Raw genomic sequence first — 144,179 nt, 5'->3', positions numbered from 1 at the left:
TCCATGGCCAAAAAGTGACCGAAACTTGCCGAAAACTCAAGTCGAAAACCAGCTGAAACTTTGAGTTATAAAACGGGTTTCACAACTTCATAATCAATCCTAATCGACCTAACCATCAGGTAGAACACGTTGAAAGGATGAGAAAGCATACCTTGATTGACAAAAATGGTGGCTGAAATTGTTGGAACGAACGTTGGAAAGTTTACGTAAAATCCAGCCTCTATTTTAGGATTTTTGGCAACGGTGGCTGCGGGTTTCATCGAAGATGGGGTGGGTCGGGAAGAGGAAGTCGCGGTGGTCGTTTTAGTACCAATCTCATGGCCAATGGTGGCTGGACGTGGTGGTTGTCGCCTGTCTTGGACTAGCATTGACAAATCTGGTTTTTTAAAAACTGGACTTTGAAATATTTACGGTTGTGCCACTACACTTCCATTGATCATAACTTTTCGTTACAACTCCGATTTGAGCCCAATACGTGTCTATGAACTCGTATCAATGCGCTCTACGCAAAGGTGTAAATTATTTCACCAAAATCCTACCGGATTTAAAAGTGACTAAAATGACCCTACCCCAAGGGCAAAATTGTAATTTCACAATTAAATAACCAAACGGGATTTTGTGGTTTTGAACTCTAAATATGTTTTTGAGTTTATAAAATTGGATCCAAGTAGGATAACATATAGGCCTTAATGTTTCGTATTTGGAGAATGACGACGACACATGATCATCATGATAAGGAGGAGGAGCTGCACTTAGGGGTGGGCATTCAAACTGGCAAACCGGAAATCCGAGCCAAACCGCACCGAAAAAAAGGGGAAAAACCGAGTTGACAAAAAAGTCAACAACCGGTCAAAAACCGAATTGGACAGGTTTGGACCGATTTTGGATTCGGTTCTATGTCTTCAAAAATCAGACCGAGACGAACCGACCCTGTCAAATTAAAAAATATATAATTTCAATATTTATTTATATTCAATGCTATATTTTTAATCTCATAACTAATATTTATCCAAGTTCAATTTCCAAACATCTCTCTTTTCTAGCTTTAATATTTATTTTATATGAAATTAAATAATTTATTAATTTTCAAGTCAAAAAAATAAAATTTCAACTGAAATTTGTATTAAAAAATAATTTGAAAAAAATAATTTTAATAATCCGGTTCAAAATCGAATTGGACCAGAACTAAACCAGAATCAGTTCAACCCAAACCGGACAATTTTTGAATTTTTTTTGTTAAAACCGAGCCGAACCAAATTGGATGAATAGTACCAAATACAGTTCTAATTTGAGGCAAAAACCGATTCAAACCGAACCGTTCCCACCCCTAACTGCACTGTTTTTGCTTTCTTCTTCAGTGTTGTCATTGCAGCATGATGATTTGCTGAATTGTATAAGAAGCTCTATTGCATTTACTTCCAACTCTGAGAAGAAATTAATTGAATTTGGGATCGTCAATGGCTTCTCTCTACTCTTGCTGCTACTTTTGCTGCAGCTTGCTCCTGTTGTTGCTGCTGTTGTTTTTTATTTCGCCGTTTTTAACAATCAATGACATATATTTGTTAATTAATTAATTATTTATTTATTTATGTGTTTGAATTTTTTTTCTTGCTTGTAGTTCGATTAGGATTTGGTACTGAGGAGGCACTAGCAATGAAACCCTACTTTTCAACGAAGAAAAAAAAAAAAAAAGGAAACCTTGTTAGTCCTCAATCTGAAATGACCATTTTGACCCTCACCAATTTGGGCCCACAAGAGCTTATTGGACCAAGGCCTTTTTTCAATGGTGGTTGTTCTGTGGGCCAAGTCCATGCATACTTGAAAGCATTTTTGGGCTCATGTTAATTTGACAACAAAAAATTTCTTGGGGTTAATTTCGATTTAGTATCCTGAACTCTTACCCTTAGGCCCCATTTGGTTCACATAAATTGGGAAATGCAAGATTCATTTTTCATGTTTGGTAATGTTAGGAAACCAAGGCCTTTGTAAAAAAATGATTTTACCAAAGCCTTGGTTTCTTAAAAAATAAAAATAAAAAACAAAGAAAACAAGCCCAAAAGTGTAATGATGGAGCTGACTTTTGGGTCAGCTTTTGGCAACAAATAGGGCCTATTCGGGCTCTAATGCTCTAGCATGGTCTTTATATTTAGGGCAAACTCTGGTGGGCTTTAGGATTTAGAGACCCAAATGCATCCCATTGGTGTTGCCTTTTTTGCATTGGGCACTATATATAAGGCTCCTATGATGGTGGAGTCCTTTTTAGAGACCCCATCGGGGAAGCCCTTAGGCAACCATTTTCCATGCTTGGACTTACCAAACATAGGAACGCAATTGATTTCCCATCCCCAAGCCTCATTTCCCCTAAACTAAATGGGGTCTTAAGGAGTGTTGCCCCCACACTATCAATTTTAACGATTATATACTCTAAGCTTTTAAAGTTTTTGCAATTTGGTTTAGGCGTTAACTTTAACATCAAAATTTCCACTAATTGTTTGCATGGTAGACATGGGTCTCACCTATTCGCTTATTTCGATGTGAAACTCGTGGGGCATTGTCATAAAAGACAAACTGTTTCAAAGGCAACTGGGGGGGTACTCCCGTGGTGGATTTGAAAACCATATTCCGAAACTTATCATAAATTTTTCCAAAATCAGCTCTCAACTACACTTAAAATATGTACCTCATTCTGTTAAGAAATAGTGTCCATGATTCATCATTTTCAAGCCACTGAGTATATATATTAATTTTAAACATATAATAAGACATTTAATTAATATCTCGTCCACACCAAAATCCAGTTAATAAGCAGTTCTGATCAGTGCATATTTATATATCATTTTGTACCCTACTAACTTATGATTTGATTATGTTTTTGAGTTAAACTTGTGCTTTTAATAAATTTTGTGTTTGTTTCAGTGTAATAAGCTTGAGACTCATTAAATGCATTTTGGAGACAAGTTAGCTCAAAACGGTGTCTGCAGATCAGTCAACTTCACGAATTGGACTGTACTTTCTCAAGAAGAACCAGATGATGAGCCATATATCATTGGAAAGATGCGGAAGTCTAGTTTCTGGAGAATTTTACGGTTCATGATTCCGAGTCTTCTAGAGGAAGTTATCCAAGTTTTGGCAGCTTAAGGTCAAATTCAGCAGCATTTGCGTTACTGGGCCAAAAATGACATTTGAAGGTCTTTCCGATTTTTTCTTGAGTTGGGCTGCATATGCTTGGAAAGATAATTCAAAGGGTTTGAAGATCCAGATTTTTCCAGATTTTGAAGGAGGGAAGATCAAACCCAAAACAAGCCCACAAGCTGACTGCAATGCATTGTCAATTCCAGTCTATTTTCGGCAGTCAACTTGCAAGGCCCAAAACGTACACTTTTACTGCTCATATGGGAATACATTCTTGATAAAAGTTGTTCCAATGGGTGTCTATTATGACATATCCAAATTTGAGCCCCATTGGATACATATTGAAACATCAGGCCTTCCTACACCAAGTCTGGTTCAGAAGAATCATTTCTTTTCAGCAATCAAAAGAAAACCACATGGGTTGGCAGCAAAATGCAGCCACAATTGAACACCTTTGAAAACCCATGTGAAGAAAGCTTCAAGAGCAGCAAAAGAAGTATGGGATGGAATTGATTCCAACCACACTAACATAGACAAGATGAAGTGAGAGTTATGGGTTGTATTAAAAGAGGAATGGTGGTGTTGGAATTCATCATGATGTTCCTCCCTCTTAGCCCTATAAATAGAGAAGTCTTCAAGCTTCAAAACACACCCCCAAGGGGGGGAGCTCTCAAACACTTCTCTAGGGCTCCCCTCCCTTCTCTCCCTCAAATTCTCTTAGTTTCTCTTTGTAGTTTTCAATTGTGGTAATGAAATCTTTGTGCTGAAATTCTCCTTAAGTTTTTCTTAGTTTCACTTTACTTTTCATTGTTATGTAAATTCTTTTCTTTAGTTTCAAGTTTGATTAGTTCCAAGTTTCAATTATGGTTTTTGTTTTTATTCATTATGCTTATAAGTTAATATGCTAGTTTGAATGATTGATCACCATTTAGGCTTGCATGTTAGCTATCTTGGTTTGAATTAAGAGTAGACACCATGCTTTAATTCGAATTGAACTATGAATAGGAAGAGTATGTATGGACATTCGACAACAGGGATTAGATACATACTTGGTTGTTCAAAATGTTCTTCTTTGCTTAATGGATTCCTAATGCTTAGCTTAGGTTAGACAACAGATGATCAAATTAGGGAATTAGGAATACAAGGTTAGGACCAAACACCATAGCTTAATCATACTTTAGCTAGAATCAATCCGTTAATCTAATTGAACTTGGGAACTTATCTGCTTGAGTTATTTTCTTTTCTTTCTTTCTTGTTTTATTTATTTTCTTTCTTGTTTTTTTATTTTGTGTAGGAAAACTGAATTGGATTATTCAATCACCAATCCCTGTGGAATCGACCTCGCACTTACATATGCTATACTACCGAACGGCTCGTGCACTTGCGAGTATCACAAGTTGAGGATGCAGCTGAATTGACGCAACAAGTTCCCAACTTTATCCATCCAAACATAATATAATACCCTTAGAAAGTAAAAGCGATTACCTAATAACCCATAAACATTTGAATAATCCAATATCACCCAAGAATATCATCAAACACTAAAACATAAACTCAAAATCCAAACATAATCAAAATAGTTCACAAATAGTCAAACCTCATTTACACGGTCGTTCTAGCACTACTCGAAGGGTGAAACTACTTCGGAAGACTCACGGTCAACCGAGGGTCAAACTTTCTACATTAGGTCAACTGGGCCCGCGAGGCCCAGAACCTCCCATTTCCGATCCGAGAGTTCCTACGGGTTCAACAAGGTTTACTATACCTGTCCTGCAAGTTTGGTCCGAATCGAACGAGCGGATCGCTCATGATCGCATGATCGGGCAATTATCGTTTATCTAAACTTTGAATTATTGAACTGGAGTATCCGGGACTCCAATTCTCGATCTGCAAATTTCTACACGATCCTAGAGGTGCCTAGATCAACATATTTGAAAATGAAGTCGATCCAACGGTTCGAACATATCGAACCTGGATAACGCCTAATATGCGATATCCGTTCGACAGTCAAACGTTAGCCAAATTGAAATATGAGCATACCGTCGTGCTCGAGACGACGTGAGGATCATTCTAGGACTAAAATCCAACCTTGACACCCCACCGACGAGCCACCACGCTCTGCCACTGCCAGCGGGTGTCTAGAGCAATTTTCCGGCGATCAGAAAACTCCAAACCGCCGGCCAATAATCATACCTACAGATCAAGCACATTAAGGGGAGTAATTTTATACCTTGGCTAGAAGATCAATTCCACCTTTAAAGCCCTCGAACGAACGATTTTGTCTTTGAAAAACCTAAAAAGTTTTGGGTTGGGATTTGACAATTTCTACTTGAAATTGGGTCGGGTCCTTGAGGGAAATTACAAAGGGAAGGTAGTGGAGTGTTTTGGAAGTGATTTGTTGGCGGGTGGTGGCCGGAGTTGGCCAGAAATGGCGTTGGTGGCCACTATTTCGAAACAGCCAAATTTTGGCTCGAATTTCTGGTTTAATCGCTTGGAATCAAGGCTAGATATGGGTATGTATAGAAAGAGGAGTGAGAGATGAAGAGTTTGCAAGTTGTAGCGTCAGAATTGGTGGCTAGACGGAGGAGAAATCAACGTCTGAAGTTGGCTGCTCGTGGAGGACGCGAGAGAGAAGAAGAATCTGCTGGGTTTTAAAAACTAAACTTCGAAATATTTACGGTTATGCCATTGAGCTTTGGTAGATCATAACTTCTTCATTATAACTCCGATTTGAGTCCACTACATGTCTACGGACTCATCTTGACGTGCTCTACAGAATGGTACAACTAAAATCCATAAATTCCTTCCCGAACAAAAAGTCAACTTTTAGACCATTAAAATTGTCTTTTACTTGAATAAATTAATAATTAATAATTAATTTAGAATCGGGTTATTACAATAGCAATATTAGACCATCAAATAATCCATCAATGGAGTTATCAGGGGGAGTAGTTCTTTAGGAGGAGCATTTAACAATGTTGTAATATTGATTCACGAAAACAGTACCAAATATGACATTCAAAGAGATAGTAAATTTTGGGGTCTTTTTCCGTCGGAAGGCTCATTCAAGCTTGTTGATTCTCGGACTACCATAGGGTGGTGAATCAAGCCTTCGTGGCCCCTTTTTTTTGAGTTAGCGAGAACTAGGCCCAAAACATCTCGAGGGAGAAGCAAGTCTCGGGGGAGTACTCTGTTCTTCTTCCAGCGGCTGCATGTTTTATGCTGATGTTTCTAGCAGTTTGACGAAGAGTTGAAAATGACTTGCTGATGTTTCCGACAGCTTGACGAAGAGTTGAATATGACTTGTTGATGTTGATATGAGATTATATGAGCTTGGCATGAGAGTTTGGCGTGTGGGAACTAAAGACCCAAAAGTTTAGCAAATGAAAATGCTTGTGCTTGACTTAGTGTTTAATATGCTTAAGTTTGGGTGTTGAGAACTTATTGTTTGAAGCTATGGCTATGGTGGTTTGATTGTTTGGCTGGGATGGTTGTTGGGATGCTTATAGCAGTCAAATAAATGGGGTTTCAAAGAGCACGACTGAGGAAAGAAAAGTTTAAGACTTTGAAGGCTATGGTGTTTGTGACTATGATTCTAGAGAGATTTATGAGTTCTAGGGTGAGAGGATGGAAGGAAAAGCTTGAGGCTTGAAGGCTCGGAAAGGTATGAGGAGGAAGGAAAAGCTTGGAGTTATGCTTGGTGAGGCTTTATAGGAAAGATGGAGGATTTCAAGGGTGAGAAAGTAGGAAACATGGTCGAGATGGTTGAGGTATGGCTAGGATGGCCGCTGGTATGCTTGCAGCAGCCAAAAGGAAGAAGGAAAGTGGTTTGATGGTTGCTGGGGTGCTTGAGCAACCAAGAGATGTTGGTCGATGGCTGCTGGGATGTTTGTAGCAGCCAAAGAATGGAGGTTGATGGTTGGGATGGCCGCTGAAATGCTTGCAGCAGCTGAAAGGAGGAAGGAAGATGAGTTCTCATAGTTGTTGGGAGGCTTGCAGCAACCAAGAGATGTCCATTTTGCGTAGCAAATGCCTCCCAATTTATAGAGGATGAGGGTTTTCCTTTATTTCCAATATGTAAAAGGAGATGCTGGAACCAACCTATTTCCAATGGTTAAAGAGGAGCACTGGAGCATGCTATTTTCCAGCAGGTAAAGCTAGGCATTGGAAAATAACTATTTCCTATGGATAAAATGGAGTGTTGGAATTGGCTTCTTTCCAGCGGGTAATAGGGAGCATTGGGACATTCTTATTTCCAGCGGGTAGATTTGGAATATGACTATTTCCTATAGGTAAAAGGAAATGCTTGAAAAATATCTCATTTGCTCACCTATATTGGAGAACTCTAAGTAATGGGCTTGGACTTTGGTGCTCCCAAGTAGCTAGCCCAAAGTCTCCATTATCCAAGAACTTCTGTGGCCTTGTGGACCTCCATAACCTTCCACACCACAATCCCTCGCGCAAGCCTCGTAAACCACATGACTTAAGTTCATGTAAGCTTGATAGGTAATTGTCATATGAAAAATGTATTATTGGCTTCGCATGGCATGGACACTATTATTTATTTAATGAATTAATTCCCAAAATACAGCTTGGATTAACGCATGACCAACATTATATGTTATATTGGGCTTTAAATGTCTTTGGGCTTCTTGTGACTTTTTTGGGCCTCAACAGAAAACAATGTGGCTTAAAGATATTTTGCCAAGCATCAGGGGGAGCGTGCTGTCAATAAAGATCTTCACACATTGTACTCTTTTTCCTTTGTCTAGATTTTTATCCCACTGAATTTTTCCTGGCAAGGTTTTAAAGAGACAGTGTCGAACGCATGTCAGTATTATATACATAGAATTTTATGTTACATGTGGTTATGTACTCTTTTTCCATTCGACCAGTTTTTGTCCCACTGGATTTTATTGACAAGGTTTTTAATTAGGCATATTCTATGCATGGTGGACATCCAAGAGGGAGTATTGTAAATCCATGATAAGATGGATGTCCACCATATACCCACCATACTTACTTCTCCCACTATACCTTTGTGATGTGATTGAGACCTACCACTTATATAATAAACCATGTATTTCTTATGCCTATAAATAGGCACCAAAAATGAATGAAAAACACAAGAAATTAGATGACTAGGAACTCATAGTTGAGCTCTTGGAATTGTTCTTCCATTGTTTTCTCTTCTTCCAAATTTCTCTCCAAAATCTTCTTACTTTTATAACATTTACAACCCTATTCCCAGCACCCAACTATGTTTTTTCTTTTGAAAAAAAAAAAAAAACAACTATGATTCAATTGCACACTCAACGTCAACCATCAACAACCAACTCCAAAAAGAAGCTTTCTGTCCATTCTTTTGTCATGAATTTTCAATTTTGGGGAAATGCAACTTTTCCTTTATGCCCCACTATGGACCACGGCCACGGACAAGCGCATCTTCAGGGTCAAAAAGGAGGCTTTTTCTCCAATCCTCCTCTCCGGTCGTCCTCTAGTTTATGGGGGGCCCCACAGTTTACATACATAATAATGCATGCTTTTTAGTCGACATCACACATCAAACTATTTTAATTATACTCATTTATTTATACAAGACACTGTAACTGTTCGTCAGCTTGGTGGAGCTAGTCAAACATAAAAAGCAAGCGCAATGTGCGTGCGCCAAAAGAATTCTAGACATTCAAATCTATCTTAGCTTTTGCTCTCTATTGTTTTGACAAAACTTGCCTTTTAATATAAGAATGTTTTAAAAATTATTAAAATATTTAGTAGTTTAATACAATATCATTAATTCTTTTGATTTCATAATGTGTTTGAAACTTGAGTGCCACGAGGAGAAAGGGGGAATCCACCACCACTGTGGTGGGAACCCATTGACTCATGATGTCAAAGAAAGAATAAATTAGATAAATGGAACGCTTGAGCTACAAGACTATTGCTCAATTCTAGTCATTAAAGATTCTGAGTTTCAATCATGTACTTTTTAATAAAAATAAATAAAATAAAAAAACTTCTATAACACATAATCTTATCTCGTAATATAATTTGTTCAATCTTAAAAAATTATTCAATTATAAATCCTCTTATCAGTTGCCAACTTGCCACTATATTCAGTGCATATGATTGTGAAGCAAAAGTTAAACGACAAATACTTGGAAACAAAAGGACAAAATGAAAGACTTAAAAAAATGTTTTTTTTTTGGTTTGAAATGAAAATTATTTACGAATCAAAATTGCCAGGCATTCCCCAAAATTCGACGGCTGGAAACACCGTCACAAGTGCAATGTAGAATTTGGGAACTCAGCTGAGCCGTTGGTTCAATATGGATTGCAGCTAAACCTCGATTTCACAGTCCCTTTCATTCATTCCACCATCTTCCTAAGGCCTTTTGAGTTCTTGGGTCATACGCAAACATCAAAACTGCTATTGGGTGCTTGAAATTTGAGCAAATTCTATCCCTTTGGACCTCACCAACACTCGAGAGTGTAGTTCCTATAAATGGGTCTTTGAGTTTTTGGCTTTTCACCGTTTTGTTCGGCATATCTAGCCTTTCACACTTTTGGGTTCTTGCAAAACCTTTGAACTTTGGGTTGTTCTTGGATTTTTGTTTATTTATTTAACGAATATGATGAGGTTCAAAGAGTTTTGGGTAAAGAAGACATTGGTAGGTATCGGGTTGGGCCAATTTCTCTCGCTTTTGATCACTTCCACTGGCTTTTCATCCTCTGAGCTAGCCAAAAGAGGTTTGATTGTCTTATTATTTGTTTTTGCGCTGTATAGACTTTTATGTTTATGGATGATTGCAGTATGTAATTTTAAACTTCTGTAAATGCGAATAAGTAGTTGTGTGTGCAATGAGTGTAACAATATGATCAGTGTATGATTGCTAATGAGTAAAGGTTCATGTTGTGGAATTATCTTGTTTCTATATTTTAAATTCTAGTGAAACTCTTCTTATTGTGATGCATATAAGGTTGTCGTATCATGTACTCTTCTTTTCACTAAATTGTTTGTTGTGTTCCTTGTTCATTCAAAATATGAGGTGTTTTGAAGAGGATTCTGATTTGATAATTCATTTGGTGCTTTTTGTAGGAATTAATGCACCTACTTCGCAGTCTTTTCTGAACTATGTGCTCTTGGCAATTGTCTATGGAGCTATAATGCTTTACCGATCGAAACCACTTAAGGTTGTCTTTTGTGCCTCTATATGTTTGCCTTTTCTCGTTATATGTTGATATGATTTCCTTTTCTCTTTATGCAGTCGAATGGATACAATTTGATTCGAGAGACCTATATCTGACTAAGTTTTAGTATTCTTAAATTTTATTGTATAGTAGTTTGTTAAGCAGCAGACTCAGAAAATGAATGTAGTAAATATCAGTGTTTTAAAAAACACACCTCACCAGTGAAGCGTTGAGTTTTTGCCCCAAGGTGCATTTGTTTAGCAGTTTACGCAAAAAGCGTATGCTTTTTGGCCAAGGGGATTTGTTAGACCCTGTAACTTTGACTCCTTTGAAGGGGATTTGTTAGAATTAGTGATTGTGGATAGTGCAGGTATATTAACCAAATGATGATTCTTGGTAGTAGTAAATGAAATTACCAAAAAATAGTGATAGAACCTGCCCATTGGGATGATTTTCCATGCATCGATGATTGTCCAAAATGATGCATCAGGAGCATATAAAACTTGTTTGTTTCCTGGTCCAGTGACACATGAGAAACTTGACTGATTTTGGTTGGTGGACGTTATGATTATGATGTCTATCAATTGGTTCTGGGTTTTGATCTGAACACTGATATTATTGGTTTAATTTAAGAAAGAGCTAATTCAGCTTGCTCAAAAGTCTAAAAAATGAACCTTTAAGTATTATTTTATGGCAGAATTATGAATGTAACCAACCAACATGTTCTTAAATCATAATAAAAAAATGTATAAACGCTTGTTCTTTATCTTATTTTGGAATATGTGCAGGCTAAATGGTATTACTATGTGCTTCTGGGAATGGTAGATGTGGAGGCCAATTTTCTAGGTATGTATTTAACTACTCGTATTTTGGAAATGTGTCTTATGATTTTGAGTGAACTTATATCTTTTTGTTTTATCATTTTAAATTGGACTGGTATTTTGCAACTTGTGGAATCCTGAGGATGTGTTCCTTACGTTGGAAAATTGCATTGGTCTTTGGTTCTATGTAATACCCTTTTTTAAAAATGATATTTATATTAGCAGTAATCTCACCCCCACCCCCCAGATTAAAACTATAAAAAAAGAAGATGAATTCCTGGCTCTCGTCACTGCACTTTATTATGACTGCCATTGGACAGATTACTTGAAAATGAAGAAATTCAGTAGTGAAAGATCTGGAAAACAAAACAACATCATATAAACAGAAAGCACCAATGCAACCACTGAATTAGAAGTACAGTGATAGTGTAGTCAATCCTAACATGCGTTCTGCTTATTGAATTAAGAAACTGGATATCTGCCATTTCTTTAATCTTTACCTATAAGAAGAGTGTCTGTTTGCTTTTTCTTGGTGCTAATTTGAAGATAAATTTGTTTGCTACAACAATTTCATTTTTAATAATTGATATCATTTGTTCTGCAGTGGTGAAGGCTTATCAATATACATCTATAACAAGTGTAATGCTGCTGGATTGTTGGTCTATCCCATCCGTTATGCTTCTTACGTGGGTTTTCTTAAAAACAAAATATAGATTCAGAAAGATATCCGGGGTGGTGGTTTGTGTTGCTGGCCTTGTCATGGTTGTTTTTTCAGATGTTCATGCAGGTGACAGAGCAGGTAAACAACATATGTCTAGTCAAACGTAGCTTTTTATATTTATCTTTGTTTGGTTGGTTTAAAACTTTTAACAGTAGATAACTAAGTTGTTGGTAGAGTATCATATGTACGTCTTTGTTTAGTGGTTTTCTGATGTTATACGCATCATTATGGCTTGTAGGAGGGAGCAACCCCCGTTTAGGTGATGTACTAGTAATTGCTGGTTCTACGCTCTATGCTATTAGTAATGTCAGTGAGGTAAGTAAACATACAATCTTTCTGGTTTCCAGGAATGACAAAAAATGTCTTATTATGACAATGAGGATGAAGCTTGTGCTTATTTCCATTATCATGGATCATGATGTGATATCTACTAAACAAAGGGTTAACAAGGGGAAAGTCTTCATATAGGTGCTACTTCGCGTTTGCATAGTTAATTCTTGATTCCCATTTCTTATGCAGGAGTTTCTAGTAAAGAATGCCGACAGAGTTGAACTCATGGCCATGCTGGGCTTTTTTGGTGCCATTGTCAGTGCTATCCAAATGTATCCTTTGGTTTTGGACCTAGGCATCTAATTTTTACAGGAACTATGACTTCTCGGTGAACGAACTTGTGGACATCTGTGATTTTTTTAAGTTGATTATGTTGATTGTTTTCAAGGTGATTCTGTGGCTGGAGAAATTGCCTATGTGGGGTTTTATTTGATCATTTATATTTGCAGCTTTTAATGAATTACTTTACACCTTGATTTCCATAAATTGTGCTTTGAATGTCATAACACAAAGAAGTTATCAATTGCAAAGTGGTATTGAGTGTTTTATATCTGCGATTCTGTTTTCAAGTTGTAGCCCTTAATGATTTCTATAGAAGCATACTGGAGCGCAATGAGCTCAAATCCATTCACTGGTCAGCTGGGGCAGTATGTCTCTCTCTCTCTCTCTCTCTCTCTCTCTCTCTCTCTCTCTGTCTCTCTCTCTGGGTGCTTTTCTACAAATTGTAGGTTTCTAATCTCTGTGGTTGATTTTCTACAAATGGTTCAAGTCTATCCCTTTGGCAGAGACAATTTTCAATTGAAGTTCTCTCTCTCTCTCTCTCTCTCTCACTTAATGTGATAGATCCTGAGAAACTCATTGTTGATGGAAGAACTTCACTTGGTTGAAGGTCTTCGTCAATGGGAACATTATGGACTACCTGCAAGAACATAAGGGGGGAAGGTTTCTGGAGGGGATACCAATGTGGTGCCTGCCAAATTGGCACTGATGGCTAAGTTAGTCTAGCTGGTGTATAGAGTAGTTTTTGCAGAGTATATATGATAGGCAAACTGTGTATTTCCTCTTGGTTTTGAATCCCTTGGATTTATATAGAGGCAGAATGGTTGACCATGTGGGAGGCCATTGTTGGTATGGGGACCAGGAGTACACCGCTGTTGTCTGACACAACTGTGTGATGTACATTCACTTTTTTATGAGGGGGCACATGGCCCCCAACCATGAAGTAGGGGTCAATCAGCTGATCTTGGACCAGTACAGTCACCTCGGATTGTCACAAGCTGGTTCTCGATAGCCGATAGTGCAGGAGACATTCTGCATTTTCCTCCACTGGTTAGATTGCACTGATCTGACCTAGCAGAGTAGGACCCATTGGTCAAATCTTAGAGTTTGGTATGGGCTGTCCCTGGGCTTGTTGAGGGATTTGTGGGTTGCTCAGACTACCAATAACACATATGATAGGTTCTGATATCATATCTCTACAATCCAGCCAAAATGTACTCAGTAGATTAATGAAACCATGTATGACGGAATTTATTCCAGAGGACAAATACTAATAGTTTCCTTCACCTTGGATTACATAAAGCAGTGGTTTTTTTTTTTTTTTTATATAATAAAAAACAAATTTTTTTTATAAATAAGAAATTTGAACATTGATGATGACTTACAGATAGTTATGCTTGCATATTGACATTATTTTGTCCATGTTAATGCCAGGCACTTCCTTTTGTTGGATTTTCAGTGGCCATGTTCCTGTTTTACTCATTTGTCCCAGTCTTACTAAAGGTACGAGGTTTCTAACAGTTGATGTGTGCCCCTATTTGTGTGAGGGCACTCATGGGATGAGTTGTCAGAAGCTTGGTGTATGTGAACATTAATCTTTATTTGCTTTTCGAATCTAATGAAAATTCATTTATAAGTTTTTTAGAATAAAAAAAAACGATAATTCATTGTAAGTATGAATTCTCAGTTTGATAGCAGTTGTGTCCTCTTTCTTCCATGTACTATTTTCTCAGTAAAATTTGTACCCGGGTAGTTTCTCTCACTCTTTTTAATTGTAATAGCAGAGAACAATGTTTGAAAAGACTTGTTCATGTAACCCCCGAGGACAGAGACATTTTTATGAACTTCATGCTTGCTTACAGCGGTGTGCTTGCTGATTACCAGCCCTGCACCTCTGCACAGCAGTTTAAGAATTGGCTAATTTAATTTCAATCATGGGAACAAGTTTTCCTAACAAAACAAAGCAAAGAAAATGAATATGCTGTTATGTACTATTGGTTTAGAACTTTATGTACTGAATTTTGTTTGTCCTTGCAGACTAATGGGTCCACAATGTTAAACCTCTCATTGCTGACCTCAGACATGTGGGCAGTCTTAATTCGCATTTTTGCTTACCATGAGAAGGTCCGTAAGCTAATTGTATTGGCATCATTATTTTTCATCATGAAAATCCGTTGTGAAAAATTCAGTCATCCGTAAGTTCTTTATATAAAATGTGCAATTGCCTTTCTAAGCCAAGAATTGTCTCAGGTTGATTGGATGTACTTTGTGGCCTTCGCTGGTGTTTGTGTTGGGCTTGTTATTTATTCAGGGTACGTAGCTTTTATTCTCTTTGGAGTTTCTTTTTCTATCTCGTGGCTTGTGAATGAACCTCCTAAATGCAAATAGCTCGAGCTTGTTTTTTACTTTCGAGCATGTCGACTTGCACAAACAACCTCACACTTGACATAATTACTACTGCTTACATAATTGATCTAGGAAGTAACTAGGCGGAAAGAGATTTGTGAAAGGATGTTGTATTATGTTGACTAAATAGGTAGAAGCCTAGTAATTACACTAGACCTCAGCTTTTTTTTTAAAAAAAAAAAAAAAGATTGCTGCTTGCTACTTGTTTGGTGCTGTGATTCATAGTTTTTGTTGAACATAAGTATTTTTCTTTTTAATCTCCCTCTTATGCAAGCAGACAGTAATGTATGCTTCATTATGCATGGTCCTTTACATTTGGTACAGGGGTGACAAAGAAGAGGATCAACAGCGTGCTGATGTTGCGGACGAAGGTGCAGAGCGAAGTAAACATTTTGACGAGGAAGCTGCTTCAGTAAGTCAAGGAACAACAGTGGCCGGGAGCTCAAAAACAGGGGATAGCAGCAAGCATGAGATTGTTCCTGCTAGCACTACAGAAGGAGAAGTCTCTGACAACAAGAGCATAGGAAAAGATGTTCAAGGGAGGAAATCATGATTAAGAATTTGCATGTTGAAAATTCAGGGGCCTATATCTACGTTCCTGACTAGAGAAGATGGTCACTGCGGTAAGGAGGTAATGTTGGCTACATGGCATTGTTATTTGAACAAAAATTTAAATGATGGCTGTTTTGAGGCATGAAAATTGTAAATGCACAATTTATTTTTCCCTCAAAATTTGTTATTTTTAAGGTTTTGGGATATAGTTATTATTTGGTAGGTAGCTAGCTTCAATCACGGATCCTTCACTTGGGAAACACGTTTATAGGGCCAATTTTCATGTCTTAATTCATAGATATCTTTGCAAAAAATCACCCAAATCCGAAAATGTTTGAACTATTTGATTAGAAGGTAGTCATTGAAGTGTTTCTTGAAAAATTGTCTATTTATTTCCACGTAACTAAATGTCTTAACAAGTAGACGGCTTCGATCATTGAAATTGAAATGGAGCGGCCTCAAAACCATATATGTGCAAGCCCATTCTATCTGAGTTCAATTTTCCTGTATGCAAAAACTAACAATTGAAGAAAAAGAAAAATACCCAACAGCCATCAGAACTCACGCCCACCCAATTCCGTCAACCACCCCATCCCGCCGGCGCAACGCAACCCCTCTCTTCTTTGTCGTCGGCAAACCTCTTCTCTCTGTTTCCCTTCCCTTTTTCTATCTATATCGTTCTCCCCTTTGATTCTAGATCCAGATCTATTTCATTCCCTCCCGATCCACCTCTCTATTTCAAAATGATTATAGAAGTCGCTTGGGCCAATTAGAGAGTGAAATCCCAAATGTTTGTTTTATTATTCAATTGGATTTAACCGTCGTTATATTTTTGTTAAATATGAAGACAGGTGGCGAAATATTAAGAAAGAAACGGGAGGGCACAGGAAAATTGAACTCATTCTATCTATTATTTGAACATACACGCTAAAGAACACTAAAGAAAACAATATAATATCAGGGGCGGGGGGAACATTAAAATGCATCAATTAAACGATATTTGAACATTTTAGAAAAAATACAAACGACAACCCACTTTTCAATACAATTTTCTTATAAAAGTCAGTTTTTCCAAATGAAAAAAAAAAAAAAAAAAAAAAAAAAGGAGGGGGGGGAGGGGGGGCGGAATTGGAGCTGTCAGGGGCTAGTTTATTATTATGTTGTAAAAAGAAAAACGTGCAAAACCAGTGAAACATGACACAACAATGAATTTGAGTTCGTATATTTACAATAACATTAACCAGTTAACAGAAGTTGATGGAGAGGGCACATTAACACCCAAACTAAAGTATGTGTGTCAAATTGCCAAATTATTTTCATTGGCGGTATTTGTGCAATTTTCCCTAAAGTATGTACAAATAAGCAAACAATTTATTTTCTCAAACCGAAACGATACAAGGCAGCTTTTGTTAATAATAGCATCACAAAAATTGTGAAATTAAAAGTACATTTCCAGGTCAAAGGAGCTACAGATTATCATGTTCTTATTTCCTATCACCAAACACATTCTAGCAGAAAGAAGATTCTCTCCTATCAAGCTAGCAAGCTTATTGTTTCTTTCCAAAACTGTTTAAAACAACAAAGAGAAAAAGAAAAATGATCATCTGTACAGGATCAAGGCTAACGTACAAATAAGTAAATGCCCCCTCATTCAAGCCCGATGTTTATTCTGAAAATATTCCTTCCCGGTAGCACAGTGAGAGAATTAGTATAACTCGACGCCCCTAAAATTATGCCCCTGACTTTTCAACTTTTTACGGCGAGAACGTGGGAACAAAAGTTGCTGAATCTGTTTTTCAGCTGCAACTTCGGATGTAGCCTACATGTACACAAAATTCTTTAGTTATCTGTGAACCTAAGTTGGCTACTTTCAACATCAACCAGGACTATAACCCACTGCTTGATGCACACGACTAATTCTATGCACTTCTGTCTGTATCTCTTAAAAAAAAAAATCAGATAATGTATATGAATGCACATGCCTCCCTCGAGTAGAGACAAAACATCGCACACAAAGTAAGGACAAAACAGCATTCTCTCATCCCACACAGCTATGATCAAGTGGATGTATGAAATCACAACTGTTAAAGTCTACTGCATTAGTCCATGTTTAGAAAAATAGCCTGACTTGGCATGCTTTTTAAATTCACAGAAAATAAATGCTTTTTAAACTGCTTACCCGGACTTTGAAGGGAAAACGATGAGTATGTACTTCCAACCCTGAGAAGACTCTAACATCCATTCCAAGACTGTCAACCCCAATCAAATGAGCTCCCTATGAGAGAGATATTACAAGACCAGCTCAATTCAATTCAATTCTTTTAACTTCTTTAGAGGGTTGATATATATACATGATAAATCAACAGAACGAGAACAAAAAAAAAAAGACTTAATATTTCAAATGCAGGTTAATCAAATTTCACTACACTAATAAGACAATTTGATTGGTCATTCCTATCATAAATACTGTATTAGAGAATAACTATTTATATAGGGTAACGTCTTCTTAACAGATATATGGCCTTATGACATGTAATGTTGTCAAGGAATTCTTAGATCATCCTCTGGTTCGCCTGTAAAGTAACAGCAATAGACGAAATGTCTACCATTGTGGCTGCTTGCAGCTACTGCAATTCAGAAGGAAAACTCAGACACATTAGTTTAGAGGCCAAAAGACTTAGAATCCCTTACTAGAGCCTTGAACAAAGAAATTTATGGCAAGAAGATAGGTTGTTGAAGGAATAATAGAAGAATGGAAGCATCCACTTTTCATTCGCCTTCACGTAAGGTAGATCCAGTCTGGTAAAGATGGATTATACATCATTAGTCATTCTAGCATATGTCAACTGACATCTCAGTTTACTTCCCCACATGATGAGGACAATGGAAGCAAAGTCAAAATCCTGAGGAAATGAATTATCTGACATGACGTCCAGTATGAATGGTCTCAGCCATAATTTTCTGAGTATCGGTCAGATTTACAACCAAGGTTATAGATTCTGCTTCGCCGAGAGCAGTTGCAAGATTCATAATCAAAGAGAGAACTTCAACATCAACCACTGCTACATTCTCTTCAGCTGGACCTCGGCTTCTATTAAATATATGTGCTTTGGATTGCTAAAAAATATCTGCACTGAGCTCAAAGAAAGTTCTATGCTGTCAAATGCTCAAGGATTCCTTTCAAGCCACATGCTACGAAAGACAGAGGTACTGCCTTCGATGTGTCACATATCTGCTTGCTAGCAAGCAAAAACTGTTTCCAGCCAGTTAACTCATTCATATCACTCTTAGGCAACTCAGCTGACCTATAATGGTATACTTGATCCAAAAGATTCATCAAAGTCCAAACTCATGATGTTGTAGGCTTATGATATAAGGACTTAATTCCCTACATACTTAAACCCTACACAGTGAGAGACATGACTTCACAGCACAAAAGAGAGACATCCTAAACTTTAGAAATGAGTATGGACATAAAGGAGCTGCATATAACTTTAAGCATACAAAATAAATAATCAATTAGTTACCTCAACATGAAGTCCTTTCCTTTTGCATAAAGCTTTAAGAGCAACATCACACCTAATACCTCTTTCATTGAAGCGATCTACAATTTCCGAGGTAGCGTTTACAAGAACATCAGGTTCTGCATCTTGAAAATCTTCCAAACTAATTGTAGACTGCAAATATCAGAAAAAATAAAAATTATATAAAAATTAAAGAATTGCGACATTTTATTTCTTATTAAAAAAAAAAATTAAGTAGAAAGTTTGTAAGGAAAAGGCATGTATTTGTGCACAATTGCCTGCATAAAATATAAGAAACATTTTCTGGACCCTTACTTTTAAAGACTTCAATATAGGCAATACTCTTAACACAATTGTTCCATTTAAAAGCACTTAAATTAGAGGTCAATAAGGAAAAAAAAAAGGGGGAAAAGTTAAATAGATGGCAGTAGAAAGAACATGCCTGAACACCATATACAGAGAACAACTCTATTCTCATTATCTCCAACCTGTAGAGAGTAGAGCAAGTCTTGCTTCGATCACTTTTGGAACTAAGGCCCAAACTTTTTCCATCTAAACAAAAAGTTAATTTTAGGTCAACTAGAAATAGCCAACATGCATATAACCAGTAATGTCAATTACAAAAATAACTAGGTTAGGGCAGTAACAAGATCTTCCCCTCATTGGATTTCATCAGCTGACTGATTGACTATTATAAATGAAAATTGACTTGACTAATAATACAGAAATTAATGAGCATGTATATCCAATATATGTCAGAAATCGAAAGGAACATACAAACTTGCATGGTTAAAAAGGGGGGGTAATATTACCACCAACCAAGTTGCTTGCCAGCATGATCCAGTTTGTCAATCTCAATTAGTTAAGCATCCCAGGATGAAACACAAAATACCTTTCCAGTCCGAGTTGTATCCATCGCTATCTTCATAATGAAATAGTCTTCTTACATAGAATTCTTCATCAGCAAAAGCAGGTCTGAGGCATCCTAAAATAGAGACGCCATTTGATGGATGATCCATTTTTTTATGGTATTCGATGTTGATGACCTGCAACAGAACATGCCTAAAATAAATCTTTCCATAATATTAGATTAATATCCAAAAGATCCACATATTAGAATTTTTGTTCCCATTCCTATATCCTATGTTTTTGCTTTTGATCAGAAAATCCTATACCGTATATGGACATATGTTTCCAACATCGAAGTTTTTAACTTTAGTTCCAAATAGCCAACTTGGCCCAGCTTCTGAAAAAGCTTCCCCCACCATAGTAACATTTATGCAGTCATTCTTCTTTAAAAAAATAAAAAAATAAATGAGCTACAGCATATGGATCTTAAAGCAAGATATAGAAATTACTAATTTTATTATCAGAAAACCACTTCCTAAATTTATACACAAGTGACCACCCGACATACATGGCTCATTACCAAAGTTATTAACTTTAGAACAGTATGCCAATGCCCTTTGGGCCTAGTGGCACCTCCAACTTAAGATTAAAGGTGAAGGCTGAGTTTGAGGTAATGCCTCCACACTGTAAAAGATGATTGAGTTAAATGCATAAGACTGGCTATTAAAAGCAGTGATCAATATCATGCAATATAAATTTATTCTAACCCCTCCCTCAGAGATAGCAGGGTACTCACACTCATGATTAAAAAAAGCTTCAAAAATAAAAGTTACATACATCAAATAATCACCTTTGTCAAGCACTTCGCGAAATAAATAGGATGAATCGAGCTAGAAGTATCTGGCAACCCCCAGTCTAGAACATCAGAAACTTCAGATTCTACAACCTATTTTAACCAAAAGAGGCACGTCAACTTGAACATGGATAATTACGAAGGTAATGAGAAAAGTCTAGGATGAAAGATGGTGGGACGGGAGAGGACATTAAATAGGGAAAAGAAAAGAAAAGAAATCTACAATGTACAATGTCAGAATATGTGACCAAGAGATAGTAATCCAGAAAATAAAACTTCTAAGTCATCAAAGGAAAAACGTGGTTTATAAGTGGGGAAAAGTTAGCCATCCAGTCTTATTAGAATTTATATGGTCTTTGGCAGGATACAATGTCTACCCACTTCCCTCTTATCTATATAAACATCGAATTGATAGTGAAATGGAAACTCTAAAGTATTTAAAAGTTTACTTAGCGTTTATTTTCTCCTAGCGGGAAAGGATTTCCTTGCTAATAATTTCGAGCCCAAGGCCTCTCAGAAGCATCAAGATGAGGCTAGGAATTTCTTTTGCATATTTTTCATATTTTTTACCATCTTCTTTGTCTATTTCTGGTCTGCAGACCAACAAAGTAATAAAATCTAATATCTTTTCTTTAACCTAATCACTGTTATTCCATCTATGTTTGTTGAACCTCCAAATCCAATCTTAAATAAAAGAGAGACTGTCATATTCTTCTAGAAAACAAAATTGCCTTTACTGACCTCGAGATAATCATCATCAAAAGGGATTTCATCACTATTTCCACCACCTAGAATGTTGAACTCACCAGCTATTCTTCCATCATCATATGTAGGGATATCCATCCCAAACAAAGCATTCTGAGGGCAAACACTCATATTAGAAATCAATTTTGCAATTAGCACAAAAGCATAATAAAAGAAAAAGGAGATAAAATGAAAAAATAAGTAAACAATATCAATTACACTAAAGTCTTAACTGTCTAAGCTGATATAGATGTCAACATACAAATGTTCCCACACTACTGTACTGCTTTGCTGCAGTCTAAAGTGCTAAATACATCCATGAACGCATTAAAATATAAATATTGAAATCCAAATCTCATAATGTCATAGGATTAGCTCATTTTCATGCAATTGCCTATAGCAGTCAACAGAAAATTAAAAAAATTACTTTGATTGCATGCAAACTACGTTATTTGAAAGCCGAAACGAGCAAATGAGCTATACACACACAGAGAGAGTAAATATTAATTTGTTGGAAACTTATTAACAAGTACCACAACAGAAAGAAAGAAAGAGCAAGAGAGAGAGACAGAGAGAGGTTGGAGGATATGGCACCAAAAATGGGCACCCATGAAAAGTTCATAAAATCACATAATCCTTTTTCCCCTTTCCAGTGTAATTGAGGGCATTGCTTCTAAACTTAAACATCTGGAATTAAAATGAATGGAAAGAAAAAGTATTAAAGCAACCAAATCCTCACCACAGGGTTACTTGCTGCAGGATCCTCTAACAAGTTTGCATCATCAAAAATTTCAAAATATAAATCTACAGAAATAATTAGAATAACAAGATGGAATCAGAATCAAGAATAAAGTACACATAAAAACATTGACTTATGCACTTCAAGATAAACATCAAAAGACCTCCATAGTCGTCGATAACATATTCAAAATCAGCCCAGGAAATTTGTTCATGTGGTTCACAGTGTATCTTCCCCGGGAACACCAGCAAAGCACTGCAGTTCGCCTAAGGCAGAAAGGAAACTTTTAACCATGCATGGTAATAACACCAAGTACTTCAATTGTGGATGCTAGCTAATTAGTCCCTCAAAACGATACTTGCAGGTCATCATCCATATGCCAACTGACTGACTTTTTTGGTACTCAAATTTTAAAATTAATAGAACAGCTGTATCAAAAACAGAGACCTCAACTGTTGTTCGTGCTATTTCAGCAGAAGTGAGTTTGGTGTCCCGGACCATTTTGCAGACTTTCACTTCTTCAAGAGGATGATAACCTTGGTTAGTAATATAACTAGAGGAATCAGGAACAGAATCTGAGTAATCTGCAGCAACCAAAACTTTGGAAAGGCAAAGGTCATGTCCAATAGACAGCCAGTGGAATTGGGTTGATCCAAGTAATGGATTCCTGCAATTAAAACTATAATAGAAAAAATAAACTTTTGACCTAACAGAACATAAATTTTGTAAAATAAACTTTGAATTCAATCTAAAATTAATAGCTAAAAAAAGGGGGAAAGTGAAGGTAATGGTTGGAAAAGAAAAAAAAAATCCCCCGTCAAGTTACCACCCACACATCTTTCTCATAATTCCATAATTTTTTTTTGACGAAAAAAAAATTTCTATAATTTTTATTTAGAACATTAAATTCCTCATGTCTTGTCTGTAAACATCATATCTGAGTGCAGTGATCACATGAAGGAAAGGAGAAGAAAAGAAAGCTGAGAAACTCTACATTCACCCCAATAAGAATTGTATGTGCACCCAAAGTTCAAAGCAAAATATAATCATGTTTCTTGGTCGGTGCAAAAGGTTACTCACGTTCATTCAAGCAGAACTATTTTCATCTGAAGGAAGGTATTCTTTCCTTTCCCTCCCTTACTCAGGCAACCGCTAATAGTTATCCTATTAAAGGCATATCATACTCAGCACAGACTAAACCCAAATATTCCACATATTTTGTAGAAATAATAATGCCACCATATATATTGATAAGATCAATCAATTTTAAACTAAAGTACACCTTACGCCTGGAAGATCAAGGGCTCTTCGACCATCAGAAGGAGGTTTCATCCAACTGTTTGAGATCCCATGTGTTGTAGAACAACAAACCCTTTCTGCATGGCACGAATGGCAATGAGAAGAACCTGAAAAATCCATTTTAAAAATTTTCAAAAGAAAAAAAATGTCACGAGCGCTGCAAAATTGAAGCTTCCAAGCAGGAGAAGCTAATGGAAACAAAAACCCAAGAGGCTAAAAGACAAAAATTAAATAAATCAATAGTCCAACATAAGATTAAAACTAATTGCCAAGAAATTTAAAGGAAAACTAGAGGAAATCAGCAAGAAATCGAAATTTCAATAATAAAAACTTATTCTTCATTAAAATCTGAATATTACAATTATCTTTCTTTTCTTTTATCTTTTTGTTTTTGCTTGTATATGCTCACAGCAAGGGTGAAATATGATAACCAAACCAAGAATCAACTCATATTCTCATCAATTCTCAGTCCCAGTAAACTAGCACTTGCAATCAATCATTTTTTTGCATGTGGGTATTTCTTCAACAACTATGATCCTTCAATAGAAAGCTGATACAACCACTCAAGCCAAGCTTTTTCTACGAAAATTGTGACAAAAATCCAAATGGGTTTCTGCCAAGGCATGCAAATCAAACTGGGTATTTCCCATATTGCCGTTTCATCGACTCTCAGCTCCCAGTAAGGCGTGATCCTACTAAATTAAAATAAAAACAGAAACCCAAATGTAAAGAAAGTCATATGATCGTGATTTACCGAAGGGAAGAGAAGCAGCAGCTGCAATTGCCATTAGAGATGGAGAGCTGAGTGATGGAGGATGTCGTATGATGAGTATCGATGTCGTTGTACATTGGGGTGCTTTACTTTACGGTGTGATTAGGCCCTCCACATGTTTCTGCTAAGCATTTTAACTAGCCTCTCATCTCAATAGGTATTTTCTTCTGAAAACATAAAGGGGAGTTTATCGTCTATTCCTGCATATTCAAAGGGAGACATTAGGCAAAAGACGCGTAAATTTTGACATTAAAAACTTCTTGAATTACATAAAATGCCACGGGTATCAAATACATGTGAGCTAGGCCTGGTATGAATTGGTTCAAAACGGTAGAGGGCTCTTCCATTAACCGTACTGAAAACTTCGATAGGCTAATTTCTCTTTTGTTAACCGAATATTAGGACCTTTAATCATTTGGATCGGTTAACTAAATATTTGATTTGGGTTGGTTCGGTAGGCCAATAGCACCGTTTAACAAAAAACATACTAATTATGTGGAACATAAGTTTCTGAACAAATACTTCAAATTCTCCATGTAGAAGATTATAAAAAAAAAACAATAGTCTAATTCATCCAAGTATGAAATCAAATAACTTGGTATAAAAATTACAAAGAAACATGAAAAATACATAATAAAATAGCAAATAATGTTACAAAATAACATAAAATTAGTTTAAATTGAGATGTCTTACATGTAGTATTTAAATGATACTACAAGGAAGAAGTGCCATTATGAGAGTCACACATCCATAATTTAGCTTACAACATCTGCACCTAGGTTCAAACCAACAACATAAACTAAATGAATTAAACAAAATCTAAACCAGAAAAAGTATGATGGTCTATAACAATTATTTGGAGTAATTATGTTCAATATCATTTCCATATCACAGAAACCCATGCGAGTATGAATTTTCTAAATAAAGCACAGACAAACACATACACAAGGAAACCCATATTATGTATTGCAAACACATAACCTTCATATCCATCCACTAATAAGTTGACACACATATTAGTATTTAAATAATAAATTAATTATAAATATCGGTTTAGTATGGATTTTCATCGGGTTAGGGATATTTTTACCCAATCTTTTAACTAAATGTTTCAGTATAGATCATATCAGAAGAATTAAAAATAAAAACATAATAATTTAACCAATGATACATGAATTTTTCAGATCAGATACCCACCCCTAATGTGAGCATAGTGGAGTGGTGATTGAACCCGAAACACCATCTGACACACACTTGGATTATTTAATCTTTTGTTCTAGGAAAACCCATAGCATATTAAAAAAACCAAAGGATCTCAGCTACAATTTAAAAAGGCTTTTTTATTTCAGATAATCTCTAAGGTTCGCGAAACTATCATCTTTTGTCCTTAAGCTTTTTTTGTTAAATTAATGGTCCCTAAGGTTATTCTCTCCAGTTTGATGAAGATTCATCGAATTGTATTTGAAAGAGTTATGCAGAAAGACAAGCAAGTCAGAGGATAACATAGGTTCCTCTCCATACGAATCTGAGCTATTAGACATGTCAGGTCCAATCACAAACCCATCAAAGCACACTTCTCGACCATGTCCAGGGCAAAGGTCATCCGTTACCCATCCAATCAAAAGGCCTAGACTTGTCCCAAATACTGGGTTGAGTTCGGATCATGCAAGAGCCCTTTAGTTTCATCTCTAGTTTGATCTCGTCCCGGCACCCGTAACCATGTTGGATCACTATCCACTTCTTCTTCGATTGCTACCACTAAGGATGTCGACCTTGATAATGAGTCCATTCGTTCTAGCGACATCGAGATTTGGAGGCTTGCCTTCGTAGGTCGAACTACAAGCACCTTACAACGAGTGAAGGGCTATTGCACGATCCTGAGGCATGTGACGTCGTTCTAGGTTGCCTTCTCCATCCTAGTGACATTAGGGAATGGAAAGACTTGGATGATCGTGACGTTGCATTACTACAGGGTCACCACTTAATTTCGTTATGCTCATCTTCATCTATTTTTTACTTTAACTTCGTTTGACTTGTTTTCTAATATATGAAAATATTTTGCTGATGATTGAATTTCGCTTGGTTGAGTTGTCTAAGGCATAATGGTGCAAGGATGAACTTGACCACATGATCGAGTCTCACAAGCAATTAGAGCAATGAATTAGAGCGAGACTAAATCGATCAAAGGGAAGGATGAGATTTCTCACCATTTGGAGATCTACAAACCTGAGATCAATTTTATGTTATTCTATTTTGTTGTATAATTGATTTTATGTTGTAAATTTTTTTATTATTAATTTTATTGTGAAATTACTGTAAATTACTATATTAACCCTGCCACGTTATTAAAATTAACGGAATTATGGATAAAGATGATGGTATGGGCAAACTTGGTCAAGGAGCAATGTGAGCCACTTTGACTTGCTGGAGGGATGTAGAATTTGACTATAGTTTCAGGGATTCTATTCAGCCCTCCACCGTGGATTTACCGGCTAAAACGGAGACGCACTTATGTTTTACATAGTAAAAAAAATATTAATATATACAACCCCCCAATTTTGTTTACGTTTATATATAACCACCCAAACCCAAAACCCAAAACCCTAAATACAACGCTCTCACAGCTCACAACCAAAGCCCCGAATTCAGAGAGAAGATGAATCACATAGCAGCAATGGAAGAACAATTGGTATCAGAAAGAATAAAACAAAAGCTAAACCAAGTAAATCTTGCTGCCCAAACCCATCTCTCTCCCGTCCAAGACCATGTCAATTTCACCCTTCAGGTATATATATTTGATGAGCATGTAATCTTTGTTTTTTTTTATATTGGTTTTTCGATGGATTTTATTATAAAAGTGTCCTTTATATGTTATGGATTCGACGTTATTACTCCATTATCAGCTTTCTGGTAACACTAAAAAGATGGTTATGGTTTTGTTATTGAGCTGCGTTTGGTTGCTGAGAAAACATAGTAGGAAAATTAATAGATTCAGTTTGCTAATTTGATTACTGATGCTAGAGGAAACAGAAAATCATTCAAGTTTGCGGTCTGGGGCTTCCTTTTTTTTTTTCTTCTTTTAATTTTATTAGATTTTATCACTCTTTGTTGTATCCAAATATCAAAAGCTGAATCAAAGAAACCCAATATTTGATTCTTAGTTTATAATATACTAAGCATTAATATGGTTTGCTGATTTTCTGCTAAGACTTGGGATGCGAACTTGGTGATACATTGCCTCTGTGATCACTGGTACTATTTTTCCACTCACATTTTAGTTGATGAATTTTTGCAGCAAGCCTACTTCAAATGCGCATATGAGTGTTTTGATAGGAGAAGAAGTCAACAAGAGATTAGCAATTGTGTCGAAAATTGCAGTGTTCCTGTTGTGACTGCTCAACAGAGAGTTGAGGGTGAGATGGCCAAGTTTCAAGTAAGTACATTTTTTTCCTGCATCTCTCAGTGGTGAAACTCCTTCCATTTTCTAGCTTATTATGTTTTGAAGTAATGCATGCTATAGGAGGTCTCTGTCTAAGATCTTAGGATGATACTTGACGGATAAATGAATTTGAAGGAGAGGAGTATATTTATGTGCATGTGAGTGTGCATGGAACATTATGATTTGATTTCTGATTCAATGAGATATTATCTTGTTTGTTTTTTATTTATGCAACCCCATCTATATGTTCTTATTGTTTCTCAATCCTCTTGATATAAGCAAAAGCAGAAACAAACTTTATGAAATGATGTCCCAGCAACAGTGTACTGTATTCCTTTCTTTATAAAACCTTTAAATATCGACTACTAGATTGCAAATGTTACTTACATTCACCCGCATCTCAAAGCTAATTAGGAAATCAAACAAAATGCGTAAGAAAAGTAAAAGTTATAAAGCATAGATTTGCTGAACTTTATGGGTGAAAATCTTAAAGAAAATATTTCAATGAATCAACATCAGGATTGTGAGAATCTTTATACAAACAGTAGGAGGATCCTTAATCTAATTATTGGCTAAAGAGCTACCTTTCCCCCCCTATAACTAACTCTTCAGGGTGATAAGCAGTGTTTTCAAAGGCATGCTTTGATATTTATCAATCAGCATGGTGCAGGTCATTGAACTCTTTCGTTATTTTTTTAGTTTAGTGCTGAATTTCTTAGTGTCATCAAATTCACTGAAAGTGCAATGAAAAAGTTCAGTGCAATATTTAAAATGTTGTCAATGCCCTCATCAATTACAGAAGTTTTTCTTTTTCAGCTCTGAACTAAGTTATCAATCTTGCCCTTAGTTTTATGACCCTTAATACTGCTGCTGAGTGTGTGGAGAACGTAATCTGTTACATAGCATGTGTAATATTATCAATTTTAATTTCAAAGTTCAGAGGTGATTATGATGATAATCTCACATCCACTCATAAGCTTTTCTACATTTGTGTTCACTTTATTTTCCTGAATATTTGTGCTGCAATTTTTTTTTTCTTAATACTTGGTGATGCGTAAACCAGATACAATTATGCACACTGAAGTATGTTTTCAGGTTGTCATTCTAGCAAACTACTTCTTGCTCATGAAAATTCTATGTTGGATGCAGGAGAGGTTGAGCAGGGCACTGATGGTCTGTCAAGACAAGCATGATGTAGCTAAGCAACAAAAGGCCACAAATACACTGAACAATTTGGAGTCATGCGTTGAAGAGGCAACCCAAGATAGCATAAAGACACTGCCACATCTTGCCGAAACATTGAAGGCTTCCTTGTCGATCAACAGTTCAGTGAGTAATAATTAACGTATCAGCCCGTGAGAATTGATAACGGATATCAAATTTTTTCGCAATTTATCTTTTGTAATGGGGAGGCAACCCTTGAGACCCGTCTTGTCGATCATGAAATGCGATGTGCGTAAAGGGAAGTGAAAATAACTAGGAACTCGGTTCATCTCAAAATTGGTTTGGTAGAGCGCATTTGCACCTCTAGATTACTGATTTAGTTTTTCTGCATGCTGATTTATGTAACAAGTAAGAGTAAGCTGGCACTCTCTTAAGCAAGCAAGACCAGGTCACCAGTATAACATAAATGAGAAAATTTTGGTGTCCATGTTGGTGAATTTATGCCTCTAGCAATTGAAATTCCCGTAAAATACTATAATATGATCACCCACTAACTACAGTATTAAAGGGATAATTGGTTGGAATGATTCCAAGGGATGTCAATATCGTTAAAATTTCCCAGTTGGACATGGCATGCTCTGTTTTATATTTCTTTATTTACAAGGGGGCTAAACCAAAAAAAATTCCGAATATGTGGTATGCTGACGTGGTTTGTTGAATTCGCTCATTGTAATACGTGTACAATTGTGTATCTGATACATCATGTGGTTTTTTTTTTGAGAGAAATAAACAGATTCATTCAGATCCAAACACTGCAGAGGCAATACAAAAGATACATGAAGAACACTGCCCCAGAAGAGGGTTCTTGCAAACAATAAACCATACAAATTAACAAGAACATTTCAATCCCATCCTTGGTGTGATGTTGAAGAGCCACTGCTTAAATCTAGCACAAACTCTTCAGGCAACCTCACGCTCGTCCTCAGGATGACCAACACTGGTATCAATCCAAAACAAAAGCTGGTGAAGACTTTCTGGGAGCAAGATCTTTAAAGATATCCAGTATAAGGCAACACATAGGTAAGTATGAATAAAATCACTACAAGAGAAGAGAGTGAATACTGTAGAAAACAAGGACATGGTACAAATGAAGAAACATCACACAACATGTTCGGTTTGGAGTTGGACACCAAAATAGCAATGACAGCAAAAGAGGCAACAACGTTATTGTGTGGATTGGATTAGAAAATGAGATAGTTTTTGTTTGCAACGTGTAGAATAAGATAGTTTTTTTTTTTTTTTTAAAAAAAAGGAAAAGCATATATATATATATTTGTAAGTATAGTTGGTTTTCTTTTTGCCAAAAATAGGAAAAAAAAGTAACAATTTCATTATCATGTCTTTTTTAGTTATTATTGTTGGGGTCTTTTTCTTCCAGCAGCCAGACGAATGGGCTTGGGATGCTGTAAAGGATGAGCGGAGGAGGTTGCCCTTGTTTCTGAGTTCAAAGACCAGGCTCCAAGAGAGTTTTGAAAGGAGTAGTGACAACCTTAGAAAACACCTTGAATTCTTTCACCAATCAACCAAATAAACGTGACAAATTAGCAATGGAATGGCTTGGCATGAGGAGCTTGTGGCATGGGAGTTAAGCTTTCACAAGTTTAGCAATTTGAGAGAGAGAAAAGCATGAGTTTAGCATAAACAGAGAGAAGGCTGTGAATTCCTATGAGGAACAGGGGTTCTAAGGAAAGGGAAGTGATTCTAAGAAGGTTGGCTAAGGGGGGAGAGAGATGAGGAGGAACGATGGGTGGTTTAAGTAATTTCCAGCAGCTTGACGAAAAGTCTGTCAAGATCTGGAAAAGCTTGCCAGAAGAGAAAATTGGAGGAGATGGGGAGTTGTGGCTCGAAATTGAAGGGTTCCAGAGGTGAGAGATGATGCTTGCTCTCTGGGTCTGGTTTGCTTGCCTTCGATTGAGTTCCTTTCAATGGGTAGAAGACACTCCCTTTTATAGCCGATGGAAGCTCCCCCTTCCCAAGAAACCCTAAAAGCTTTTCTCCAATTTTCCCAAGTCTCCCCTTCCCTTTTCCTTCTCTCCTTTCGATTCATCCTCTTTTATGCAATTTTCCTCAGTCCAAACACACCAAGACAAGGTTTTTGGGAGCTCTAAAGCCTTCCTGCAGCTATTCCAGCATTGAACTCCTATTTTTGGTTATCATCTCACCTTCTTTCCTTCCCTCTTCTATGGCCATACCTGGTGGGAGAAAGAAATTGGTAAGGGCGCTGGTCTGAATGGTGTTTTGCTCAAGTATCCTTTGGTTTTTTGGATGGTTTGTGTTGGGATTTGTCTTTGGCCATGTGCTGGAGGCTCCCAGCAGTCCACTCACATGGGTAGCTTTGGTTTTGTTGTTGTTTTTGTTTCCAGCTAAGTGCTCGAGAGATGGCAGATATTTTTCTTGGTTACTTGGGCCTCTCTAAGGTGATGGGTTAGCCTATTAAGGGGATGAGCTAATTTCCTAAAGTGATGGGCTACTTTATTAAGGTGAAGGGCTAATTTTTCTAGAGTATTGGGCTTCCTTTTCTCTCTCTTTTATGCTTACCCACATATTTGGGCTCAAGAAATTGGCTTGAGTTTTGGGCTCCCAAGAAACCCCAAACTTCAATTTCTCGGCTCATCAATGGGCCTTATGAAAGCTTGTTACCATCCATACCACAACCCACTCAGCAAGCCCTGAGCATTTGCGTGGCTTGGGCCCACTTAAGCTTGTAGCGTGGCTAGGTATAAAATAATGATCTTTCGCTTGGCATGACATGTCGCTTGGCGTGCTTGAATTTTGTCGTCTTTGAAAAGAGACATAATGCTTGACAAAATAATTAGCATGAGCTTGTAGAGCCAATGCCTTTTATAGGCTCATTTTAATTCCTAGCATGATAAATTGTATATTTATTTGGCATGGCACGTGATCGTGGCTTGTGAAAGCGTGCATGACGAATTCCGCATGCTCTGAATCGGGTTTCTTCTTAATAAGTTGTCGCACTGGGTCGGGAATTTATTTGGGCCCAACCCTTGATTTTTTGGGCCTCAACAATTATATACACTAAAAGCACTTCTGATAAAGCTTCACTAAACACTTTGACTACTTAAAGCACAGCAGAAAGAGTTTTTTTTTAAAAATCACATTAATACCAAACTAGCCCAAAGGGCTTGTTTAGGACTGCTTCTTTAGGAAGTGCTTTTGTTCAAAAGCGCTTATAATAAAAGCGCTTTCATTGGAAAAATCTTAAATTTTCATAAAAAAATCCCAGTGCTTCCTAGAAAAGCACTTGGGAGTGCTTCTCTAGAAAGCGCTTTTATGACCCAGAAGCGCTTCTAAACTTTCTGTTAAGTAAAATAACACGTGTAAAAAAAATAAATAAATAAAGAGGGTGGGTATAGGGGAAATGGAAACATGGATTATCGAAAAAAAAATAATTGGTGTGGAGTTTCAATTTCATCAATTTACAACTGAATGTTTCAAGATTTAATCAAATTTTTAATTCCATCATCTAATTTTGTGTTAAATTGATGATGTGGCGAGTGAGGGACCACTTTTGAGATAATGTGTCAATAAAATAATAAAATATGATATATATATTTTTTTCATATAACAAAATAACTTTTTAAAAAGATTATTAAAACAACGATACCCGCCGAAACCATCCTCCACCTCCTCCCACACCTTCCAGCCACCATTCCCAACGATACCCGATCACTTCTCCGACACATACCAAAATCAAGCTTAACAAAGCTATTGGGGACGTGAGATCCAGCTGGTCTTGAAGCCACAGGAGGCGCAAATGTCGAAATTGGGGACGAACTCGGAGGGTAGGGCTTGGTAGGCGGCCCAGCAGGACTCGGAGGCGTTGCGTGGGGGGTTCATATGGCAGCCGTCACATTGAATGCATTCAGAAGTAGTCTTCTTCTCCAAATTTTTTTTGTCTCTGGTTGTTGCGGGTTTCTTTCAAAGGTTAGTTTCTTCTTTTTCTTAGTCTTTCATGCATTATTATTGGGTTTGATTGTCGTTTGCAATGGCAACAAATAAAAATTCATCTGGTATGTAGTGAACTGTTGGGTCGATTAATAATTTGATTGTTGTATAATCTATTTCTTCCTGAATGTTTGCTGTTGTATTTCGTCCTTTTAGTCAGCACCAGCATAACTATAGCTTTATATCATTTTCGACTGTAAGATGTTCGATAAAATGTCTAGCTCAGATTGTGTTCTAGAGCAATGCCATTTTTGTTGTTTTTCAAGCAAATAATTCGGGAAGCTAATTGCTAAGGTCGTTTCTCTTTTCTTTGTTTTTTTTAAGGCTGAGGAAAGATGGAATTCTGTTCCAATTGTGGCATCATTAGACATAAATCAATATTTCTTATTAAAAAAAAGAAAGAAATTGTCATTCCCCGGTCCCAGAATTACTTACTTCATTAAGTTCATGTATTTGATGGCTTCCTTTCTTCTCATATGACAATGACAATAGTTGTTTTGTGGGAATGTTTTGTTGTTTATTCAAGTGTTGATTTTTCCTTTTGCAGTTGTACTGTTTGGCCACAAAGTCTTGCCCTTTAGGCTACCAAAACACACAATGTAATGAAATGTAAGAATGCTGCTCTCATCTATATTTACCAAGAAGGATCATGGTCCGGTTTTTTCTATTTGTTAAAGTTGGTGGGTTTGGTTTCCTCCGCGGGTGTCAGCACGGATTTAATTACCAGCACAAGTGTGGTCTTGTGAATGTGAAGTTGAAATGGGTGAAAGATAGGGGATTGGATGCTGTTGTGACTGCTGAGAGGGATCTCAAAGCTGCCTGTATTCTTGTTTCCATTATCTCATCCTCACCTCAGTGCTGCCTCCCCATATACCGTCTCTCTTGCCATCGTGGACAACTCAGTCTTCCTTGTGATCTGAAGCTCTCTACTTTTATTAGGAAATTTCCTTCTGTTTTTGTTGAGTCCCACACATTTTGGAGTGGAGGTGCTCGTGTCCCATGCTTTAGCTTGACTCCTGAAGCTATACAACTCTACCATGAGGAACTCAATGTCCTTCAGCAGAATCAGATGGATCTCATTAATAGGCTTCAAAAACTGCTCATGCTTACCCAGGGTTGGACCCTTCCTTTACAAACCCTCGACCAACTGAAATGGGACCTGGGCTTGCCATATGATTACCAGCACTCAGTCATTCCACATCACCCTGACCTATTCTCTTTCATCCGCCTACCCGATGACCGTGTTGGCTTGAAGCTCTTATCCTGGGATGAGGACCTTGCTGTCTCCCAATTGCAAAAGAATTCTGCTAGACAACAGAAGGAAGAAGATGCAAGAAGTGGCTGTTTAGCTTTTCCTGTTGGATTTACGAGGGGTTTTGGATTGAAGAGAAAATGCATGGAGTGGTTGAAAGAGTGGCAGACCCTCCCTTATACTTCGCCGTACTCTGATGCCTCTCATTTAGATCCTCGTACAGATGTATCAGAGAAGAGGATTGTAGGGGTTTTTCATGAGCTTCTTCAACTAACTATACACAAGAAAACTGAGCGTAAGAATGTGAGCAACCTTCGTAAACCTTTGGCCCTACCCCAGAAGTTCACTAAAGTGTTTGAGCGCCATCCAGGAATTTTCTACATTTCAAAAAAGTGTGCCACTCAAACTGTCATTCTAAGGGAAGCCTATGACCATCAACAACTCTTGCAAAAACACCCCACTGTAGATTTGAGGGAAAGATTTGCAAGGCTGTTGAGAAAAGGGCTCCTGGATAGGAGCAAAGGTTTATACAAGAAGAGTAAAGGTGATGGTGTAGAAGTGGATCCATATGTTGATGATATTGGTAATAACCAATCCAGTTCCGAAGAGGAGTCAGTTAACAATTTGTTTTATGAGTACGACTCTGATGAACCAGACGAACCTAGGATTCAGTTGTGAAGAGGGTTGGGTCCAGAGAGGACTAATATCTTCTGGACACCATATCTTGGATTAATCTCATGATCATCAGCAAGCTGAGAAGATGGGTAGCGGTGGATTCTATGGTTTAGTTGAATGTACAAAGAACGTAATTGTACAGTTGATTCTGAAACCGAATTATGAAGATCACAATTAGGTTGATGAGTAAGAGGATGAGGATGAGGATGGTGGTGTAGTTGGTTGATAATACCATTGGTGGGATTGAAGATGAGTTTGGTAATACTGGTAGCAGATGTGAGTAAAAGTAAAAGGAAGATCACCATCAAATCTTCTAGCCTTATCCCTGTTTTCAAGGGCCCAACAAACCAGACCTGAGAGACAAATCAACACTTAATTAGAAATGAAGAAATTTGAATTGAACAAGAAAGTTGTGTGATCGTTCGAAATAGTATTTCTGTGAAGTGGATATTGGCCAAGAAGCAACAACAACACGGTATATTTAAGGTCTTCTTACAACAGCTTAGGGTAGTCAAGAGTTGAATGAGTGATTAAGGATTTGTATGAGATGTGTGAAAGTGAGGTTAGAGGTATAATATATGGGATTTGGTTTTACAGTGGTTATATTTTCCATTATTATTTCTTTTCTCTTTGCTGCCACACCAAGTTGATTTTTATTTTATTTTTGTAAAAAATATCATGTTTAACATGACCATGGAATGTTGGAGACAGCAGTAACATCCCTCTTGAATTGTATCCTTTCTGCCATTCATCCTTTAACTCTCATATTATGTTTGGCTGCATGCTTTTCCTTTTATCTTCTTTTGCTAACGTGGTATCATTTCTGCAGCATTCTTGCTATGCTTTAATAGCTATACATATGCAAAATATGCCCACTTATTCGTTCTCCTTTAGGCTAGGCTTATTTGATCTTTTTATGAATGATTCTCTTTATGGTAAAAATACGAGTTATTTAATTACTTTGTACACTAGTTTTGAACTGATATGATTATACTCTGTCTGTTTTTGCGGTCCAGATATTTCTTATTTTGTCTAGCCGGTGGTCTTCTGCTGTATTGGTAGTCATTAGAAATGTAAAGCACCTGCATCTAATTTTGATTTTCCTGGTCATTACTTCAAGTGCCACCACCATGTGAAAATTGAAATCAAGACATACCAATTCATTAGTGCCTATAGAGCCTCTAAAGAAAGGATTTATGCATGCACTCATTACTGCCATGGCAGAAAATAATGTTGATAACTTAAATGCTGGGGAAATCAGTTATATATGCACTGGTGATTTCCACTATTTTTGTTTCCTGATAGCTGTTTATATTCCATTTTTATGCTCTACTGTATTGAAAAAAGAGCAAAGCTATCATTTTTCTTTTCAAGATTGAGAGAATTGATTTTAATAGGAGTTACTGCTAAAGTATAAATAAATGGTTGATTATCATGCTTCGGTTCTTTAAGGTTTTGAAGATATAGATTGATTATACTTCATATGCACTCTGCAAATTCGTATCCTATCAAGTGTAGGCTAAAATCTACTACATGCCTTGGAATCGGAAATTTAGTTTAATTCAATGTCATTGTCCTGTGTGGTGCTGTCGTAAACTCTTCAGATAGTTGTTATTCGATTAGACATTTACTGCAGAATGCAAAATTTTGTGCTAGCTTAACATTAGATTTGGAGAAGTGATTATAATCCTCCATAAAAAATTCATGGAGAGAGAAGGACCATGATGCCATTTTCGTGTTGCCATGAACCTTTTTTTTTTTTCGGTCTGGCTGACAGGTTTTTTTGGTTTATTTTCAATCACAAGGAGAGTACTGTGCAGAACATAGTAGTTGATAGTTACACTAAACTGTGTGCTCCCTTTAGGACAGATGTATAGTTTCAACCTGGTTTGTTATATACCAGCATTCAGTCATTCCACAATTTCACTGAAATGGGACCCGTTGTCTTCTTGCTCACCATAATGCGAAGTTCATTGGCAAGGTACGATTTAAATTGAAATTTTCTATTGGTTATAGTTTAAATGGCTCTGCTGATAACATGTTTGGTATAGTGTCTAGCTCAGGTTCTGTTCCAGAACAATGTCATTTTCATCATTTTCCAAGTACAACATTGCGGAAAGCTATCTGTTAATTATTTTTGTTTGTTAATTTGTTTCAGACCTGAGGAAACCATAGGAATCTGTTTCAGTTGTGGTATAATTACAAACTAGGCGTAGAAGGCCATGTAAGAGGTTTGCAACTGGTAATTCAAGAGCGAAAAGTACTATTAGAAGTGGATGGGCCTTCTCAGAACTCAAACTACGGATTTTAATTTTAGATAGAAGTTGCTTTCACTGAAGCTTTGATTCTCATTGCTTTGCTAAGATAGTGGCATTCAAGACTGCTGTATGAAAGTCCTATGCAAGAACTGGGTTTTGTTCACTGTTATTCCCCCTTTGTTTATTGCCTGGCTGAACTCCAAATTCTGCTGTAAAATGTTAACAACCTGTTTGATTTTGGATAAGTTATAGATACAGTCGATCTACATTAAAGGCTCTGTTTTAATCAATTCTTCATTGTAATTCCAAATATATCCTCACTCATAGCTCTTTGGTAATTTAGCTCATATTGAGACGCAATCTAGCATGTTAGATTTTAACTCAAGTTGCATGTACTTTCTCTTCCTGATGATGTTAACTATATTTATTAAGTATCTTCTAAACTACAAATAGAGGACTATCTTTCTAAACTACAAATAAGCTATTGCCTTCTCTTGAGTGGTTTTTCTGGGTTGTCTTGATTTCCTTTTGGTAGCGTGTAAAGCTAGCTGAAAATTAGTGTGTTGCTGGCTGATTAATAGCTGTTAGTTGATTTTGTTTATATTTTCCTATTTTGTGATTTCCTATCCTGCCAATTTATTGATGATATAAATAAGCTCATTCAAGGGACACTTTGTGGGCCTATTCTGCATTTTATTTCAAGGAGTCGAATTGTATATTTTTCAAGTCTTCATTCATAGATTATTCTTTAAATTTTTTTGACAAATCGTAAACTATCGAGACATCTAAGTGTGATGAAAAAACATTAGGCGAATGTGAATGGATGACAAGCAACTCTATAAAAAACAATAGTTTGTGAATATCCTACTATACAATTTTTAGATGTCTCAAACGATATTTCAAAAAAATAAAGTCTCCCTAGTAGGTATACTCCACCGTGAATAGATGACAAGCAACTGTATAACAAACTATGAATAACCTACTATACAAAATTGTAGTGTAGTACCGTAGTACAATCACGTGTTATAGCTTGTCTACATGTTATAATATAATATAAGTGGATATTTATTGATACTATTTCCTAAAAGGGGAAACATCAACAATGTCGTTCACTCATATTATAACATGAAAAAAGAATTAACACGATATTTTCTAGTTACTTTTCCACTGTTACCAAACATGGAAAATGAATCTTCTATTTTTCATCTCTAAAAAAAGACATGAAAAATTGAGTTTCCATCCATTCCTTTATGTGAACTAAACATGGCCGAGGAGGAAAGTGCCATAGGCATGTTTGGAATGAGAAAGATATCAATGTCAGTGTTCAAACCAAAGACCATCTACATCTACATGGTCAAAGAAATCACCCCTACCACAAATATAATACGTGGATCGAGCCCCAAACCTTTCTCCATAGTTGAATTCGATATATAGTAAAGTGATCATCATCTGAAACCAAATTCAATACAGATATACTTTGGTTAGAAGAAAAAAATAAGAGTAGAGTCAATGTGGACACAAAACTTGCACATGAGAGGACCACCAATATTTATTCCCTAATAAACCCAAGACACAAAGAATTAAAAGCCAAATAGTAGGAAAGTACCCCAAAGATCCCCTAAATCACTATCATTTGCATTAATTATGAATAACTTGGAGAGAATGAAAGCCTTTTTTTTTGGGTCTTTTTATTTGGTGCCAATCTCATGGAGTAGGTTTAAGTGTTGAACTTGGAAATAAAGAAGCATAGCTTTATCATTTGAGTGGGATTTTGCCTCAGTTAAGAGCATCCATAGGGGGTGGGTGTAAAGCCACTTTTACATCCCCTTTAATTATCCGGAGAGTGTAAATACGTTTTTTGCTCCAATGGGAAAAGATGTAAATCTAAGATGTATAATTGTTTTGTTTATCTTAATTCGTTTTTGTGTTAAATTTGTATTTTTGTTTACTTTATAAAATTAATTTTTTTTTGCATTAGGTTAATTTTATTTTTTCAAACAAATAGATCTAAAAATATTTAAATTCGGAGAAGCTGCTGATTCTTCATAATAAAAAAAGCTGCTGATTCTTTATAAATAAAAAAAAGCTGCTGCCTGGTTAGATTCTTCATAAATAAAAAAAAAGCTGCTGCTTAATTCTTCATAAAAAAAAAAAAGCTGCTGGCTGCTGCAAATTCAATTGGCTGTTGCAAACTAGCCGTTGGGGGGGGGGAACATGACAACCAAAAAATTGCCCCGCATGTGAATTTTTTTTTCCAGCAATTACTGTAGCCGGCGGGTCCCAGCCTTTTATGCAGACTTTTCTTCATTTTTCTTCTCTTTTCTCGGGTGGGTCCCGCCTGCAAAAGATGTAAAAATAGATGTAAATGTACATTTTATTTTACATCTCCATGGTGGTGATGTATATTTACAACTCTTTACATCTCCCCATTGGAGACGATTCCAATGACAAGGGGTGTATGTTTAACATACACCCCCATATACATCCTCCCATTGTGGATGCTCTAAGTAGTAGATGGTTTAAAGTGGTGTATTTTCTCGCAGACATGGACTTAGCCAAGTTGGTTAGAGCGGATGTGCTCCCCACTCTGCACCCGAGAGTTTGAATCCCCATCTCCATAGTTTAAATTAGATTAAAGTAGAATATCATTTGTATAAAAAAAAAAATGCTTATGAATAAAGTCAAAATGCAGAATAGTATCATTTACGACTATTATATGTCAAGAACAAATATATGTTTTCTAGTAACCTTCAGCTGTCCAAACTTAAAAGAACCATCCGTAATACCTTGTCCATAGACTACTACCATATGTTATTACCTTATCCATGGTCTTGTAGATTCTTTAACTTCCCGCTTATTCTAGTTCTTCTCTAATTTTAATAAGTAGTAATTAACATGTTTTTTTTTAAAGTTTAAATCAATACGAATACGATGGTATATATATCATATGACTTATAATTTTTTGATCACAGAGTGGGTTTTGAACCCCTCCCCCACTTTATTGCTGGGTATTCCAGCCTCCACTAGAGCAAGCAAGTTTCTTTGTAAATAGTGATGTAATAAGTTTATTTAACCACTTTTTAGTAGAATAAATATTATAAAAAAAATGTTGGGATCTCTGTTTTTTTTTTTCCGCACCACTTCTCTCTCTCTCTCTCTTTTTGGACGACTTCTTCTTTTTCCCTTTCTTTCTCTTCTTTCTTCTTCCTCCCTCTGTTTCTATTCTGTCACAGCTTTTCCATTTTCTTCTTCCTCCCTTTGTAAACACTGAAGTCATCGAGCCCAGATCCCGTAGGCTCCGTCTCAGTTCTCTCGCAACCTCCATCTCAGTTCCTTCGCAGCTACCGGTTAATCACCAAAATCGAGAAAACCAAACCGTTTGACCGGTTAACCGGAGTTGGTGGTTCAGCTCCGGTGCCAGAAATCTCTCCACCGAAAGCTCAGCTCTAGTTGAACATAAGAACTCTACAGAGGATAAAAAAAACTTTCTTTTCAGCTTTCATCAATGGCAGGTATGTAAATTTATTTGATTCAAGATCTTCTCCTTGATGTGATTCTATTTGTGTATGCCTAAGGAATTTATGTAATTATTTTACAATATTAACTTACATTTATTGAAAGATTTTGGAGTATTTCCCCAAAGTCTACTTATTTGAAGATTCTTTTGCATATATATAAGATGGATCTCGAACTGAAGCTGAACAACTGAACAAGAGCAACCAGGAGAATTCTGAAGAAAGAAATGAACAAGAGCTTCCGCAAAACGAAAATAGTGAGACCCGGAAGATTCATAGGAATGAAATCAGCTCATCTGAAGGCACAGACGTTGGGGTTTTCAACTTCGACAACGAATATCGTGCAGGCTGTATTGATGGTCTTGAAGCAAGGAGGGGTCGAAACTACAACATTGAGGGCAATAGAATCCATTCAGACAAAGGCCAGCGGGTTGGGATCGGCAATTTTGGCAACAACTACTCCATGTCCAACTTATCATTTTTTCTTGGTGGGCTTATTATTCTAGCTTTTGCTATATATTATATATATAGCGAAGCTAGCGGTACGAACAACAAGAAGGAAATATAAATAAGATAAAAAGGAAAGGGGCTGTTGAATTAATAGGCTTGAATTTCCAAGAAGAAAAAAAACAAGAGATGTATGGTTTGGAAATTTATGGCCACCAGAGCTCCTACACTCGAACTTTTCTCTGAATCTGAATGTTATTTCTCTTATATTTATGTATTTCTTTTCTTCTTCTTCTTCTACATGCCATCAATATATTATATTAATGCTGAGGTTTCCATGCTTCCATTAGTATTTTCAGTGGTTCTTGGTAGTGGATGCGTAATTTTAGCATCATTTTCATTTGTAGAGGGACGAATAGGTCTTCTTGTTGTCATCTCCTTGTGTAGTTGTTCAGGTTCATTTGGAGACCCATCTTATAACAGATAGGGTTCATCATTGCGCTGGGCTAGGCTGACCCAACCCTAAATTTTCGAGTTTGGACTGAGCTAGAGTTGTGCCAATAGAGTAATGAGTGTGATGATGAAAGTTTTGTTCCAGCCTTGGAGGCTTTTGGATTGTCCCAGATCTTTTTTGAGTTTTTATCAAAAATAGCCAAAATTTACCCCATATTTTCATAAATGTCAGTTTTTATAAAACCTTTCAAAAATAGCAAAAAACTCACCTAAAAATACTCAAATGCCCTCAAAACTAAAATCCACAAAAACCTAAAAAAGCAAAACATGGAAACATGCAATCTCTGTTTTCATTTGTATTGGAAGTCACATCGGGTAAGGACTCTTACCCGGTGTATAACTTGGTGTACTGGTGTAGTGTATATACCTTGTTGTTGTGCACGGCTGCTATCTCTGTTGGTAACTGTGATCAGTCCCTAAATTAAGAGAAGCTGTGTTAGCTGTCTTCCTTGTTATTATCAATAGATTAGGCGTGATTCAAGGAGAGATTGAAGGGAGCATTTTTGCTCACCACTTTAATCATAGGTGTACCCTCACCACCATCATCAATACTTGACACGTGTCCATAGATATAACCATAGTTAACTTTTGCTTTATATTTATGGAACTATGGTTATGTCTATGGACACGTGTCAAGCATTGATGATGGTGGTGAGGGTACACCTATGGTTAAAGTGGTGAGCAAAAATGCACCCAGAGATTGAAGCCTGTTTCTTCTTTCCTTGTGTATATATATGTTTAAGTCTTTGTAAAGTGTGTTATGATATATACAAGAAACCTTCTACAAAGTGTTTCTCCTATCAAATTTCCACAATATGAATGGTTAGTATATGTTGTCTCTGTTACTGGGCTCGAAGCTTTGGTAGTATCTGTTGTCGTCAACCATGCTGATGCTATCACAATTGGAGGCGACGCACAACTCTTTGTCAGCCATATATGGGCTTCAAAGTTGCTAATTAGATTCCAATATGAACTTCTACATTGCGGAGATGGATCAATAAGTATGAGTGCCTTGTTAAATATATAATACATATATATGACTTATTAGAGATAATTAAGTAATTAGATAATGGAGATGAAGGAGATCATAGAACAAAAGCTTTGCTTCAACTAATTGTTGGGTGGATGCAGTACGCGTAGTACCTTTGTTTTTATGTTTAAAATCAAATTGAAAACAGAGGTTGCAAATTTTCTTTTTAGGTTTTCGTGGGTTTTTACTTCTGAGGGTGTTTGAGTATTTTTAGGTGAGTTTTTTGCTATTTTGAAAGTTTTTATAAAAATTGACATTTATGAAAGTATGGGGTAAATTTTGGCTATTTTTGATTAAAAACTCATCTTTTTCCTCTCAAAAGCATCATTTGATGCTCCGTGTCCCATCTTCATCATGAGAGAGAGAGAGAGAGGGGTGGGGACTATTAATTGAAATTGAAAACAAAGAGAGTGTTCTTTCATATTTGGTCATAATCTGGCGCCCATTCTTGATCAGAAGCTAACTGGTTGCTTTTGTGCCTTGGGGGACTAGGGCAGATACTATTCACGTAAATAGTGGCTGCCTTTACAAAAAGCGATGTGTGTTTTCATCAGTTGCCATGACAAAGGGCAAATACTATTCATTTTTCGTTTTTTTTAATACCTAAACAATTAATTTGGATAATATTTTTGGATTAGATTTTCGGGTTTATTATAAAATTCATATCTCATAACTCGAATGAATTTTTCAGATAAGATTTTCGATTTCAAATTTCAGATAAATTTCAACTTTCAAATAAGATTTTCACCCTCTAAAATCATGCCACGTGTCATCTCTATCTACCTAAATCTTTCTATAAAACCAAAGGCTCAGCTCATACCTCTCATACCAGATCTTCTCTATATTTTCATTTATCAGATTTTAGAATTCATACTCCATTCTCAATCTCAGAGTCATTTTTTTTATAGGAAAAAGGTTGCAGAGGCGTTTAAAAAGAAAATGAAGAAGAGATACTGCCGTCTTTAAGGTTCACGTTAGTTTAGTTAGGGGTTTTTTTCTTGGGTGGTGCTAGATGCACCAACTTGCTCATCAACTCTCTAATAGAGGTGGAGCCAGCCAATACAACGGGTCCCACGCTCTATTAGAGAGTTGGTGAGCAAGTTGGTGCCTCTAGCATTTTCCTTTTTTCTTTTTAATTATGAGCACGTTTGTTTTTTGTTTTAAAGATGATGTGTCAATAAAAAATCTTCCTGCATACCTTGGAAAGCCGCAAATGATTGAAGACGTCCACATATCTGATCACCATTGGGCCACTTCTAGGACAAGACATGTCTTTACGAGAGGAGATGCCATTGGGCCTCACCCATGGCAAGATGGAGGTAGCGACTGTTCAGAGTATCGTCGCCTTAGGAAACCGCATAAAGCATTCATGACTATCCAGGTATTAATCTCTGATTGGGCCCCTGCTCGGAAGCGACGGATTACCAGAAGCCACGCTTTCAGCCTAGTGGGCTGTGCCTCCCCAGCCCATGCAGACCACCTTCACCATGCGCCTATAAATAGAAGACCCATATGAATTATGAAGGAGGACGGGGGCTGAGAAGATGAATCAAAGCATATTGATCAACTTCACTTTGTGTTCTTTCATATCCCAATCTTTATTTTCATTTTGATCCATGTAACTTTGCACCCCCTCTAGGATCAATGTTTTACGTTGACCACCAGTCAACACTGGTGATTATTCAAATTGCTGCTTTCCAAATTTGATGTACAATGTATTGTAGAATTTTTCCACAAGACATGGACAAGAGTGGCCCTCTTTTGTCCTGCATCTGATCAAAACAAAAGTTCAATGATGATATTTTTTCCACACGGAGTACCTTTTGACTACACTATCCATCATGATTATTTCAGATATATAACAAAGATTAACTTTAAAAATCAACTTATTTGAAGCTTCGTTCCATTGGTAATTGCTTTGGCAAACTATTTTACCTTCGATTTCTTTTCACCTGGTAGGATAGTGCCCGTGTATTTATCATTCTTTGTGTGATTAGGATTGATTTGGTTTGCCTAATTTTGATTTTGCTTAATTTCTTTTTGGATATTGTTAGTTTGTGTTTCTTTTATTTTATTTTATTAAATACCAGCCTCTCCGCACGCACTTCCGTGCCTGCGAGAGGCTTTTTATTTTAAAAAAATTAAAATTTATTTTAGAATTAAAACATATAATGGGTAGTTGTGTTCCATAAAAATAGGCCATTATCTGATTTTTCTTTTAATTTTAAATTTTTTAAATATGAAAAAGTGTGAATTTACCATATTATCCTCATTTAATTAATAATTTCAATTCTACATGTTTGCATTAACCAAGGGCATTTTATGGTATTTTGAATGTTTCACCATTCTCTGCCTTTTGCTTTATATATATAGATACTCGCACAGTCAAGATTTTAAAAAAGACAAAAAAAAGAAAATCTTGAACCTTTCTCCACACAAAGTCCTTTTTTCCAAGACTTTTCCAAGTGTTTTTTTTTTTTTTTTTTTGCTGGAAAGACTTTTACAAGTTGATCATTAGGAATATTCCAGATATAACAAATAGTAATAAATAAATCCATGTATATAATAGCAACTTATTCCATTTTCAAGAGGAGGTCCATGCTCTCTTAGACACACGTTCAAAACATCTAGTCCCTATTGCTAATTGAACATAAGAACTCTTCATAGAATAGAAGACTTTTCTTATGAGCTTTCATCAATGGCAGGTAAGTACTATATATTATGATTAATATTTTTATTTGATTCAAGATCTTTTCCTTTATGTGATTCTATGTGTGTATAGGGTTTAAGGAATTTATGTAATTAGTTTACAATGGTAACTTCCATTTCTTGAAAGATTGTCTTCCATATGATTTTAGAGTATTTGCCTCCACTTATTTGAAGATCTTTCCATTTTATCTTTGCATATACATAAGATGGGTCTCGATCTCAATCTGAAGCTGAACAACTGAACCAGAGCTCTCAGGAGAGGGTAAGAAACCGCTTTCCTGGTCGTCCTAGAACACTTTTTGGACAAGAGCCCCAAAGAGAAAGAACTGAACAAGAGCTCCAGCAAAACGAAAATAGTGAGGCAGAAAATACTAATAAAAGCAATGAGACTTTCAACATTAATAATAATGATATCTCCGCAACTGGAAGCACAAATGTTGGGATTCAAAATGCTTTCAATGAAGAAGGCAGAGGTGGTGATCAGGCAAGGACGGGTAGAAACCACAACATTTCTGACAATAAAATTCATGCAAAAGACAGCGATAACATTGGGATTATCAACGTTGGCAACAAGAACTACAAATAGTCTAGCGTACCATTTCTTCTTGGTCTTCTTATTCTTCTTGTTCTAGCTTTTATTTTTTATTTTTTTCTCTTTTTATATATTAACGGTGAGTAAGCAAAACAAAAAATGAAGCAAGCGGTATGAGTAAAAAAGAAGGCACGACCAAGAAGAAAAAGAAGAAAAAGAAGAGAAAAATCAGTAAGTGAGAAAGAAAGGTTCAGCTTGGAGTTTCTTGTAGTATTACACAGCGGAAGGGTTTGGAGATGTATGGCCACCAGAGCTCCTATAATCAAACTTTTCTTTGCGTTACTTTCTCTGAATCTGAATCTTATTTTTTCTCTTATATATATTTATGTATTTCTTCTTCTTCTACATGCCATAAGTATATTGATACATGCTGAGTAAGTATTATTTCTTTTTCTTCTTGTGTACTTGCCATAAACATTTCTAAATTCTGTAATATATTTGGGGTTCAAGCTTGTACATAATGACTAGTTTCATGTTGAATTTGATATAACTTAATGATCAAAATAGACATAGACAGACAAGCTATTTCATAAAGGATAACGACATATAAATTATATCATATAATAGTTTTCTGAGCTTTTTCATATGATTTTTCAATTTTGAGCCAACTTTAACTGTTCAAATCGTTAGACATGTTTGAAACTTCCAATGATTTTATGATATTTTCCAAAAAATTTCCTAAAATTTCGAAATATTCCGAATTTGAATGGATGTTGAAATTCTGAAATTTTTGGAACATAATTGGAAAAGAATTTTCATTATGATTTTTTTTGGAATGGGATTGGAATCCTCTTATTCCAATCTGATCCGTTTGAAAATCAGCCCTAGAGAAACATATCCTTTTCACTCTCCCTTCCTCCCTTGAAGAGGAGGGGAGAGAGGTTTAGGGTAAATAAATTTCACTTACAATAGGACTAAATAAACTGATAAGTAACCAAAATCCTAAGTAAGGAACCAAAGTTGACTCGCCAACAAGTCTTGTCCTCCATCCTACCGTAGTGAGAGTCGATGTCGGCGGTACATGTAACTTTTTAATCTTCACTGTGATTGAATGAAGATTATGCTTATAATTCTCCTACAACTATATAAAACTGTTATTAGAGAGCTTGGAGGAAGAGAGAAGAAACAATCATGGGTTAGACTGAAATTGGTTCGTTTTAGGGTTTGATGTTGATAAGCCATAAATCTAGAGATTCATTTGGGACAATTAAGCCTTCATAAACTGTTTGTGTTTAAGATTCAAAAAGAGTTATGCCAAAATAGAAAGGGACACGTACGGAATGCCAAGACACAGCAATGTCACAGCACGGGCAGGTTTTCAAACCCTATCATATATGTATTTGAATACGTGAAGTGTGAACAAAACTCTTGTTCAATCTTTTTTTTTTTGGGTCTGAATTTTTATTTTAGTTTTTTTTAATTCGGCATATTATTTTGACTTTTCAATTTCTTTTTAGGTTAGTTAACATGCGGGTACTGTATGAGATATTTCTTAGAATGAACAAGAATTCTTTGCAGAGATTCGCAACTTTCTTTTTTGTTTTTGTTTATTTATTTATTATGGTACTAGAAATGACTTTCAAGATATCAATATGGAAATATACATGTGATTCATATACATTTCAAGATATCAATCATTAATCGAACGAAAAGGCGCATATGATGACGACAATTTGTGTTTTATCCACTTTCGTTGATTGGGTTTCTATTCAAGCAATGCAGGTAAGGTACCGTAACATGCCTACCGTAACATGCCTACACCTTTTCCTTTTATAATTACACTACAGATTTTCTTACACGAATTAATGATGTGTTTCAGAATAATGCTATTTGAACACACTTAATGAAAACCTTTATCTGTGCTCGGTTGCTCAAAACCATGGTTCTTCATTGACATGAAACAAAATAGTACTTGTGGACAAGAAGACATAATTCTTACTCAGCATTAACAATATACTTATGACATGTAGAAGAACAAGAACAAGAAATACAGAAATATAAGAGAAATAAGATTCAGATTCAGAGAAAGGAAACTCCAAACCAAGCCTCTCCATTCTTTCTCACTCTTTTTTTCTTCCTGGTCGTGCCTTCTTTTTCACTCGAGCCGCTTGCTTCATCTTATTTAGTTTTGCTTACTCACCTTTAATTTATATAAAAGGAGTAAAAGAAGAAGAACAAGAAGAAGAAGAAATAAGATGGTCGACTTTTTGTGGTTTATGTTGCCAAAGCCGGTAATCCCACAACTAGTGCTTCCGATTGAAACAATTAAATTGTCATCATTGTTGAAGTCTGCACCCGAATCTCCATTCCCGTATCCGGATATCCCAGACCCTGTGCTAGCTTCTGAGAAGATTCTATTCCCAGTATTGTTGAAGCTCGTGCGTTGTGCGCTGCGGCGGGTTCTTGCCCTCCCCTCCTTCTCCTTGAGCGGTTGTTCAGCTTGATCTCGATTCCAATCTTATATATATGTTAAGAAAAAAATGGAAAGGATGATAAAATAAGTGGACTTTGGGCAAATGCTCCAAAATCAGTTAAAAGAAATCTTTCAATAAATGGAACTTTATTTGAATCAAATAAATGGAACTTCATTTGAATCAAAGAAAAAAATAGTACTAGTGCATACCTGCCATTGATGAAAGCTCAAAAGAACGCCTTCTACTCTCTGTAGGGTTCTTATGTTTTGAAGGTGAGTTTCTAAGAGAGGATGGATCTCTTTAAAAACAGTTGAAAGCTTGTGTGGAGAAGGTGAGGATAAAAATGGAAATAACAAAATAAAAAAAGTCCTGATAATAATCAACTTGGATTAGTCAAGACTCAAAAGGTAATTTATGTGGGCGGAAAAATTTCGTTTTTCCTATTGGTGTTCATGTTTCTTTCACATTATGGGACATAAAAAATGTTGTAGATCCAAATTGAAATGGTGAAGGCTGCTACTAATATTAAATAAATTATCTTTAGACAAATGTAATCGCATGATGATAAATGCTAATTAATTATGTAAACTTTATTAATCATAAACAAATAAAAACACTAACCCCTCAAATTTTTATTGTTATCATCAAATTTCTAAAAACACTAAACCCTAGGAAGTTCACACCCACATGCGCCAAAGTCTTTTACTCACTTCTATTCTTTATTGAACTTACTAATGGCGTGTAAACTGGTGTTGAGAGAGTACTAGTGTGAAAGGGTGGACTTAGGGTTAGGAGAGGGAGTGTTCGGTTGAGGAATTTTTTCAAGCAATTGATCAAACCTTAAAAGGGGCAAATGGAAGTAAAACGCTTAAAATCAAGACTACTGGTGCATTCACTAGATTGGACTCTGAGGGCTCGTTTGGTACGCCTCCTTAACTTGGACTGGATTGGAATAATTTTTATCCCATGTTTGTTTTCACTGGTTCTAGTTTTAAGTGGGACTGTTAATACTGGCCCCACCAAAAACACCTCCTTAGGTGTTCTTAGTTAATCCCGCTTGGAAAGGGCGGACTAGACAGTCACGACCCAATCGCTTGCAAAAACCAAAGCACCTGCAACCACCCAAGCGCTAGCCAACCACCAACCACCCAAGCGCCATCCATAACCACCGATAACCCGAGCACTTGCAACCAATCCAAACCCCCACCGTCACAGCCATACGCAGCAACCCCAATCCACCATCACAGCCACACGGTTCTAGTCAGTTTCGACGAGCACCATACGTTTTGACTTCCATTCAAAACTCAAATAATAAGAGAATCCACAATTGCAGCCATACGATTTTGGTACGCATCAATGGCAGACAGGACTTCATAGCTTGAGGTTGCAGGAGACGGCGACGGCCTCTTGAGCAGAGGGAGAAAAGGAGAAGAAGAGAATACCGTAAAATAGGAAAATGAGAGAAGATTTTCGAGCAAAAAAAAAGAACAGATAAAAAAAGACTGAGAATAAGAGGAGAATGAGACGATGACCACCACTGTGCTAGGAAGGAAGCGGGCTGTGCGCAGGAGAAAGAAAAAGAAAGAGACGCAGAATGAAGAAAAGTTTTATATGAAAATAATAAAAAATTCACATTCTTGAAATAAAAAAATAAAAAAAAATTTATTTTTCACAAAAAACAAAAACAAAAACTTACCTTTTAAAAAAATAAAATAATTAGTCCTAGTCCAATCAAACTTACACCAAACGCAGTACAAATGTTATCCAACTTAAGCCATACCAAGCCAATTCAGGACAGTCCCAACATTTAATCTAGTCCATGTTAGTCCGTCGTACCAAACGAGCCCTGATGAGACTGAATCTAATGGCAGATATGTAGTGACAATATTCAAATATGCTATATCTCATGCTTTTTTACCAGGTGTGACACGAACCTTGAAATTCTTAAAGCAAACACCCAAAATAAAAAGTGCAAAAATATACAAAAAAATCTTGCATTTCCTCCTCAAATTATAAAAAATGACTATTTGTTCCTGCATGGTACTCCTTTCACACAACCTAGGTAGATTTATGTCATTTAGAACAGAGTTAAAGGTATGGGTGAAGTGAGAGTGTGAAGTTTTGTTTAATGATACTTTTCAAGTGTCCAAAAAATTGATATACTTTTATTTTTACTTTTTTATATATAAGCCATTCACCTCATTGTGGTAATTTTAGTTGTCATTTGTGAAGAGAAAAATTTTACTTGTCATTTTATTACAAACAAATTTAGGAGCTGCAAAGGTATCTTCCTACATACCTTGGAAAGTCCCGGCCAACCACCCCGAGGGATGCCTCACTCAGAGACTTAGGAGCTGCCAAGGATTGAAGACGTCCATGTATCTGATCACTATTGGGCCACTTCTAGGACAAGACATGCCGTTACGAGAGGAAATTATCAATCATTCTGAGAAGATGAATGAAAGCATATTGATCAACTTCACTTTGTGTTCTTCCATATCCCAATCTTTATTTTCATTTTGATCCATGTAACATTGCACCCCCTCTAGGATCAAAGTTTTACGTTGACCACCAGTCAACACTGGTGATTATTCAAATTGCTGCTTTCCAAATTTGATGTAAAATGTATTGTAGAATTTATCCACAAGCATGGCCACTTATAAATTGCTGTCCGGCCCCCCTTTGCATTAGGACAAGAGTGGTTCTCTACTGTCCTGCGTGTGATCAAAACAAAAGTTCAACGATCTTTTTTCCACACGGAGTACCTTTTTGACTACACTATCCATCGTGTATTTATCATTTTTTGTGTGATTTGGTTGCCTAATTTTGATTTTGCTTAATTTCTTTTTGGATTGTTAGTTTGTATTTCTTTTATTTTATTTTTATTAAATATACTCACACAGTCAAGTTTTGAAAAAAAAAATTGAAATCTTGAGCCTTTCTCCGCACAAAGTCCTTTTTTACAAGACTTTTCCAAGTCTTTTTTTTTTTTACTGGGAAGACTTTTCCAAGTTGATCATTAGGAATACTGCAGAATATAACAAAGAGTAATAAATAAATCCACATATATAATAGTAACTTATTCCATTTTCAAGACGTGGTCCATGCTCTCATGGAAACACACGTTCAAAACATCTAGTCCCTATTGCTAGTTGAACATAAGAACTCTACAGAGAGTAGAAGACTTTCTTTTGAGCTTTCATCAATGGCAGGTATGTACTATTATGATTAATATTTTTATTTGATTCAACATCTTTTTTCTTGATGTGATTCTATGTGTGTATTGGGTTTAAGGAATTTATGTAATTAGTTTACAATCGTAACTTCCAGTTATTGAAAGATTGTCTTCCAACTGATTTTTGAGTATTTGCCTCCACATATTTGAAGATCTTTCCATTTTTATCTTTGCATATACATAAGATGGGTCTCGATCTCGATATGAAGTTGGACAAAGAAGCAACGAGACTTTCAACATTAATAATAATGATATCTCCGCAATTAGAAGCAAAAAGGTTGGGATTCGTAAGGCTTTCAACAAAGAAGGCAGAGGTGGTGATCAGGCAAGGACGGCTAGAAACCTCAACATTTCTGGCAATAAAATTCGTGGAGAAGACAGCGATAGCGTTGGGATTAGCAACGTTGGCAACACGAACTACAACAAGTCGAGCGTACCATTTCTTCTTGGTCTTCTTATTCTTCTTGTTCTAGCTTTATTTTTTTTCTCTTTTTATATATTAACGGTGAGTAAGCAAAACAAAAAATGAAGCAAGTGGCTTGAGTGAAAAAGAAGGCATGACCGAGAAGAAAAAGAAGAAGACAAAAATCAATAAGTGAGAAAGAATGGTTCGGCATGGATTTTCCTGTACTATTACGTAGCGGAAGGGTTTGGAGATGTATGGCCACCATAGCTCCTATACTCAAACTTTTCTTTGAGTTACTTTCTCTGAATCTGAATCTTATTTCTCTTATATATATATTTATGTATTTCTTCTTCTTCTACATGCCATAAGTATATTGATACATGCTGAGTAAGTATTATTTCTTTTTCTTCTTGTGTACTTGCCATACACATTCTGAATTCTGTAATATATTTGGGGTTCAAGCTTGTACATAATGACTAGTTTCATGTTGAATTTGATATAACTTAATGATCAAAATATACATAGACGGACGAGCTATTTCATAAAGGATAACGACATATAAATTATATCATATAATAGTTTTTTGAGCTTTTTCATATAATTTTTCAATTTTGAGCCAACTTTAACCGTTGAAATCATTAGATATGTTTAAAACTTTCAATGATTTTCCAAATTTGAATGGATGTTGAAATTCTGAAATTTTTGGAACATAATTGGAAAAGAATTTTCATTCCGATTTTTTTTTGGAATGGGATTGGAATCCTCTTATTCTGATATGATCTGTCCGAAAATCAGCCCTAGAGAAACATATCCTTTTCACTCTCCCTTCCTCTTTTAAAGAGGAGGGGAGGAGAGGTTTAGGGTAAATAAATCTCAATTACAATAGGACTAAATAAACTGGTAAGTAACCAAAATCCTAATTAAGTAAGGAACCAAAGTCCTAACTAAGGACTCGCCAAGTCTTGTCCTCCATCCTACCATAGTGAGAGTCGATGTCGGCAGTACCGGCAATGTGGGCATGTAAATTTTTAAACTTCACTGTGATTAAATGAAGATTATGCTTATAATTCTCCTTCAACTATATAAAACTGTTATTAGAGAAGTTGGAGGAAGAGAGAAGAAACAATCATGGGTTAGACTGAAATTGGTTCGTTTTAGGGTTTGATAATGTTGATAAGCCATAAATCTAGAGATTCATTTTGGACAATTAAGCTTTCATAAACTGTTTGTTTTTAAGATTCAAAAAGAATTATGCCAAGATAAAAAGGGACACGTACGTAATGCCAAGACACAGCAATGTCACAGTTCAAACAACAGAGACCACTCGCTGGTATTTGAATACGTGAAGTGTGAACAAAACTCTTGTTTCAAACTTGAATTCATTGGTGTAGTATTTGCCTGCACAATAGGACCACCACTAACCTAACGAAAACCCAAACACACGCAAGTAGAATGCCTGCACAATATTAAGTACCACTAAGATTCCCTAAAACACTAGGAAATAATAATGTTCACTATTACTACAGCAAAAGTTGCAGTTCGCAATAGCTGTCAACGACTAAAAAACCCTACACGCCGTACATCTAAAGAAGCCAGCATTTTGCTGTATAGTAACCTCAAGGGCTCGATAGATAAAAACAAAAAACAAAAACAAAAGAAGCCAGCATTTTAAACTCAAGGGCTCGATAGATAAACCCTCTAAACTACCTCTATTTTATTTTACTCTTGTCATAAAGTTTCTTTTGTTTAATATGAAGCAGTTGCACAGTGGCCATCCGGATATGAGTTGTTGTTCTTGGGCCAATAGGCTACCACCGTCTCTAATATTATAAAGCATATTCTGGTCATTGATGGACTCCTACTGCTTAAAAAATCGCAATAGACGACGGGTTTTCGTTGTCGTCTTTATGCCCTGAAAACCGTCATCTAGTGGACCGGTATATTTTGAATGTTAGTCTTTGTCTGTTCTTCAGGTTTACCCTTTGCTGCTTAGTCAATGGACAACTGTCTTCATATTATAGTCCGATATTTTCTGCTAGGGTGACATAATCTCGAACCTTCTCCACACAAAGTACTTATTTATTTTATTGAAACTTATCGACGAAGGCTTAAACAGTGCCTTTCTACTGGTTTTAAAGAGATCCATATTCTATTCCAAACACGCATTCAAAACATCTAGTCTGTATTGCCAGTTGAACATAAGAACTCCACAGAGAATAAAAACTTTATTTTCATCAATGGCAGGTATGTAAATTTATTTGATTCAAGATCTTATCCTTGATGTGATTATTTTACAATAGTAACTTGCATTTATTGAAAGATTTTGCAGTATTTGCCCAATTTTTACTTATTTGAAGATTCTTTTTCATTTTTATCTTTGCATATGTATCAGATGGATCTCGAACTGAAGCTGAACAACTGAACAAGAGCCCCAAGGAAAATTCTGGAGAAAGAAATGAGCAAGAGCTTTCGCAAAAGGAAAATAGTGAGACCTGGAAGATTCATAAGAATGAAATCAGCTTATCTGAAGGCACAGACGTTGGCGTTTTCGACTTCGGCAACAATTATCATGCAGGTCCTATTGATGGTCTTGAAGCAAGGAGGGCTCGAAACTACAGCGTTGAGGGCAATAAAATCCATTCAAACAAAGGCCAGCGTGTTGGGATTGGCAAATTTGGCAACAACTACTCCATGTCCAACGTATCATTTTTTCTTGGTGGGCTTATTATTCTAGTTTTTGCTATATATAATATATATAGCGAAGCTAACGGTACGAACAAGAAGGAAATATGAATAAGATAGAAAGAGAAGGGGCTGCTGAATAAACAGGCATGAATTTCCAAGAAGAAAACAAAAACTCAGATGGATGGTTTGGAGATTTATGGCCACCAGAGGTCCTACACTCGAACTTTTCTCTGAATCTGAATGTTATTTCTCTTATATTTATGTATTTCTTTTCTTCTTCTTCTACATATATTAATGCTGAGTAAGGTTTTTGTTTCTTCTTTGTCTACATGCGATCAGTACTGTTTCCTCTTGTTCTAGCTTTTTTCTTTGGATACTCTTATTTATAAATTATAATAGGTTCGTATCCTGTATTCCGTGCACGACAGGTGTATCTGACATTCCAGACACGGGTTTAGGTATCAAATATATATTTTTATGTTATTTAAAATATAGATTATTATAAATAAATCCAATCCTAGACATGTATTTATAAAAAAACCCACGCACTATTTAAACATAGAAACACACCCAAAATCAACCCCAAAATCAACAATTGTATATTTTTTTGGTGTGTTTATAAATGGGTCTTGTGTGTGTAATGATGGGTTTTTGGTGTGTTTATAAAGTGTTTTGGGTGTTGGGTTTTTTTATAATTTCAGCCCCATTTTGGGTGTTTTAGTGAAACTCCCTTTAAAATATGTTTAAACGTAGCCTAATAATAGGTTTTAGGTTTAAAAATTCAAACCCAATACACTGAAAAGATTAGAGTGAACAACCACGACGATTTTAAAATTCCTTTTCCCCCAATGACGATGGGGTCCTCCGTTGAATATTTCTACTCTCCACGACGACTTTACCTCCTTTAAATTCACCTGCTAGGATACAGCCGGTGTATTTATTATTATTATTATTTTGTGATTATGATTGATTTTGGTTTGCCTAATTTTGATTTTTGCTTAATTTCTTTTTTGGATGTTAATTTGTAATTCTTGAAATGTATAGAAATCACACGTATATTCTATATGGGAGCATTTTTGCTCACCACCTTAACTCACCATCCATCTTAACAATTGACACCTGTCCTTGAAACTAATTATAGTTAACACTTTATTTTTAATTCTTTTAAATGACTTCAAATAAAAAAATAAAGTAAAAATTATAATAATAAAATAACATTTAAAACAAAAAACACAAAGATAGGTGATGAGGGTTGGTGAGCAAAAATGCTCCCTTTCCATATGGATGCAATGCAGCTAAAATACCAAGTGGCAATTGTCACTATTATTTGGTGACATTTGTGGCTGTGACAAAAGGCATTAGTCACATTTTTTGACTTTTTTTGGTAACTAAAAAGGCTTTTAGTCACATTTTTTGCTTTTTTTTAATGACTAAAGCCTTTAGTAACCCTCACAACAATCACCAAATGTCACCAAATAATGGTAACTGTTGCCAGTTTTTTTTTTTTTTTTGGTAGTGAACCAAAACAGAAAGTTTACAAAATCTCTACAAAGAATTCTTGTTCATTCTAAGAAATATCTCATACAATAACCTAAATAAAAATTATGACATCAAAATAATAGACCGAATAAAAAAACTAAAATTAAGATTTTGCGTGAGGAGAGTAGGCTGGTGTGAAAACTTTGAGTAGGAGAGATCTAATTGCAGATAAGATGTAATAATAATATTCAGGTACATTCACTTGGACCTTTTTTGGTTGGCCATGGAGTTAAAAGAGTTTATGGCTTGCTTGGGGAACTTGGGCACTTATGATATCTTATGGATCAACGCAATTTCTCTCCCAATTTCCTCAAGCCAAAATAAAAATGAAGAACATAACTAAATTATACCGTTGATCTCATCTTATCCTTTTAAACCCATAAATACAAGTTTTTAAGTTCAATTTGTTTGTTTTAATATCAGTTTAACTCTTTTACATGACATATGAAAAATTAAATTTAGCATTGGGATGTATTAAAACTAAAAATAAAAATTAATATAGTCGGTTCGGTTCCGATCGAATTTTTTTTTTTTATGGTGTAGAATCAAAACTGGAACCAAACAAAACTGGTCCAATTCCATCTTTTGAATTTGGTTTGACTTATTTGGTCAACTCTTTTTTTAATTTTTTCTCAATCGGTTGTCAGATTCTTGGGTTCCGATGCCCTCAAATGTCATTTTGTTATTTATATGCAAATAAATAATCAGAGTGAAATTAGACATGAACATTGCCACATCAATTTTGATAATAAATTGTCACACAACAAAGCTAGAGCAGGAAAAAAAAAAAACTAGAGCAAAATTATCTACCAAATTGATTCTCATACTTAATAAAATAATCAAAAAGCATGACAGGGCGCAATAAAATAAGACAGTGGTAGGAAGCATAGCAAATTGAAATGGCAAAGCCCCTACGAGCCCACAATTCACATGACTTTTATTGAGCAATTCGAGACTTACGACAATGAGTTTTTTTTTTGTGGTCAATTTACGACAATGAGTTAAACAAGACTACGATTGCATTCACTAGATGGTACTTTAAATCTAATTGCAGAAAATTTGTAACGATAATATTCAAATACACTATTTCGTGCCTTTTTGACACTTAGTTAGGTGGGTCTCCACTTTGATGGTGCATCTAGATTGTTGAGAGTATGTCACACAATGAAAAGTTAAACATATTTAACATAAGTTTATAAGGAGTTAGACTACTCCTACACTGGCGGAACCAAGGCAAGGACTGCCCTTGGCTGTAGCCCAGGGACAGTTTGGGAAAAAAATAAATTAAATATACATATAGTATATATTTTAACTGAAAATAAATAAATAAATATACAATTTCAGCACCAATATGCATAGTAAGAGATCTTCCACATTTGTATTTGGTGTCAAAGTTTATCCCAACATCAATTTTAAAATTGTTCTATTAATTTGTCTCCAAAAGAAAAGCATTTTTCTAAATGAAATTCACCCTCTCACGAATAATATGGCTCTAATTTCAATTTTTTTCCTTGTGTTTACAATTATGTGATTTATATGATTTAATGTATACTTTTATTTCTAGAAAATTTTTAGAAAATGTAAGTACAAAAAAAATTTATCATTATATTTTAAGCTAATAACTTTAGCTAGCCCACCCATTAAAAAATTTCTGGTTCCGCCCTTGTACTCCTACATAGCCAATTAATTTTAACATGAAACTTCAACGTCCTTCATATTATCATAGCAGACTATTGACATGTTGGGCATGACGCCATTTCCAATTGGTTGCTTTATCTTTCGAACTTCACTTTCTTTTTTGGTGAAATAAGGGAAACCCCCAGAAAACAACTAAGCCCCGCACATGAGTCGAGGCCTAGCAAGACCAAGTAAGTCATCCATCAACAGATAGCTAACCCAGACAGGAGCCTCATCAAAGAAGCAAATTCCCAAATCCAGATTATAACTCCAGTTTGCCAAACAATCGGCAACACAATTCTTTTCCCTATAAATGTGGACAAGGTGACAAGTTCCAATTTGTCGCATGAGATCACAACAACTATGCACCAAAGCAGCAAGAGGATGGCATTGCAATGAATTGATTTGTTGAACAAGTGAGACAGCAACAGCAGCATCCATTTCAATAGCAAGGTTAGTGACACCTTTTTCAACAGCAAGTTTTAGCCCAAAATATAGGCCCCAAACCTCAGCCTCCAAGATATGACCTTGGCCCAAATTCACAGCAAACCCGGCAATCCAGTCACCTGAGGAGTCACGGATAACACCTCCTGCTCCAATAATATTAGTGGCAGCCCTTCTAGAACCATCCACATTCAGCTTAAGTTGACCAATTGTAGGAGGTTCCCAAGCCAAAAAGACAAGTACTCTAGCAGGTTTCTTGCCAGAGCCAATAGCGGCTTTAACCCACTCAACAACCGCAGTAAAGATGGTTTTCCTAGGATTAAAAGGAAAATCCACTGCAACGTTAAAAATCTGCTTGTTACGCCAATTCCAGATATACCAACAAGTAATGGCAAAAACAATATTCCAACCAATACCATCAGGTCCATTAACCTTAGAGAGCAAGTTGCCTAGGAACCAAGGTTTTAGCTCAGATAGGAAGAAGTGAGGAGAGGAATGTAAATTAACAACAGAATTCCATACCATCTTAGCCCTGGGACAGTCCCTAAGAATATGAATAACGGATTCAGTTTGCCAACCACACAAATGACAAGAAGGATCAGAATTTAGATTCCTCTTGGTTCTTTGCTCATTGGACAAGATTTTACCTTGATAAGCCAACCAAATGAATATGTGAGAAAGGATAATGTATGTGGAAAATACATGACTAGTGCCCATGGGAATTCTAACATGCCAAGTGTGTTTGTCCTGAGATGTCTGAGGTTCAAACCCATCCCTAAGCATGTATGAGTAAAACCTCGTCCCCCCGCCCCACCTCCTAACTAGTGGGAAAAAAAAATACATGATTAGTTAGCTGACAAGCATAAAAACTTGTATGAAACGGGATAGTACTACTATTTTGCTATCCCAATAAACCACAGACTGCTTGTGGAAAAGTTATCAAGCATGGCATAACGTGATTGGCTGGGGATAGCGTTTCATGTAAGTGTTCCTCCTGGACAAAGGCTGGCAATGTGTTGTTGTCGATTTAGTTTTGCCAAAATTGATTCAGCTCATCCTCAACTTGTGATACTAACAAGTGCAAGAGCCGTTGGGTAGTATAGCATGTGTAAGTGCGAGGTCGATCCCATGAGGATTGTTGATAGATTGATTCAATTCAATTCCATGCACAAAAGAGAAATGGAAACGAGGTTTAAAGATGAGTGACAAGAGTACATGAATGGAAAACAAAAAGTTAAATAAACAAAGAAGAAATACACTAAGGAACAATCCAATTCTAAGTCTTAAGCAATCACATTAACAAATTCAATTCAAGTAAAAAGATTGATTCTCTCTAATGTATAATTTAGCCATGGTGTCTGGTCTAAACCTTGTATTCCTAATTCTCTAATCAGATCCTTTGTTGTCAAACCTAAATCAAGCATTAGAAATCTATTATCATAGGAGAACATTTTAAACAACCAAGCATGTATCTAATCCCTGTTGTCGAATGTCCATACATACTCTTCCTATTCATAATTCAATTCGAATTAAAGCATACAATGTCTACTCTTAATTCCAACCAAGATAGCTAATGTGGGAGCAAATATTTTCGTCTCCAATCACAGCACGCCACGTGGAAAGGAAGATTATCCGTTAAATTAATTAATTAAACTAATTTATTTGGTTAATTAATTAATGTGGATAATATCTTAATTATAAGATATTATCTTTATTTAATAAGATAATATCATTAATTGGGATATTATCCTAATAAGGGGATAATATCTTAATAATAGAGTATTATCTTATAATTAATGAGATAATATCATTAATTGGGATATTATCCTAATAATGAGATAATATCTTAATTATAGAGTATTATCTTATAATTAATGAGATAATATCATTAATTCAGATATTATCCTAATAAAGGTAATCAAGTCCGACTCAATCTCTACGAATTTGGGTAAAGAATAAACTTCATTTAATAAGAGTTTATTCTCTGCGAAACTCTACGAAACCCTAGCCCTGAGGCTCCTATAAATAGCTGACTTTATTCATCATTGAAGGGACATCTAAACCTACTCCTAATACCCGAAGCTCTCTCCCTCTCCACTCTCCACTCTCCATATTTTCTCCACACGGCTCCGGCCGCCCGGTTCACACCATACATACAACCCCGTACCCTTTGCTTAACTATTGTTTTCCTACAAACACTCGAACTAACATAGGCATCGGAGGGCCTTTGGCCAACACCCCCCGGGTGTGGTCTATTTACTCCAATCTTTTTTACAGGAGTTGAGGAAGAGAGAGAAGGAAGATCGAAGGTTGAAGGATCTGGAAGCGAATATTCTCTCGCAAGATTATTTGCACAAACATTTGGTGCTTTCATTGAGAGCTTGAGTTATACTCAACGCGTGCTCAAGGAATCCGTTCCTCCTATTTTCCAATCCACCAAATCCTTCCGAACAACCATGGTTGGAAGCAAGCGCATGAGGAGCAAGACCGCCGCGATGGCTCAATCCGGGACGGCCCAAAGCTACTCCTCCCATGACCCCGCGATCGATATGGTGGCACTACCACCTTTAGTCGCCGTGAACCCGCAACAAACCCTTGTAGCCGCACCACACCAGCCACCCCTCATAGCTGGAACCACCGTGCCACTTGCCGGACCTGCAGCTGGGACCACCGTGTTGGTCTCTGCCATCATCGTGCCATCTCAAGGCCCCATGGTTGGATCTAGCCACCTTCATAGCGTAGCCGCTGAGCATGGTGGAACCTCCCATCAGGATCGGCTCACTACCATCGCCGACTTAGGCCCAGTCTTGGAGCAACATCAAGCAGTTCCTCCATTGCCTCTGCGCTCGACGAACGCTCCCGCATACACCTCCAATGAAACCCTAGCCCGTATGCAATTGGGCTCCAGAAAATTCTCTCCTCTCGGTCCACGAAGTCAAGTAGACCTCAATATGAGAGTTGACCAGCTAACTCAGAGAATGGACAACCAAAACAATTTGATGAGGCAACTTCTCAGCCAAATAAACTTGGGTCAAAACCTTGGCTTTGGCTTTGGGCAACAAGGCGAAGAGAGAAGGATGGATGAACGCGCCGATGTGCAGTTCGATGGGTATCAAGCAGGTCAAGAAACCCCAACTCGAAAACGAATCCAAATATTTTTCCACATAAATAAATAAACAAATAAATAAATAAATAAATAAATAAATATATATATATAAACACACTCCACACCATCATCATGTACCAGGGGAAAACAATCCAACCTGGGGATTGGTTGACTAGACCACATGGAAGATTCCTCAATAACCATGTGGCTAGGGAACGAGCCGTCCAACTCGGGGACTACGGCTCTATAGTACACACGCCGGAAAATCCAACGCCACGTGTAGCCAATCTAAGTCCTACGCGTGCAGACTGTGTAACATCTCACATCGACCAACGAAGAGGGGGTGATGTGCCTTATATGTACATGCCTGCCTCCATCTAGCACGAGCCCTTTTGGGAGCTCACTGGCTTTCGATTCATTGGAACTCCGAAGTTAAGTGAGTTGGGGGTTAGAGCAATCCCAGGATGGGTGACCCACTGGGAAGTTGGTCGTGAGCTCCCAGAAACAAAACCGTGAGGGCCAGAGAGGGGGGGCCCAAAGCGGACAATATCGTGCTACGGCGGAGCGATCCGGGATGTGACAATTTGGTATCAGAGCCACTATACCGTGTGGTGCGAGTGTGCCGATGAGGACATCGGGCTCCTAAGGGGGGTGGATTGTAAGATCCCACATCGCCCAACGGAGAGGGGGTGATGTGCCTTATATGTACATGCGCGCCTCCATCTAGTACGAGGTCTTTTGGGAGCTCACTGGCTTCGGAGTCGTGGGAACTCCGAAATTAAGCGAGTTGGGGGCTAGAGCAATCCTAGGATGGGTGACCCACTGTGAAGTTGCTCGTGAGTTCCCAAAAACAAAACCGTGAGGGCAGAGAGGGGGGCCCAAATCGGACAATATCGTGTTACGGCGGAGCCGATCCCGGGATGTGACAATTTGGTATCAGAGCCACTCTGCCGTGTGGTGCGAGTGTGCCGACAAGGACGTCGGGCCCCTAAGGGGGGTGGATTGTAACATCTCACATCGACCAACGGAGAGGGGGTGATGTGCCTTATATGTACATGCCCGCCTCCATCTAGCACGAGGCCTTTTAGGAGCTCACTAGCTTCGGATTCATGGGAACTCCGAAGTTAAGCAAGTTGGGGGCTAGAGCAATCCTAGGATGGGTGACTCATTGGGAAGTTGCTCGTGAGCTTCCAAAAACAAAACCGTGAGGGTAGAGAGGGGGGCCCAAAGCGGACAATATCTTGCTACGGCGGAGCCGATCCCAGGATGTGACAGACTGCCTATCAAGGCCTAAGACACACTCGACCAAAGGTGCCACTTGCCGGACCCATAGCTGGGACCACCGTGTTGGTCTCTGCCATCGTCCTGCCATCTCAAGGCCCCATGGTTGGATCTAGCCACCTTCATAGCGCAGTCGCCGAGCATGGTGGAACCTCCCATCAGGATCGGCTCACTACCATCGTCGACTTAGGCCCAGTCTTGGAGCAACTTCAAGCATTTCCTCCATTGCCTCCGCGCTCGACAAATGCTCCTGCATACACCTCCAATGAAACCCTAGCCCGTGTGCAATTGGGCTCCACACAATTCTCTCCTCCCGGTCCACGAAGTCAAGTAGACCTCAATATGAGAGTTGACCAGCTAACTCAGAGAATGGACAACCAAAACAATTTGATGAGGCAACTTCTCAGCCAAATAAACTTGGCTCAAAACCTTGGCTTTGGGCAACAGGGCGAAGAGAGAAGGAAGAACGAACGCGCCGATGTGCAGTTCGATGGGTATCAAGCAGGTCAAGAAACCCCAACCCGAAAATGAATCCACATATTTTTCCACATAAATAAATAAATAAATAAATAAATAAATATAAACACACTCCACACCATCATCATGTACCGAGGGAAAACAATCTAACCTGGGGATTGGTTGACTAGACCACATGGAAGATTCCTCAATAACCATGTGGCTAGGGAACGAGCCGTCCAACCGGGGGACTACGGCTCTACAGCACACACGCCGGAAAATCCAACGCCACGTGTGGCCAATCTAAGTCCTACGCATGCAAACTGCCTATCAAGGCCTACGACACACTCGACCAAAGGTGCCCAAATTTATACCACATGCCGGAAAATCCAACGCCACGTGTGGGTTATGTAACCAGGGAAGGTACATATCATAGTGCACATCATGTACCGGGGGAAAACAATACAACACGAGGATTGTTTGACTAGCCCGCAAGGTTTCAACTTTCTACCCTGCGTCTAGGGATGAGCTATCCAACCGGGGGACTACCGCTCTACAGCACACACGCCTTAAAATCCAATGCCACATGTGGCCAAACCAAACGATGTCCTACGTGCGCAGACTGCCCTTTTGTTGTGTAGATACAGCTGCACCAAAATGGATTCAGTTGCATCCTCAACTTGTGATACTCGCAAGTGCACGAACCGTTGGTAGTTTAGCGTATGTAAGTGCGAGGTCGATTCCACAGGGATTGGTGATTGAATGATCCAATTTAGTTTCCCTACACAAAATAGAAACAAAAACAAAGAACATAAAACAAGGAAGAAAGAAATAAGTAACTCAAGCAAATAAGTTCCCAAGTTCAATTTAGATTAATGGATTGATTCTAGCTAAAGTATGATTAAGCCATGGTGTGTGGTCATAACCTTGTGTTCCTAATTCCCTAATTTGATCATTTGTTGTCTAACCTAAAATTAAGCATTAGGAACCCATTAAGCATAGAAGAACATTTTAAACAACCAAGTATGTATCTAATCCCTGTTGCCGAATGTCCATACATACTCTTCCTATTCATAGTTCAATTCGAATTAAAGCATGGTGTATACTCTTAATTCAAACCAAGATAGCTAACATGCAAGCCTAAATGGTGATCAATCATTCAAACTAGCATATTAACTTATAAGCATAATGAATAAGAACAAAAACCATAATTGAAACTTGGAAACTAATTAAACTTGAATACTTAAGAAAGAATGTACATTACAAGAAAAATAAATTACAACTAAGAAAACATTAAAGAAAGCTAGATTTGAGAACTAGAAAGCAAAACTAAGAGAATTTGAGGGAGAGAAGGGAGAGAAGGGAAGGGAGCTCTAGAGAAGTGTTTGAGAGCTCCCCCCCTTGGGGTGTGTTTACAAGCTTAGAGAACTTCCCTATTTATAGGCCTAGGGGAAGTGAAAATCTGAATTCAATATGGCTAATGCATACAACACTTGTTTTATAAAATCTGAAATGGTTGATGCACTTGTATTAGAAAATCTTGAATTGGTTGATGCACTTCACCAATAGATCCCACCAGCAGCCCTAGCTCATCTTCATGTCACCATGACCAAGCTTCCAACCAGAAATGATAGCTCATACCTAGCTCACCATGACCAAGCATCCAACCAGCACATGCTGAGGTCAGCATGACCAGCAACTTCAAGGGCTTACAACTTGGGCTTCACTTAATAAAATTAGGACTTTAAGCACTCGAAATTGAAGTTCAGAATGTCTTCTTTCCAGCCATATGTTATTTGGGCCAATCCAAGGTCGGAGGAAGAAGTTAAGGCCGAAACAAATTGCTAACTCATTTTCCGCGCTGATAAGATCCATCCTGAGCATGGTTCTGTGTTTGCTAGGTAACGGACTCCAGATTTATCCAATTGGGCTGAATTTTGGATATGTTATAGTACACACCAATTGGAACAACGTTCATGAAGAATATGGCCTCATTCGAGCTATGTAGGTTGCTGAAACAAGGCTTGACATATGACCTACGAAACTGGACTGGCAGGGGGCTGTAGCCAAAATGAGTTTGTCTTTAAGCTCTTCTTCCCTTTATCCAAATCAGGCTTTAACATGCATGGATTGCATCATTTCCTATCCAAAGCCATCATTGTTCCCTAAAGCTGAAAGATAAACACAAAAAGGATTAAAAGTACAAGTTTAACTCAAAAACATAACCAAATCATAAGCTAGAAGGGTACAAAATGATATACAATTATGAACCGATCAAATACCCCCAAACCTAGATTTTGCTAGTCCTCGAGCAAAACAACACAAAACAAAACAAGAAGTTAACTAGACCACTTTCGTAGGTAACTCGATTGCATTGAGCGTATGCAACAAGCCTTTAAACCTCTAGGCATCCCTAGTAGGAGGAGTTGTGTCTCCTGAGGGTTTAACAGTTACGATACCCACAAACGTTTTTCTAACTCTACAAAACAAAATGGTTAGAAAACTTATTAGATTTGTTAGTTCTTAAGCAAAACCAAAAACAAAAACAAACATAAAAATAAAAACAAAACACAAAACACAAAAACAAAAAAATAAAATCAAAATAAAAACTCAAAACAATCTTTCCGAACATTTTGTGAAGAGAAATGACTCATGCACATGACTTAAACGTTTTGACAATAAAAGCTCAATTTTAGACATTATTCACAAAGCGGCAAAGTTCAAAACATAATATGCTCAAAGTGTAGTAGTGTGATAGCCAAATGCAACAAATTCTCCAATCTTAGTTTTCACACAATTTCAAAAATCATACAAAGCACAAATTCAACTTCAAATCTCACCAAAGTTGTCCTCTCACAAATGAATCACTCGGAAGAGAGCTACAATGCAACACTCAGTTATAAACATGAGATTAGAGTTAAACCATAAGGGACTTAACTCGCAATAGAAAGATGAAGAACTTGCATTAATATGATCTCAAGAAGGATGCCAAACACTTAAAAGTAGAAAAATAAATGCAATTCAACCACATGACATTTAAGATCGATTTAGGTCTTTAGCATAGGTTGTAATGGGGCCAAGGCTGTAAGGTGAGTAAGAAATGAAGGGTATGGATAAAACAAAGTCCAAGAAACTCAAAATATAAGAGCATAAAACAATTGTTTACAAGACTTCGAATCATCACGATTAGATTTTTTCTTTTACACGATCAAAACTCCTTATACCTTCATTTACAATTATTCATACTCCTTTCCTTGAATTGAACAAACACCAATTTATTTAGAAGGCCCAAAAATGAAACCCAAAAATGAAATTTCATTCAACCACCACTTAATCACAATTTTTTCTCGTTTCTTTCACCAATTGTGTGATTTTTTTTTCTCTTCAAAATGTAACACAAATTCCTAAACTTAGTATGAAAAACACATCCCAATTAAAGCTCATGAGTTCCTTAGAAAGGTAAATATTTGTTTTTCAGGCTAAGGCGAGGAAATATAATTGGTAAATGAAAGAAAAGGTTTACATGTAGGCTCAAAATGGTTAACAATGGAAAATCATGCTTAAGCATGCATAAGGTTAGCTTGAAAGGTACAAACGATCCAAAGAATGCCTTAATATCATTTCTTTAAATGTCATGAAATCAAATTGAATAAGAATAAATGACTTTTAAGTGTTCAACCAAATCAATGAATAATGAGATCAAACAACAACTTAGATGACAAGAAATTAAGAGTATGTGTATATAACACTCATGAAATGAAGTACAAGGCTCAAAAGCGCACTTTATATGGTTGGTTATATAAGTCTAATTTATGCTTCATACAATTCTTTAGATCATGCAAATCCTTTAATTGGAAAATTAGGAAACAAATGGCAAGTGCAAAGAAGGTTTCAAACAGATAATGCTAGAACGATGCCAAAATTATTTATTCATTTTAATTTAAATTTTAAGGGTTGCTTTTAATTTTTTTTTACAATAAAAATTAATAATAAATAAATAAAATTCAATTTTCATTTAAGTCATGCAAACATTTATCACAATCTCATCAAATGTGTTCGGAAAGTGAATAAAATAAAAAAAAAAAAAAAAAAAAAAATAAAAGCAAGACTCAAACAAAATTTAAAAAAAAAAAAAAAATTTAAATTAAGGAAAAACCAATTTTACATGCTAAACTCCAATACCCCCAAACCTAGAAATGAACATTGTCCCCAATGTTTAAAAATTAGGAACAAGCAATGTCATAACAAGAAATGAAAGGTACTAAAGTAAATATAAACCACAAAAAAAAAACACAAAAAAATAAAATAGTTACAAAAATAAAAATTACAAAACAAACAAAAAAAAGAAACAGTAAAACACTCGAAACAGAAAGCCCTAAACAGACAAAACAGTAAGCCCTAAACAGACAGTCTTACACAAACCAAAACCCAAACAATTGAAAGCCCAACCCAAAAGAAAGTTAAACCACCTTGAAACCTAACAACGGTGAAAACCCAACCCACAATGAAATCTGAAGCCCACATGTTTTTATTTTTTATATTATTTTTTATTTTTTATTTTTTTTAAATAAAATGAAACTTGAATTGGGAGCGCGAAGGCGGGATTTCTGAAAAGAAAGTGTGTGGTCCCTGATGCCTTGGTTCCTGGGAAGTCACGGGTGAAAGGGGTGAGGGACGTGTCGGCGCGCAGAAGCAGCTGTCACATCCCCCAAGCCAGAATTATTGGCTTCTTGGCTGAAGCGGGACGACTTTTTCACTAGAAGGTGGTGAAAGGTGAAAATGCAATTAAGGGGGTTGGGAAACGGGTGCGGCGACATATAGAGATAAGCCGTAAGGGCCGCACAGAACTCAGAACCGCAGCGGCTAGGGTTTAGCAGACTAAGTCTATAAAAGGTAAAAAAAAGGGTAAAAAAAAACACAAACTCATAAACACACAAAAGAGAAAAGAAAGAAAGAAGAAAAGAGAGTGAGAAATCAAATGGCCTCTAACTACCCATTTTCGTTGGATCTCAACCTAGCTCCACCGACTCAGACACGAGGCCAAGCAGTGGCACCAGTATGGATGCCCTACTTTGCTTCCGCACGGGGGCCTGTGACAGTAACTGACTCAATACTCCTGGACAACGATGTTGCCATTGGAGTGGCTAGAAATTTAGTGACTCCTAAAGATATACGTGTTATGGGGACAAGGGATGACAATCGGGTCGTGAGCGATGCCCTGGCACTGAGCGTGCAGAGTACGGCAACAGTCGCAAGTTTGGGTCATCGCCTACTTGCGAAGTCCCATGAGGTAGAGGTGCTGAAAGGTCAGTTGGCGGCGGAGCGAAGTATGGTTGAGGAGTGTCAGACTGCTATAAAAAGCTTGAAAAGGGAGAGGTCAAGGATAGTGGAGGTGAATCGACACCAGCTAGAAGTATTGCGAGACGAGAATAAAAACCTATCAAAAATGGTAGAGTTGTACTCTCGCGACATGCGAAAACAACTGGAGGACCTAGACCGACCGGGTAAACGCAAACAAGCAGATCGCGAGAGTAGTTACGCTCAAGCTAAGATTGCGATCTTTGGGAGCTCAAGTGATGAGCCCCAAGAAGCTGTGCGTGAAGCCCCGGAAGAGGACAGCCAGAGGGCCAAACTTAAAGCTCCAATGGTCGTGACACCAAGCACCGAGAAGAAATGATTTCCTACTGCATTATTGTTGTTTTTATTTTATTTTTTTGTTTTTGTATTTTCGTTATTTTGTTTCAGAAATAAAAGAGTAAGGTTGCAGAAAGAAAAAGAAAAAGAAAAAGAAAACAAAGACGACAAACGGAAAAGAAAACACATTTCCCTAACTAAAATAAGATAAAGATGATAGCCGAAAGGGAAAAGCAAAAACACAAAGCTCGAGAAAATGAAAGTAACGGGCAAAAACATTAAACACCAGAAAACACGGAAAAAAGAAAAGTAAAGTAAAAGTAAAGGTGCTCCCCCTTGAAGTGATTAGGTCGAGCATGCCCGGGAAATCCGAAATGGTGTTGGCTCTCTCTCATCAGCATATGTCTATTTAAACCACACCTCTGCAAGCGGATGATACCCAGCATTTCTTCCTGCAAACTCAAGGAAAAACATCAAAAAATTCAGAAGCAAAACAAATGGCATCCTCATGCACTCACCTTGATGATCTCAACCTTGAGCTCTCACTTGCACCACCGAATGCCCAGACAAGGGCTCCTCCAACTCCTGTCTTCCCAAACTCCACATATCATCACGGCACGGCCTCAAACTTTGCTGAGGCAATACCGAACTTTTCTGAGGCACTGTCGAACAGAGCAGTGCGGCTAGGAGGCATGATTAGCAGCAAGCTCACTCCGACAGATCATCTGCATGTGGCACAGAGGTCTGATAAGGCAGCGGTAGAGGAGTCCCACAATTTAACTGTGCTCCACGCGGTCTCGGCTACCAATTTGGGCATGCGATTACTGGCGAGGACACGGGAGTGTGCCGCAATGAGCGAGGAAATAGCTTCCTTGAAGGCTATGGTGGCAGACTTGCAGAAGCGGCTCTACTGTGCCAATCAGCACGTGGAAGCACTGCAGAGAAAAAATGAGGACCATGTGGAGCTGCTGCAGTTTCTACAAGTGCGAGAAAATAGAGGCAAGCCATGATGATGATGGAGATGAAGAAGATGAAGAAGATGATGATGAAGATGATGATGATGATGTTTTTTTTTTTTTGTTTTTTTTATTTTTATTTTTTTTTGGTTTTGTTTTTGGTTTTATGCAATGTTTGAAATAAAAATGTGTTTTAACACTCAGAAATAAACTAACTAACCATACCACGTAAATAAATAAATAAACTAACATAACAAAACAAAAACAGAAACAAAACAAAAACAAAGACTCAACAGAAAAGAAAACAAAGAAAATAAAGAAAACTTAATTTAAAAACACACGAATATACAAGCAACTCACGGATGATCAGTTAAGGGCCTCAGAAAACACAGCCAGGGGATCCGGGAAGGTTGGAGGGGTCACAATGGTCCCGCTTAAAACCCAAACTTCTTAGACACCGAAGGTGTCGCCTAAAGAACTCCTAGACACTGTATTAACGGAAGTGCTCACTGGGGTTACCATAAGTCGGCTCATATGAAAAATCTTTTTTTTTTTTTTTAAAAAAAAATTTTAAGATAAGAAACAAAAACACATTAAGATAAAATGAAACAACAAACCACAAAAAAAAAAGAACTAAGTACTGTAAACAAATTCAAACAACATAAATTGTTGTACTAAAGGAAACAAACCAAGAAACCAAAGAAAAAAAAAAACAAACAGCACTTTCTATCACCCGTTTATCACCATTTGGACAGATTCGTTTCTATGTTTTTCAGCTTCGACCTGTGTTCAGTTTTTAGCCCATAACTTTCCAACCATAAGTCCAAATTTTACGTTCTTTATATGGTTGGGTTCAGCATAGAAAAACAAAGAACTCAAAGCGGACCAAAAGGTAAAAACAACTACGGAAATAAACAGAATTCAAAGAAGAGAAAGGATTGAAATGCTCCCCCTTGAAGCGATTAGGTCGAGCGTGGATGCACTTGGAGGTCGCGACTTCTCCCACTGCTCCACACTTCCCATTCTTATGATTGAGGTTGCCATCTCTCTCCATTTATTATTGAGCTATAATAAATTGCTAAAACAAACATAGAAAACTTGAAATAGAATTAAAAGGATTAGGAAATAAAAACTAAAATGAAAAGGAAAATCAACACACATCCAATTCCATGCTTCAAAGCAACAAGCACCAATGGGTTGTGTAAGCTGGGACTTAAACCCAGTTCTCTTGCTTGTTGGGCAATTGTCCTTTTCTGTTGGACTACAAACACAACTGGTAGTTTAGCGTATGTAAGTGCACGAACCGTTGGTAGTTTAGCGTATGCGCAAGTGCACGAACCGTTGGTAGTTTAGCGTATGTAAGTGCGAGGTCGATTCCACAGGGATTGGTGATTGAATGATCCAATTTAGTTTCCCTACACAAAATAGAAACAAAAACAAAGAACATAAAACAAGGAAGAAAGAAATAAGTAACTCAAGCAAATAAGTTCCCAAGTTCAATTTAGATTAATGGATTGATTCTAGCTAAAGTATGATTAAGCCATGGTGTGTGGTCATAACCTTGTGTTCCTAATTCCCTAATTTGATCATTTGTTGTCTAACCTAAAATTAAGCATTAGGAACCCATTAAGCATAGAAGAACATTTTAAACAACCAAGTATGTATCTAATCCCTGTTGTCGAATGTCCATACATACTCTTCCTATTCATAGTTCAATTCGAATTAAAGCATGGTGTATACTCTTAATTCAAACCAAGATAGCTAACATGCAAGCCTAAATGGTGATCAATCATTCAAACTAGCATATTAACTTATAAGCATAATGAATAAGAACAAAAACCATAATTGAAACTTGGAAACTAATTAAACTTGAATACTTAAGAAAGAATGTACATTACAAGAAAAATAAATTACAACTAAGAAAACATTAAAGAAAGCTAGATTTGAGAACTAGAAAGCAAAACTAAGAGAATTTGAGGGAGAGAAGGGAGAGAAGGGAAGGGAGCTCTAGAGAAGTGTTTGAGAGCTCCCCCCCTTGGGGTGTGTTTACAAGCTTGGGAAACCTCACTATATATAGGCCTAAGGAAGCTGAAAATCTGAATTAAGTATGGCTAATGCATACAACACTTGTTTTATAAAATCTGAAATGGTTGATGCACTTCACTAATGCATACAACACTTCCATTATAAAATCTGAAATGGTTGATGCACTTCACTAATAAATCCCACCAGCAGCCCTAGCTCATCTTCATGTCACCATGACCAAGCTTCCAACCAGAAATAATAGCTCATCCTGAGGTCAGCATGACCAGCAACTTCAAGGGCTTACGAATTGGGTTTCCCTTAAGCAAATTAAGACTTTAAGCACTCAAACTTGAATTTCAGAATGTCTTCTTTCCAGCCATATATCATTTGGGCCAATCCAAGGTCGGAGGAGGAAGTTAAGGCCAAAACAAATTGCTAACTCATTTTGCGCGCTGATAAAATCCATCCTGAGCATGGCTCTGTGTTGGCTAGGAAACAGACTCCATATTTATCCAATGGGGCTGAATTTTGGATATGTTGTAGTACACACCCATTGGAACAACTTTCATGAAGAATGCGGTCTCATCCGAGCTGTGTAGGTTGCTGAAACAAATCTTGTAATGTGACCTACGGAACTGGATTGGCAGGGGGCTGTAGCCAAAATGAGTTTGTCTTTAAGCTCTTCATCCACTCATCCAAATTAGGCCTTAACATGCTTGAATTGCATGAATTATTATCCAAAGCCCTCATTATTACCTAAAGCTCAATGAACTGAAAGATAAACACAAAAAGGATTAAAAGCACAAGTTTAACTTAAAAACATAACCAAATCATAAGCTAGAAGGGTACAAAATGATATGTAAATATGCACCGATCAAATACCCCCAAACCTAGATTTTGCTAGTCCTCGAGCAAAACAAAAGGAAAACAAAGATAAAAACAAACAAGAAGTTAACTAGACCACTTTCGTAGGTAACTCGATTGCATTGAGCATATGCAACAAGCCTTTAAACCTCTAGGCATCCCTAGTAGGAGGAGTTGTGTCTCCTGAGGGTTTAACAGATACGATACCCACAAACGTTTTACTGACTCTGTAAAACAAGGTAATTAGAAAACTTAAAAGATTGTTAGTCCTTAAGCAAAATAAAAAACAAAAAAAAATAAAAATAAAATAAAAAATACATTAACAAAAACAAAACAAAAAAACAAAACAAAACAAAACAAAACAAAAAAAATTACAAAAATAAAAAGAACTCAAAACAATCTTTCCGAACATTTTCTGAAGAGAAATGACTCATGCACATGACTCAAAAGTTTTAACAATAAAAGCTCAATTTTAAACATTATTCACAAAGCGGCAAAGTTCAAAACATAATATGCTCAAAGTGTGGTAGTGTGATAGCCAAATGCAACAAATTCCCCAATCTTAGTTTTCACACAATTTCAAAAATCATACAAAGCACAAGTTCAACTTCAAATCTCACCAAAGTTGTCCTCTCACAAATGAATCACTCGGAAGAGGGCTATAATGCAACACTCAGTTATAAACATGAGATTAGAGTTAAACCATAAAGACTTAACTCGAAATAGAAAGATGAAGAACTTGCATTAATATGATCTCAAGAAGGATGCCAAACACTTAAAAGTAGAAAAATGAATGCAATTCAACCACATGACATTTAAGATCAATTGAGGTCTTTAACATAGGTTGTAATGGGGCCAAGGGTGTAAGGTGAGTAAGAAATGAAAGGTATGGATAAAACAAAGTCCAAGGAACTCAAAATATAAGAGCATAAAACAATTGTTTACAAGACTTCGAATCATCACAATGAGAATTTATTTTTCTTTTACATGATCAAAACTCCTTATACCTTCATTTACATTGATTCACTCCTTTCCTGAACAACCAACAATTTATTTTGAAGGCCCAAAAATGAAACCCAAAAATGAAATTTCATTCAACCACCACTTAATCACAACTTTTCTCTTTTCTTTCACCAATTGTGTGATATATATATATATTTTTTTTCTTTCGAAATGTAACACCCATTCCCTATGAGTTCCTTAGAAAGGTAAATATTTGTTTTTCGGGCTAAGGCGAGGAAATATAATTGGTAAATGAAAGAAAAGGTTTACATGTAGGCTCAATATGGTTAACAATGGAAAATCATGCTTAAGCATGCATAAGGTTAGCTTGAAAGGCACAAACGATCCAAAGAGGGCCTTAATATTACTTTTTTTTTTAATTTTAAGAAAAACCAAGTTTACTTGCTAAACTCCAATACCCCCAAACCTAGAAATGAGCATTGTCCTCAATGTTTAAAAATTAGCCACAAACAATGTCATAACAAGAAATGAAAGGTACTAAAGTAAATATAAATCACAAAACACACTTGAATTAAAATACACAAATAAAATAAAATAAAATAAATAAAAATAAAAATTACAAAACAAACAAACAAACAAATAAATAAATAACGAAACAGTAAAACACTCAAAACAGTAAGCCCTAAACAGACAGTCTTACGCAAACTAAAACCCAAACGTTTGAAAGCCCAACCCCAAAGAAAGTTAACTCACTTTGAAACCTAACAACGGTGAAAACCCAACCCACAATAAAATCTGAAGCCCACACGTTTGTTATTATTTTTATTTTTATTTTTTTAATTTAAAAAAAAAAAATGTGCATTGGGAGCGCAAAGAGTGTGATTTCTGAAAGGGAAGAGCGTGGTCCCTGATGCCTTGGTTCCTGGGGAGTCACGGGTGAAAGGGGTGAGGGACGTGTCGGCGTGCAGAGGCAGCAGTCACATCCCCCAAGCCAGAATTATTGGCTTCTTGGGTGAAGCGGGATGACTTTTTCACTAGAAGGTGGTGAAAGGTGAAAATGCAATTAAGGGGGTTGGGAAACGGGTGCGGCGACATATAGAGATAAGCGGTAAGGGCCGCACAGAACTCAGAACCGCAGCGGCTAGGGTTTAGCAGACTAAGTCTATAAAAGGTAAAAAGAAAGGGTAAAAAAAAACACAAACTCAGAAACACACAAAAGAGAAAAGAAAGAAAGAAGAAAAGAGAGTGAGAAATCAAATGCCCTCTAACTACCCATTTTCGTTGGATCTCAACCTAGCTCCACCGACTCAGACACGAGGCCAAGCAGCGGCACCAGTATGGATGCCCTACTTTGCTTCCGCACGGGGGCCTGTGACAGTAACTGACTCAATACTCCTGGACAACGATGTTGCCATTGGAGTGGGTAGAAATCTGGTGACTCCTAAAGATATACGTGTTCTGGGGACAAGGGATGACAACCGGGTCGTGAGCGATGCCCTGGCACTGAGGGTGCAGAGTACGGCAACAGTCGCAAGTTTGGGTCATCGCCTACTTGCGAAGTCCCATGAGGTAGAGGTGCTGAAAGGTCAGTTGGCGGCGGAGCGAAGTATGGTTGAGGAGTGTCAGACTGCTATAAAAAGCTTGAAAAGGGAGAGGTCAAGGATAGTGGAGGTGAATCGACACCAGCTAGAAGTATTGCGGGACGAGAATAGAAACCTATCAAAGATGGTAGAGTTGTACTCTCGCGACATGCGAAAACAGCTGGAAGACCTAGACAGACCGGGTAAACGCAAACAAGCAGATCGCGAGAGTAGTTACGCTCAAGCTAAGATTGCGATCTTTGGGAGCTCAAGTGATGAGCCCCAAGAAGCTGTGCGTGAAGCCCCGGAAGAGGACAGCCAGAGGGCCAAACTCAAAGCTCCAATGGTCGAGACACCGAGCGCCAAGAAGAAATGATTTCAGTTTTTATTTATTTATTTATTTTTAAAGTTTTTTTATTTATTTTTTTTATTTTTTTATTTATATAAAAATGTTATGCTATCTCAAAGAGACGATTGACCCTAAATTTAAAGAATGACAATCAAACAAAAACACGAAAACCCAAACATGAAATTTTTATTAGTTAAGTAAACACACAAATAGCTGCTTCTTCTTTTAAGAGAAAAACTTAAGGATGACCAGTTAAGGGCCTCAGAAAACACAGCCAGGGGTTCCGGGAAGGTTGGAGGGGTCACAATGGTCCCGCTTAAAACCCGAACTTCTTAGACACCGAAGGTGCCGCCTAAAGAACTCCTAGACACTGTATAGACTGCGATTGCTCACTGGAGTTACCAAAAATTTAGCTCCTTCAAAGAATATCCTATGAGTTTTAAATTATAAAACCTAATAAAAACAAAATAAATAAATAAATAAATAAAAACTGAAATAAACACGCAATTCAAACAAGAATTTAAAAGAAGAGATGGGATTCTTGCACCAGGTGTCCAAGACGCATCTTTAATTTTGTCTCTTCTTCCAACTAAATTCTTGAGAAACCTGACAAACAAGAAGAAAACAATTGAAAAAAAATAAAATAAAATAACAACTGAAAAAAGCAAAAACACAAACATCAGAAAACAGGGAGGCAAAAGTAAGTGAAAGTGTAAGCATGCTCCCTTTTAAAAAAAAAACGTGCTCGCAATTTGCGCCGGAAATGAAGGGATCCGAGAGAAAAGAGCACAGGATAGCACCCTCGAGATCCGAAGTGCTTTCGGCTCCCTCGTCTGTATAAGTCTATTTAAACTCATCTCGGTGAAGTAGAAGAGCACCCCGCATTTCTTCCTGCAAATTCAGAGAAAAACATCAAAAAATCCAAAAACAAAACAATGGCATCCTCATGCACTCACCTTGATGATCTTAACCTTGAATTGTCCCTTGCGCCACCGAATGCGCAGATAAGGGTTCCTCCAAACCATGTCTTCCCAAACTCCACATATCATCACGGTACGGCCTCAAACTTTGCTGAGATAATACCGAACTTTTCTGAGGCAATGCCGAACAGAGCAGCGCTGCTGGGAGGCATGATTGGTAACAAGCTCACACCGACAGATCATCTGCATGTGGCACAGAGGTCTGACAAGGCAGCGGTGGAGGAGTCCCACAATTTAACTGTACTCCACACGGTCTCGGCTACCAATTTGGGCATGCGATTGCTGGCGAGAACACGAGAGTGTGCCGCGATGAGCGAGGAAATAGCTTCCTTGAAGGCTATGGTGGCGGACTTGCAGAAGCGGCTTTATTGTGCCAATCAGCACGTGGAAGCACTGCAGAGAAAAAATGAGGACCATGTGGAGCTGCTGCAGATTCTGCAAGTAAGAGAAAACAGAGGCATGCCATGAAGATGAAGATGAAGATGAAGAAGTTGTTTTTATTTTTAATTTACTTGAATGTTTTTTTGTTTTTGTTTTTTAAACTTTTTATCTTTTTGAATGCAATGTTTGAATAAAAATGTGTTTTTAACACTCAGAAATAAACTAACTAACCACACCACATAAATAAATAAACTAACCTAATAAAACAAAAAAAACATAAAAGAAAACCAAGAAGTTCCAAATTGAATTTTTTTTTTAATTTTTGTTTTTGTTTTTTTTTGTTATTATTATTTACAACTAACTGACCACACAAAGAAAAAAAACAACAAAGAAGTTCCAAATTGCAATTTACAAGGAAAAATAAAAACCCAAATTTCAATTTTCAATTTTTTTATATAATATTTATTATTATTGTTTTTAAAACACACAAATATACAAGCAACTCACGGATGACCAGTTAAGGGCCTCAGAAAACACAGCCAGGGGATCCGGGAAGGTTGGATATGTTATAGTACACACCAATTGGAACAACTTGCATGAAGAATGTGGCCTCATTCGAGCTATGTAGGTTGTTGAAACAAAGCTTGCAATATGACCTACGGAACTGGACTGGCAGGGGGCTGTAGCCAAAATGAGTTTGTCTTTAAGCTCTTCATCCATTCATCCAAATTAGGCCTTAACATGCTTGAATTGCATGAATTATGCTCTCTAAAGCCATCATTATTACCTAAAGCTCAATGAACTGAAAGATAAACACAAAAAGGATTAAAAGCACAAGTTTAACTCAAAAACATAACCAAATCATAAGCTAGAAGGGTACAAAATGATATACAATTATGAACCGATCTAATACCCCCAAACCTAGATTTTGCTAGTCCTCGAGCAAAACAACACAAAACAAAGTTAAAAACAAAACAAGAAGTTAACTAGACCACTTTCGTAGGTAACTCGATTGCATTGAGCATATGCAACAAGCCTTTAAACCTCTAGGCATCCCTAGTAGGAGGAGTTGTGTCTCCTGAGGGTTTAACAGATACGATACCCACAAACGTTTTACTGACTCTGTAAAACAAGGTAATTAGAAAACTTAAAAGATTGTTAGTCCTTAAGCAAAATAAAAAACAAAAACAAAAAAAAAAAAAAAAAAAAACATTAACAAAAACAAAACAAAAAAACAAAACAAAACAAAACAAAACAAAAAAAATTACAAAAATAAAAAGAACTCAAAACAATCTTTCCGAACATTTTCTGAAGAGAAATGACTCATGCACATGACTCAAAAGTTTTAACAATAAAAGCTCAATTTTAAACATTATTCACAAAGCGGCAAAGTTCAAAACATAATATGCTCAAAGTGTGGTAGTGTGATAGCCAAATGCAACAAATTCCCCAATCTTAGTTTTCACACAATTTCAAAAATCATACAAAGCACAAGTTCAACTTCAAATCTCACCAAAGTTGTCCTCTCACAAATGAATCACTCGGAAGAGGGCTATAATGCAACACTCAGTTATAAACATGAGATTAGAGTTAAACCATAAAGACTTAACTCGAAATAGAAAGATGAAGAACTTGCATTAATATGATCTCAAGAAGGATGCCAAACACTTAAAAGTAGAAAAATGAATGCAATTCAACCACATGACATTTAAGATCAATTGAGGTCTTTAACATAGGTTGTAATGGGGCCAAGGGTGTAAGGTGAGTAAGCAATGAAAGGTATGGATAAAACAAAGTCCAAGGAACTCAAAATATAAGAGCATAAAACAATTGTTTACAAGACTTCGAATCATCACGATTAGATTTTTTCTTTTACACGATCAAAACTCCTTATACCTTCATTTACAATTATTCATACTCCTTTCCTTGAATTGAACAAACACCAATTTATTTTGAAGGCCCAAAAATGAAACCCAAAAATGAAATTTCATTCAACCACCACTTAATCACAACTTTTCTCTTTTCTTTCACCAAATGTGTGATATATATATATTTTTTTTTTCTTTCGAAATGTAACACCCATTCCCTATGAGTTCCTTAGAAAGGTAAATATTTGTTTTTCGGGCTAAGGCGAGGAAATATAATTGGTAAATGAAAGAAAAGGTTTACATGTAGGCTCAAAATGGTTAACAATGGAAAATCATGCTTAAGCATGCATAAGGTTAGCTTGAAAGGCACAAACGATCCAAAGAGGGCCTTAATATCACTTCTTAAATGTCATGAAATCAAATTGCATAAGAATGAATGACTTTTAAGTGTTCAACCAAATCAATGAATAATGAGATCAAACAACAACTTTGATGACAAGAAAATATGAGTATGTATATAACACTCATGAATTGAAGTACAAGGCTCAAAAGCTCACTTTATATAGTTGGTTAAATAAGTCTAATTTATGATTCATACAATTCTTTAGATCATGCAAATCCTTTAATTGGAAAATTATGAAACAAATGGCAAGTGCAAAGAAGGTTTCGAACATGTCATGCTAGAACGATGCCAAATTAATTAATTAATTAATTAATATTTTTTACAATAAAAATTTACAAGGCAAAAATAAATAATAAATAAAATTTAATTTTTTATTTAAGTCATGCAACATTTATCACAATCTCATCAAATGTGTTCGGAAAGTGACTAAACAAAACAAGATTCAAAACAAGAAAGAAATTAATTAATTTTTTTTTAAAATTTTAAGAAAAACCAAGTTTACTTGCTAAACTCCAATATGGTTCCGTTGCCGGGACATGAACCCGCAAGTGCACGAACCGTTGGTAGTTTAGCGTATGTAAGTGCGAGGTCGATTCCACAGGGATTGGTGATTGAATGATCCAATTTAGTTTCCCTACACAAAATAGAAACAAAAACAAAGAACATAAAACAAGGAAGAAAGAAATAAGTAACTCAAGCAAATAAGTTCCCAAGTTCAATTTAGATTAATGGATTGATTCTAGCTAAAGTATGATTAAGCCATGGTGTGTGGTCATAACCTTGTGTTCCTAATTCCCTAATTTGATCATTTGTTGTCTAACCTAAAATTAAGCATTAGGAACCCATTAAGCATAGAAGAACATTTTAAACAACCAAGTATGTATCTAATCCCTGTTGTCGAATGTCCATACATACTCTTCCTATTCATAGTTCAATTCGAATTAAAGCATGGTGTATACTCTTAATTCAAACCAAGATAGCTAACATGCAAGCCTAAATGGTGATCAATCATTCAAACTAGCATATTAACTTATAAGCATAATGAATAAGAACAAAAACCATAATTGAAACTTGAAAACTAATTAAACTTGAATACTTAAGAAAGAATGTACATTACAAGAAAAATAAATTACAACTAAGAAAACATTAAAGAAAGCTAGATTTGAGAACTAGAAAGCAAAACTAAGAGAATTTGAGGGAGAGAAGGGAAGGGAGCTCTAGAGAAGTGTTTGAGAGCTCCCCCCCTTGGGGTGTGTTTACAAGCTTAGAGAACTTCCCTATTTATAGGCCTAGGGGAAGTGAAAATCTGAATTCAATATGGCTAATGCATACAACACTTGTTTTATAAAATCTGAAATGGTTGATGCACTTGTATTAGAAAATCTTGAATTGGTTGATGCACTTCACCAATAGATCCCACCAGCAGCCCTAGCTCATCTTCATGTCACCATGACCAAGCTTCCAACCAGAAATGATAGCTCATACCTAGCTCACCATGACCAAGCATCCAACCAGCACATGCTGAGGTCAGCATGACCAGCAACTTCAAGGGCTTACAACTTGGGCTTCTCTTAATAAAATTAGGACTTTAAGCACTCGAAATTGAAGTTCAGAATGTCTTCTTTCTAGCCATATGTTATTTGGGCCAATCCAAGGTCGGAGGAAGAAGTTAAGGCCGAAACAAATTGCTAACTCATTTTCCGCGCTGATAAGATCCATCCTGAGCATGGTTCTGTGTTTGCTAGGTAACGGACTCCAGATTTATCCAATGGGGCTGAATTTTGGATATGTTATAGTACACACCAATTGGAACAACTTGCATGAAGAATGTGGCCTCATTCGAGCTATGTAGGTTGCTGAAACAAGGCTTGACATATGACCTACGAAACTGGACTGGCAGGGGGCTGTAGCCAAAATGAGTTTGTCTTTAAGCTCTTCTTCCCTTTATCCAAATCAGGCTTTAACATGCATGGATTGCATCATTTCCTATCCAAAGCCATCATTGTTCCCTAAAGCTGAAAGATAAACACAAAAAGGATTAAAAGTACAAGTTTAACTCAAAAACATAACCAAATCATAAGCTAGAAGGGTACAAAATGATATACAATTATGAACCGATCACCTTTCAAGGGCCTACGGCACACCCGACCAAAGGTGCATAAACCTTTACCACAAGCCGAAAAATCCAACGCCACGTGTGGTAAAGTAACAGTAACTAATATCCAAGTGACCCTATACACCGGAAAATCCAACACTACGTAAGGGTAAAGTAACCAATATCAAATGTGTTCGGATTCTTTACCACACGCTGGAAAATCTAACGCCACGTATGGTAAAGTAACCAGTAATCAGTATCCAAGGGAGCCCACACACCGAAAATTCCAATGCCATGTGTGGGTAGAGTAATAGTAATCAATATTCAAGTGAGCCCACATGTCGGAAAATTGAACGCCACGTGTGGTTAAAGTAACAGTAATCAATATTCAAGTGAGCCCAAACGCCAGAAAATCTAACGCCACGTGTGAGTAAAGTAACCAGGGAAGATACGTAGGATGGTGAGATTCACAACCCATATATATATATATATATATATATATATATATATATATATATAATAATAATAATAATAATAAAAAATAATATACCCTCCCTTAATTCAATTTTTCCAAATTCTCAATATTCCAATGTACCCAAATATTTATTCAAAGTATAGAAAATAGACTCTCACAAGCATAAATTCAATAAAGACCCAAAATATTCATAGTCTCAATAATCAAAATAATACAAAGTATATAAATATGCAAGACAATCCATAAAACACTTTCAAAATCAAACCCCATATCACCCAATTCATATATTTTAATAACAACCATAATAATAATAATACTCCCAGGAAAAACCATCACATTCTGATAAAATCATAGTCGAGTCCCAAGACTCGCTTTCACAACCAATCAATCAAGTATCCCAAATGTTAGATATATACCCTAGAAGCCAATATAAAATGGATAATTATAAGGAAATAATATACAATAGTAAAGGGGCAAGAACATTGCTTTAGATACATAACGTACACAAAGTAACAAGTCCGTGGATTTAGATATAAATGAAAAGTGGTCTAAAGAAGTTAGATGCACGAGACCTTTCCACACATATTTTCCATTGCTCACAATACTTCAAACACAACCAAAAGGGGGAAGGGACAGAGTCTAAGGATCAAACTATACCAAAACAAGAAATTCGACGAACACAACACACCAAACCCAAAAAAAGTGAGGTAACTCAAAAGGCAATGACAATTACGATTCTGGAAGGATAGAAGGAAGGGGAAGGAAAGAAGGAAGAGGAAGGAACTTACCAAACACTAGCTCGAAACTGGGGCTCCTCTCTGCAACAGTGGCACATCGACGGAATCACTCGAAACTCTACTCAAAAGCTCTCAAAAGGGATTAATGGCGAAGAGCAAATGTTCAAATCGCTGGCTGCTCCGAGCTTTTTATATGACAACGACCACGAAATCTCCCCCATTCGCGCATCGACTACACCCTTTAAGATGGCCACACGTGGCCACACCATAGCAACCGTCAGATGAAGCGATGGGGCACGCTTCGATGCGTCCCTTCGACAGGTCTGATGTCAGAGGACATTTATTGCATCTCTGCTCAGCCAATCAACCACGGCCATGTCACACCCACTCGAGTACCCCAAATTTCAAAACTTGCTCCACAGAAAATTCTCAAAGGAGCCTTACTCAGTTGAGGACTTGGGGGCTACTCGACCTGACCTGTGTCGATCATGCCATTTGAAAAAGGCTCGGCTTACTCAAAAAGTAACTATGGAACAAACTCCCCACCCAAGATCAGCTCCTTGAGTTGAGAGTTGGAGGGATACTGAGAGCCGAGCCTATTACAGTACGCCACGTGGCCATATCATGGCTAGGTTACCCTCGTACCGACCCGATCAGTTATAATGCTCTGGGCGTCGATAAAAGGCCTCCCAGCCAGAATCTGATGGGACAAGGTGCGAATCAGTGCTCGGGTGTTCGAACACCGACCCGACCAGAATCCTTTTATTTTCTTTTATCGAATATTTTGATCTTTGAGACTTCACATTTCTTATGGTGGAAAGTGAGTGCGAAGTGGGGGCTATTTGCGTTAGAGGCATTTTTTTAGTAGAACTGCCACATATGGCAACTCTCTTATAGTCATAAGATTGGGACTAGGTGGGGTTGAATGTGACCGAAGTGCAAGGGGTCCTACTCTTTAGTGACTACAATTGCGCACAACCCATGTGATCAGGCAGCCCTACCCAAGATTTTTTTCCTTGTGTGAGTTTCAAGTTTTTAACTTATTGAGCCACATCTCTAGGCATTCATCTATTTACGTCCAAATAAAGTTTTTCTTTAATTACCAGTAAGGTAAAAGGAAGATTCATTCAAATTCTAGCCTTGAATACGTGTAGGGTAAGTACTTTTCACTACAACTAAAGCTACAATCTTCATTTTAAATGCAAAATTTCTCATGTAGATTGGCACGCACTTTTATATGTCCACGCAATTTCTTCAAGACACTCAAAACACATTTCTAATTCCATTTTCCTCAAATTTACAAGGAGTTGGCATTTAAACCGATAAACTAGACCTAATGGAAAAGTTTATTATATAGATCAAATACAAAACATACAATCATAAAGTACATATTTTGTGCTTGCATCTCAAGTGGTTAAGAGGGTTTCTTCCCCACATATAATGTTATGTATTCAATTCTACGCTCTTCCAATAGCCCTGTATTGATAAGTTTGTTGAAATTAAGTTATCTGCTTGACCTATTTACCTTAATTTTGTTTTTTTTTTTTCTCTACTACTTATTTAATAAATTTAAAATAGGCTATGAAAAACCTAAAAATTTCGAAACTACGAATAAATTTTTTTGACGAGCATGACCAAGAATTATTGTTAGTTTGATGACACAAAAAAGATTGCGGAAAACCCATGCCATTAGTAGGAGATGAACAATCCCCATAAAATCGTTTATTGTTTTCATTTCTACTAGAGGTGCAAGTTGGATGGTAAATTTCAATTCCGGCTGATTCCAATTCGAAATTTTCTAATTTTTGCACTTCAAAATCAAATATGACAGTAAAAAGTTTTGAAATTAAAAAATTGGATTGGAATCGGAACACAACTCAAGACTCTAAAAATTCCGAATTCTGAAATATATTGGGGTTTCAATTTTGAGCCGATCTTAGAGTTTCAAATGGTGAAAGCATGTTTAAAGTTTCAAATGGTGAAAGCATGTTTAAAATTTATGGCCACCAGAGCTCCTATACTCGAACTTTTCTCTGAATCTGAATGTTATGTCTTATATTTTTGTATTTCTTTTCTTCTTCTTCTACATGCCATCAATATATTAATGCTGAGGTAAGTGTTTTGTTTATTCTTTGTCTACATGCAATCAGTACTGTTTCCTCTTGTTCTAGCTTTTTTCTTTATATCCACCTATGAAGCAAAGATACTCTTATTTATAAATTATAATAGGTTCGTATCCCGCCTCGGATATGCCCGTTGAAGTGGCGTTCTCATCCCCAACACGCCTGCTGTGGCGTGAATAAATTATATTTTTAAGAATGTGAATCCTCGTTCTCCTCAACACTGGTCTAAATCCGCTCATGAAGTCGAAAAACCCAACTTGTGTACTTCGTTCTGAGATTATTTTATTCTCGTCAATGATGGTTTCCATGCTTCCATTAGTATTTTCAGTGGTTCTTGGTAGTGGCTGCGTAATTTTAGCATCATTTTCATTTGTAGAGGGACGAATAGGTCTTCTTGTTGTCATCTCCTTGTGTAGTTGTTCAGGTTCATTTGGAGACCCATCTTATAACAGATAGGGTTCATCATTGCGCTGGGCTAGGCTGACCCAACCCTAAATTTTCGAGTTTGGACTGAGCTAGGGTTGTGCCAATAGAGTAATGAGTGTGATGATGAAAGTTGTGTGCTTGGCGATTGTTTTTTTTATGTGTATGGATATGAAAAATATAGTTTTTTTATATTTTTTGTTCCAGCCTTAGAGGCTTTTGGATTGTCCCAGATCTTTTTCCTCTCAAAAGCATCATTTGATGCTCCGTGGCTCATCTTCATCACGAGAGAGAGGAGTGGGGACCATTAATTTAGGTGCTAGTTCAATGTTTGGGATGAGAGATGAAGTCTTTAAATATTTGTATGCTCAAGACTTCTCAAGGAAGTTGTTGATAATTGAAATTGAAATTGAAAACAAAGAGAGTGTCCTCTCATATTTGTCATAATCTGGCGCCCATTTTTGATCAAAGCTAACTGCTTGTTTTTGTGCCTTCATTGGGCGGCCATACATATCTTCCTTAGGCAATTGTAGCACGCCTCTCATAACATTCAGCCCAATATTGCAATTAAAATGTGTTTAATCATCAATCGTACGGACAAGCCCAAGATATATTACCCTTTTTTTTTTTTTTTTCAATCAGATTGTGAGTTTCATTAGCTTCATTCGAATATCTCCTCAAAGTCATGCTCAGAGGCATTTTTATTTGGAAGAAGGTTGCAGAGGCGTTTAAAAAGAAACGAAGAAGAGATACTCCTATGACAGAAAATGTAACGCCGTAAACAATGTTGTTAACGTGAGTGGAGTTGAGGAAGTACAAAAACTAATTTGTCCAATGCAAATCGGGTACAAATTCAAGGTTAATGCTCTTGAAAACCCTCCCAAATTGCCAAGCAAGCGATATGACTAATAATTGGGCTGGACTTTTCCAAAAGGGGCCTAGGCTTTTTACCATTCACAATCACCATTTTTCACCGTTCTTCCAAGGTTCTACTAATGCCTCATCCGCTCCTTCCCCGCCAGACGGCCGCTCGTGGTTCAGGTTTTAAAGGCAGTATCTGCTTGCTGTCTCTCCCTTCTGGGGCAGAGTGATTTTGTTGATTACTTTGTGAAGAATCAGTTTCTGTCTCTCTCTTCTGGGGCAGAGTGACTTTGTTGCTTACTTTGTTGATTACTTTGTTTGTTGTTCTGGTTTGTTATTATTCTATTTCCCTGTTTCACAACCGAACTCTGGTAGGTTTGTTTCTTTTGGGAGTTGATTTTTTTTTTTATATTACTTATATCCTTTTTAAGTTTTGCAGATTGCTGTCTATTGAGTCTGCTCTTTCGCAATCTCTAGTGCCTACTAGGCATGACCATGAGGATTTTAGTGATGATATTGATGTGCTGATGGCCTTGCGTTCGGACTTTCATTTTTGTTTGTTGAGGTGGCTCTCAGAGATGATGGAGATTGTGTGGGTCGATGCTTGCAGGTCAGAGTGAGAGTTTTTACCCAATCTCTTTGGAGGGCTGGACTACTTCCGGGCTTCTCTGGATCTTCGTTCATGGAGGACACGACGGATGTTGGTGATCATCGCCTTCCTGTTCGTTTCTTGGCCGTGGATGTGCCATCGGTTGAGACGGTTGGTATTAGTCAGTTACCAGCCGTTGTAGCGTTCTTCCTACTAACATCAGACAGTTATCAGTCACGTGGATTTCTTTTGTCTTATCCTATTTTTAGAGGCCCAGTTTTCTGAGCCTGTTGGATTGGAGTTGGGCTTTTCTGTCAAGTTGACTTTTTGTCCAACCCATGGATTTTAGTCTTGGGGGCTTTTAACCTTTTTCCTTGATTTCTTCTGTTAGTTCTGGTTTCCCAAATCATGACCATGAGGGCTTTAGTGAGGATATTGATGTGCTATTGGATACCTCTGGGATTTCAGTTTCTTTTGTTCGTGCTGATTTCCCAAGTCAAATTTTTCCTTCGTCTATTCCTTCTCCAGGTTTTTTCAAGTGGGTTTTCCAAGTCTATTCCTATGGTGGTGTGCCTTCCAATTCGGTGGTGTTTAGCCAAGTACAATCTCTTCCTACTGGTCGTGGCTATTGGAAGCGATTTCCGTGACTGATTAGTGGGGTTGAATCTTCTCTTCCCTTGTCCGATGTTACCAATACTGTTGTTCCCTCGGGGGCTCATCCTACTACGTCCGGTTTGAGGTGTGGAGTTTACGGGTCCTAAGAGAGTTAAGGTGCTTCTATCTCAGGAAGCTCAAGTTTGGCTAGAGGATGGTCATTTATGGTTTTCTTTTTGATGTTTTGGCCAATGACAAGTTATTCTCTTATTTTTAAATTTATATTGGGGGTGATGTTGTGGTACTCTTTTTCCTTGACCGGATTTTCCTCCATTTGGGGGTTTTTAAAGGCAAGGTTTTAACGAGGCCACTCTTGTTGCATCACTAAAGTCCAGTTCTTACTTTTGTACCCTGACATTGTTGTTTCAATAAAGTTATCTTTACTTGATCAAAAAAAAAAAAAAAAGGTCCACGCTAGTTCAGTTATGTTTTTTTTCTTCTTTTTAATTATGAGTAAATTTGTTCTTTGTTTTAAAGATGATGTGTCAATTTAAAATTCCTTAAATTAAATTTTAATGAGGTGACATACAGAGAGAAGATAATTGCAAAGAGAATCCAAGCAGATGATCCAGATCCCATCCATTCACCCCACAAAGATGTTCAGTTGCTATTAGCTCACAAATTAGGCTGGTATTTAATTATTTTTATTATTAATAAATGTTGATAATTTTTCAGGTCAACAAATATATACCAATGTTAATTTAGTGAAATATTTCTTTGAATTTGCTCTGGAATATTTGCTCAAAGTCCAATTATTAGAGGATATAGGTACGGGGTGTGACAGTTCTAATAATTTTTTCGACATGGATATTATTGGAATTTGACAAGGAATCTAAATTATTACTTTGCCTACACTAAATTACAGAAATCTTATTGTATTGGCTCAAAGTGCTATATAAAAAGTGGTTGTTTGTACCATGTATTTGTACATGGTGGTGGTTGATGTAAGGGACTGACCGAGCCGAATTAACCACTAGCACCGCGATGTGGACTCAAAGCCCACACAAGCCACACTAGCTTAGGCGGACCACTCGAACCGGACGAGCACTAAAACCACGCAGCTCCGTAATGATATGGGTAGGAGACATCAAGGGTATCTTGCTACATATACCTTGGAAAGTCCCGGCCAACCACCCCGAGGGAAGCCTCACTCAGAGACTTAGGAGCTGCAAATGATTGAAGACGTCCGTTACGAGAGGAAATTATCAATCATTCTGAGAAGATGAATGAAAGCATATTGATCAACTTCACTTTGTGTTCTTCCATATCCCAATCTTTATTTTCATTTTGATCCATGTAACATTGCACCCCCTCTAGGATCAAAGTTTTACGTTGACCACCAGTCAACACTGGTGATTATTCAAATTGCTGCTTTCCAAATTTGATGTAAAATGTATTGTAGAATTTATCCACAAGCATGGCCACTTAAAAAATGTCGGTCGGGGCCCCCTTTGCATTATGACAAGAGAGGTTCTCTTCTGTCCTGCATGTGATCAAAACAGAAGTTCAACGCTATTTGTTCCACACGGAGTACCTTTTGACTTCACAATCCATCGTTTATTTATCATTTTTTGTGTGATTAGGATTGAATGTGCGGTGAGGGCAAATTGCAGACAACCCTCATCCAAAGTCTCCAAACCAATAGTAAGCGGGCTGCACATATTTTCTTGGTCAAAAGTCACTTTTGGTCTATGTAGTTTGGCACTTCAACCACTTTTGACCCTGTAGTTTCAATTTCATCACTTTTAATCCTGCAGTTTTATATTTGGAGCAATTCAAGGACAATATAAATTTTTTGTTAATTTCTTTAACAGAGCAATCATGTGCCCCTCATGTGGAGGGGCAATATTGTCAGACCAAACGAGCCCTTTTATCAGTGCAGTTATCATACAATCCATCTGGCTTTATTATTGCTAAACTTTTTTCCTTCTCTGCAGACCCATCAGACCTATATTTTGTTTGAAACATTAAATACAAGAAGATAGAGTAGACTCATATCCTGTTTGGTTGTGAGGAAAATGTAACAATAAATGTATGGAAAAGCAAGAAATTTTGCAATTTTGAAATATGCTATCGATATTTATCCGATGTGGGATATTATCTCGATATCAAATCATAAACTTTCTTTCATTTTCTGGTGTTATTTCAGCTTCCAACAGGGGGTTTTTACTTTTGGTAATCAAAAGAGAAAGTTGAAGCCTTTGCTATAATTACCTGCAAGGGAGAGACAGAGAGACCACAAGGATGACGATGAAGAGAAAATTGGAGAGGAACAGAACTGTGGGGAGCATCGCGTAGCAGTAGATTCACTGTAAAAGCAATCAATTTACCAGATTATCAACAATTAGAAATTGTAGAATCAGATAATTGACTGTTTGGTTGCCCAAATTGCCATGAAGATTGATACTTTTCGATCTGAGAGAGAGAGATTACGTTTTCTCGGTAACGAAACATAAATTCACAATTGAATAGGAAAATAAAAAGATCCACGGTTTTCTCAACAAAAAATAGATGCACGGGAAAGGAAAAAAAAATGGACAAACCAGAAAATGACAACTTCGAACACGCTGAACTCAAGGCTGAGAGTTTCAGTCAAACTTGAACTCGACGCATATTAGTGTGGGGTTTTGGTCTGACAGTATTGCCCCTTCACGTGAGGGGCACATAATTGCTCCGTTAAATTAACAGAAATTTTATATTGTCCTCGAATTGCTCCAAATATGAAACTACATGGTCAAAAGTGACGAAATTGAAACTACAGGGTCAAAAGTGGTTGAAGTGCCAAACTACAAGGACCAAAAGTGACTTTTGGCCTATTTATTATTTACAACGCCACCATGTATATAATAGCAACTTATTCCATTTTCAAGAGGAGGTCCATGCTCTCTTAGACACACGTTCAAAACATCTAGTCCCTATTGCTAATTGAACATAAGAACTCTACAGAGAATAGAAGACTTTTCTTTTGAGCTTTCATCAATGGCAAGTAAGTATTATGATTAATATTTTAATTTGATTCAAGATCTTTTCCTTGATGTGATTCTATATGTGTGTGTAGGGTTTAAGGAATTTATGTAATTAGTTTACAATAGTAACTTCCATGTATTGAAAGATTGTCTTCCATCTGATTTTGGAGTATTTGCCTCCACTTATTTGAAGATCTTTCCATTTTTATTTTTGCATATACATAAGATGGGTCTCGACCTGAAGCTGGACAAAGCCTCCAGGACCAGGAGAGGGTAAGAAACCGTTTTCCTGGTCCCCCTAGAAAGATTTCTGAACAAGAGCCCCAAGGAGAAAGAACTGAACAACAGCTCCAGAAAAAGAAAAAAAAACAGGCAGAAAATATTGATAAAAGGACGGGTGGAAACCACAACAGTATTTCTGGCAATAGAATTTATGGAAAACACAGTAGTAACGTTGGGATTAGCAACGTTGGCAACGTTGGCTACAACTGGTCGAGCGTACTATTTCTTCTTGGTCTTATTCTTCTTATTCTAGCTTTGTTTTTTCTTTTTCATTTTATATATTAACGGTGAGTAAGCAAAACAAAAAAATGAAGCAAGTGCGGTATGAGTGAAAAAAAGGCACAACCAAGAAGAAAAAGAAGAAGAAGAGAAAAACCAATAAGTGAGAAAGAAAGGTTCGGCTTGGAGTTTCTCGTACTATTACGCAGCGGAAGGGTTTTGGAGATGTATGGCCACCAGAGCTCCTATATGCTCAAACTTTTTTTTGCGTTACTTTCTCTGAATCTGAATCTTATTTCTCTTATATATATATATATATATATATATATATATATATATTTATGTATTTCTTCTTCTTCTACATGCCATAAGTATATTGATACATGCTGAGTAAGTATTATTTCTTTTTCTTCTTGTGTACTTGCCATAAACATTTCTGAATTCTGTAATATATTTGGGGTTCAAGCTTGTACATAATGACTAGTTTCATGTTGAATTTGATATAACTTAATGATCAAAATAGACATAGACGGATGAGCTATTTCATAAAGGACAACGACATATAAATTATATCATATAATAGTTTTTTGAGCCTTTTCATATAATTTTTCAATTTTGAGCCAACTTTAACCATTGAAATCATTAGATATGTTTAAAACTTTCAATGATTTTCTGAATTTGAATGGATGTTGAAATTCTGAAATTTTTGGAACATAATTGGAAAAGAATTTTCATTCCGATTTTTTTTTGGAATGGGATTGGAATCCTCTTATTCCGATCTGATCTGTTCGAAAATCAGCCCTAGAGAAACATATCCTTTTCACTCTCCCTTCCTCTTTTGAAGAGGAGGGGAGGAGAGGTTTAGGGTAAATAAACCTTAATTACAATAGGACTAAATAAACTGGTAAGTAACCAAAATCCTAATTAAGTAAGGAACCCAAGTCCTAATTAACTAAGGACTCGCCAAGTCTTGTCCTCCATCCTACCATAGTGATAGTCAATGTCGGTAGTACCGGCAATGTGGACATGTAACTTTTTAAACTTAACGGTGATTGAATGAAGATTATGCTTATAATTCTCCTTCAACTATATAAAACTGTTATTAGAGAACTTGGAGGAAGAGAGAAGAAACAATCATGGGTTAGACTGAAATTAGTTCGTTTTAGGGTCTGATGTTGATAAGCCATAAATCCAGAGATTCATTTTGGACAATTAAGCTTTCATAAACTGTTTGTTTTTAAGATTCAAAAAGAGTTATGCCAAGATAAAATAAGGGACACGTACGTAATGCCAAGACACAGCAATGTCACAGTTCAAACTACAGAGACCACTCGCTGGTATTTGAATACGTGAAGTGTGAACAAAACTCTTGGTTCAAACTTGAAAAGCAAGAGCAGTATATGCACATGGTAGAACCACCAATAATGTTCACTATTATTACTACAGCAAAAGTTGCGGTTCGCAATAAAACAAAAGAAGCCAGCATTTTGTTGTAGTAACCTCAAGGGCTCGATAGATAAAAACAAAAAACAAATAAAACAAAAGAAGCCAGCATTTTAAACTCAGGGGTTCGATAGATAAACCCTCTAAGGTACCTCTATTTTATTTTACTCTTATCATATAGTTTCTTTTGTTTAATATGAAGCAGTTGCACAGTGCCCATCCGGATATGAGTTGTTGTTCTTCCGGTCCATTTTTAAGTGAATTGTTACTGTAAATTCCAATTATGCCGCTAGAAGTAAAGAGGACTACACACCACCCCTCCCCACGCAAGTAATTTCCAAGCCTTATATGTAGCCGTTTTGTACCACTTGTTTTCATTTATAAAAATAATAAGGAATTTATAGTTCAAGTGATTAAGAATGTTTATCTATACATTCAAGTTTTACATTCGATTCCCATCTTTCTAAATATCGCTTGTAACAATTAGTTAAAAAATTCATATATATATATATATATATATATATATGAATTGTAAGAGCACACAACCATGGTGACTTTAAAACATTGAAGATAGCTAAGAACCCATTAAGATTTGTGGAAAACATTGAAGATATAACAAAGAGTAATAAATAAATCCATGTATATAACAGTAACTTATTCCATTTTCATAAGAACTCTACAGAGAAATAGAAGACTTTTCTTTTGAGCTTTCATCAGTGGCAGGTAAGTACTACATATTATGATTAATATTTTTATTTGATTCAAGATCTTTTCCTTGATGTGATTCTATGTGTGTATAGAGGAACCAGTAAAGGGTTTTGTTGCCATCTCCTTGTGCATGTATTCAGCTTCATTTGGAGACACATCTTGTATAGAGGTAATGATAAAAAAAGAAATAATAAATAAAAAAGTCCTGATAATCAACTTGGATTAGTATAGTCAAGACTCAAAAGGTATTTTATAAATTATCTTTAGACAAATGTAATCGCATGATGACAAATGCTAATTAATTATGTAAACTTTATTAATCATAAACAACTAAAAACACTAACCCCATCAAATTTTTATTGTTATCATCAAATTTCTAAAAACACTAAACCCTAGGAAGTTCACACCCACATGCGCCAAAGTCTTTTACTCACTTCTATTCTTTATTGAACTTACTAATGGGTGTAAACTGCTGTTGAGAGAGTACTAGTGTGAAAGGGTGGACTTAGGGTTAGGAGAGGGAGTGTTCGGTTGAGGAATTTTTTCAAGGAATTGATCAAACCTTAAAAGGGGCAAATGGAAGTAAAACGCTTAAAATCAAAACTACTGGTGCATTCACTAGATGGGACTCTGATGGGACTGAATCTAATGGCAGATATGTAGTGACAATATTCAAATACGCTATATTTCATGTTTTTTTACCAGGTGTGACACGAACCTTAAAATTTTTAAAGCAAACACACAAATAAAAATTGCAAAAATATACAAAAAAATCTTGCATTTCCTCCTCAAATTATAAAAAATGTCGATTTGTTCCTGCATGGTCCTTTCACACAACCTAGGTAGATTTATGTCATTTAGAACAGAGTTACAGGTATGGGTGAAGTGAGAGTGTGAAGTTGTGTTTAATGATACTTTTCAAGTGTCCAAAAAATTGATATACTTTTATTTTTACTTTTTTATATATAAGCCATTCACCTCATTGTGGTAATTTTAGTAGTCATTTGTGAAGAGAAAAATTTTACTTGTCATTTTATTACAAACAAATTTATGAGTGTGAACATATAATTTGTCAAATTCCTTTTATTTTCTTTTATCGAATATTTTGGTCTTTGAAACTTCACATTTCTTATGGTGAAAAGCAAAGTGCAAAGTAGGGACTGTTCGTGTTAGAGGCATGTTTGGGTAAGACTACCGCATACGACAACTCTCTTATACTCATAGGGTTGGGACTAAGTAGGGTTGAATGTGACCAAAGTGCAATGGCCCTACTCTTTTAGTGACTACAATTGCGCACAACCCATGTGATCAGGCAGCCCTACCCAAGATTTTATCCTTGTGTGAGTTTCAACTTTTTAACTTATTGAGCCACATCTCTAGGCATTCATCTATTTACCCTGTATTGATAAGTTCTATATTCAATTTACTAACCCTCTATTGATAAGTTTGTTGAAATTGAGAAAGTTCTATCTGCTCAATCTCTTTACCTAAATTTTGTTTTTGTTTTCTGTACTACTTATTTAATAAATTTAAAATAGGCTATGATAAACCTAAAAAAATTCGAAACTATGAATAAATTTTTTTGACGAACATGACCAAGAATTATTGTTAGCACTACCACATTTTACAGTTTGCGCGACGAATACTAATTAGTCGCTCAAACAACAAATCAGTCGCACAAATAACAGCGCGACAGCAATAGCGTCGCGCAAAATTAGTCGTGCAAAGATCGTAAAGAAAGACTTTGCGCGACAGACGTTATGTACATTCGTCGCGTAGTGAACTTCGTTGCACCAACGGTTTTGGGACAGTCTTTCTTTCGTTGCTCAACCCATTGCGCGACGAATCATTAAACATCGCACCAACATAGTGCGACGATTTATCTGCGTCGCACAACCATTTTAGGGACGACACTTATGTCGTCGCGCAAATTGTTTGTGCGACGAATAAGTAGTTGTCGCAGAAACACAATGCGACGATGTATCTTCGTCGCGCAAATACTAAGCGACGAAATTGTACTCGTCGCATTTCCATAAGGGGACGAAATATTTCTTCGCGCAAACGTAAAATATATTGTTTTATAATTTAGTTATACGGGTTTGTATTTTCCTTTAAATGATTTTGCGCGACGACTATTATTTTCTTCGCTCAAAATTAGTAATTAAATTACTTTTTTTTTAAAAATTTATAATTAAATGAAATTACAATAAAAAAATGTAATCAAGAGAAATTTTTTGTTATAACATAATATAGAGTAAAATACAAGAGAAATGTTTTAAAATGTAATTAAGAAAGTATAAAACTAATCAAACATTGTTTGATAATCTACTTGGTCTCCGATCTGGACATTGTGGACAGGGGCAGAGGTTTGGTGGCCATGCTCGAGTTGGAAGGGGGAGCAAAAGACGGTACAGGAATGCCGGACTGGGAGAGGGACTTTAAAAACTAATCCATTTGGGACATCCGAGCTTCAAGCTGGGACATCTGGGCCACCTTGGCTTCAAGTTGGTCCATATGGGCCACTCGGGCTTGAAGCTGGTCTATCTGGGACATTCGGGCTTCAAACTGGGCCATCATTGCTGTCATAACACTGTTTGACTGGGCCGATGAACGGGGTCTAGGTTCCCGCCGCCGGGCATTCCCCATCCCTTGACAGTATGTCCCTGGCCGCCTCCCGAGAGTCTGATCCAAGGCTTCCGTCAAGATCTGAAACCCCGCATCCTGTGGAGGAGCCACGGACTCGAGCGGCATATCAGGAGGAAGCTGGGAGGCGGACTCCTGAAGAACCAACTGGCTATTCTCAATCATGGTCGTCTGTTTAACATAACATAAAATATTAATTAAAACATTCATATAATAACCATGAAACTTGAACGCGTAAGATAATAATTAAAATTAAAGACTACTTACATGAAGGGACTCCGCCAACTCATTCCCAAGTCGAACATAAACGTCACCAAAGACGTCAATCTCTGGGAATTTGGACCCCTCCTAAATTGAACAAGAGAAAAAAAAAATGTTAGTACGAAAAAAACAAATTAATATTAAAGACATATTAAAAATTAAATAAAAATTATATTATTATTACCTGCCGCCGCGCCTCCATCCTATAGGAGAAGGGCCTAACACCTGAATGGTGGAGAAGAGTCTTCTTCGCCCTATTGCCCTTATTTGCTTTGGCCATCTTCTGTTAAACAAAAAATAAAACGTATTAGTTGAAATTCAAATGAAATATAAAAAATTACAAAACATTAGTAAGAAACGTGTAATAATGTTGAACTTAGTATAAAAAAAATACCACATAATCGGCCCCCTGAAAATGACCACAGAGCCACTCCCAACTATCCTCCCGCCCCTCAAGCTCCTTCGGGCAACCCTCCTGAAGAGCGACCTGCGGATCATCATATGCCTGAAAATGGTGGTGCAGTGCGCTCTTCCACTGCTTGTACCTATCCGCAAACAGTCTGTTGATGTACCCCAACAAATCGTCGTCGAGATTCTCTAAATTGTAGTTGATCTGCAATAAATTAATTACATGCATTAAGTATTAGAAATATATAAAATTGGATGGGAAAACAATTAAAAGGTAGGATACATACCGACAGCTGTCCACGCACCTTGTTCTGCACCTCGTCAAGCATGGCCTTCCAAGACTTCCATTTCATCGGACAATGGGTCCGAATGACTGAACCAACATCGTGGGCCAATGAGCTATGTTGGTCCGCCGTAGATGCAGCTGGATGACGGTCGTCGTATCTGATGTTGATACGAGTGTTGGTCACCCGAGTGACCTTCGCCATATTCAACTGGCGACAAGGTCCCCGGGTGTTCTTCTTGGCTGCAAAGAAATATAAAAATAACGTTACTTAACAAATCATAAAAAAATCATGGTACGAAACATTTGTAGTTGAAGGAAATCTTTACCTGGTTGAGAACCCGACGCACCAGCAGTGGATGTCGAAGCGGTGTCGATCAAGTGGGGAGGGCGATGACGGCGCCTGGCGCTAACAGGTTGCACCACTGAGGACTCTGATGACACCGGTGCATGGGAGACATTGGGAAAAGCTGGGATCTCGTGCAACTGTGCTGGAGCAGTGACAACAGACGTCGCAATCGGGGGAGGCAAACTATGAGGACTCGTCACCGTCTTACGACGTCTGATAAGGTCTGACATCTGCACAACTGATAAGGTCTTAAAATTAAAACATCCTTGGAAAAATTATTTGTATTTTTTTGAAAACAAACCTCAAAACCTAATCAACAACAAATTCAATATTTAAAAAAACGAAAGAAACATGTATTCTTATATAAAAAAAAACATAAGCACATTTTTAAAAAAACCTCAAAACCTAAACCCTAAAAAGACCAATTAATTTGCCAGCACCACAATGCAATTTCAACACCTCCAATCAAATCTGAAATCAACAATCAAAATCCAATACCAAAAAAAAAATTGAAACATATGCTTCCTAACTGTTGGCACCAAAACTGAACAGATAGAGATGAGTGCAACTTACAGGTGACGTGGACGATCTAGAGATCGATTGAGTGTTAGACGCAGATTCTTCCTGTCCTTGGATGCTGATCCTAAATAGAAGGAAGCAGAGACTCGTAAGGTCTATGGAACAGGTGTGGAACCAGCCTAAGACCCTCCGATGCCAAAGTAAGTTTGTTTCTAAGAGCTTTTGCTGCTGACAATATATTTAATATAAAAGTCAAGCTGATAAGTCTTACACCTGTATTGTAGTGAAGGGGCCTATTTATAGAGGGCATTTGGTATGCTCTTAGTACTTAATTTTGATGTGGGACTCGTGGGAGGGCCCTATGAGGTTGACACGAGTCTTTAGACATTTCAGGCGGGCCCTTCGAGGTTGATTTTGCAGAATCGGTAGGGGGTGCCAATTCTGGACTCTGCTTAGGCGGCATCGAACGTTCGCTGCTTTGAAGCCACCCAATCGGTAGCTGATACCGATCGCTAGGAGCCTTGGGCAGTTGGGGAGTTTTATTAATCCACGTGTCACTGAATGAGTGGAGGGTCAGATATGGTATAAACAGTAGTCCCCCAAGTTATCGATTGAGAAGCGACTTCTTGGTTGGGGACTTGAATACGTCTTCGGCATTCTGATCCGGACACGATGGTCTCGCTGTTGCCAATGGTGGCATGTAGTCCCCCAAGTGCCCGAGCGAGTGAGCTTGGAACAGAGACGGCATGATGTACCGAATGGTTCAGGAGGTGTGGAGGTATAGTTTTAGGACCGCCTGTCGTTCGGCACGAAAGGTGAGTGAAAACTCATCAATGTGCGCCTGCCATTCGGCACGAGAGGTGAGTGAAAACTCATCAATGTGCGCCTGCCGTTCGGCATGAGAGGTGAGTGAAAACTCATCAATGTGCGCCTGCCGTTTGCCAGTGGAATTGTGCTCGAAAGTGGCTAGAATTGCAGCGTCTGGGAAGTTGAAGCGTCTCTGAGGATTGGAAACGTTTCGAGTGACGACGCCTGGACTCCTCCATGCATGCGTGACACGTGTCGGCATGGCTGCGAAGAGTCGCGTCGTTTCATATCCCGAGGCGTCGCTTCGCTTCCCGATGCTAGGTTCGTCCTATAAATGTAAGGAAGGGACGATAGTTGAAATACTTGGAAGTTTTTTGAGAGCAATCAGAGCTTGTGAGAGGCGATTTCCGGCAACCGTGCGAAGGCGTTGTAGGCGATTTCCGGTGCTTAAGAACCACCGTGTGAACAAGGTATGTTGCTTTGTTTCTGATTGTTAGGGAATCAAAGTGTTGAATTCGTTGAATTTTTGTATAAACAAAGTATGAACAAGCATGAACAAGCATGAACATAAGTGTTGAGGAGGTAGAATAGGATTTTGATTTTAGCATGGCACTTAGTTTCCCTTCGTGTTTTGTTTGTAGATGTCAGACACCGAATCCGAGAGTAGGCGTAGTCCGAGGGCATATGAGGACGAGTCGTCCTTGGGGAGTTCGTCCGAGGGGAGTGAGAGTACCGATTCTGAGAGCCCTTCGAGTTGTGAAATAGTGGAAGGGGCAGGGGTGCGCACCGAGGCTGGTGGTACTTCGCGTAGGGTGCCTGAAGGTAGTTAGCCTTCGACTTCTGGTCGTGGGGCCGACGCGGGTGACGTGTCTGTTACTGCGCCAGGGGAGGGGGTGCTGAGGGTTGTTGTGGGCAAGCAACGGATCCCGATGGCGAAGCCGAAGGAACTGGTGTTCGGAGTAGATCATTTAGAGCCGAACGTCATGACCGAGGCTGAGCTGGCTAAGATTCGGGCGGAGTATAACATCTCGGAATCAGTAGTGATGCGAATTCCAGGGCCGTTGGAGTCGTTGAGTGATAATGACAAAGGAGTTGTCTTTTTCACTGATGTTTTCAAACATGGGCTTCGGCTGCCGTTGAGGCATTCGGTGCAGAAGATCCTGGCGGCGCTTGGATATGCGCCGGGGCAATATAATCCCAACTTTTGGATTACATTGCTCGGGACAATAACTGCTTTCGGCATAACTGAAGAGGGGGTGCCGAGCTATGAGCAGTTCGCCCAACTGTACAGTGTGACAAGGGCGAAGAGTGCCGATCAAGGGGGGTGGGTGTAGTCCAACTGTCTTACGGCAGGGCAGCGTGGACATTTTGTAGTGGGGGTGATGAGCTCCCAAAAGACCTAGCGCAAGCGTTGAGTAATTGTGTCTGGTGCCTGGGAATCGGCACCATGAGTGATTGTAGAGAGACGGATCCCTACGACCTTTCAAACAGTCAATAGGTGAAAACCTACCGTTCGGCAGGAGTGTTGGTTTTTTTTTTTTTTTTTTTTTTTTTTTTGACCGTTGGCGGATTGTTTCATTGTCTTTGAAACGGCCTGCTGCTCCGATCAGAGAAGTGGAAGTGATCGAGCGTGTCCGAGTGAAGATTGGCGAAGAAGATTACTTTTTTATGGAGCTGTTGAGCTTTCGGAATCTATACAAGGCGGGCTTGATCGGAAAGGCGGAACACGACCGAAGTGTGAAGGAGGAAGAGGAAGAAGAAAAAAGACAAAGTAAGTGATGCCGTTCGGCAGTGTGGATTTTGTTTTTTGTCTGACAGCCGTTTCCTATCTAACTAGTGTTCTTATGCAGTGGCAGGAGGGAGGCCTATGAGTGAGGCGACCAGGAGGCGGTTGGAGGGCCACGGGGCGCCGAAGCAGAAGAAGGGCGAGTCCCCTTGACCGAAGAAGAAGGCTGCAGGGGCGTCCAAGGGGGCTTCGGCTGACGAGGCGATGGTGGCCGATCGTCGCCGGGAGAAGAGGGTGGCTGAAGCCGAGGCCGTTAGGGAGGTCCACCTCCATGTGACGGGGAAGAGGCAGATTGAGGGTGCCCTCGACGTGACGCCCTTGCCGAAAAAGCCTAGGGGGCCGAATGAGGGAACATCTGTTCTGATTCCCGATGATGAAGAAGGGGAGGAGGGGCCGGTGAACATCGCATGCCCTAGGAAGGCGGTGCCATTCATAAATTGCATGATCGATGGAGCGCAGATGGAGCTCTCGGAGCTAGAGCAGCTGTCCGTGAAGACGGTGCGTGAGCAGACCGGACGAGCTTTCCGGCTTCAGGCTGCGGTAAGTGTAGTTTTTGTGTTTCAAGTGTTGGTGCGTTCAGCGCATACTAACTTGTTGTTGTGGCAGGCTGATATGGAGATGTGGCCCTGCGTGAAGCGAGCCGTGAATAATGCCGAACGGTACCAGAAGAGGTTTGAGGAGGGCCGAGCGAGGATTGCCGAAGCTGGTAAACTTCTTCAGGAAGCCGATCGGCGTGGCGAAGAAAAAGCAGCGAAGATAGCAGAGCTGGCGTCGAAGCTTGCAGCAATCGAACTGGAAGTGGTAGCGGCGCACGAAGCGAAGGCGGCAGTGGAGGTAATAATGGATGCGGCCGAGCGGTCACATGCCAAAGAGGTGGAGGAGGCGAAGGTGAAGGCCGTTGCAGACTACCAAGCCTCGGAGGAGTTCATGAAATTTTTGGACAAGGAAGTCATGGAACAGTGTGACGACCTTATGTACCGGTTCAAGCGCTATAACGCGGACAAGAAGCTGAACCTGAACTTCCTCCGGGATCCGCCTCCGCTGCCAAAAGGAGTAATCGAGGAAATGGTCGTGGCATATAAGGGAGAGGATGCTGATGCCGATTCTATGAGTGAGAATGACTCCAGTGAGGAGGATGGGCATCCTGCGCCGAATGCCACCAGCTTGCCGAACGCCGAAGCTGAGTCTTCCGTGCCTGCCGCCCATGCCGTTGCGGATGCCGAGCCCCCTGCTGCTTAGAAGCTGATTTTGTTTTGAATTTCTCATCGTTTCATTTGAGTTGTTAAGACAAATAGCCCTATTGTGGATTTTTATCCAAGTATATTTTGATTCGGTACAACTTTGTTTAGCTTGCGTATTCCATTGTGTGCATGCCGTACGTAGTAAATTATGAACATAGTACTGCTGATTAAGGCAATGCCGTATGTATAGAATAGGACATGTTAAAATTGATGTCGAATACAAAGGTGATGACCGAAGGTGCAGTCACTTGTAGTAATATTTGAGATGCTCTATATTCCAAGGGTGGTCGAGGGTATAGCCATCGGTACCACGTAATCGGTAAGTTCCCGGTCGGCAGACAGTGATGACTTCATAAGGACCTTCCCATGAAGGGCCAAGGGTGCCTTCTTTGGAGTCCTTGGTGGCGAGAGAGACTTTGCGTAAGACCCAATCCCCCACTTTGAACGATCAGCGTTTGACGCGCGAATCGTAGTATCGTGAAGTCCTCTGTTTGTAGGAAGCATTCCGAAGCTGAGCCTGGGAACGATGTGTAAAATGTCGTTCGACACGTGGGTGCGTTGATTTCGACTGGGACCACAGCTTCGGTACCAAAAGCAAGGGAAAACGGTGGTTCGCTAGTCGACCGTTGGTAGGAGGTGTTAACGGCCCATAACGCCTCCGGGAGCTGATCGTGCCAGGCTCCTTTAGCTGCCCCAAGCTTCTTCTTCAGTGTCCTCTTGATGATCTTGTTGATGGCTTCTACCTGGCCGTTTGATTGTGGGTGTGCTGGAGATGCGAAGAACAAGTTGATGTTGAATCGGTGGCATAGGTGCCGGAACTGAGAGGAGTCGAATTGTTTTCCGTTGTCGGTGATGATTGCGTTCGGTAGGCCGAAGCGACAAATTATGTTTTTCCATACGAAATGTTCGACTCTAGCTGCAGTGATGGTTGCTAATGCTTCGACCTCGGTCCACTTTGTAAAGTAGTCGATGGCGACGATTGCGAATTTAAGCTGTACCTTTCCTTGGGGCATGGGGCCAATCAGATCCAGACCCCATTAAGCGAAGGGCCATGGGCTGACAATCGGAGTAAGCGGTTTAGCAGGCAATTTTGGGATGGAACCAAAACGCTGGCAATGATCGCACTTCTGGACTAGTTTAGTGGCATCGGTATGAAGAGTTGGCCAATAATACCCTTGCCGAATGGTCTTGAAGGCCAGAGATCGAGCGCCAGAATGGTCCCCGCAAGCTCCTTCGTGAATTTCTCGTAAGACGTAGTTTCCTTGCTGTGGGGTCATGCACCGAAGCAACGGTAAGGAATGACCGCGTCGATAGAAAATCTGATTCAAAAGGAGGTATCGTGTCGATCGGCGGCGGAGAGTCTTAGCCTGGGCCTTGTCATTTGGTAATGTTCCGCTTGTGAGGTAAGTGTGGATTGGATCCATCCAGCTTGGATCCTGCCGAACGGCATGTACCTCGGTGTCAATGGTGCTACGCCGAGCGAGGATTTCGATCGGCACATGGCGGCCCACGTTGTCGTCGATTGCCGATGCCAGGCGTGACAGGGCATTGGCGTGGCTGTTCTCAAATCTGGGGATCTGTTGAACCTGATACGCGGCAAAGTGGTGGTGCAATCGGCGGGCGTGTGCCAAGTAGGCAGCCATCGAAGTATCCTTGGCTTCGAATTCAGTAAGTACCTGATTGAGGACAAGTTATGAGTCGCTGCATATCTTCAGTTGTTTAGCACCCATTTCTTTAGCAAGCCGAAGGCCTGCCAAAAGAGCTTCGTATTTTGCTACGTTGTTTAACACATAAACGAAATGAAATTGATGCGTCTGATTGCCCTATAACGTTCGAGACAGAGGGAGAGAGAGGCTGAGGCAAGCTGCAATTTTTTTTGCAGTTTGCCTCTGCCATGGTTGAAACTGACTAAGTAATAAAAGACGGTTTTGCGCGACGGATATATTATTTCGTCGCGCAAAGTTATGCAGTCCTTGTGCGACAAAAAAATAAATGCGTCGCAAATTTTTTGCCGCGCAAAAGTCTTTGTCGTCACGCAATTTTTTTTTTTTCCGACGCGCATGGATGTGCCAACATCCATTTTTGCACGACGTGGTCTAGTGGATTCGTCGCGCATACATCCGTCGCTCAAATGCTACACGTCGTCGCGCAAGAATACCATCACTTTGCACGACTAATATATCGTCGCGCATTATTTCGTTGCGCAATCATTTGGCGCCAAATGCGATTAACCCGCGTTTTTTTCCCGCTTGTTCTTTGCGCGACGGTCAAGATTATTTGTTGCGGATTATAACTTAGCGCGACTAAAACTATCGTCGCGCAACGTTTGCCGCCAAATCCGCGGTTAGCCGCCAATTTTCGTTACTATATGCGACAAGTACTTGCCGTACTTTTGTCGCGTAGAGTTACTTTGTGCGACGAAAAATTTCGTCGCTTAGTCTTGCCGTACGCTTTGATATGTTCGTCGCGCATGGTGGTTTTGTGCGACGATTATTTCTTCGTCGCGCAAAATACCATCGCGCAAGTACAAAAATGTAGTAGTGTAGTTTGATGACATAAAAAATATTGTGGAAAACCCATGCCATGCCAGTAGTAGGAGATGAACAATCCCCATAAAATCGTTTATTGTTTTCATTTCTACTAGAGGTGCAAGTTGGATTGAAAATTTGAATTCCAGCCGATTCCAATTTGAAATTTTCTAATTTTTGCAATTCTAAATCAAATATGACATTAAAAAAAAGTTTTGAAATTCAAAAATTCTGAAAAAATTGGATTGGAATCGAAACACAGCTCAAGACTCTGAAAATTTTGAATTCCGAAATATATTAGGGTTTCAATTTTGAGCCGATCTTAACGTTCAAATGCTTGAAGCATGTTTAAAATTTGAATTATTTTCCGAAGTTTTTCAAAAAAATTTCTGAAATATATAAATTTCGTAGTTTTCCAAATATTTTGAAAATTTAGAGTTTTTGGGAGTCGGAATGGATGTTGAAATTTAGGGTTGAAACTACAACATTGATGACAATAGAATTCGTTCAAACAAAGGCGAGCGTGTTGAGATTGGCAAATTTGGCAACAAGTACTACAACAAGTCCAGCGCATCATTTCCACACATTTGCTTGAACTAAAATTCCAAAAAATTTCATGGGTTCACATTACATATGTGTATAGAATTGGGGATTTTACCCCTAGCAAAGATACATTAATATTAGGGTTAGCATGTATAAAGTTTTTAATTTTTTTTCCTTAAAGAAATTAACTAAATCATAATCCAAGTTGGAATTCTTATTTAATACTTTATTACATGGCACGTGCCAGATCATTTGAGACTCAAATTTAAAGCACAAATTTTGTAAAAAGCAATAATCTGTCGCTAGCAGATCATTTGTAAAAATCATAATCTGTCCCTAACATTTGGGATAGTTTATAATATCATACAATGAAAAGTATATATGAATGATTTAGAGGACACAACAATGGCCACTTTGAAATGTCTTCCTTTGTCCTGCACAGGAAGGAATGAGGAGAGTGATCATATGCGCCAAAAATCGGAAAAAATAAACATTCAGAGATCAAGTAAAGGGATAAAACATTTCGACGGTTATAAACGAAAAATCACAATTTAACAGTTATTTCAACTCTGATTTTGATGATTTTTTTATAGCTATAATCCTTGGCCCTATATGAATACAATGGACTAATTCGATCGTCAATTTAAAATATATATTTTCTAACAAAAACTCAATCCGAACTACAATAATATATTTTTCTAACAAAAATCCGATCCGAACTAAAATAATAAATTTAAAGCTACTTAATAAATATATATACCGTTTAATTTCTTAAGTGATATGCATACAAAATAAAAAAACAAAAATAAATTGGTTTAGGCGACGAAATATTTGGATTACGTCATGCAAAGATTTTAAAAAATAAATTTTTTATTTTATTTTCATTTTTGTAAAGACTTTGCGCGACGATTCACGCTTCGTAGCGCAATACTTTGTGCAACGAAGTTCAGTAATTCGTCTCGCAAAGTCATGCAAAGATTTTAAATAATAAATTTTTAATTTAATTTATTTTTGTAAAGACTTTGCGCGACGAACCACTCTTCGTAGCGCAATAGTTTGTGCAATGAAGCTTAGTTATTCGTCTCACAAAGTCATGCAAAGATTTTTAAAATAAATTTTTTATTTTATTTATTTTTATAAAGACTTTGCGCGACGAATCACTCTTCGTAGCGCAATACTTTGTGCAACGAAGTTGAGTAATTCGTCTCGCAAAGTCATGCAAAGATTTTTAAAAATAAAATAATTATTTTTGTAAAGACTTTGCGCGACGAACCACTCTTCGTAGCGCAATAGTTTGTGCAACGAAGCTAAGTAATTCGTCTCGCAAAGTCAAGCAAAGATTTTAAAAAATAAATTTTTTATTTTATTTATTTTCGTAAATACTTTGCGTGATGAACCACTCTTCGTAGCGCAATACTTTGTGCAACGAAGCTTAGTAATTCGTCTGGCAAAGTCATACAAAGATTTTAAAAAATAAATTTTGTATTTTATTTATTTTTGTAAAGACTTTGAGAGATGATGTTTTGTCGTCGCGCAAAGTGACTTTGTGCGACGATGTTTGTTTCGTTGCGCAAAATTTAGTCGCGTAAGACTTTTAGCTACAAAGTTGTCTTTCGTGGCTCAAAGCGACGAATTTTGTTTCGTCGCGCAAGGGTTTTTTTTTACTAGGAGCAGTTAACACCTCTCATTTTGCATTTTTTATGCGCCAGTGTTCATGGTTTTGAAATAAGATTTCAACATTGTGCTTTTGAAATCTTCTTATGTTTTTCAATGGTATAAAAATGTGGTAAGCCTAGTATTACCCTAAATAAAAAGCCTCTTAAGGGAGAAAGTTTTTATTTATTTCTTTTTTTGTTTAGATAACATATAACATTTATTTTTGTTACCATGACAAAGTATTCAAATTTCTATGCGTGTCCTAGTAATTTCAGCATCGTTTTGTTGTGCGCAGTTTTTCTTTGGTTCGTCTGTTCTCCCTTTGGTGCTGGTGAAGACAAAAAAATATGCCATTGTAGAAAAAGACCCAAAACCCATGAACCACAAATACAAACAACATTATAATAAATTTGTAAATTTACAAAAACATTATGCAGACAAAGACAAGAAGGTGGGGCAGCCTAGGTGAGTCTACCAGAAGAAGGCTTTGTGGGGTTGTTTTGGAATACATAGATAAAACAAGATAATATGCATTACTAGAGGACTTTCTTTCCACATTACTCGCTTTTGCATATATATTAGTTAGGATAGACGAAGAAAAACATAAGAAAGAGTGGTTGGAGAATTTTATTTTATTTTTTCAAATCATTCTTGACTATAATATTTTACTCTTATCATATAGTTTCTTTTGTTTAATATGAAGCAGTTACAAAAACATTTGCACGTAAACCATTTACGTATCAACCAGTGAACCAGTCTCCATTTACTCCTGAAAAACTCCTTACCCCAACCCTCTCTCTCCTACTCAAAGTCCAAAGATTCACACCACCCTTTCACGCTCTCCTCAGTCCTCACGCAAAAAAGGCAGATAGGCCGGTGATGCGTGGGACCCCATTTTTATTTGGGGTGCAGTGTTTGATTTTCAGGATCTAGTGGACCTTTTTATTTTTGTTTTTTTAACTGAATTTTTATTTCAGTTTTTTTTTATTCGGCATATTATTTTGACGTTTTAATTTCTGTTTAGGTTAGTTATCATGTGGGTACTATATGATATATTTCTTAGAATGAACAAGAATTCTTTGCAGAGATTCGTAACTTTTTTTTCATGCCACGAATGCATAACAATAATTACGATAGGGCTTAGCTGGACTTGAATTCTAGTACAATTAAAAAAGAAAAAAGGCCTACTTGATCCTGAAAATTACTGCACCCACCCACCCCAAACAAAAATGGGGTCGCACACACCGGCCTATTTGCATTTTTCGTGAGGGGAGTGTGAAAGGGTGGTGTGAACCTTTGGACTTTGAGTAGGAGAGAGAGCGTTCGGGTAAGCAATTTTTCTAGCAATTAGAAACAATAGTTACTTTTTTTGGCACGCAAGCAGCCAATTAGTGGTACCTCCAGTCCCAGGCGGTGAAAATATGTCTACCGGCTGGCTATTTGTGAAGCCTATATGCAATGATGCCTGAACGAAGACTATCATAACCAGGAAATAATTAAGGATCTGCTGACCAACAGTAGCATTATTTTGCAGATTAAATGAATTGGAAACCTGGAAGATATATTCAACAAATTGTAGAAATATTTGCTCAACAAGGCACAGGTAGGCTCTCTGAAGCAGAGTAAGCCATCGGATTTTTGGAGTAAAAATCATCAGTAATCCAACGAGGCATAAAAATCATCAGTAATCCCATTTTTTTTTATATTGAAAGAGGAGGTAGGATTGGAGAAGTGAGAAAGAGAATCAATTTTTTCATGCCATAATTACCCTGATATTTATTCTGATAATACAAAAACACTGTTCACAAATCTCAGCCAGCAAAACACAAAGCACATTTTCTTCCAGCATACCAGCTTCCTCCACCCTCTCATATTGTACTAGTCGACCACCTCCCCCACCATATTTCATGCTGAAAATCAATATATTAAATTGCACAGATCGACCCAAGAGACCAGATTCTAAACTCCAATACTGTAACTAACCACATTCAAATAGTAGACACTACAAAGAAACAAAGACATGGACTATAAAATGAAAATCAACTCCAGCCTCTTTCTTTATTCAGCAACGCAGCTCCCTTACTTTCTCTCTTGTTTATTTTTACCGAGGCTTATACTGTGGCTTCTTGCTCGTTCCTTCTTCTTCGCTCGAGCTTCTTGCTTCGTCCTTCCTCGAGTTGTACTCGTTGCCAAATTTTTGCATCCCAACATCCTCCCCCTCTTTTGAATCAATCTCGACGTCCTCAATGATGTGGTCAGTTTTGTTTTGACCAACAGCACCACCTACACCATATTTGTTGTGGAAGTCTGAAAGCCCAACCCTTTTGCTTTTTTCTGCCTTAATTTGAATCCCACGAATGGTACAGGTCTGGTTATTACTATTTTCTGCCTCACTAGTTCTGTTTTGCGGGAGCTCTGATTCAGTTTCTTCTTGTGGGAGACCTGTTTCAGTTTCATTTTGTGGGAGCTCTGTTTCAGTTTCGGAAAGTGTTCTAGAGGAACCAGTAAAGGGTTTTGTTGCCATCTCCTTGTGCAGGTGAGCTTCATTTGGAGACCCATCGATCTTTTATAGAGCTAAGGAGGAAAAAAGGAAATAATAAAAGGTCCTGATAATCAACTTGGATTAGTATAGTCAAGACTCAAAAGGTATTTTATGTGGGTGGAAAAATTTCGTTTTTCCTATTGGTGTTCATGTTTCTTTCACATGATGGGACATAAAAAATGTGTAAATCCAAATTGAAATGGTGAAGGCTGCTACTAATATTAAATAAATTATCATTAGAAAAAGGTAATCGCATGATGACAAATGCTAATATAGAACATTAGAATTATAAGAGTTTACAACCGATAATATAGAATACTTTGGGCCTCATTAAAACCTTGTTTGAGGAAAATCCAAACAAATATAGTCAATAATATCCTATATGTTGGGTCATGTATGTTGCGCTCTGGTGCTGGTGCTCCCTATTTCGAAGAGAACAATCAATTTCCAACTAAAAATGGCTTTGTTTCTTTCGCACTCAGTTTCGGAGAGAACATAAATAAAAATCGATTTCAAGAACAAGGATCTTTGTCTGGTTCTTGCTTCCTGGGAAAACAATGATGTAGACTTCCTTTGCATATGCCTATATATGGACTTTTTTTTTTATGCCCCTCTCAATTGTGGGCCCCGGGCGATGCCCTAGTTGCCCTGGCCAAGGACCGGCCCTGAACACTGGTGATTATTCAAATTGCCGTATTGTATGATTTTTCCACAAGCATGGCCACTTAAAAAAGTCTGTCCGGCCCATTTTTGTCCTGCTTGTGATCAAAACAAAAGTTCAACGTAATCAATTAGCTAGATAATTGATAATTGCAAGCACTAATTATAATTTTATTATATAATTAATGTGAACTTCTCTTTCAATGGTGCATGTGTCCGAAGAAGTCAAATATTTTGTATTTCTTTTATTTTATTTTTATTAAATATACTCGCACAGTCAAGATTTGAAAAAAAAAATGAAAATCTTGAACCTTTCTCCACTCAAAGTCCTTTTTACAAGACTTTTCCAAGTCTTTTTTTTTTTTTTTTTTGGCTGGGAAGACTTTTCCAAGTTGATCATTAGGAATATTGCAGATATAACAAAGAGTAATAAATAAATCCATGTATATAATAGTAACTTATTCCATTTTCGAGAGGAGGTCCATGCTGTTTTAGAAACACACGTTTAAAAACACACTACTAAATTTTACAGTTTGCGTGACGAAGAGGAATTCGTCATGCAAAGCTCAAAGCAGTCACACAAATTACAGCGCGACAGATATGCCGTTGCGCAAAATCAGTTGCGCAATGATTGTGGAAAAAGATTTTGCGCGATAGATACTTTGTTTGCCGTCGCACAAAGTACATCGTTGCACAAACAGTTCAGGGATGGCATATGTTCGTCGCGCAAACTATTTGCGCGACGAAAAGGATATCGTCGCAATAACATAGTGCGACGATTTAACTTCGTTGCACCAACAGTTCAGGGACGGCATATCTTTCGTTGCGCAAATTATTTGCGCGACGAACAGACTGTCGTCGCAGGAACATAGTGCGACTATTGAATTTCGTCGCTAAAATACTTGCGCGACGAAATTTAGTCGTCGCATTTTCTATAGGGAGACGAAACTTTTTGTCGCGCAAACCTAAAATATATTGTTTTAATAAAATTTTTGTTTTGTGGTTTTGTATTTTGTAAAAATGATTTTGCGCGACGACTCCTATTTTCGTCGTGCAAAAATAGTAATTAAAAATTTTATTTTTATTTTTTTTTGCAAAAAAAAAAATGTTGGTTTTTTTATTTTTATAATTAAATGAAATTACAATAAAAAAATGTAATGAAGAGAAATTTTTTGTTATAACATAATATAAATGTATAATACAAGAGAAATGTTTAAAATGTAATTAAGAGAGTAAAAACCTAATCAAACATTGTTTGAAAATCTACTTGGTCGTTTGGCAAATGCGGCTCGGAGGTCTGGACATTGTAGGCAGGGGCAGAGGTTTGGTGGCCATGCTCGGGTTGGATGGGCTCAGAGGTGGACGGGGGAACAAAAGACGGTATGGGAATGCCGGACTGGGTGAGGGACTATAGAAACTGATCCATCTGGGACATCCGGGCTTCAAGCTGGTCCACCTGGGACATCTGGGCTTCAAGCTGGGCCAACTTTGCTGTCAAAGCACTGTTTGACTGCGACGATGAACGGGGTCTAGGTTCCCGCTGCCGAGCATTCCCCATCCCTCGACAGTATGTCCTTGGCTGCCTCCTGAGAGTCTGAACCAAGGCTTCCGTCAAGATCTAAAACCTCGCATCATGTGGAGGAGCCACGGACTTGAGCGGCGTATCGAGAGGAAGCTAGGAGGCGGACTCCTGAAGAACCAATTGGCTCTTCTCCACCATGGTCATCTGTTTAACATAACATAAAATATTAATTAAAACATTCATATAATAACCTTGAAACTTGAATGCGTAAGATAATAATTAAAATTAAAGGCTACTTACATGAAGCACTAGTAAAAAAAACCCTTTGCGCGACGAAACACAATTCGTCGCTCAAAGTGACTTTGCGCGACGAAGATTAAACTTCGTCGCTCAAAGTCTTACGCGACTAAATTTTGCGCAACGAAACACAAATCGTCGCACAAAGTCACTTTGCGCGACGATCGACAAAACATCGTCGCTCAAAGTAACTTTGCGCGACGAAACAATAAAATTCGGTGCACAAAGTCTTGCGTAACGAAGTGTGGTTCGTCTCGTAAAGTCTTTACAAAAAAAAAAACAAAAAAAAAAATTATTTTTAAAAATCTTTGGATGACTTTGCGCGACGAAACAATAAAATTCGGTGCACAAAGTCTTGCGTGATGAAATGTGGTTCGTCTCGTAAAGTTTTTACAAAAATAAAGAAAATAAAAAAATTATTTGTAAAATTCTTTGCATGACTTTACGCGACGAAACAATAAAATTCGGTGCACAAAGTCTTGCGCGACGAAGTGTGTTTCGTCTCGCAAAGTCTTTACAAAAATAAATAAAATAATTTTTTTTATAAAAATCTTTGCATGACTTTGCGTGACGAATTTATAAACTTCGTCTTGCAAAGTCTTTACAAAAATAAAAATAAATAAAATAAAAAAATTATTTTGTTAGAAAAATATAATATTTTAAATGTATTATATTTTAAATTGACGATCAAATTGGTTCATTGTATTCATATAGGGTCAAGGAGTGTAGCTGTAAAAAATCATCCAAATCGAAATTGAAATAACCGTTAAATCGTGATTTTTCGTTTATAACCGTTGTAAAGTTTTGTCCTATTACTTAATCTCTGAATGTTTATTTTTTCCGATTTTTGGCGTATATGATCTCGAAGTATAAACAAACAAGTTTGACGGTTGGATCTTTGAAACTAGTTTCGTAGAATGCGTATGCCATCAAAACAATATATTCACTAACAATTAAGAGTTTATTTATACTTTCATTAAATACAACATAAGATTTTGTGGTATCCACTAGTGTAAATATTTTAAATTGAAGATCAAATTGAGTCTTTGTATTCATATAGGTTCAAGGAGTGTAGCTGTAAAAAATCATCAAAATCGGAGTTAAAATAACCGTTAAATCGTGATTTTTGTTTATAACCATCGAAAAGTTTTGTCCCATTACGTGATCTCTGAATGTTTATTTTTTCCGATTTTTAGGGTATACGATCTCGAAGTATAAACAAATAAGTTTGACGGTTGGATTGTTGAAACTAGTTTCATATAATACTTATGTAGTCGCGAACGTTAAAAAATATAAAAATATTATCCATGGAAGTTTGTGCGACGCATAAATGTTTTCGTCGCGCAACACATCCTATTGCGACGAATATGTATTCGTTGCGCAAACTTTCGTCGCGCAAACTAAAAAATGTAGTAGTGACATCTAGTCCCTATTGCTAATTGAACATAAGAAACTCTACAGAGAATAGAAGACTTTTCTTTTGAGCTTTCATCAATGGCACGTAAGTACTATTATGATTAATATTTTTATTTGATTCAAGATCTTTTCCTTGATGTGATTCTATGTGTGTATAGGGTTTAAGGAATTTATGTAATTAGTTTACAATAGTAACTTCCATTTCTTGAAAGATTATCTTCCATCTGATTTTGAAGTATTGGCCTCCACTTATTTGAAGATCTGTCCATTTTTATCTTTGCATATATATAAGATGGGTCTCGATCTCGAACTGAAGCTGAACAATTGAATCAGAGCCCTCAGGAGAGGGCAAGAAACCGCCACTTTCCTGGTCGCCCTAGAACGCTTTCTGAACAAGAGCCCCAAGGAGAAAGAACTGAACAAGAGCTCCAACAAAACGAACATAGTGAGGCACAAAATACTGATGAAAGCAACGAGACCAACAACATTAATGAGAATTATTTCTTTGCAATTGGAAGCACAGATGTTGGGATTCACCATGCTTACAACGAAGAAGTTGGAGGTGGTGATCAAGCAAGGATGAGGAGAAACCACAACATTTCTCGCAATAGATTTTATGCAGAAAACAGCCTTCAGGTATGCATTAGCAACGTTGGCAACAAGTCGAGCATACCATTTCTTCTTGTTCTAGCTTTATTTTTTTTTTTTCTCTTTTTATATATTAACGGTGAGTAAGCAAAACAAAAAATGAAGCAATTAAGTGGCTTGAGTGAAAAAGAAGGCACGACCGAGAAGAAAAAGAAGAAGACAAAAATCAATAAGTGAGAAAGAAAGGTTCGGCTTGGAGTTTCCAGTACTATTACGTAGCGGAAGGGTTTGGAGATGTATGGCCACCAAAGCTCCTATACTCGAACTTTTCTTTGTGTTCCTTTCTCTGAATCTGAATCTTATTTCTCTTATATATTTACGTATTTCTTATTCTTCTACATGCCATAAGTATATTGATATATGAGTATTATTTCTTTTTCTTCTTGTGTACATGCCATAAGTATTATTTCTTCTTGTTCTAGCCTTTTTCTTTCATAGCCACTGAAGTATATCAGGGTGAGAGTAAGCAAAACGAAAAAGAGAGAAAATCTAAACAGAGAAAGCAACAAAAAAAAAAGGAGATTAAGAAATGTTTAAAGTCTTGAACCACATCATTATATACAGAAGCTGCGTGTTTGAGTCAGGCTTTCCAAGTCAAATCACCTTTTCTAATTTTGTTCATGAACTTTACTAAAAGGAAAAGGTGTTGCCATGTTACCTTACTAACAGCATTGCTTGAATAGAAACCCCAATCAAGGAAAGTGGGTAAGCCACAAATTGTAGTCATCAGATGATTTTTGGTTAGATTAATGATTGATATCTTGAAATGTGGATAAGCCACTCTTTGACATGACATATATAAGAAAAATTAAATAAATAATTACTCATGCATGAATAAAAGAAACATCGTCAGATCAGTTCGGGTAATATACTGCCGTACAACAAACCAAGGAGAGCAAACAAAAAAAAAAAAAAAAAAAAAGAAAGAAAGAAGCAAAATTAGAGCAAAGTGCTCCACCAAACAAACATGGAAATGAACTCCAGCCTCTTTCTTTATTCAGCAGCGCAGCTCCCTTACTTTCTCTCTTGTTTATTTTTACCAAAACTTATACCATGGCTTCTTGCTCGTTCCTTCTTCTTTCCTCGAGTTGTAGTACTTGTTGCCAAATTTTCCGATCCCAACAAACTCCCCCTCTTTTGAATCAATCTTGTTTCCATCAATGTTGTAGTCAGTTTTGTTTTGATCCTTGATGATGATCAACAGCACCACCTTCATGATATTTGTTGTTGAAGTTGAAAACCCCAACGTTTCTGCTTTCTGCTGCGGCAATTACATTCTCATGAATGTTCCAGGTCTGGTTATTACTATTTTCTGCCTCACTAGTTCTGTTTTGCGGGAGCTCTGATTCAGTTTCTTTTTGTGGGAGCACTGTTTCAGTTTCTTTTTGTGGGAGCTCTGTTTGAGTTTCAGAAAGTTTTCTAGAGTAACCAGTAAAGGGTTTTGTTGCCATCTCCTTTTGCAGGTATTCAGCTTCATTTGGAAATAACCAAAAAAAAAAGGTATAGTCAAGACTCAAAAGGTATTTTATGTGGGTGGAAAAATTTCGTTTTTCCTATTGGTGTTCATGTTTCTTTCACATGATGGGACTCAAAAGGTAAGAAACCGCTTTCCTGGTCGTCCTAGAATGCTTTCTGGACAAGAGCCCCAAAGAGAAAGAACTGAACAAGAGCTCCAGCAAAACGAAAATAGTGAGGCAGAAAATACTGATGAAAGCAACGAGACCTTCAACATTAATGAGAATGATTTCGGCGCAATTGAAAGCACAGATGTTGGGATTCATGAGGCTTACAACGAAGAAGGTCAGTACTACATTTTACAATTTGCGTGACGAAGAAATTTTAGTTGCGCAAAGTACATTTCAGTCGCACAAATGTCAGCGTGACAGAAAATTTGTCGCGCAGAATCCGTCGCCCAAAGATCGTGAAGATAGACTTTGCGCCACCAAGATTCTTCATTGGTCGCGCATAACTGAGCGACGGTTAGCCTTGGTTGCACAAAAAGTTTAGGGACGACAAAATTATTCGTCTCTCAAATCTTTGCGTGACGACACCACAGTCGTTGCGAGTATACAGGGCCAAGGTTTATTTTCGTCGCACAAAAATGTAGGGACGATGCACTATTCGTGTCGCAAACAATCTTTGCACGACGACATGAAGTTCGTTGCGAGTGTACAGCGCGACGGTTTATATTAGTCGTGCAAAAATGTAGGCACGATGAACTATTTGTGCAACCACTTCTGTTGTGCGACGAAATAGTCGTAGACACTTTTTTTATTGTGTAAATACGTGAATTAGTGCGACGAAACTCACATAAAATATATTTTATTTAATTTTAATTTTACGTTTTTTTTATTTTGTAAAAAAAAAATTTGGTTTATTTTTTTGTAATGAAATGAAATTGCAATAAAAAAATGTAATGAAGAGAAATTTTTTTATATAAAATAATATAAATGTATAGTACAAGAGAAATGTTTAAAATGTAATTAAGAAAGTAAAAAACTAATCAAACAATGTTCCAACGATTCTCAATTCATGAACAAATTTAAAAGAGCGAACACAAATCCAAAACTTTAAGTTCTTCCAGTCTAAAGTCAAAGTCATTTATCACCATTAATAAACTTTTCATTTGCTTTCTTTGGTGTAAAGAGAACTAACACAATTGAGAAGACAAAAATTCAATCATAATTAGGGATGGCAATAATACCCGTCGGGTCGGGTCCCCATCGGGTCCCCGGCCCTAACGGGGGGAGTTTTCGGGGGGAAATCAGGGCCGGGTACGGGGATCCCCGAATTTGCAAAATCCCCGATCGGGTATGGGCCGGGGATGGTATTGTTATCCCCGTCCCCGAACCCAGCCCGATAAGTAATATATTTATTTATAATTAATATATAAAAAAATATATTAATATAATATAATAAATGAAGTTATCTTTATTTAAATAATTGTAATGTATTTATCTTATTATTATTATTATTATTTTTGTAGGAGTCTACCATTGAAACAGAGAACATCTCTTTGTTTTTTGATTAAAGCTATGAATGATGAAGTATAGGAGAGTTCATTGAAATTGTGAAGTTTTATTTGATGACATAATATTTCTTTGGTATTGGTTTTCTAATTTAAGACTAGATAGATTTGTTGTGCTTACTGAAAAAGGTTCTAAAGATTTGGATTGAGCAATTGTTGAGAAATTATTTTAACAAGAAATATCTTGTGGTGGCTCTTTTTAAAATTTCACAATTTTGTGATTGTGCTTTAGAAAATTATTTTAACAAGAAATGTCTTATTAAAAACCGGGGATCGGGGCGGGTATGGGAGGCACTTCCCCGACGGGGACGGGGACGGGGATTCCCCGAAAAGCCTAAACCGGGGATTGGGTCGGGGATGGGGACGGGGATGGGGAGCGGGGACGGGGATGGTATTGCCATACCCAGCCCCTAACCGGCCCGTTGCCATCCCTAATCATAATCACACCATCCTTGCTATCTTAGATTTTTTTTATTTTTTATAATTATTTAATAATAAATATATACGTGCAATGTTTAGCTCCCTTAAGCTTTCTAATTCACCCATGTAGCAAGTGTTAGGCCAATGACTCTCACACACAAAGGCTTTAAGGCATTAGGTGTTGAAACACCCCGATGAGCTTAATAACTCGAGTTAAAAAGGCTACAAAGCTAAACAAGTCACACATGCATTTTTTTTTTTTTTAAGAACTTCACGGTTTGACGCGAACACTCACTACTGATTAGGCAAGAGGCCCGGTTACTAAGTGAAAGTTCTCTTTTTATTCTTGGAGTTTTTTTTTTTTTTTTTTTTGTGAACAAATTTGCAATCTAACAAATTGCCAAAAATAATTTCACTCCCCCCCAACTTGAATGAAACATTGTCCTCAATGTGTTATAAAGGAAAAATATGAGAGACATGTTGGAACGAAATTATAACGAGTGGGATAGAAGTCACCTAAATGCTGAAAAGTCTTTGAATAATTTTCTCCCTGAAAATAATTGGGTTTAGAAATGGATACCACAGGAGAAGTGTCAACTTCACTGTTTGGCAAAGACTTAGGGAACAATTTCAATTTCACTTTAGGAGCCTCATTTACACTTGACATCATAGGCTCATCATATAAAGGTGGAAGTTTGTCAATTTTGGGTTTCCAGCCAATCCCTTCCTGTACCTGTAAAGCATCAAATAATGAACCAATTTCAGTAATTTGTGAATTTCTTGTTAAATCAGAACCATTAGAATTAATTTGAAATTTTTCTGAACAAGAAACAACACTACTTTTCGCAAATTGATCATGCGATAAAGTTGAGATAGAATTCACAGATTCAGGTTCATCTTCCTCCCCAGATGACTGTTTATAAACATTCAAAACATTAACTTCCATAGTCATATTTCCAAAACAAAGTTTCATGACTCCACTTCTACAATTAATGTTAGCATCACAAGTAGCCAAGAAAGGACGTCCTAAAATCACAGGAATTTGATTATCATAATTTGAAACATGTGCAGTGTCCAAAACAATAAAATCAACAGGATAATAAAATTTGTCCACTTGGACCAACACATCTTCAATAATCCCTCGCGGTGTCCTTACTGATTGATTAGCCAATTGCAAATTTACCTTTGTAGGTTTAAGCTCACCAAGACCTAGCTGCAAGTACACTGAATAAGGCAATAAATTTACATTGGAGCCCAAATCAAGTAATGCACGATCAATAAAATTATTTCCAATTACACACGAAAGAGTAGGACTTCCAGGGTCTTTATATTTTGGAGGAATTTTATATTGCAACAATGCACTCACATGTTCAGTTAAAAAGGCCTTTTTCTTCACTTGATGCTTTCTTTTTATTGTGCACAAATCTTTCAAAAATTTAGCATATGATGGAATCTGTTTAATAGCAGCTAACAAAGGAATATTCACTTTGACCTTTTTAAAGACATCTAAAATTTCAGAATTTTGACTCAATTTCTTTGGAGGATTTAAAGCTTGGGGAAAAGGAGCAGGAAAATGATATTCATTTGATTCATTCAAGTTGGATATGTTAAGTTTATCATTATTCTTAGATTTTTCAACTTCCTTATGTGAAGGTGTGTTGTTAATTATTTTACCACTTCTAAGAGTAATAACAGACTTTACATGCTCGAGCGAAGATTCACAAGAATTAGCCCCTTTTGGATTTGGTTGAGTGTTGGCAGGAAATTTTCCTTTTTCATTAACAGCCAAAAAGTTAGTCAACTTGGAAATTTGACTCTTAATTTCTTTATTTTCTTCAACCAATTGACCAAGTAAAGTATCATACCTTTGATTTTGCTTATGTTGTTCATGCATAAATGTGTGAAGAGTATCGCTCAAAGATGGCCTTGCATTGAATGCATTAGGTGCCTGAAACTGATTATTGGAAGAATTCATGTCACTTACTTGAGGTTGTGACTCATTGCTCCAACGAAAGTTTGGATGATTCCTTGTTGCTGGATTATAAGTGTTGGAAAAAGGAGAATACTGTTGTTTGAAGTTTGCAACAGCAGCACAACGCTCCTCATAAGCTCCTTTCATTTCCTGAAAAATTGGGCAATTTTTAACAGTATGACCAATCTCATAACAAGAATCACATACTTGATTAACATCAGCTTGAAAAACGGGTTGAGGCAAATTTGATTTTTCCATTTTCAAAGTAGCTATCTCTTTAGTTAAAACCTCAAATTTTAATTTCCAATCATCTTCTTCTTTTAATTGATAAATTCCTTTATTAGTAGAAGATGTGGCAATTTTTGACCGATCAGTGGTCTCAATTGGACTGGGGATAGTCCATTGATGAGCTTTTTCAGCAATTTCATCCAAAAATTCTAGGGCATCATCAGGGTCTTTTTGCGTAAAATTTCCATTAAACATTGACTCAACAAATTGGCGATCACGAGGGAGAAGTCCCTCATAGATATAACTAGCAAGACGCCAGTTTTCAAAGCCATGGTGTGGGCACAAATTCAAAAGCTCTTTAAATTTTTCCCAATTTTGATATAAAGTTTCATTTTCTTTTTGAGAGAAATTTGAGATTTTTTTCTTTAGAGCAATTGTCTTGTGATTAGGAAAATATTTGTTAAAAAAAACTTGAGTCATTTCCCCCCAAGAACCTATGGATCTAGCCCTTAATGAATACAACCAACTTTTAGCCTTTTCTTTTAAGGAAAAGGAAAAATTTTCAACCTTATGAAATTAAGCCTATCAAGTTGAAAAGAGTGTACCAGATGTGAAGAATTTCACATAACCAGCAAACCTTTGACCAAAGGGATCTCTGTACTCTTTGACAAGCCGCTCCCCGGCAGCGGCGCCAATTTGTTAATACCACTTTGCAAAACCCAAGGGAAGGTGTCGTATAGTAGTGTAACTTGGAAGTCCGAGTGTCGTTTCCACAGAGAGCGGTGTAAAGAAAATAACAGAGATGAAAAAGAACAAGTGTGATTGAGAGGTAGATTTATGCAAGATTTGATTTAAAGAAAATTCAATTGATTAAAACACTAAGGCATTGGGGTTCCACTTTTAACATAAGCATGCAACTCTTAATAATTTGATCCACAAAATATTTTCCAATGTAGTTGTTCAAAATAATTAAAGCTCTTTTTAATTTCCTTTAGAAGTATTCTAAGCATAACTTGTACCATTGGCAACAAACTATCAAAAAATAATCTTCATCAAAATTCTATTAATTAAACTAATTCTCTTCTCTTTTAAAAGCATGAAAGTTTTTACTACACAATGGGAAAAACATGATTGAACCCATGAAATATATTATCAAACATTCATCAATTAATTAAAAAGAAACTACAAATTCCATTTGAACAAAAACTACAAATTCACATTAAAGCTTAAGTTTGGATCAAACTAATAAAAATTACACACTTATATTAAAAGCTTTCTCCCTAGCCTTAGCTAGGGAGTTAGTTCCCCATAAAATAAAACTAAAACAGAAATTTAGAACTAGAAGAATTGGAGGAAGGAGAGAGAGCTCAAGAGAAGATTGTGAGCTTGGTGTGTGTTTTGAAGCTTGAAGACTTCTCTATTTATACGGCTAAGAGGGAGGAACATCATGATGAATTCCAACACCACCATTCCTATTCCAATACAATCCATAACTCCCACTTCATCTTATCTAAGTTAGTGTGGTTGGAATCAATTCTTTTTTTGTTTGCTTCCATCCCATACTTCTTTTCCTTTCTTCTTTTGGCATGGGTGTGGCACTTCATGCATTCTTTTCAATTCTTTAGCTGCTGCACCTTAAGCTTTCTTCACATGGGTTTTCAAAGGTGTTCAATTATGGCTGCCTTTTGCTGCCAACCCATGTGGGTTTTCTTTTGGTTGCTGGAAAAAACGATTCTTCTGAACCAGGCTTGGTGTAGGAAGGCCTGAGGTTTCAATATGTATCCAATGAGGCTCAAATTTGGATATGTCATAATAGACACCCATTGGAACAACCTTTATGAAGAATGTATTCCTATCTGAGCAGTACAAGTGTACGGTTTGGGCCTTGCAAGTTGACTGCCGAAAATAGACTGGAATTGGCTTCATTTCTTTTCTTTTTGCTTCACATGCATGCACATTCTTTCTCCTTAATAGCTCCAACATGCACCTATATAAAATCATGATATTAGAATAGAATGTAACAATAATTGCCCAATTGATAAGAGTTTGGGTGCCACTTCAAAGAGAGAGCTACCAAATAGAGAATTCGAATGAATTAGCCTATATATTTCAATGAAGTGCAAATGGATTCGTAAAATGCAATGGAACATTCTAATTGGTGCAAAAATTAATAAAACAAAGTACTAACAAATATAGATTAGGGATAGAAATTGTAATAATTATGTGTTTATCACAACCCTCCTGAAGAGCGACCTGCGGATCATCAAATGCCTGAAAATAGTGGTGCAGGTTGCTCTTCCACTGGTTGTACCTCTGAGCAAAGTGTTTGTTGACGTACGCCAACAACTCGCCGTCGAGGTTCTCTAAATTGTAGTTCGTCTACAATAAATTAATTACATACATTAAGTAACAGAAATATATAAAGTTTGAAGGGAAAACAATTAAAAGGTAGGATACATACCGACAACTGTCCACGCACCTCCGTCCTCATCTCGTCAGGCATGAATTTCCAAGACTTCCATTTCATCGGGCAATGGGTCCAAATGACGTGACCAATGTCGTGGGCCAATGAGCTATGCTGGTCCGGCGTTCGTCGTATCCGATGTTGATACGACTGGTGGTCACTCGGGTGACCTTCGCCATCTTCAATTGGTGACAAGGTCCCCCTGTGTTCTTCTTGGCTACAAAAAAATATAAAATTAATGTTAAATAACAAATCCTACTAAAATCTTGGTCCGAAAAAGCTGGAGTTCAAGGAAATTTTTACTTGGTTGTGACCCCGACGCACCAGCAGCGGATGTCGAGGTTGTGTGCAGTGACGTCGCCTGGCGCTAACAGGTTGTGCCACTGATGACTCTGATGACACCACCGCATGGGAGACCACGGGACAAACCGACATGTGGTCCATATGTGCTGGAGCAGTGGCAGCTGACAGCGTATGCGGGGGAAGCAAACTCGGGGCAGTCGTCATTGCCTTACGACTTCTGATAAGGTCTAACATCTTGCCCTAGGAACAAACATCAAAAGTTAAAAACTTAGTTACTCGTCTAAAACCATTTAAACATTCATTTAATTTTTTTTTTTAAATGGGGCCAACGTCTAATAAAGCAAAATAAAAATCCCAACAACTAATAAAACAAAAATATATAACAATCATCATTAATTAACAAACATAAAAATTAATCCAATTTACCAAGATATAATCTAAGCATATACAATTTCATTAAAAATCTTAATTAATTAAGTAAATCATATCTTGTCCTAGGGTTCGCGATTTCGGAGTATCCGTGACTCCGATCCACGATCCATCGAATCCTATACGATCCAAGAAATACAAGGTACAACATACATGAGTTTCGGTTCGATCCAACGGTCCAAACATATCAAACCCGGAAATCGCACAATAGGCGAATCCGTTCGAGGCTCAAACGGTATCCAAATTGGAATTCGAACATACCTACACGCTCATGACAACAAGGGGATCGTATCGGGACATAGTATTGGTTTGGTACAGTACCCACACGCCGTCACACGCGCCAGCGCGTGGGTGTCCAAAGCGATAACAATCGCCCAAAAAATCTCAAAATCAAGGGCCAATCTTCCTACCCTAGGTTCAGGACATCAATTAGAGACACTTTTGTTCTTGGACATATCCCAAAAAATGGCCGGAAGTCGCCAGAATTTCATCCCAAAATCCGTCGAAAATTTGGGTTATTTCAATTTAACAACCTACGCTAGGAATTCATCAAATCCTACCTAACCATCAGCTAGAGCATGAAAAGAAAAGTGGAATCCATACCTCAATCGTCATAATTGGTGGCCGAAGGAGGGAGCATGCGGTCGGCGAAAATTTGCCAAAACCGGTCCAAATCCTAGCTGTGACGGCGGGGAAGGGCTGGGGTTCGAAGGTGTTGGCGGCCTGGTCGAAATATGGCGTCGGTTTCGTGGAGAGAGAGGAACCAGAGAGCCGAAGAAGACGACTCTGTAACTTTTAGAAAGTTTTGCGCGAACTTGCGCTACAAAGAAACATTTTCGTCGCGCACTGTCAAAGCTGCGTCGTTTTTAGCCCGTCACACAAGGAAATCTTGCGCGACATAAAAAATAAAATGGCGTCGCGCAAAGTGATAATTCCGCCAAAATTTTCACCACCTTGCGTATCGTGAAAACATACTCGCGTCGCGCAAACCCCAAATCATGCACCCTAAAGCCTAAGCCTTGAACCCTAAACCCTAAAGCCACGAAAATTATAACATTGCGCGACGTAGGACAAATAGGGTTTTCTTCGTCGCTCAAAGTGTGGCTGCACGACAAATAGGGTTTTCTTCGTCGCTCAAAGTGTGGCTGCACGACAAATAGGGTTTTCTTTGTCGCTCAAAGACTGCATACGCGACGAAAAGATGTGTCTCGCAAGATGATTATGAAAATTACTGATGAATCATATTAAAAAATCTGCAAGTATTCTTAAATAATATAAATAATTGAAGATGAAAAGGCAACATTTTGAAACATGTGCGACATGGCATGGTGGAAATTTGTCTTCGCGTTCAAGAGAAGTCATGGTTAAAGACTTGAAGTTCAAAAGCTTTTTGATGTGTTTCAAAGCTTTATCATGAGCTGAATATGTTGGAGTGTCATTGATCGATGCATAATTACATATCATTTTGTATCCTTCTAACTTATGATTTGGTTATGTTTTTGAGTTAAACTTGTGCTTTTAATAAGTTTTGTGTTTGTTTCAGTGTAATAAGCTTGAGACTCATTAAATGCATTTTGGAGACAAGTTAGCTCATCGGTGTCTGCAAATCTGTCAACTTCACGGATTGGACTGTACTTGCTCAGGATGAACCAGATGATGAGCCCTACATGATTGGAAAGTTGCAGAAGTCTAGTTCTGGAGCATTTTACGGTTCATGATTCCGAGTCTCCTAGAGGAAGTTATGCAAGTTTTGGCGGCTTAAGGTCAAATTCGGCAGCATCTGCGTTACTGGGCCAAAAATGACATTTGAAGGTCTTTCCGATTTTTTCTTGAGTTGGGCTGCATATGCTTGGAAATATAATTCAAAGGGTTTGAAGATCCAGATTTTTTCAGATTTTTTAGGAGGGAAGATCAAGCCCAAAACAAGCCCACAAGCTGACTGCAATGAAGTCAATTCCAGTCTATTTTCGGCAGTCAACTTGGAAGGCCCAAACCATACACTTGTACTGCTCATATGGGAATACATTCTTCATAAAGGTTGTTCCAATGGGTGTCTATTATGACATATCCAAATTTGAACCCCATTGGATACATATTGAAACCTCAGGCCTTCCTACACCCCCAAGGAGGGAGCTCTCAAACACTTCTCTAGAGCTCCCCTCCCTTCTCTCCCTCAAATTCTCTTAGTTTCTCTTTCTAGTTTTCAATTGTTGTAATGAAATCTTTGTGCTGAAATTCTCCTTAAATTTTTCTTAGTTCCACTTTACTTTTCATTGTTATGTAAATTCTTTTCTTTAGTTTCAAGTTTGATTAGTTTCCAAGTTTCAATTATGGTTTTTGTTCTTATTCATTATGCTTATAAGTTAATATGCTAGTTTGAATGATTGATCACCATTTAGGCTTGCATGTTAGCTATCTTGGTTTGAATTAAGAGTAGACACCATGCTTTAATTCGAATTGAACTATGAATAGGAAGAGTATGTATGGACATTCGACAACAGGGATTAGATACATACTTGGTTGTTTAAAATGTTCTTCTATGCTTAATGGATTCCGAATGCTTAGTTTAGGTTAGACAACAGATGATCAAATTAGGGAATTAGGAATACAAGGTTAGGACCATACACCATGGCTTAATCATACCTTAGCTAGAATCAATCCGTTAATCTAATTGAACTTGGGAACTTATCTGCTTGAGTTATTTTCTTTTCTTTCTTTCTTGTTTTATTTATTTTCTTTCTTGTTTTTCTGTTTTGTGTAGGAAAACTGAATTGGATCATTCAATCACCAATCTCTGTGGAATCGACCTCGCACTTACATATGCTATACTACCGAACGGCTCGTGCACTTGCGAGTATCACAAGTTTAGGATGCAGCTGAATCCATTTTGGTGCAGCTGAATCGACGCAACAGTCATGGAAAGACGCCATGGCTGAATTAACTTAAAAGCTTGATTGAGAGATGTGTTTCAAAATCAAAAGCTTGAATGAGTTTTATGGAAGCATGTTAGACTGAGTCGATAAAGTTTACATGTGTAGTAATTTAATTATATAATAAGGATATATGGATGTTGAATTTGAAGTTTAATGGACCTTCGGAGTTAACGATTTTTGAAGAGAGTAAGGGCCAGTTTGGCATTGCTGTGCTATGAAAATAATCGCTTTCAAATTTGTTGTGAGAGAAATCAGCTGTGAGAGAAAGCAGTTTGGCATTTGGTAAACCTTTTTTTATAATTGCTATTTGTACAATAATCAGTTTCTTAGTGTTTGGTAAATTTTTTTGTGAAAGTGTTGTGAGTTGTGTATAATGACTAAAAAGGACATTATGTTAAATTGGCTTTTCTGTTCAAGTGTTTGGTAAAAGGAAAATCACTTTCACTTTATTTATTTATTTATTTTTGTATTAAATATGTTTCCATCACACCCTAAATTTTATTTTAATTATAAAATAAATAAAGTTTCCATTAAAAATAAATATATTGTAAAAAATATGGTCATAACAAAAATGAAGGTAGTCATAAACAAGAAATCATATACATTTCTGAGTAGATGAACTCATTAAACTTGCGGCTATATGATTTCTCAATGCCTCCATTTCTTGTGTTGCAGGACCATATTCTTGTTGTGCATCAACCTCTATCTCAATCTCTTCCCCTTGAATACTATTTAGGTCATCTTTACTTTCATCAAAATGACAATCACGTTTGGCTTGTCTTCTTATATAGTTATGAAGTGCCATGGTTGTAATAACGATTTTTATTTGTTTTGCAAAAGGATAACTAGGCATGTCTCGTAAAATACTCCATCTCTTTTTTCATACTCGAAAAGTGCATTCAATAACACTTCTAAGGGAAGAGTGTGCATGATTGAATATCTCTTTATGACCCATCGGTTGAACACCCCTACGAAAATCGGGAAGATGATATCTTTCACCTTTATATGGTCCTAAGTAGCCTCTCATTTGTGGGTATCCTGCATCTACTAGATAATATTTTCCTGAAAAAGAAATTTAATTGATTATTCACAATGTAAAATGCTTAAATATAAATTATATGAATTTTTTTTAAGATAGAAATAGTACCATTTGGAGGTTTGGGAAAATTCAAACTTTGATCACGTAAAGCCAATAGAAATATCCTTGTGTCATGGGTCGTGCCTTCCCATCCGGCACATGCGAAAATAAATTGCATGTCAAAATTGCATGCATCCATCACATTTTGGGTAGGTATCCCTTTTCTACCTATAAAAGTCTCAGGATATTTCTTTCTTGAGTGATGCTTAAACTAGCAGCATACTTTTATCACAAACCTGAATTTCAAAACTACGTTGGAATATTCAACACTGAACTCCAACCAACCCTGTAATTCTCACATCATAAACTAAGAAGTTATTATGAAGATAATATAGAAAATTCCAAGTAAAAAAATATAGATTTATGCTTTGGAGGTTGACCCTATTTGCCTCGAAATCTATTTGCCTGTTTCCAAGTAGAAAATTCCAAGTAAGAAAATTCCAAGAAGTTATGACCTCCTCGAAATCTATTTGCCTATTTCCCTTTTCTATACCAATTCAACCAGTTTATAGGAACTTGACCCTATCAGGAAAGGGCCCTAAAACCCAAATAGAAAAATGCCATTCTCATACCAATATGTAATATAGAAAACCAACAGCAGCTACAATTGAAAGTTAAAACCCTAGAAATCAAAGAGAAAGAGGGAACAGGGAAATTGAAAAGAAATATACATGAGTCTTGTTGCTTAGCAATGCGATTCAATTGATCCAACCAGAAAAAATCATAGGTAGTATGGAAGAGAAGGAGATGAGTGATCTCTGTGAAGAGATTGCGTGAAGAAGAACCATGATAGTTAAAACCCTAAAAATTAAAGAGAAAGAGGGAAGAATGAAATTGAGAAGAAATAAACACAATATGCCTCTTACTTAAGTCTTGTGGCTTCTTAGGAATGCGCTTCAATTGATCCAACAAGAAAAAAAATGGAGGAAGAATGGAAGAGAAGGAGAAGGTGCTCTGTGGCGTGGGATAGAGAAGACGCACGAAGAAGAAGAAAGGGTGAAATCATATTGGGGTATTTTTGGAATGTTATCATTTTCATTAAACCTAGCGCTTCCTCAAATATGATTATCGTATAATCAGAAATTGAAAGCAGCTCTTTAGCTGCTTTCCTTTATTGCTTTCTCCCACAACAATTTTTAATAATAAGTGATTTTATTATAGGTTACCAAACGGGCTGGGGTTCTCAAAATTTTAAAAAAATCACTTATCACCCCAAATAAGCAATGCCAAACATGTACTAATTAACTGCTCAATCACTCAATACAACCAAAAAGGAAGCCTTTTGCGCAACGAGACAAAACAAACGCGTCGTGCAATCGTTCCACAAGGTCAAAGTGACGAAGTATGTTTCGTCGTGCAAAGTGAGGTAAAGATTTTTAAAAATAAAATTTTATTTTATTTCTTTTTGTAAAGACTTTGCGCGACAAAAAAGGAACCTTGGTTGCACAAATTCATGAGTGACGAAGTGTGTTTCGTCGTGCAAAGTGAGGCAAAGATTTTAAAAAAAAAAAATTTATTTTATTTATTTTTGTAAAGACTTTGTGCGACAAAAAAACATCCTTGGTTGCACACATTCATGAAAGACGAAGTATATTTCGTCGCGCAACGTATTTAAAAAAATAATTAAAACAAAAAATTATTTGTTAAAATCTTTGCTTGACTTTGACCAACGAAACACAGTTATTCGTTGCGTAAAGTCTTTACAAAAAGAAATAAAAAATAATAATCATTTTTTAAAAAATTCTTTGTTTTTTATTTTGGATGCATAACACTAAAGAAAAATATATTATTGTAGTTCGGATGGGATTTTTGTTAGAAAAATATATTATTGTAGTTCGGATTGGGTTTTCAGTAGAAAATATCTATTTTAAATTGACGATCGAATTAGTTCATTGTATTCATATAGAGTAAAGGAGTGTAGCTGTAAAAAATCATCAAAGTCAAAATCCAAATCATCGTTAAAGTTCTGTTTATAACCATTAAAAGAATGAATGTTAAGTCGCAAATAAGTGTTTTATTTTTTTTAGTATTTTTTAGCAAAATGAGTGTTTTATATCTTGCATTTGTAAAATTTCCACCTATTTGTTTTGAACCGGCTTTAATATTAACTTAATAACTAACATAGTAATAGAAAGACTAATTATTTTTCGTCTGTCAAAATCTGTACACTAACATAATAAAATTACAAAAAATTTCATTTACTATGTTTTACATGACAAGTCGCAAATAAATTGAATTATTCATCATCTGAACTATAATAACCTTCGTTATTGTCGCTATCATCACTTTCGGTCTCCCAATCCTCCTCCTCCTCCTCCTCCTCCTCCTCTATAACTACATCACCGTCGTTGTTAGGGCCCACTGCAACATCGTACCACGGAAGATGACCAAGGTCAATTGTAATTGACTGAATCAGTATTTCGATTGAGGACACTCCTTGTATCTGAAACGGTTCTTGTATAACATTTGTATCTCGAAGTGTTTCCGCATCATTTTCCATTGAAGATTCTAAACGTTGGTTAGCGACGTTGTCGACGCCATTGTCAGTTGGGTCTAGTTCTGGTATAGCATACACGTTCCTCTGATTCATCTTCTGAACAACTTTCCAACCGTTCTCGGCTTTTGGGTCATCTAGATACACAATCTGTGTTGCCATATTTGCCAAAATGTAAGGGTCGTCATCATACCAAGTTCTGTTAATGTTCACAGATAGTAAGCAATGATCAATTTTAACACTTCCCTGCCTATTTGGGTTTGTATCAAATCACCGACACTTAAACATGATCACTTGGTATCGTTCTTTGTAAAGAAATTACACCACACTTGTAAGTTTGCCATAGAAATCAATGTCCGTACTTTCACCTCCACTTGGGACATGGACATTGCTGTTTTGCGTACACAACTTGTCATCTCGTGCAGTCCCCAAAAACTTGACGCCGTTAACATGGCAACCCGAGAACAATTCAGCGCAAATTGGGTCGAATGCCAAGTTATATAACTCTTCACTATAAATGGGGGAATTTGATGATTTGAACTTATTCACCTAATATGATACAAACACACTCACATGTTAGTTTGAGAAAATTAAATACTACAATATATATGTCAAATACAAAACACATATAACTTACATATTCCAAAAACCATCGTGGAAACAATTCACGGTGTTTCTTGGCATACAAATGTGATGGATGTTCTCGCTTCATCATCTCTTCATGCTCATCTAAGTATGCCATTATCTCATCACTGTTGTTGAGTACGAACCAATGGGCTACCTCCATGTCATTTCTGGAAAACAACTCTCCTCGTACAGGATCTCCAAATGGTCGTGCGCTTTGGGCAAAAATAGAAAGTTTCTCATTTCTCACACCTCCGTCATTATTGCGCTGAGGACGATTGAAAGCCGTCTCCACATCTTTTAAACACATTCCACAGAAAGTAAGCGCCTCATATTGAACCCAAGCCTCTATAATTGATCCTTCGGGCTTCGCTCTGTTGCGTACGCTTTTTTTAGCTCTTCGAGAAGCCTGCCAAAATAAAACGATACGATACAAATTAGCAAGTAGCAAGCGTGGGATAATGATGCATACACAAATTATGAAGATTACCTTTCTATTGGATACATCCAGCGATAGTTGACTGGACCAGCAAGCAATGCCTCTTCTGGCAAGTGAACCATCATGTGGATCATACTTGTGAAGAAAGCTGGAGGGAATATCATCTCAAACTTGCATATGACTTGGACAATATCATGGCGCAATTGATTAATGTCTGTCTTTCGTAACGTTTTTGCCTTCAGTTGGGAAAAAATTCTGGACAACAATATGATTGGCTTGACAACATCTTCCGGAAATAGGTGTCGAATACCCATAGGAAGTAGGCGTTGCATAAACACATGGCAGTCATGGCTCTTTAGTCTAGTAAATTTACCCCCATCAACATTTACGCAACGTGCGATATTAGAAGCATACCAGTCGGGAAACTTTACAGACGATACAAACTTTAGAAACTCTTTTTTGTCATTCGGTTTCATGGAAAAAAATGCAAGATCCCTTCTTGCTTTATCACTGTCCCTATTCATCTATAAACCTTTTCGTATGCCCATTCTTTCCAAATCAAGACGAGCTTTGATCGTGTCCTTTGTCTTGCCCTCGATATCTAGAATCGTGCCCATCAATGTGTCAAAGACATTTTTCTCAACATGCATAACGTCGAGATTGTGCCTCAATTTTAGTTTCGACCAATATGGGAGCTCAAAAAACATAGGCTTGTGCGTCCAGTTCAAATGTGTAGAAGGTCTGATCCGACTAACTGTTTTCCTGAACGGAGCAAAATCCAAGTTGTTCCAAGATCTCATCACCGGACCATACTCTAGGTCTGAGGCGATGCTTTGTGTTCCTGTCGAACTCTTTATCCTTTTCCCGCCACTCGTGGTCCCATGACAACTATCTCCGATGACCAAGGTAACAAACTTTTCCAACGTGCCAACCAGAAGTTACATCTTCTTTGCATACAGGGCATGCCATATAACCCTTTGTGCTCCACTTAGAAACCATTGTATATGCGGAAAAATCATTCACAGTCCACATAACTGCTGCCCGCCTTGAGCTCATCAACTAACGGCCGTAAGTAAACATCGATTGACCTGCCAGGATCCTTAGTTATCAAAACAATCATTATCATGTATTCTTTTTTCATGCATTTCCAAGACAGCAAATTATATGGGAATACGAACATCGGCCAAGTATTGTGGTGTTGGTTTAGAACCCCGTACAAATTGAATCCGTCAGTGGCAAGTCCCAATCTAACATTTCGGGGATCAGCAGCAAACTCGGGGAAGCTTCGATCGAACTCTGCACTGTCAATTGGTGTAGGCACGTCATCTTCCCCTTCCTGATTGATGTTGGTCGATGCAAATGGAAAAACATCGTTTATAATATCTATGACTTGTTCATCAGGATCTACAATAGGTTCAATATTGTCCACTCTTGTGGCCCTTGAAGATGAAGCATTGTCTACTAAATGAAATTGAACATTTTCAATTGTCTCCCACAACGTGTTGTTACACCTCCTACAAGAACACCGGATTCTAGTTGCACCCGGGTTGTGTGTCCGTACAAAGTCAATAAAATCCTCGATTCCATCCAAGTATTTGTCTGCGCACCTATTCCCATTCGTACAAAATCATTATGTCACCTTATGGCTCCGATAAGGGCCCTATCACATTCGGGAATGCATAGTCATGTCACGTGATTTACGGCTACATGAGATTAGATTCCGACGTGGATGAATTTCGGCAGCATCTCGATACAGTTCTTGAGGTGTACTGTAGGTATAAAATATCTATGTACCACCCGAAGAACGTATAGAGATGACACCGAAATCTAATCCTGTAGCTGTAAATTACGTGACACGACTATGCATTCCCAAACTGTCCAAATAATGGGACAATTCAAGAATTAATTGGACCGCAGTCATGCTTTCGCATCCATGAGCGAAATCCAACTAACCTCGAACGGGAACTAAGTTTTACAAAAAAAAAAAAATGTACATCAATGTGCATTATTTAACAACATAATATAAATATAATTTCACAAAACAATATAAACATAACAAACTAAGTTTAACATAATGTAATTAAATTTATATTTTTAAAATATAAAACGAAGTAAATATCTTCTTCAATCGTTCTCCACCAATTGCTAATCACATATAATATCCCTATACACAACGAAATTAATGGCGTTAGTATGAATTTATATTAATACTTTTACACTAACGACAAAAAATACTTATCCAACGCACGTAGCAGAGGCAGTGATAGTTCAATTCATGCAGGAAATGAAATTCAATCTGCGTAGTTGAACGCTACCGTTCGAGAAAGAGAGAGAGAGAGAGAGAGAGAGAGAGAGAGAGAGAGAGAGGCAGAGGCAGCTGTGTTTTGTAGTTTCCCTCTGCAATGGTTGAATTCCAATCTGTATTGGACGACGGCTTTTGCGCAACAAAAATGCTTTTGTCCCGCAAATATACGTCGCGCAAATGCTCCATGTCACGCAAGATACAATTTTTTGGCGCGCATGAACCTGCAACATCAAACTTTGCGCAACGAAGAAACAAAATATCGTCGCTCAAAACCTTCGTCACGCTAATGATTAATATTGTCGCGCAAAAGACGATTAAGTGTGTTGTCGCGCTAAGCTCTTCTGCGCGACAATAGTTGTCGTCGCGCTAAGTTCTTCTTAAATTTACTCGACAATAAGACGTGTTGTCGAGCTAAGTTTTCTGGCACGACGACATAAATCGTCGCGCAAGTTTTTACCGCCAAATAAAATTTACCCGGGTTTTTTCCCCTAACTTTGTGTGACGATGATGTGTTTCGTTGCACGAATAGTTCTTGCGCGACTAGGTTGGTCGTCGCTCAAGTTTTGCCCCCAAATAAAATTTACCCGGGTTTTTTTCCCTAGCTTTATGCGATGATGATGTTTGTTGTCGAGCAAAGTGGTCTTGAGCGACGAAGTACGGCGTCACGCAAGTTTGCAAATATATAATTATTATCCACGGTTGTTTGCTCTACGCAGGCTTCGTTTCATCGCGCAAGCCCTTCTTCTGCGATGAAGTTTTGTTTGTCGTGCAAAGTCTTGTCACGCAAACTATAAAACGTAGTAGTGGGTGGAGGTGGTGTTGATGTTCATCAACCAAGGAGGGGTCGAAACCACAACATTTGTGGCAATAGATTTTATGCAAACAAAAGCGAGCGTGTTGGGATTAGCAAAGTTGGCAACAAGTACAAAAAGAAGTCGAGCGTACCATTTCTTCTTGGTTTTCTTGTTCTTCTTGTTATTGCTTCTTCTTTTTTCTTTTATATATCAATGGTGAGTAAGCAAAACAAAAAATGAAGCAAGCGGCTTGAGTGAAAAACATGGCACGGCCAAGAAGAACAAAAATAAATAGTTGGCGAAAAACTAGATTTTATGGGGCAGGTCAAGACTAGACCACAGGTTATGGGGCATAAAAAACTAGATATGGATGGACTTGTTCGTGGCAATCAATTAGTAAGTCAAGACTCAAAAGGTATTTTATGTGGGTGGAAAATTTTCATTTTTCATATTGGTGTTCGTGTTTCTTTCACATGATGGGACATAAAATTTTTTGTAGATCCAAATTGAAATGGTGAAGGCTGCTACTAATATTAAATAAATTATCTTTAGACAAAGGTAATCGCATGATGACAAATGCTAATTAATTATGTAAACTTTATTAATTTCTATTGTTATCATGAAGCGCAATTGTTAAACAGGTTCACACCCACCTGAGCAAAAGTCTTTTACACTTCTATTCTTTATTCAACTTACTAATGGGGTGTAAACTGGTGTTGAGAGAGTAGTAGTGTGAAAGGGTGGACTTAGAGTAGGAGAGGGAGTGTTCGGTTGAGCAATTTTTTCAAGCAAATGGAAGTAAAACGCTTAAAATCAAGACAACTGGTGCATTCACTAGATGGGACCGCCCGTGCATCTATTATCATTTTCTATTTGGATTAGGATTGATTTGGTTTGCCTTAATTTCTATTTGGATTATTGTTAATCTGTAAATATTTTTCATTTTATTTTTAATAAAATCACTAGTAGTTCCTAGGTTTGAAATTAAAAACAAGAACAATATTAGTTTTCAATAAACTATAAGTCATTTTCAAAGAAAAACCTTCTTATTAATTGCATTGCCAGCAGTCAAGTCAGCTGCTCAGTCAATGGAACCTTCTCCACATAAGTACTTACTTATTTGATTGAAACTTATCGATGAAGGCTTAAACAGTGCATTTCTACTGGTTTTAAAGAGATCCATCCTCTATTCCAAACACACATTCAGAGGATAAAAAACCTTTTTTCAGCTTTCATCAATGGCAGGTATGTAAATTTATGTGATTCTATTTGTGCATGCCTAAAGAATTTATGTAATTATTTTACAATAGTAACTTACATTTATTGAAAGATTTTGGAGTATTTCCCCAAAGTTCACTTATTTGAAGATTCTTTTTCATTTTTATCTTTGCATGTATATATCAGATGGATCTCGAACTGAAGCTGAACAACTGAACAAGAGCCCCAAGGAAAAGTCTGGAGAAAGAAATGAACAAGAGCTTTCGCAAAAGGAAAATAGTGAGACCTGGAAGATTCATAGGAATGAAATCAGCTCATCTGAAGGCACAGACGTTGGGGTTTTCGACTTCGGCAACAAATATCATGCAGGTCCTTTTGATGATGTTGATGCAAGGAAGGGTCGAAACTACGACATTGAGGGCAATAAAATAGATTCAAACAAAGGCAAGCGTGTTGGGATTGGTAAATTTGGCAACAACTACTCCATGACGACCGCATCATTTTTTCTGGGTGGGCTTATTGTTCTAGTTTTTGCTATATGTAAGCGAAGCTAGATGTACAAACAAGAAGGAAATATAAATAAGATAAAAAGGAAAGGGGCTGCTGAATAAACAGGCTGGAATTTCCAAGAAGAAAACAAAAACTGAGATGTATGGTTTGGAGATTTATGGCCACTAGAACTCATACACTCGAACTTTTCTCTGAATCTGAATGTTATTTCTCTTATATTTCTGTATTTCTTTTCTTCTTCTTCTACATGCCATCAATATCTTAATGCTGAGTAAGTTTTTTGTTTCTTCTTTGTCTACATGCGATCAGTGCTGTTTCCTCTTGTTCTAGCTTTTTTCTTTATATCCACCTATGAAGCAAGGATACTCTTATTTATAAATTATAATAGGTTGTTGGATATGCCGTTGGATACGATATGCATGGTATACTCTCCGATACGCGTCGGATACGTATTGGACGGACTTACAGAGGCGCAAGGAGGTGCAGTGCACCTCCCCTCGCCGGAAAAAGCTATGGAGTCTGCCGGATGTTGCCCCTTTGAAAGTGCCCACCAACTGTTTGAGCAAATGACTGAGTGACCTTCCTTTTCGCTTCTTTGCTGTGCGCGCATCTCTCTTTTTTTAAAAATAATCCTAGCCAAAACGATGCGTTTTGCACCTGGCCAGATATTTGAAAAAAAAAAAGAAAAAGAAAAAGAAAAAGCAAGATGAAGAAGAAACTTACCTTCCACGCAGAGGAGTCTTGAAAGAAGACTTTAATTTGATTTTAATAATCAAAAAAGGGAAGCCTGGAAGAAGCCTGGCTTGGGCGTCGCGTTGAAGGGGTGTAGGCTCTTGCTGATGCAGCAGACCCATCCCTCTCCACCAAGTTGCAAGTTTGACTTCGAATGTATTTATTTTTCCGTTGTTTTTTCTTCTAGGTTTTTTCCTTCTGTTTTTGTTTTATAAAAAAAAATATATGTCTTTCATTATTATTATTATTATTATTATTTTCTGATTTATTTGTTTAATTAATAATTTGATTTGCATTTTGATTAGATTAATTCATCTACAATTAGCACACATATTTTATCATAAATTATAAATTACTATTGTAACAACTCTCTCTTTGCCCTGTGTATGTGAATAATGGGAGGACTGGATTTTGTTTTGCTGAGGAAGGTGGGGGTTGGATTTTCATTAGCTGGTGATGACGAGGTGGGGAAGCTGGGGATTGGATTTTTTGTGGTTGGAGTGAGGAAGAAGAAGAATTGATAAGCATAGAGAGAGGAAGAAGAACCCTACCCAACCCCGATATCACCACACCCAACCCCTTCCTTCACGCCAGCCCCACACGACAAACCCCACCCAACCCAACCACCACCCTTGTTCATGTTTTCTTCTATGCATTTGTGGAGTAAGGAAGAAGAAGAGAGAAGAATTGAAGTTTTCTTAGATCCCAAATCTAGGATTTTTCAACAAAATTCAAATTTTTTTGCAGCTCGTTTGTGTTTTCTGTTAAATCATAAGTGTGCGGTGATGAGATTATTTGTGGACTAGAGTTTATGATTTGGGTTCTTCTTCCAAAAGTCTGATCTATTCAAAAAAAAAAAGGAAGAAAAAGAATTGATCTGCGTCAGAAGAAGGAAGAAGAAGAGACAAGAGAGTGCAAAATGGGAAGGATAAGGGTTGTCATTTTAAAAAAGTCGTGAGGGTGTTATGGGAAAAATGAAAATTTCATTAAAAGGACCGGTTGTTTTTTTTAAAAGAAGCTTCTCAAAGCTGGGTCAAGCAGCTTTGAGAAACTATTGTGGATGACCCTAGTTTTTAAAATAAGTTGGCTTTCTTTGGTTAACCAAACACTTTCATTTGCAAAACTTATTTTTAAAGCTGCTTATTTTTCAATCACCACAATCCCAAACGCAGCCTTAAGCCCCGTTTGGGATTGCTTTTTTTGGCCAAAAACCTGCTTCACTTTAAAGTTAAGCAGTTTTAGGTGTTTGGTAAAAAGAAAATATTCCGATTATTTTAAAAGCAATGACCTTTTGACAACAGCTTTTAAAAAGTAGGCTCTGGGTTGCTTTTCAAAGCTGCTTTCAAAAGAAGCAGAGATGAACATTTAATGAATTTTTTTAATTCCCAAAATACCATCATTCATTTTAAAAAATAACACCACCTCCACTTCCACATCCACCTCCACCACTTGCACCACCACATTCACTACCTCCACAACCACCACCACCACCACATCCTCCTCATCCTCATCCTCCACCACCACCACCACAACCACCACCCCTCCACCTCGTCCACCACCTCCACCACCACCTCCTCCTTCACCTCCACCTCCACCTCCACAACCACCACCACCAGAACCAACATCTCCTCCAAAACCTCCAAATCCACCACCACAATCACCACCTCCTCCAAAACCTCCAAATCCACCACCACCTCCACAACCAATACCACCACCACCACCATGCTGCCACTGCCACCACCACCACCTCCACTCCATCACTACAACTACCATCACATGATTAGTACATAACACTTTTAACATCATGTCTATTTTATTCATTGTTCACAGTTATAACAATTTTATATTAAAATTTACCAAACGTTTTTTACATTGCTTTTTGTACCAACAGCACTTTAAAAATATTGTTTACCAAACATGGAGCTGCTTTACTTTACAGCTAATTATTTTCAAAGCACAGCAGAAGCAACTTTTTTTAAAAGTGACAGCAATCCCAAACTGGGCCTTAGTCAATTAGTCATAGTATTGGTTGTCTGTTTTTATTTTTTTTATTTTTTTAGCCTTTTAAATATTAAACCTCCCTTGAAAAATTCATGGATCCACCACTAGGTGTATCTGACATTCCGGACACAGGTTTTGGTATCAAATATATATTTTTATGTTATTTAAAATATGTTTAAACGTAGCCTAATTATAGGCTTTAGGTTTTAAAAATTCAAACCTAATACATTGGAAAGCCTTTCCTCATCCCCTCAATGTTTCTTGTATATTACGAAAGAGAAAAGGCAATCAGTTTAAAAATACAAACCCAATACACTGATGACATGTTTACTAATCCGTAATTGGATTAGGAGGAATTGAATTGAGGAGGAGTTGGATTGAGGAGAATTAGATTTCGGATTCCCATTGAAGTTGTTTACTAAACCATATAGATTGAGGGAAGTTAGATTCCGGATTCCTATTGAAGTTGTTTACTAAACCATATGGAATTGAGATAGGAGTGGTACTAATTACTAAAATGTCCTCGTTGTTAGATTAAAGTAGATGACAAATTTGGAATTTTGAAAATTGTGTGAGGATATAATGGGTAAAAAAGATAAATTCCTAGTAGGTTAGTTCTCTAGAAATTAGAATACCACATCCCACACAAGAATTGAATTCCTCCAAAATCAGGAATTCAATTCCTAATTTTTTGTGGGCCCCACTTACTTTTCAATTGCTTGATGTGAAGTAAACGTAGGAATCCTCCATAGGTGGAATTCAATTCCTGATTAGTAAGGTCACTTCCACCCCAAAAGGCAAGGGCAAGGCAAAGGCAAAGCAAGGGTTGTCACTATTCACATGAATAGTGGTAGCCCTTGCATTTTTTGTTTCCACCCCAAAGGGTAAGGGCAAGGGCAAGGGCAAGGGCAATTACTATTCATTTTAATTTATCTTCTATTTTTTATACTTAAACCATTAAGATTTTCAGTTGCCACGTGTCACTATTTATTATAAAATTCTCACCTAAAATTTTAGATAACATTTTCGGTTGCCACGTGTCCATATTTTGTTATAACATTTAGATCTCAAATTTCAGATAAGATTTTCAGTTGCCACGTTTCGATATTTATTATAAAATTCTAATATCATATTTCAAATAAGATTTTCACCCTCTAAAATTGGGTCACGTGTCATCTTTGTCTTCTAAATCCCTCCATAAAATTACACCCTTAACTCAGACCTCTCACACCATATCTTCTCTATCCTTTCATTTCTTAGATTTTACAAAACATATTCTACTCTCTATGTCTAACCTGAGAAGGGTGTTGGAGAGGCAACAGCGAGAAGATGAAGAAATCAAGTGCAGATGTGCTGAAGAAAATCGTGAGTTGGATGAAGAGGAGGAAGAAGTTGTTTTAGTGGTGGGTATGCTCAATCAATCAAGGCAACACCACCGTCGTCATGCCCCGAACGTGGACATACATAGGCTCTCTTGGTGTAAGAAAATTAACTATCCTAGAGTGGTTGGTCAGATTCTGTGATGCAATAGAAAATCTCTACACAAGGGAGTACCTCTACAAACCTACGCCTAGGGACCTTTGAAGGCTTCTACGAAAAGTCGAGGCTCGAGGTTTTCTAGGCATGATTGGAAGCATCGATTGCATGCACTGGCAGTGGAAGAATTGCCCAACTGCTTGGCAAGGAGATTATGAGAATAGGAAGGGCCAAAAAAGTATAATTCTGGAGGCCGTTGCATCATTCGATACTTGGGTTTGGTATGCCTTTTTTGGAGTTGCCGGATCTCAAACCTCAATGTTCTTGGTCAATCCCCGATATTCAACGATGTCTTGAGAGGTCATTTTCCCTAAATTACCACCACTACAAAAAACACTTTGCGCGACGAAATAAATTTGTTGCGCAAAGTACAATTTGGTTGCGCAAACTTTGCGCGACGAAATTTTGGTCGCGCAAGTTCTGTCGTGCAAAGCTCGTAAAGAAAGGGTTTGCGCAACGAAATATATTCTTCGTCACGCAGAGATACTTTGCGCGACGAATGATAACTACTTTGCGCGACGAATACTAAATACTTTGCGCGACGAATACTAACTACTTTGCGCAACGAATATTAACTACTTTGCGCGACGAATTCTTATGTCGCACAAATCTTTGCGCGACGAAATATTCAATTTTTTAAAATTTTTGTCTTTAGATTTTTTTTAATTAAAATAAACTTATTTAATAGTTTGTGCCACGAAATATTTTGTCACACAAGGTTTTTGACATTTTGTTTTATTATTTCTCTTATATCAATTTCATTATATTAATTTATTCAAATTTTTACTTTTTAAATTTAATTTAATTGTATGATTTTATTTTTTTTAATTACTTTAATTTAAATTGACATATTCAAAATAAAATTACATATGAAAAATAGTGGTCAAATTATCCAATATGTATAATATTCAAAATGTACACATAAATTAACAAAGTACAATAATAAAATCTACAAGCCTATTGTGGTGGTAGTGGCAGAGGATATGTTTCGATAGCGTCCAAATCCTCAACTTTAGCCGTCAAGGTCTCGACGATTCCCTACAAAAAAAAAATATATTTTCAAATAACAAAGAAATAGCATAAAATAATAACAAAAAATTGGCATAAACTCAAAACTAACTCCAAAAACACATATTAATGAAAACAATTTAAAATTTGGAGAGAATATACCTTTTGGCAAGATTTTGAGTGAGTGAGAATGAGAGGGAGAAGTGAGTGTGAGAGAATTAGAGAAGATAGTGAGAGAGAGATGTGAGAGTGAGTGAGAGTGAGAGATGATGAAAAGAGAGATGAGAGAGTGAGTGAGAGTGAGAGATAGTGAAGAGAGAGATGAGAGATTAAGTGAGAGGAGTGAGTGTGAGAGAAAGGGTAGGATTTGGGGAGAGGGAAAGAGAGAGGAGAGGTAAGAGTAGAAGACATTGAGAAAATGGGGGAGGAGTTATTTTGATTTTAAAAGCCGTATCACTTTGCGCGACGAAGTATTATATTGGTTGCGCAAAGTCTTTAAAAAAAATTTAAAAAAAAATTCCCATTTTTGGTGCCAGCCCAAATTTTTAGGGTTTTGCGCGACCAAAATATTCCTGCGTCCCATTTTTGGTACCCGCCTAAAGTTTTTAGTATACTTTGTGCGACAAAAAACTATATATTGGTCGTGCAAAGTCTTAAAAAAATTTTAAAAAAATTCCCATTTTTGGTACCCGCCCAAATTTTTAGAGTATACTTTGTGCGACGAAACACCATATATCGGTCGCGCAAAGTCTTAAAAATATTTTTTTTTAAATTCCCATTTTTGGTACCCGCTCAAATTTTTAGAGTATACTTTGCGAGATGAAAAAATATATTGGTCGCGCAAAGTCTTAAAAAAAAATTCCCATTTTTTGTGCCCACCCAAATTTTTAGAGTTTTGTGCGACGAAAATTGGTTTGTAGCGCAATATTTATAAAAATAATTGTTATGAATAATAAAAAATAAAATAATTGTTATGAATAATAAAAAATAAAATAATTTTATTTTACGATTGAAAATATTAAAAATAAAGAAATAATTTAGTTTAACAATATAAAATATAAAAATAAGTAAATAAGGGTTAGGCGACGAAATATTGATATTCATTGAGCAAAGTTTTCAAAAAATAATAAAAACTTATGAAAACAACTATATCTTAAAATTTATAATGTATAATTAAATAAAAATATTAATTGGTTGCCCGACGCATGTTTACATTATGACGTCGTGCTATTGGTTTTAAAATATTTAAAATATTTACACTAGTGGATACCACAAAATCTTATGTTATATTTAATAAAAGTATAAATAAACTCTTAATTGTTAGTGAATATTTTTTTTTTGATAGCATATGCATTCTACGAAACTAGTTTCAACGATCCAACCGTCAAACTTCTTTGTTTATACTTCAAGATCATATACGCCAAAAATCGAAAAAAATAAACATTCAGAGATCAAGTAATGGGACAAAACATTTCGAAGGTTATAAACGAAAAATCACGATTTAACGGTTATTTCAACTCTGATTTTGATGGTTTTTTATAGCTACACTCCTTGACCCTATATGAATACAATGACTGAATTTGATCTTCAATTTAAAATATTTACACTAGTGGATACCACAAAATCTTATGTTATATTTAATCAAAGTATAAATAAACTCTTAATTGTTAGTGAATATATTGTTTTGATGGCATACACATTCTACGAAACTAGTTTCAACGATCCAAACATCAAACTTGTTTGTTTATACTTCCAGATCATATACGCCAAAAATCAGAAAAAAATAAACATTCAGAGATCAAGTAATGGGACAAAACATTTCAAAGGTTATAAACGAAAAATCATGATTTAATGGTTATTTCAACTCTGATTTTGATGATTTTTTACAACTACACTCCTTGACCCTATATGAATACAATGACTGAATTTGATCTTCAATTTAAAATTTACACTAGTGGATACCACAAAATCTTATGTTATGTTTAACAAAAGTATAAATAAACTCTTAATTGTTAGTGAATACATTGTTTTGATGGCATATGCATTCTACGAAACTAGTTTCAACGATCCAATTGTCAAACTTGTTTGTTTATACTTCGAGATCATATACGCCAAAAATCGGAAAAAATAAACATTCAGAGATCAAGTAATGGGACAAAACATTTTGTAGGTTATAAACAAAAAATCACGATATAACGGTTATTTGAACTCTGATTTTGATGATTTTTTTACAGCTACACTCCTTGACCCTATATGAATACAATGACTGAATTTGATCTTCAATTTAAAATATTTACACTAGTGGATACCACAAAATCTTATGTTATATTTAACAAAAGTATAAATAAACTCTTAATTGTTAGTGAATATATTGTTTTGATGGCATACGCATTCTACGAAATTAGTTTCAACGATCCAACCGTCAAACTTGTTTGTTTATACTTCGAGATCATATACGCCAAAAATCGGAAAAAATAAACATTCAGAGTTCAAGTAAGGGGACAGAACATTTCGACGGTTATAAATCAAAAATCACGATTTAACGGTTATTTCAATTTCGATTTTGATGATTTTTTACACCTGCACTCCTTGACCGTATATGAATACAATGAACTAATTTGATCGTCAATTTAAAAAATATATTTTCTAACAAAAACCCAATCCGAACTACAATAATATATTTTTTTAACAAAAATCTGATCCGATCTAACATAATAAATTTAAAGCTACTTAATAAATATATATACCGTTTAATTTCTTAAGTGTTATGCATACAAAATAAAAAAATAAAAATAAATTGGTTTAGGCGACGAAATATTTGGATTACGTCTTGCAATGATTTTTTTTAAAATTTTATTTATTTTATTTATTTTTTTAAAGACTTTGCGCGACGAACCACACTTGGTAACGCAATACCTTGTGCAACGAAGTTTAGTAATTGGTCGCGCAAGGTCATGCAAAGATTTTAAAAAATATTTATTTTATTTTATTTATTTTTGTGAAGACTTTGCGCGACCAACCACACTTGGTAGCTCAATACTTTGTGCAACGAAGTCTAGTAATTGGTTGCGCAAAGTCATGCAAAGATTTTAAAAAATATTTATTTATTTATTTATTTTTGTAAAGACTTTGTGCGACCAACTACACTTGGTAGCGCAATACTTTGTGCAACGAAATTTAGTAATTGGTCGCTCAAAGTCATGCAAAGATTTAAAAAAATATTTTATTTATTTATTTATTTTTGTAAAGACTTTGCGTGACCAACCACACTTGGTAGCGCAATACTTTGTGCAACGAAGTTTAGTAATTGGTCGCGCAAAGTCATGCAAAGTTTATTTTTGTAAAGTCTTTGCGCAACCAACCACACTTGGTAGAGCAATACTTTGTGCAACGAAGTTTAGTAATTGGTCGCGCAAAGACTTTTTTATTTTATTTATTTTTGTAAAGACTTTGCGCGACGATGTTTTGTCGTCGCGCAAAGCTACGATGTGCGATGATATGTATTTCGTTGCGCAAAAGTTAGTCGCGTAAGACTTTTAGCGACGAAGCTTTATCTTTCATCGCACAAAGTCACTTTGAGCGACGAATATTGTTTCATCGCGCAAGGGTTTTTTTTTACTAGTGTACGTATCAAATCAATAATACCGTATACTCGAGTGCGTACTACCTAGCTGACGAAATTTATCCGAGGTGGACGACATTGGTCAAAACAATTCCAATTTCCCTTTTGCTAGTCATCTTGTCTTAACTATTGATCTCCAAGCCCAAATTACCCAATTGACAATTATACCTCTCGTATCCTATTTTATTGTGTGTTTCAGCAAAATTCTCATGGGAGAATATTTGTAAGAGATTCTTCCACCCTTTGAGCTTCCTTCTCTTTCTTCTTCCTCGATTCCTGTAAAATAAATCTAGGTCAACAGAACACACCCCGGGAGTGTTGTCCAAAGGCCCTCCAATGCCTAAGTCAGTTAAATGATCTTGAGAAAGATGTGGAGATAACAAAAAGATACAAGTTTTCTCTCCCTAGGAGATCTAGGCGGCCTTAGCCGTGTGTGGTGGCGCGTGGCCGTGAGAGATATGAGAGGGGCGGCGAGAGAGAGAGAGAGTGTGTGTGATTTCCCTACGGTTTCAGAATTCCCTTATGTGTGTTGTGTAGCCATGTATTTATAGTCTCCTTGCTTGGCTAGGGTTTAAAGAATAATCCTTATTTAATTAGGATTATTCTTACCCAAAAAGATGATGAGAATTAATCAAAGAGATTTGCTGAAAACTGGTTCCTTGATTTAGGGAGATACTCCTAGCTTAAATCAAAGATAAATCCCTAATTAATTAGGGTAATTAGTTGACCTACGGAATATCATGAATATCCCTTTTTCCATGTGTCATCTTCTTATTGGTCGCCAAAATATGTGTTCCTACTTTGTGCACACAGGCTCGCCTGAACTTGATCCCTACAATGGTTAGACTCAACTACACAAAAGATCCTTCCTATTATCCTCTTTTCCATAATTTCTTTATCAACCCAACAATTCCAACCATCACCCATGATAAATGAACATGTCAACATTAATAAAATAATATTATAATAATTAACAACACGTAAACACCCAATATCAAGAATAATAATCAAATAATAATAGGGCTTCTTAGATCTAGGTCCAAAACAATTAGCTGTCATTGGGTTTAGTCCACACGTTTTTAGTTTTAGATGAGGTCCTTTGACATTTATTACTTTTTTGTGGTGTCGATTTTACCCTTAGAGGTAAATAAGGAAAATACATTGAAAATCTAAATTTTATGCATTATTTCCTTGTAATTGAATTTTAGAATTTAAATTT

General features: G+C 37.1%; 7 protein-coding genes, 2 long non-coding RNA genes, 1 other non-coding gene and 2 pseudogenes across 19 annotated transcripts; 8 read left to right on the top strand and 4 right to left on the bottom strand.

The window, feature by feature from the left end:
• Nucleotides 1–9,364: 9,364 nt before the first annotated feature.
• LOC110769614 (solute carrier family 35 protein (DUF914)) lies at nt 9,365–15,638 on the top strand. The gene is made up of 11 exons (XM_021973631.2): nt 9,365–9,882; nt 10,232–10,326; nt 11,112–11,169; nt 11,749–11,943; nt 12,104–12,180; nt 12,385–12,467; nt 12,791–12,842; nt 13,909–13,977; nt 14,512–14,598; nt 14,725–14,786; nt 15,205–15,638. Exons 1-11 carry the CDS (start codon nt 9,765–9,767, stop codon nt 15,431–15,433), a joined length of 1,125 nt encoding a protein of 374 aa, XP_021829323.2. The 5' UTR covers nt 9,365–9,764; the 3' UTR covers nt 15,434–15,638.
• A 1,224-nt stretch (nt 15,639–16,862) lies between these two features.
• On the bottom strand, nt 16,863–24,393 carry LOC110769618 (Pentatricopeptide repeat (PPR) superfamily protein). 2 transcript variants are annotated; one of them, XM_088246886.1, is made up of 12 exons: nt 24,195–24,393; nt 23,424–23,547; nt 22,589–22,808; nt 22,305–22,407; nt 22,142–22,206; nt 21,400–21,516; nt 20,656–20,751; nt 19,849–20,002; nt 19,399–19,508; nt 18,960–19,109; nt 17,612–17,707; nt 16,863–17,251 (listed from the first exon to the last, which is right to left on the bottom strand). In XM_088246886.1, the coding sequence occupies exons 1-12, from the start codon at nt 24,226–24,228 to the stop codon at nt 17,138–17,140; spliced, it is 1,383 nt and encodes a 460-aa protein (XP_088103012.1). In that variant the 5' UTR covers nt 24,229–24,393; the 3' UTR covers nt 16,863–17,137. The 2 variants fall into 2 exon arrangements, with proteins under 2 accessions (XP_088103012.1, XP_088103011.1); XM_088246885.1 differs by having other exon boundaries at nt 22,589–22,820; nt 24,195–24,392.
• A 2,389-nt stretch (nt 24,394–26,782) lies between these two features.
• LOC110769613 (uncharacterized) lies at nt 26,783–29,314 on the top strand. Its single transcript, XM_021973630.2, has 3 exons — nt 26,783–26,997; nt 27,508–27,645; nt 28,801–29,314. Exons 1-3 carry the CDS (start codon nt 26,869–26,871, stop codon nt 28,993–28,995), a joined length of 462 nt encoding a protein of 153 aa, XP_021829322.1. The 5' UTR covers nt 26,783–26,868; the 3' UTR covers nt 28,996–29,314.
• A 3,158-nt stretch (nt 29,315–32,472) lies between these two features.
• On the top strand, nt 32,473–35,498 carry LOC110769612 (protein WHAT'S THIS FACTOR 9, mitochondrial-like). Of its 2 annotated transcripts, none has more exons than XM_088247530.1 (2): nt 32,473–32,764; nt 33,389–35,498. In XM_088247530.1, the coding sequence occupies exon 2, from the start codon at nt 33,491–33,493 to the stop codon at nt 34,769–34,771; it is 1,281 nt and encodes a 426-aa protein (XP_088103656.1). In that variant the 5' UTR covers nt 32,473–32,764; nt 33,389–33,490; the 3' UTR covers nt 34,772–35,498. The 2 variants fall into 2 exon arrangements, with proteins under 2 accessions (XP_088103656.1, XP_088103655.1); XM_088247529.1 differs by having other exon boundaries at nt 32,473–32,820.
• A 4,504-nt stretch (nt 35,499–40,002) lies between these two features.
• Nucleotides 40,003–134,348, top strand: LOC110769615 (uncharacterized). Of its 7 annotated transcripts, none has more exons than XR_002528606.2 (2): nt 40,003–40,538; nt 40,648–40,850. XR_002528606.2 is itself a non-coding variant. In XM_021973634.2 (2 exons), the coding sequence occupies exons 1-2, from the start codon at nt 40,532–40,534 to the stop codon at nt 54,678–54,680; spliced, it is 408 nt and encodes a 135-aa protein (XP_021829326.2). In that variant the 5' UTR covers nt 40,003–40,531; the 3' UTR covers nt 54,681–54,900. The 7 variants fall into 7 exon arrangements, 2 of the variants coding, with proteins under 2 accessions (XP_021829326.2, XP_021829325.2); XR_015832880.1 differs by having other exon boundaries at nt 40,706–40,844; XM_021973634.2 differs by lacking the exon at nt 40,648–40,850 and adding an exon at nt 54,280–54,900.
• On the top strand, nt 45,131–46,268 carry LOC148297451 (uncharacterized; annotated as a pseudogene). Its single transcript, XR_015832879.1, has 2 exons — nt 45,131–45,236; nt 45,447–46,268. The product of XR_015832879.1 is annotated as an uncharacterized LOC148297451 (transcript).
• On the top strand, nt 51,317–52,245 carry LOC110746670 (uncharacterized). Its single transcript, XR_002525018.2, has 2 exons — nt 51,317–51,458; nt 51,667–52,245. It is a non-coding gene; the product is annotated as an uncharacterized LOC110746670 (long non-coding RNA).
• Nucleotides 85,533–87,369, top strand: LOC148297450 (uncharacterized). The gene is made up of 2 exons (XR_015836994.1): nt 85,533–86,552; nt 86,910–87,369. It is a non-coding gene; the product is annotated as an uncharacterized LOC148297450 (long non-coding RNA).
• On the bottom strand, nt 95,099–100,975 carry LOC148297449 (uncharacterized). Its single transcript, XM_088247094.1, has 7 exons — nt 100,688–100,975; nt 96,578–96,827; nt 96,253–96,491; nt 95,952–96,152; nt 95,742–95,840; nt 95,564–95,644; nt 95,099–95,467 (listed from the first exon to the last, which is right to left on the bottom strand). The coding sequence occupies exons 1-7, from the start codon at nt 100,973–100,975 to the stop codon at nt 95,099–95,101; spliced, it is 1,527 nt and encodes a 508-aa protein (XP_088103220.1).
• On the bottom strand, nt 101,988–102,593 carry LOC148297448 (uncharacterized). Its single transcript, XM_088247089.1, has one exon. The coding sequence runs from the start codon at nt 102,591–102,593 to the stop codon at nt 101,988–101,990; it is 606 nt and encodes a 201-aa protein (XP_088103215.1).
• On the top strand, nt 118,736–118,842 carry LOC148297447 (small nucleolar RNA R71). The gene has a single exon (XR_015833298.1). It is a non-coding gene; the product is annotated as a small nucleolar RNA R71 (small nucleolar RNA).
• On the bottom strand, nt 125,135–125,816 carry LOC148297446 (uncharacterized; annotated as a pseudogene).
• Nucleotides 134,349–144,179: the final 9,831 nt, after the last annotated feature.

Source organism: Prunus avium, chromosome 1, assembly GCF_965620075.1.
Source record: "Prunus avium chromosome 1, drPruAviu1.hap1.1, whole genome shotgun sequence".
NCBI classification, from domain to species: domain Eukaryota; kingdom Viridiplantae; phylum Streptophyta; class Magnoliopsida; order Rosales; family Rosaceae; genus Prunus; species Prunus avium.
The sequence above is the reverse complement of the archived record's forward strand: the minus strand, read 5'-3'. Positions and strand labels throughout refer to the sequence as shown.

Coding starts and splice junctions, on each gene's coding strand:
- LOC110769614 (XM_021973631.2), top strand. CDS start 9,765: ATGATGAGGTTCAAAGAGTTTTGGGTAAAGAAGACATTGGTAGGTATC. Junction 11,944..12,103: donor TCATGCAGGTGACAGAGCAG/GTAAACAACATA, acceptor TATGGCTTGTAG/GAGGGAGCAACCCCCGTTTA. Junction 12,468..12,790: donor ATTGTCAGTGCTATCCAAAT/GTATCCTTTGGT, acceptor TGATTTCTATAG/AAGCATACTGGAGCGCAATG.
- LOC110769618 (XM_088246885.1), bottom strand. CDS start 24,228: ATGGCAATTGCAGCTGCTGCTTCTCTTCCCTTCG. Junction 19,110..19,398: donor TCTCTGTATATGGTGTTCAG/GCATGTTCTTTC, acceptor TGATATTTGCAG/TCTACAATTAGTTTGGAAGA. Junction 17,708..18,959: donor GGAAAGGACTTCATGTTGAG/GTAACTAATTGA, acceptor TCTCTCTCATAG/GGAGCTCATTTGATTGGGGT.
- LOC110769613 (XM_021973630.2), top strand. CDS start 26,869: ATGAATCACATAGCAGCAATGGAAGAACAATTGGTATCAGAAAGAATA. Junction 26,998..27,507: donor ATGTCAATTTCACCCTTCAG/GTATATATATTT, acceptor GAATTTTTGCAG/CAAGCCTACTTCAAATGCGC. Junction 27,646..28,800: donor GTGAGATGGCCAAGTTTCAA/GTAAGTACATTT, acceptor TGTTGGATGCAG/GAGAGGTTGAGCAGGGCACT.
- LOC110769612 (XM_088247530.1), top strand. CDS start 33,491: ATGGTCCGGTTTTTTCTATTTGTTAAAGTTGGTGGGTTTGGTTTCCTC.
- LOC148297449 (XM_088247094.1), bottom strand. CDS start 100,975: ATGAGAAATTCAAAACAAAATCAGCTTCTAAGCAGCAGGGGGCTCGGC. Junction 95,645..95,741: donor GGATGGAGGCGCGGCGGCAG/GTAATAATAATA, acceptor TGTTCAATTTAG/GAGGGGTCCAAATTCCCAGA. Junction 95,468..95,563: donor AGTTGGCGGAGTCCCTTCAT/GTAAGTAGTCTT, acceptor TATGTTAAACAG/ACGACCATGATTGAGAATAG.
- LOC148297448 (XM_088247089.1), bottom strand. CDS start 102,593: ATGGCTGCCTACTTGGCACACGCCCGCCGATTGCACCACCACTTTGCC.